A 144,179-nucleotide genomic window follows, 5' to 3' on the forward strand; every position below is an offset into this window, starting at 1 on the left:
GTTCCGACCTTCCGCGCACTACGTTTGATCACTCTCCTATGGTTATTAGATTTAAGATGGATCCTTTCTCTTATGGCCCCTCGCCTTTTCAGTTTTAACAAATGTGGGTGGATCATCCGCAGTCTTAATGTGTGTTCACCAAGCGTGGTCTGTGTCTGTTGTTGGTCATAGTCTCACTAAATTGGCAGTCAAGTTGAAGAATACTAAGGTGGCTTTGCGGGAATGAAATAAACATATTTTCAGCCGTACCACCATGCATATTAACTCTCTTGAAAGTCACGTTGAAGAGCTTGAAAATAAGCTACATCAAAGCTGGGATGAAGCAACGGAAAGGGACCTTCTTGTCTCGTCTTCGGAACTAGATACTTGGCTTCGCAGTGAAGATACAAGATTGGCTCAACTTTCTAAGTTAAAATGGCACGTGGAAGGTGATCGGAATACGAATTTTTTCCATGCTTGCCTTGCCAATAAGCGACATACAAGAGTGGTGGAAATGAGGAGTTCGAATGGGATGGTCTTCAATTCGCCGGAGAGTCTTCATCAAGGGGCAGTGGATTTCTTTTCTACTTTTCTACAAGGCATGCCAACCAGATTGTTACCTGACTTGTCGACTCTTATTTCACCTGTTATTTCAAACTCTGATAATTCTAGGATTTGCTCAGTTCCTACTGTGAATGAAGTTTTCTCAGCTCTTTCTTCTATCCCATCTAATAGTGACCCGAGACCTAATGGATTTGGTTTGAGTTTTTTCAAAAGTTGTTGGGAGGTTGTGAAAAAGGATGTCTTGGAAGCCATGTCTGAATTTTTTGTGTCTAAACAACTTCCAAGATTTTTTACAGCTTCTTTTCTTGTCTTAATCCCAAAGGTTGATAATCCTTCTGGATTTGATAAGTTCAGGCCTATCAGTCTTTGTTCGGTTTTTATAAAATATGCTCCAAGATCATTGTTAATCGCTTGACAGGTCTCCTCCCATGAATGATATCGTGGGAACAAGGCGCTTTCATCTCGGGAAGAAGTATCTGCGAGAATATTAGTATTACGCAGGAAATGGTTCATTCCATTAATAAGAAGACCCATAGTGGTAATATCATGATTAAGCTGGATATGGCTAAGGTTTATGATCGAGTGGACTGGTCTTTTCTTATGGAGGTTCTTCGCTATTTTGGCTTCTCTCCTAATTTTTATGATCTTATCAAAACCTGTATTTTGACTCCTTGGTATTCTATTATGATGAATGGCACTATTAAAGGGTTTTTTCAAGGGGGCCATGGTTTGCGTTAGGGTGACCTCCTCTCCACCTATCTATTTATTATTCTACAATAAGTTCTCTCTCTACTCATCAAGCAAAGTGTGGAGGCTCAAAAATTTGGTCAATTCTAGCAGGCCCGAGGTACGCCTATAATTTCTCATCTTATGTATGTTGATGATGTGGTGCTTTTTTCTAATGGTAGCTCTAAAGCCATCCGGGAGATTTTAGCTGTGCTTTATAAATTGAAAGTTGGTCGTAAGAGCGTATTATTAAGAATGACTGGATTTTCAGACGGATCTTTCCCCTTCAAATATCTTGGCGTGCCTATTATGTTGGGTCGACTCAAACAAGTGTATTTGGAATATATGGTGTCTAAAGTTCAAAAGAAAATATCAGGTTGGAAAATGAAAATTCTTTCGATAGGTGGCAGACTTATTTTATTGCGGCATGTTCTTTCTAGTATGGCCCTCCATCTCTTTGCACTTCTATAGGTCCTTCAATCTACTATCAAAACTCTCCATCGTATGATGAGCACTTTTTTCTGGGGGCAGGTAAATGGTAAGGGTAAGAAAAAATGGGTTGCCTGGAATTCTATCTGCCATCCTGTGGAGGAAGGTGGCTTAGCACTAAGGAATCTTGACGATATGCAACAAGCCCTTCACACTTGTTTTGCTTGGAATCTCATTTAAGGTAATTCTTCATGGGCCAATATTTTTAAGAGTAAGTATGTGGGTGCCAAGCCCTGGACTCTGGTTGATCCAACTAAGGGTACTAGGTTTTGAAAAATGATTGCTAAAACTCTTCCTTTGGTCTTGGACAACATTAAGTGGCATCTAAAAGAAGGAATGTTTTTTTTCTGGTATGATAAATGGCCAGAAATAGGTCCTTTAGCTAATGATATGCCTATTGTGGGTAATCCTCTCCTTAAAGTTAAGGACTGTAAATTATCTAATAGTTGGGACGTGGATTTTATTCTCCAGCTAGTGGGCCCAGATAATCTGAATGGTATTTTAGAGGATATTTGTAAATCTGTCCTAAGATAATAACTTATCCCCGAAAGATAGAGTTCCCTGCCAGAGCTATTGGGAGTTCTCTTGTGAGTTCCCCGCCATCCCGAAACTAGGTTTGGACGTGCTGATATGGACAAAAAATGATAACGGTCTGTTTTCTACCAAATCGGCTTGGAATTTTGTTCGTATTAGGGGGTGGCACTCTTGAAGGACACTCTTGGATGTGGCATAAAAGTCTTCCTCTTAAGTTGTCCATTAAAATGTGGAAAGCTTGGTATATGGCCCTGAGCGTGGATCATCATCTTCGTCGTATTGGCATTCTTATTACTTCTCGTTGTGATTGCTGTGCTAACGGTCATTGTGAAGACCAGAATCATGTCTTGTTTGCAGGTGAAATTACTAGCACTGTTTGGCATCATTTTGGGGCTAGTCTTGGTATTCTGAACGGCCGTAATTGGAAAGACACGGTGTAGACTTGGTTTCGCCGTGCGAAACTATCATCTCAAATTGGCATTATTGTGGGTTTTCTTCTGGTGGTTATTACTTGGAGACTCTCGCGGAGGCGTTGTTTGACGCGTATGGAGGGACGCTTTGAAATTGCCTCTGACATCATTCATTTTGTCCGTCGGTGGATTAGTCTTATTTGTCATGATATGCATGCTAGTTCTCACATTTCTGGTTTTGATTGGCCCGTTTGGAGTTGCAAAGCTATTAATTGGCAACGGCCTTCGGCGGGTTGGGTTAAACTGAACACAGATGGTAGTAGTTTGGGTAACTAGGGGGCCTCTGGCGTAGGTGGGATTATTAGAAATGCTCATGGTAAGTTAATTCATGCTTTTTCTGCGTTCAATGGTACAAGTTCTAAGAATCAGGTAGAGCTTTTAGCTCTCCTTCATGGGCTCCAGGTTTGTAAATCCCTATCCCTCAATTATGTGAAAATTAAACTTGATTCTATGACTATTATTTCTTGGTGAAGGAGTAAAAGATGTGGGGCCTGGTATCTGGAGGACTTTTGGGAAGAAGTTATTGACATTATGAGTTCCATGACTTGTTCAATTCACCATGTTTTTCGAGAGGGAAATAAAGTTGCAGATTGGTTAGCCAAGCATGAGGCTTCTATTAGTGATTCAGTTTTTTTCCACTTGATGGAGACTCCCTGAGCTTTGCGTGGCCTTATTCGCATGGACTACTCCGGAATGCCTTCGCTTCATATTATTTAGTCTCATTTTGTCTTTTGCTTGAGGTTTTGTTGTTCTTGTTTTTATTTCTTCTGATTTAGTTTTCTTTTGGCATGCTGGGTTTAGTTTGTACCCCAGATGCTTGATTTGTAACCACGGTTTTCCTCCGCTATAAGTGAGGGTTATTAATAAAATTGAAGAGGGGTCACTATTGGACATGTGACCCTAACTCTTTATTAAAAAAATCACTGATTAAAGTTGAAAAAAACTGGTAGCAAATGGTAAAAAAATAGCATTCATACGTACTGTGAAAAATGGAACAGCATATTGCTAAAGGAAAATCATTCTCCCCAATTTATGCTTGCATGGCTTTTCTTTCCTAGGCAATATTTAGTACTCATCCGAGTCCCAAAAGCATTATATATAGAAACATAAAAACCTGGACCTAGTCCGAATCATACAAAAAATTACAAAATGAATTCCATAATCAACCATCAGTAATAAAATTGGCTTTGTATTGTTAATGCAGCTACCATATTATACAACACCAATACAAATCCGATACGAAACTCACAGTTCAGCTATATTGACTACCAGTATCATATTTCTGGTGGACCTTCTACAAATATAATACAAAACCATACATAGGATAATATTCGAGAAACATTGTTCTCCATCTACATCATGGTGCTCATATCACCAATGTACAAAATCAAATATAATATTGCACATATTGTAGTGTCTCACAAGATCTGCGTTTGAAGGCTTTTACAGTATCTACTCCACTATATTGGTTCTTCTTCATTCCTTTGGGCTTGGATTAATGGATGGATAATTGTAGCAGGTTGGGTGAAGTCCGTGAATCATCGCATGTATCAAGCAACAACAATGGGGTTAGACAATAGGCGATAAAGTTATAGGAATTTCACAACCAACTAAACAAAGCATTTATAGATGCAGTCAACATCCAATTCAGTTACTCATATTGAAAGTGCTTCCCAAAATTCATCAATACACAATACTTTCAAATTATACAAAGCTTCCCATTACATCAAATCAATCAAACTACACACCTTGTCTCCTACCTTTTTTTTATCACCTAATAAGATACATAGAATCCATAAAATTTACCTTATTGGCCTTACAAACTCCATCCAATTCCACACATTTAATATATATAGACCTGTACATCCACAATTTAGCAACCAACACAATCACCATGCTTTTCTTTGAATCACTACAACTCCATCGTTTAAGCCCAACACTTCAATACAATCCATCTCAATCCAAACAGAAACACATTCACAACAACATCTCAATACAATGAATTAGGAAGCATAATCCTAAAACCAAATATAAGCCCAGCATAGACACATAGTATGAATCATTTATCACTTAAGCCCAACCTAAATCTAAAATGCAACGACACTGATTTGAACACAATCTGTCAAGACACTTGAACCAACAAATAATTTGTCTTTCTAGCTTTATAGACACACCAACAACAATCCCCACACAATCTATCAAAACACAACACCATACACATTCGAACTTACCCCTCAATCACAAAAAAAAAAAAAAAAACATTAGTAGCTTTTAGAAAAATCATACAAAACCATCATATCTCCAATCCTTCTAATGTAGCCTCTACTGCCCTTTATGACAAGATATCTATCGTCTCCTTTTTTGATACCATCATTTATTGCTATATGTGGCGCCCTCAGCCCCCGATTGGGATTGGACGGTGGCTGAAACGCTAGGACATGTAACACAAGGCTACATACCCCTCGTACATGATAGATAATATGCTATGCACCTAAGTACACTAGCAGTATGCAATATCGTAGCAGCGAAAAATAATAAGCAATTGCAATGTACATGGTACCAAACTAATAAAACATTAACACTTTGTCCATGACCATAAAACTGTATTAGAAGATAAAATATCCCAAAATATCATGTAATAAAATTTAATCTCCCAAACACGGGGCCTCCTCAAAATATTGTTTCTCAAAAGGTCTAAACCACAAGTTCTTTCACAAAACAACTAAATTCCCTTTTTCTTCATTTAGGGTTTGGGTTTCACATGCTTCTCTATAGTCGTCCCGTTTGTTACACCGTCTGAACTCTGCAATGAACTTCAATATTCTAGAGATCTCCCGATCAATAGCCTCATGCCGCTCCAGGATGGAGGGCTCAGGCCAACTAGTGGCCATCATAGGCAAAATCCTCTCCGGAGGAGGAGATGCCGTTCTCTTCCTCTTCATCATAGGTATCGTCTTCTATTCCTGTAACAACTTCTACCATTCCTGTTGGGAAATGGTAGTGTAAACTACCACAATGAGATTTCAAGAAATCTTAGCAAGTAATCACACAACATACAATAGTTAACGTAAGCATACAAGGGGTACATCATGAAATGCTTGCATGGACATGTACTTGACTTAAACAAAAACTTGACATATGCATTTGACCATTTTCAAAAGACTTGTAATAGAGATTGGCATTTTTAGAAAACTTCTCTAACTTTCTTTTTCGTGTTGATTCTTAATCAGAACTTTTCTTATCATAACATATCACATGATTTGCGTCGAGTGATCCTTATCATATGAGCTTTTATTCTTGTTCATAGGGTGGACACAACACGGCTTCCCTCCTTGCACCGTGTGTTCCTGCTAGTTACCGCACCATCAACGATCCGTACACTGTGATGAATACGTCATAAACAGATAATCATATGAACTCGACCTTACTTCGTCGAATTACATGCCTTATGCACCCACTAACGTTAGGTGGATGGGAGACATAATGATTTTTCTGCATTGTATGCATCTCATATTTATCATTAATTATGCCTATCTTATCTCTGTGCAAATTGGTTGTTTAACTTACTGGGATTTCAAGTAAATCTCACCTTTATGGACCCATTATGATTCCCTCTCGAATGATAGAAGTTGTGTCAGGACCGGAAAAGGATGAACAGGACGGACCGCTGGGTATAGATGATTGAAAAGAAGCCAGACCTTGAGCGAAGACTAGATATAATTTGATACTCATAAGCACTCTTCATACTTTAGAGCGTATGAAAGAGTTGATCTAACCATGGAACTTGGATTAAGCATTTTATATTAAAGAAATCATATCCTTATGTTTGGTCTTATGGTTATTAATATTAATGTGATATTTGGTTCATTTTGGCATAAATTTTTATAAGTCACCCTATTTTTCGTTGCCATTATTGCATATTGCTAGTTGCATACTAGGATGCATTGCATATTAATTGTCATGAACCAGGGAGGGGGGGAGGAGTATGTAACCTTGTCTTGCACGTCTTAACACTCCAAGTTTAAGTTACAGCCCAAGTGGGGGTTTGGGGGCATCACATTTGATTGGTGAAAGTGGGGTTGGATGATACAAAGGTCATGGTGGTGACAGCTTTGATATTTGTGTGAAACTTTGAAAGTCTTGCGAAGTTTTTGGTGAAATCCTAGGTAGGTCTTGCTATGGTGAAGTGTTAACATATTAATATGCAAGTTAGGTTTGGATTCATAGCATGTTAATAATTTTATAAAAGAGTATTGCATGATTTTGAAGTGTTAGAAGATGGATGACTCAAAATAGTTTGTGTTTTGGTAAAGTTTTTTTTTTTCTTGTTATAGAACTTGATCTAATAGCTTTGATCTTAATGTATGTTTTTCTTGAGTATTTTATCTATGTGTTAATAGTTTACTTTTGGAGAATATTGGTTTAGATCTTTGATGGAATGTTGTTATACATGCAAAAGCTTGTTTAAAACTCAATCTAGAGGCTCTCAGATATGAGTTGTTGTTTGGATGAAATGTTTCCCAAGTCATGCTAGTTTTAATGGTTATATGCGAGGTATGTGGTTATATTATTTGAAGATTTATTTTATAAAAATCAAGGATCTAGTGATTTTGTTTCGAATCCAAAGCATGCTATACACGGTTTTGAGGTTTTCATGTAGACCAATTGTGTAGGTTGTATTTATGTGGTTTTGGTTGCTTAATCAAGCATGCTATCACTTAAGTTTGAATGACGAACATGTTAGGAGATTATTTATGGACTTTTGAGATATTGGAGTTGATTTAGAAAGTTTTAGACCAAGAACATCAAGGGTTAGTTCTATTTGACCTAAACTTGGTGTTTTGGTATTTTTGTAGGTTAATTACACTTTGCCCTCTTGAATTTTCACTCCATTCACAATATGCCCCCTAAACTAAAACTTGCAACAAAGTGTACCCTCTTACTTTCAAAACATACAAATTCCCCCATTCTGTCTATTCCCATCATGAAATGTAATGGAAATATAGAACATCTGCTTCTCACGTGCCTAACTACCATTACAAAGACAAAATAACCCTTGATTTCATCGACTTCATGGTCCTTGTGCTCCTCATTGTAGTCAAAATCCCTCAATATCTACCGTACTTCGCATCTAGGCATCTCATTGAGGAGTAGAACAGGGGCTTCGCATCCATTTGCTGAAGATTGGTGTTCAAACTCATTTCTTTCCCAGGTGAAAGAACTATAGCATAAGGAAGTGATGCCAATATTCCAATACATTTGTTGAAGATTGGTGTTTGACTAACACGTATATTTCAGCAGGTTGTGAAAGATGTCAAATGGTTCATTTAGCACAAGTTGGGGTGGTAAAACACCATCGGATGGCCCATTTTGCCGTTGCAATCAACAAGCACGTCTAAGAGTATCAACTACAGATGATAACTACAAAAACAAGTTTTGGAGATGCCATATTGGACTCCTGGTTGTCAACATGGGGGTGGAGACAAGTGTTGTACATTTTTTGATTGGGTAGATGATAAATTTTGTTCCACGTGTGCAGATGTCGTTGGCTAGATACGAGATAGACTCCGGATACGGAGTCTTGAGCTGAAGATTGAGAAGTCAGAATTGGAGGCTAATTTGGTGATGGAGAGGGAGTGCAGGGAGCATATCCAAGCATTGTTGTATAAGGAGAAGGAAAAATCTAAAGACTTGCGCAAGAAATATAATAACTACATATGGTGTGGCGTTACTATAATTGTTCTGGTTGTTGCCGTTATCTGCATGAAAATTTCCCATGATGGTGATGAAGGTTGCAAGAACTTGAAGATAGCATGAGATTGGTTAATGTAATTTTCTAGATGTGTATTGACTGTTGTTGTTGTTTTGCACTTGATTGTTCTATTGGATATCACTTGTTCTGCTGACTTTGTTTGTTGTATGTAATTTGGACTTGTATTGAATTTGGTGGCAAGAGTAGGTTGTTCCCTATCCAAAATGTCTCAGTACAATGATGTGAAATGGTGGTAATACATATCAAAATCCCTCAATTGGAATGTCACCATAACACCATAAAACTAAAAAAAGCATAACTATTGGGGTACATGCAACAAAAGTAGTATTAGTCCCTTTCCTAATTCCTAATGTAGTCTATTTCATTTTCTGTGTACAACAATAGTCAATATTGCCAGTGGGGTCTCTTCCGCTTCCCCTTTTGATTTTGGTTCATCCTCTTCACATTTGAAGATGACTCTACACCCTTCCCTTTCTGCACTGATGCATTAGCCTTGGCAGGAGGCAATTGGGTGTTGGGTGGCAGTTCACCAACTCTGAATTTCACCCTTCCCCTTCCAAGATTGCCCTAAGAACACAGTCTTCCTTTTGCTAGATTGCTTGTATAAACTTCTAAGTTCACCAACACATGTGACCGTGTACTAGTCTGTGAGTGGTGCCCCTCAAGTCTTGCAGACCGCCTCTTGGGTGCTAGTTTGGCTATCAACTTTGGCACACAACCAACACTGGCTTGCAGTTGATTAGTTTGGACTACTGGACTTGTTTGGCCTACTGCCTGCGAAGGCTCTGGCAGGGGAGTCTGCACTGTAGGACTTGTTTGGCTTGCTGCCTGCGAAGGTGACGACAGTGGAGTGTGCTCAATTTGCCTAGATTGGGTTGTTGGCTGTGAAGGCTTTGACAGTGGTGATTGTGAAATGACCTAATATCACATTTAAATGTAAATGAATGGAATCAAGATTCTCTACATATATGTACATTAATACCATTTTGTAAATAAGGAAGACTTAGCCACTAACTAATTCATCTAGAAATGAAGCAGCTTGAAATTTTGCTGCAAAAGTAAAGAAGGGTGTGCCTGTGTTCTGACGCAGACATCTTCTTCTATTGTGACCAGCTTCCTTATACCTTGAACATGTCATAGTCACACTAGTTTTCCTCAATCTATTTGCTCCTTGTTGATCGTTCTCATTTCTTCTTAGATGTTTCTTTGGCTTCCCAGGTTGTTTCCTAATGTCAGGAGTAGTGAGCTTCTCGTATGTGGTAGTGAGTCACTGATCCTCACTAGGCATACAGTAAATTAAAGACTCATATGTTACCCTCCACATATTCACACTGTAGTAATGGTGCACATATTGCTTGGGGTCTTGGTCTGAATACGCAATACATGTGTATGCATGAAGGCATGGAATACCTATCATGTCTCATCTCAAACATGAGTTGGTCCTCTTGCTCAAATCAACCACATATTGCATACCAGCATTGTTAACCTCAAACTGACCACCTCCTGCATAGGTTGGAGTACAATAGGTGGACAAATCATGCACATGTTGAAGCTTCTCAACTATCTGAGGTGTTATTTTGTTCTCCCATTTACCAATTCCTTCTCTTTTCAACTGATATTGCCTCATTAGTTTCTTCCATATAGTCTCCACCATAGTCACAATTGGCTTATCTCATGCTTGCAGAATATACGCGTTGAAACATTCACTAAGATTATTTACTACTAGGTCAGACTTACAATATGTGTTAAACCAAGGTCTAGACCATTGTGATGGGTGTATGACCTTCAAGTAGTCATATGCAAGCTCACTAAGGGCTTTCAATTCCTTTATAGCTCTCTCAAAGTCCCTTTGGTGTATGTTGAGGCTGCCTGCCACAATTTCTCCTTCAGTGCCATAGCCTTGTGTCCAGCATCTGAGGGAGATTGTTATGGCTGTTTATCATCAAGTGCCACTTCACCATAAACACCAATGAACACTGGTTGTGCAGACCTCGACCTCGACCTCGACCTTGATGTTCACACTGTGCTGACATCAATGTCATACAACTCATCCTCACTACTCAACACTACTTTCCAAAATGGATCGTTAAGTCCAAAGTGACGTGCTTCTGCTTCCTCTTCATCCTCGCTCACATTCTCCTCGATGTGATGATCATCCAAATTAGACTGGTGCACTGTAGTTCTTGAATGAGACACAAGATACAAATTAATTACTTGTTGACCCTCATATGCAGCCACCATAGACAACACATCATAGACAGCACACCATGGTCAATGTAAGCAAGTGAAGATCATTATGCATCCCCAAGCCAGGCTATCTATAGTAGACTAGGTCACCTTAAATGTAACCATACTTGGTCACAATCGTCTGTATCTCAAGCAAGGACAACTTATCCTCATAATAAGGTTCATGATACACATCAGTCTTACCCCGAACATATTCTCCATTGTGCTACCTATCAATTTCCCCACCATGATGGACTTCAAAAAGCAATTTCTCGTAGCCATCCTATAAAATATTGTCAATTAAATTAGTATTGGTGCAAACAGATAAAATTAAAAGTAGTCAAACCAAGCAGTAAACATAAAGTAAACAAAGGGATCCATTGGACCAAACAGATAAATTTGTCCCTTTTCCTATGCAAGGGACCACCTCTATCACAACCTGACAACAACATACAATAACACCTAAGATAGTTGTTCTCAAACTGAGACCACTAAAAGCCACTCAGCCACACATCCAGCATACAACATTGGACTCACCCACGTGCAACATTGGACATAGAGATCCTCAAAACCTAAACATTGGACACAGACATCACCAAAAAAGCAACGTTGAAAACAAACATCATCAAAACCGAAACTTTGGACATAGACATCCTTAAAACCGAAACATTTGCCATGCAAAATTCATGTATAATGAATTGAACATATGTCAATGCACAAATATTGAAGATGCACATAGATGGAATAATAAATAAGCCCGTAAAGAAGACAGAGATAAATTCGAGATTGACTCAACTCTAGAATACCCACTGCGCGAATAAGATAGAGATAAATTCGATGAAGACTGCCCAAAATGTTTGAAGCCACTCAGATTGGTGCATCTACCACGAAAAACCAATTCCCCAAGAGATTGGGGTCGATGAAGTCAAGGGTCTGGAGAGAAAAAAAGGAGTTAGGGTTTTCGAATTTGGTCTCGATGAAGTCAGGGTTGATTTTGTCTTTGTAGTGGTAGTTAGGCACATGAGAAGTAAGTGTTCGATTTTTCGGTTACATTTCACTCTGGGAATAGATGGAAGGAGGGAATTGGTACGTTTTGAAAGTAAGAGGGTCCACTTTATTGCAATTTTTAGTTCAGGGGGCACATTGTGAATTGAGTAAAAGTTCTAGAGGACAAAGTGTAATTAACCATATTTTTGTTGATGTGATGAGTTAAAGACTTTTACTAAATATATATGTTGATTTTTTAGCATGATTTTGGAACTAATGATGTGATTTTTGAGTGTTGCAAAAATCAATTTAAGCATGTTAGTTGATGGTTTGTCGAAGTGCAACAAAAATAAAGTTTTGGGCCTATATATGAATCGGCCAAGGAGTACTTCTCATAGTTGTGTTTTGTTTTTAATTTTTTTACACAATATTTGGATTTATGATACAATTTACATGAGGAATACAAATTTGGTAAGTTTTGGAGTTAGTAGCAAAATTCTTATTTTAGGGGTAAAATTATAATTTCTCACAAGTAGACAGGTAACTTTGCAATTTTTTCTATAATTCAGTGATTTTATGTTTCTAAGTATTTAGTGACATATTCTAACCTTAGAAATATCTCATTTCTATTCACGACTTTTACGCTCACTTTTCATAACACTAATCATTGTAAATTAGTCACTACCTTACTCTCGGTGTACTTATATATGTAAGGTGGTAAGACTGTTATCATTAGATTCTTGTCACTTATGATTATTATAAATTATTATAATATGCATGCCATGTCATTTATTACAGTTTATGCTTATCTGTTACATGCAATGATATGCCACGTCATCTATCACACATTCATTTTGTTATATGACATGCCATGCTACATGTATTGAGTAAGTCATGAAACATTTTCAAGCATTTGGGATCTTTTATTTTTATCATGACCCAAGTTATAGGATGGGGAGTTATCCTCGAAAAAGTATCATCAATAGGCTTTGAATGGTAGAAGCTGTGACAGGGATCAATAAAACCAAAATGGATGAGGATAACATTAGGGTGGCGAGAACCGAGTGGTACAAAGTTCATAGTGGATGAGTGTTTCCAACTAATAGACTTTAATATGGAGATTATCATATATTTGGTGAGTGGTACTGAAGGAAATTTGAGGGTTAATCCTGAGCCACACTAGATAACATATTGTGAAGAGTTTCTCACATTTGAGAATAGGTTTGTATTAGCTAACCATTTTATGGAAGTCAAAACAATGCTATTGGACGAGATCATGAAAATTCTAGGAAGTATAGAATAAGGATTAGGATCTCATAACCTTACTAAGTATTTATCTTCTGAGGTTCAAGTGGGCCCATGTTTTAGGGAGCCTACTTTGGTTTATGAATAATCTAACTTAGTTTTCTGAACGAATTATGTGATTATAGGTTTATATGAATATGATGGAGTTATTATTATGTTTTGGGATATAGTGTTATGGTACTTGTGTATTGCTAAAAGAAAAGTTATCTACTACGAATACTGCATATTATTAGATGTATGTTAGGTGCACTGCGTCTCTAATTATCATGATCGAGGGTATGTAACCTTGTGTTACATGTCCCAACCCTTCAAGCTCCATTGAATCCCGAGCGAAACTTGCAGGCATTGTAGGGTGGTATTAGAACAATACGTCTCTTGGTAAACCCAAAAGTCCTTAGGACTCAATACATGAATATAAGTTTGAGTGATTAGCATATTTAGGTTTAAATTTGAGATGTTTAGGCTTGAATAAACTGAGGTGTTGAAGTGGGGAATCAGGACAGCATCTGCTACAAATCAAAGGTAGCATGGCCTAGCTGTCAGGATCGTGGAGTAGAAATGAGAGTTGTGAATTAAGGAAGGTAACAACTTTAGATCACTCGGAAGAGTTAAAGTTTTAGAATTGGAGACTTTAAGGAATGATTCCTATTAAGATATGAAGTTTTAAGATCTATAGGCTTAGTATATAAGTTTACTCATATATGAAGTTGTGGGTCTACGACTATAGGAACAAGGAGCTTTGATTGAATCTGCATTTTTTAAATGGGAGACATTAGGAGACAAAGCTTTATGAGATTTGAAGGTATCGGATCGGCTGACCTTCAATGCTAGGTGATATCTTATATTGAGCACAAGTTTGGGAGATAAATCTAATCAGATTTGAACTTTAGAGAATTATTTTTCCATAGGTGATATCTTAATGTGCATTCTTGAATTGAGTTTCTATTTACTTTAGGATAGTCCTGAGTAGATTTTTATGTTTAATTTCAAAGTCTATAAAAGAGTAAGTCAAAACCCAGTCAAATTCAGAGCACTTTCAAGTGGGCAAGACGTTGGAACAACCTAAGAACTTTCAACGAGCGTAGTGCTCTTCAAATAAGGATAATGATGGGATTTAAGAGTAATTCGGATCAAGAGAAAAAGACAGTCTGAAATTAGCTAAAAGATAACCTGTACATACTTTAATATTTTGATCATAACTTTCCACTCCAATATTTGATTGATGTGATTATTGATGCATTGGAAAGCTATCCTAAAGGGCTACAAATTTGTCTCTAACAAGGATTTCTAGATTCGAACTCCTGAAGTACATACATGGCTGCTAAGATGAGTCCTAAAATTTAGGCGACTTTTTATGCGAGAATATGAAGACATTAGGATTTCTTTCCTATCCTATATAAGCATATCATTAGCGATTTCTTTCCTACTATTTTTATTTATTTTTAGTTCTTTCGTGGAGAACTAAATCTTGGATAAAGTATAGGGCGGAAATTGGTTGTTGAAAATACTTTGACTTTATTTCAATTTATAGATTAAACTTTATTGTTTAAGACTCTAGGATTTAATTCTCTATTTGTTTTGGATATTATAAGTTTGAGACAATATTAAATCTTACTATGGTTTGATTTTGTTGAGCTATAGGATTATGAATATATGATTGTGACTTAAATAGGCTTTTCATGCCATTGATGTGATCTTTTGCTGCATTATTGTTTGAGAACATAGTGTCATCTTTAGATCGATATTCATTTTTATATATGAAAACTATGGTAAGTAAAGGGAGAATAGATTTTAGAATTAAATTTGAGAAAATAAATGAATATAATGTCATATCTTCCAATTAGGAATTTGGTGCTATAATTCTTAATTGTGTATATAGTTTGGATTGAAAAAGTCAGAGTCTTGGATTCGGTTGATGGAAGCCCAAAGCTTTACTTGCCTTCTTATACATGCCCTATTCTCATTTTAATTACGTGCTTTAGGTAGAATTTTCAGATTCTTGTCATATCGTAATTTGATATTTCCTTTTAAGCTTGTGTCTTGTTGTGTTTCTTCCGACTCCCTGTGGATCGACACTCGAAACTATATTATAACACCGCGTACTAGTTTGGGCATAATCAGAATACTAGTGCTTTTGTATAAGCTTGAATTGTGGAATTGTTTAATTGGATTCTTAGTTTGACACACATGACCCTGTGTGTCTTAGAACGAAACACATGGCTTGTAGTAGCCTGACAAGAAATCTAGTCGAAGGGGATAATCAAGATGAACAACACCCTTCCATGGATGGAGGACATGACGTGATAGAGGTTGTCCGTCAACTATAAAGAATGATGAAACTGAGCAAGAACTATTCTAGAGTCAGCAACAACATCTTTTGACAAGAGAATTAGGAAACATCATTGCACGGATTGAGGAAGGATCCAAAGAAGGGTTAGGAAATCGATTCTTTCCATAATCGGTTATATGACAAAAGGCACTAGAATTCAAGTCTTCGGTGCAAGAGAACATGATGGTGGAATAATAAGCTATCCAATTCATGGAACTCAAAGGATTCACACCATATCTAACTACCACAAAGAATATGCGGGCACGAAAGTTTCAAGGAGGTTTACTGCCACGGATTCGCCGCATGGTGACCCGTCTTCAAATCAATGATTTTCAGGAACTGATTAATGTGGCAATTATTGCAAACGCCATGTATGAAGGCTTAGCTACCCCTACTAGCTCAAAAAGAAAGAGAGCTAGCCCATATGCTATCAGTGGAAGCTCAAATAACGAAATAGTGGTAACTGGAATGGCAGGGGAAAAGACGACATGATTGGGGAACAAATGCCAATTTTGTTACCTGTCTATAGAGTGTGGCAAAAAGCATGGAGGCGAATGTAGACATGCTAGTGGGACTTGCGTCGAGTGTGGCCAACAGGATCATCTCAACAAAGACTGCCCCTCTAAGCCTCGGAGCAATAAAGCTATCGCCAGCATGAGTCAGATGTCGACTACATACCCAATAAGTGGAATGTGCGGTAGAAACCACCTGATCAAAAACTATCCCAAGAGAGCTCAAAAGAATGGGATTGTTCCCAACAAGAAAAAGAAACCGGCCACCCATCCATACTGCAAGAAGTGCGGCAAAAACCATACCGAAGAAAGTCGGATCACTAAGGGAACTTACTTTAAGTGTAAACAACCAGGCCATACAATAAGAGACTATCGGTGTTTCAAGACGAGAATCATCACCGGTATCTCTCTAGACCCTTATATCTTTGAGCTTAGCTAAGATTTGTTAGACTACAATAAATAGTAGTATTTGCTTTATGATTAACATTAGGCAGTGCCAAGCCATCAAGGTATGTGTAGCTTATACGTTGTTTGATTCAAGTGCATCAGTGGTTTTAGTGACTACGACATTGCATGAGTGCTCAGTCTGCAAGCCGAATTGTTAACCAGGAGATAAGAGTAACAATTCTCGTTAGAACTACCACTACTTGTACCGGTGTAGACATAGAATACCCCTTCGAAGTAAGAAGAAGGATATTGAAGGTTGATTAAATAGTATTCCATGTAATAGAGTTTGTTTTGATTCTGAGGATGTACAAATGGAACGAATTATCCAACGTAGAGGATGTGGTTAAGTTTAGACCTGAAAAGTAAGGTAATTGGGAGAAACTTTTGGCCTTAGTAGGATTACTTATAATAGTAGTTTCCCAACTGCCATTAAGTGGCCTCTGGCAAAGTACTGTATTAGTGGAAACATAGGTCAGCATTATATTGGAGACAAATATGGGGAGAGTAAAGTCTTGATCCTGAGGTTTTGTGTGAACAGTAGGAACATATCCTTTTGATTACGGTCAGGATAAAGGATAACTCATGTTGAATAGATGAACTACACCAACCATATGAGACAAAGCCTTGAGTTTGGACTAGTAACTGAACGACTATCAAGGTACCACCTATGAAGAGGAATGTGAGGTAGTAAAGAAAGTGAATTTAGCTGCGTATGGAAAAAAATCTTCCAACTGAATTCCAAGAACTAATGATGTGTGTCACTTGTATTTTTCCTAAGAGTTTTGGGAGATTAGCCACCAAAAGTTTTAGATTCAAAGAGTATGCCGGTACAACCCGATCTACCTTATGGAAGGACCCCAGGGCAAGTCGTTGATTGGACCCCTAAGTCAGCCCCTCCTATACACCCAACACCCCTTACAATTTCATTCCACACTTAGCACCTTTTCACTTGTTTTAATAGAGCAAATTGAGAGAGAGTTGAGAGGTAGTTTTTTTGGGCAATTCCGTTCTTGCATTCCAACCCCCTTTTGATGGGTGAAAGTTTGGTTTGATGATGGAAAGTTCTAGGTGTTGACAATTTTAATGTTTGTGTGAAACTTTGAGAGCTTTTGGTGAAATGATGAGTAGATCTTGCTATGGTGAAGTGTTAACATGTATATGCAACTTAAGATTGGATTCAAATCATGTTAGTATTTTTATGAAAGATTTTTGCATGATTACAAAGTAATAGAGAATGATTGGCTCAAAATAGTTTCTGTTTTGGAGTAGTTTGTGATTTTGGCTCTATAAACTTAATCCTATGGCTTTGATTTTCGTATATGATGTTATTGAGACTTTGATCCATGGATTGAGAGTTTATTTTTGGAGAATATTGGTTCAGATCTTCGTTAGAATTATGTTGAACATCCAAGAGTTTGGTTTAAGCTCAATCAAGAGGCTCTCGGGTATGATGACTTGTTTTGATAAAATATTTGGCATGACATACTATATTTAATGCTTACATCTAGTTAGGACTTGAATGTGAGGTATATGGTTGTGTTACCTCAAGTTTTATTGCAAAGATAAAGGATCTAGTCACTTTGATTCAAGTCCAAAGCATGATATATTGGATTTCATGGTCATTGTGCAAACTGATTGTGTTGAGTTGTATTTTGTGTTTTTTGATTGTTTAGTCAGTCATGATATCACCTACTTTTGAATGATTAGCATGTTAGAAGGGTGTTTATGGAAATTTGGAATCCTTGGAGTTGATTTGGAAGTATTAGACCAAGGACATCAGGAGTTGGTTATATTTGACCTTATCTTAATGTTTTGGCATTTTCTTTAGTGAGTTAAGTTTTTCATGAAATGCGTAAACTGATGTCTTATCATGGTTTTATAACCAAGGATTTTGAGAGTTGATAAAATCGGTTTCAGTATGTTAGTATGTTGGAAGGCCAAGTAGCAACAAAAGTTTGGTTTTTGGCCTATGAGTGGTTCGGCTTATGCATGTTTCTCATAATTGTGTTTGTTTTAAATTTTTATGAGTTGATATTCGATAAAACTAACATAAGTTTATGAGTTTTGGAGTTTATATGCAAAATCCTTATTTTAGGGAAAAAATTGTAATTTCTCACAAGCAGAAGGGAAACTTTGCAATTTTAGCCCTAAGTTAGTAAGTTTTAGTTTTATAAGAATATAGTGAGATATTCTAACCGTAGAAAAATATCTCATTTTAGTTCTCACTTATTTACGCTTCATTGTACGTTACGCAACATAACTGTAAGTTAGCTTCTAAGTTAAACTTGGTGTATTTAAGTATGCGTGGTGGTGAATCATCACCAAGTCTGCAGCGGATAGGGATGATGTCTCAATAGCAGATAGAGCAGTAGCGGCTGGGGTCCAGCACCACTGGGAGCAATGAAGATTATGAGTTGGAGTGCACGTGGGCTTGGGAACCCATGGGGCATTCGAACCCTCTGTGATTTGATTAAGAGGGAAGGTCTCGACGTGTTGTTCTTGCAGGAAACTAGACTCACGGTCCGTGAGTTCGAGAACTGTAAGTACAAATAAGGTTTTTTAAAATGTTTACCGATTGGCTCTTGTGGAAGGAAAAGGGGTTTAGCAATGCTATGGGGGAGGGATATAGATTTATCTATTATAAATTTCTTTAATTCGCATATCGATGCTGTGGTTAAATGTGATACTGTGAGAAACGGGTATTGGTTTTCAACTGGCATATATGGAAATCCAGACTCGAACCTTAGACACAGAACGTGGGATTTGATTTGCCGAAACAATGGAGATCCTTGGTTGATTCTAAGGGATTTTAATGAGGCCTTACATCATCATGAGAAGAGGGTGGGGGCCTCGTCCTATGAGGCAAATAGCATCTTCTAGGGAGGTGATGGAAGAGTGTAGTTTGAGGAATTTGGGTTTTAAAGGGTATCCTTTTACATGGTGTAATTGTAGAAGGCTCTGTAATACCCGAGTCCTACTACATAGGTCCTTATGTCATTTTATTAATTCTTTAAATTAAATATTTTAAGATAAATATTTTTATTACTTTTAATTATTTTATTTTAAGATGAGTAAGCTCTATTTTTAAAATATGAATTATTAAAATAAATCAAGAATATTATTTTTTTTAGACTTTGAAATATTTTCTCTCTAGTCCTTTAATTTTATTCATTTAGGAAATGCCTCAATTATTCTCTACCATTGGATTGGTAGGTGAAAAGTAACCTTGAGGTGGATGAATCTCCACCATCCATTTGCTTCCTTGTGATGGAAGGAGGAAACAAAGACCAAATTTTCCTTGCCCCTTCTCCAAGCCTACGGTTAAGGCAACAAAAAGAGAGAAGAAATAAAAAAAAAAAAAAAACAATACTAATCCTAAAGAATTTCTTCTCCTACCTATTGGCCTCTCACCCAAGAAAGAAAGAAACTTCATCTTTCTCTCCAAGAAAGCCATAGCCAACCATCTTCATCCCTTTCCTTCCTCTTTCATTTTCATCTTCAAGAAAACAAGTTCATCTCATCTCCCCAAAGCCTTGTGACTCCATGGCAAGGGAAGAAGAAAAATATTTTTCTCTCATCCTCTTCAAACCGTACGAGAACACTCACTCATTTCTACCATTTTTGGTTTTGCCTCAAAGCTTGGAACTAAATATTGATTTCATCTTCCAAATGGTGAAATATTGAAGGTGTGATTTGCATGTGCGTTTCGAGTTTCACAATTTTTCTTACCTATGATGTTTCGGTTTTGGGGTTTAAAATAGTGCCATCATCTGTTCTTCATCTACACAGGTTTACCACTATTTGGTCCTCTATCTTGCCTCTTGAAAGGAGCTAAGAGCTTAAGGTAAAAACCCTAATTTGACACATTTGTTTTTAATGTAATTTTGAAAGCCAACTAAGTTATTTTAGCTGGTGTTTTGGTATAGTTAAATTCCTATGTTGCAAATATATATATGCCCTACTTTTTGCCCAAACCGAATGGTACTATGGCTGTTTTACTATGCATTTTCCTATATTTCAAAAATACTATGTTGTTATTAAATTTTGTTTAATCATAGGTGATGATTAAAGTAATTTTAAATTATATTTGCTGGTATCATGTGCCTTACGTTGAGGTTTGGTTGGTAATCTTTTTTTTAGGATGCTAGAGATTTGGTTTAAAGGTTTTGCTTGGTTCTATAATTTTATATCTTGCTCTTTAGAGATTAATTATGCGTGATATATTATGATATGTAAAGCTGTCCATGTGTTCCTAAGTCCATGTCATGCCACGTCTTGAAGTAAAAATAGCCCATTTATGTTGTCCCTCATTTGGTTAAATTCTACCTAATCCAAGAGTCCAAAATATTGATAAGCTAACATTTTTATAATGAGGGACCACAAGTTGATTTAAAGGGCATGTTTCGTAAGCTTGTTTAACCAAGTTGAGATGCTTAAATCTGTTTTAAAGCCCATTGTTGAGAATTTCTAAATTTTTATCTTCTAATGTCCACAACCCAAAGTGAGCTTGAACCAAAGAAACCTTACTTGAAGCCTATGAATTTTGACTAGTTTTCATGTAAGCTTTTAAAATAGCCTTTCCAAGGATAGCTAGCATGTCTTAATATTCAAGTTATTTATCTAGTAAGTTAAGGTGGGGATTTGTCATTTAGGTTAATGTTAAGCATAGGAGGGACGTTAGATTGTAATGTCGTAGCTTTCACTTTTAAAAGGAGGGCTAAAGAATATTGTATGAGTATTAACACTCTAATGCCATTTATTGGATTAGGACCTATATTGATGATGGAAGTATCGAGGAGCATAGAGGTAAGTAGCTATGACCAAGCTTCTTACACCAAGTTCACTTTATGAAAGAATGTCTCTCTCTCTCTCTCTCCTTCCAAATGTTCTTCTAAAGAAAGAGTAAATGTATGTAGTATGTATAAGCCATTTCTTCATAGCCCCTGTTAAGCACCCTATCGATTATAATTGCGTGTATGTGTATAAGATAATGCATGCACGTAGGTTCTAAATCATGAGATTTTCATACATGCTCTCTTAAGAAACTTATTGATTATTCCTATATGTAGTATAGCATGAAAATGTATCTTGTTCATAAAAATGCATGTGCATTGGAGTAAGAAAGATGATGGAAATATTTTGATTGCAAAGGAAAGAAAATGGAGGTCTCATGCCTTATGCTTCAAGTGATGCTTTAAATGAGTTTTAAAATGTCCCTATGAACTGATGTTTTATAGATGCCATGAAAGATGAAGTTAAGCTCATGCTTTTAAATGATGTTCTTCCATGAATGAACTGTTAAATAAAAAGGATTGAAAATAAAGGACTGACATGAATGAAAGAAAGAAATGACTGAATGAATGAATGTTTTATTGTATGAAAATACGTAACGACCATATGAATGAAAAGGGTACCAAAGGAATGGGCAGATTGCAATGCCGAATAAGTAGTATTGGCAGTGCACTCAATGTTGCCCCCTAACTGAAAGGGAATCCCAACCTGTGGGCACAGGCGGAATCCAGGTCCAAAGGAAGACCGCTTGCCCTAACATACGGGGCGTAATAGTGTGTACTGGCCAAAGAAAGTGAAACATGAAAGTAGAGTTATCTCTTAAACTGTTTATGCATGAAAGTATTACTTATTCCTTCAATGTTTATGCATAAAAGTATGACATATTCCTTAAATTGTTTATGCATGAAAGCGTTGTCAAGATTACCAAATGTTTATATATGCATGTTTTCAAAATAAAGGATTAAGTGATTAATAAGTTAACAGCGTGGTGTACTGCTTACTGAGTATTCAACTCACTTTTGTTTTAAATGTCCACATAATGACGAAAAGGCTGGGGAGCAAGGCATTACTATAGATGGAGAGGCAGATGCTTAGGATCTTCCCTAACTAGAACAGTTATGTTTATGAATGATGGGTTATGTTTACGATCGAACATTCTATTCGACCTTATATGTATGATGGGTTATGTTTATGTATAGACATTTTTATGTTAGGATGGACTCTGAGAGTCTGTTATGGATGAATGTTGAATAAATGTCAATCAGGTGTTCCCCTTATTATATTAGAAATTTAGAGTAGACGTGTGTCATGTTCATGCTAATCGCATGTTATTAGAAAAAGAAAAGAAAAAAAAAAAGAAGAGAAAGAAAAGGACAGGTATGTACGTCGCGATCGCGCCCTTCCCAGGGCGGGGTTGTGACAAATCTTAGTATCAGAGCAAAAGGTTATAAGGTCCTGTAGACTTTAAGGATGAACTAAGCTGAAGTCCTCTCTTTAAAGTATGTCAATCTCCACAACAAGTTTAAAAGGTATTTTCTTATTGAGTATCATGAATCATGTTAGAATGATTGCAAATCATACATATTTGTTTCACATGAGTCCATTGCTATTGTTACTATTATACGTGTTTTAGTATGGCACCGATAGGCAATACTAAGAAAGATAGATGTTGGGGGCGACCCCATTCCCATAGTGTAGAGAATCAGCAAGAGGTTCCCAGAGATACGAGGGACCTCACCAATGCAGTTGCATGCTTGATAGAGATAGTTATTGATGGACAAACTGAGATGCAAAGGCAAACCTAACATTCAACAACCTTTGAACTATTCGGTAGACTACACCCTCCAATGTTTAATGGCAACTATAGCGAAGCAGATGTTGACAACTGGATTGAGCGCCTAGAGAGGATCTTCTGCGTAGTCTTGTGTCGTAGTCTTGTGTTCGAAATGAAAGAAGATGGAATTCGCTGCTTACAACTTATTTGACATGGCAAACGGCGTTGGAAGTCTACTCATGGGCTTATTCTGCAAGAGTTAAGTGAGGCAACTCCAATTTCATAGGCGATATTTAAAGAAGCTTTCATTGACCGGTTCTTCCTCTTATTTCCTCATCGTACATTAGTATTAGGCGATTTTGTTGCCACACATTCCTTCATATCCCTTAAGTTTGCTTGTTTAAGTAAAAGGACCCCTAAGGCCTTGGAGTGTGTGATGTCCGTTTCTACTCCACTTGGAGACTCTGTAAATTGTAGTTCTGTATTAAAAGGATGCGCAATAGAGATACGAAGTTGGCACCTCCTTGCATATTTAATCCTATTCGACATGGAGGAGTTCGATGCCATTTTGGGCATGGACTAGTTGTCTAAGCACCATGCCTGCATGGAGTGCTCCGAGAAGACAGTGGTCTGGGTGAGACAGAGTTCTGCTTCTGTGTAGTGGGTAAGCGCCCTAAGCCAAGATGGTTTCCACGCTAAAGGCAACCGAGATGCTGAAGAAGGGTTGCGTGGGATTCTTTGCTAATTTGGTTATGTCTCAACCAAATGAGCCTCAGCTTTTGGATATCGAGGTAGTGAGAGAGTTCCCCAATGTCTTTTCAGATGAGCTACCTAGCTTACCTCCAGATAGAGAGATTTAGTTCTCAATAGATCTTCTACTAGGAACGACTCTGATCTCCAAAACACCCTACCGGATGGCACCTGTAGAGCTCGAGGAGCTTAAGGATCAGCTGTAGAAGATATTGGAGAAGGGTTTTATTCGCCCTAGTGTGTCACCATGGGGAGCACTAGTCCTCTTTGTGAAAAAGAAAGATGGATCGTTGCGCCTTTGCATCGATTATAGAGAACTAAACAGAGTGACCATTAAGAATCGGTATCCGTTACCTCGGATCGATGATCTGTTCGATCAACTTCAAGGAGCACAGGTATTCTCGAAGATTGATCTCCGTTCGGATACTACCAGTTGAAGATTAAGGCAGAAGATGCCCCTAAGACTGTTTTCAGGACAAGATATGGACATTACAAATTTATAGTAATGTCCTTCGGATTGACTAATGCTCCAGCGGCTTTCATGGATTTAATTAACCGTATATTCCAAGAGTATGTTGACCAGTTTGTTATCGTATTTATTGACGATATCTTAATTTATTCTAAGAAACCGGAGGAGCATGTAAAGCACCTGGAAGTGGTCCTACAAATTTTAAGGGAGAAGAAATTATGTACGAAACTAGTAAGTGTGAGTTTTGGCTACATAAGATTTCTTTCCTTGGCCACATAGTGTCGAAAGATGAGATTTATGTGGGTCCTTTGAGGGTAGCGGCAATTGTAGAATAGCCTAGACCTAAGACGGTCAAGAGATCAGGAGCTTTTGGGTCTTTCATGGTATTACCAGAGATTTGTTGAAGGGTTTTCCTGCATTGCAGTCCCCATGAAAAAGCTCACCAGGCAAGGGGAAAAATTTATATGGACTGAGGAGTGTGAGAAAAGCTTCCAGGAAAGAGATGCTTGTGACGGCGCCTATTCTAACTATACGTTCAGGTACAGGTGGTTTCGTGATATACAGCAACGCGTCACACCAAGGGTTGGGATGTGTCCTGATGGAGAGTTGTAGCATATGCCTGATGCCAACTCAAAGATTATGAGTGCAACCAACCCAGAGCTAGCAGCAGTTGTCTTCGCCTTAAAGATTTGGCAACATTACTTGTATTGGGAGTGCTGTGAGATCTACACGGATCATAAGAGTCTTAAATATTTCTTCACCCAGAAGGAATAAAATGTGAGACAGCGCAGGCAGTTGGAGCTGATAAAGGATTTTGACTGTACCATCAACTACCATCCCGGCAAGGCTACTGTTGTGGCAGATACCCTCAATAGGAAGTCTTCTTCTGGTACCCTTGCAAGCATGTACACCCTTAGAAATTCATTCTCCTGGACATGGAGAAGCTAGGAGTGGAGATGGTGAGGGATGTACAGGTGAGGTTAAGTACCCTGGTTCTTAGTCTGACAGTATCGAACTAGATTAAAGCTGCTCAGAGTAAAGATGTCAACCTCAAGAAGATCAAGACAGAGGTTTAGAAGGGAAACAGCTCGCCTTTATGGTTTTTGAAGATGGGTCCCTGCAGTTCAAGGGGAGACTTTGTGTACCAGCAGAGAAAGAATTACGGGATCTACTATTGAGGCAGACACACAGGTCTTTATACACAGTGCATCTGGGTAGCACCAATATGTATTGAGACCTGTGACAATACTATTGGTGGAGCGGAATGAAAAGGAATGTATGTAATTTTGTAGCTCAATGTTGGTCGTGCCCGATGCTTAAAGTCGAGCATCAAAGGCCTTCAGGAGCACTACGACTAGTGTCGATCCCAGTTTGGCCAAGGGACAAGATTAGCATGAACTTTGTGACAGGATTTCCTAAAGCCCTGGGCGGACAAGACTCAGCATGGGTGATCGTCGATAGGTTGTCCAAGATAGCTCACTTCATCCTATTTAGAGAACCTATTCAATGAGCAAATTGGTAGAACAGTATGTCCGGGAGATAGTCAGACTATATGGGATTTCATCCAAGATTGTGCTGGATCAAGATTTGCAGTTCACATCAACATTCTGTAGAAGTGTGCAAAAGAATTTGGGGATAGAGTATTTCTAAGGGTAGCTCCCATGAAAGGGGTGATGAGGTTTGGAAAGAAAGTCAAGCTAACTCCAAGATTTACTGGCCTGTTTAAGATCCCGAAAAGAGTAGGAGCAGTGACTTATAGACTTGCACTCCCTCCACAATTCTCAGCCATGCACAACGTATTTTACATCTCAATGCTTTGTAAGTATGTGCATGATCCCTCCCATGTGATCGAGTATGAGCCCTTCAAGTACACAAGCATTTGTCCTATGAAGAAGCACCGGTTCAAATTCTAGATCGAAAAGTTCAAGTGCTCTGTAGCAAAACAATCCCGACAGCCAAAGTGTTGTGGAACCACCACACCGAACAAGACGCGGCGTGGGAGCATGAGGATGGTATGAGGGAAAAGTATCCCACCCTTTTCTTTGTGGTACATTCAATCTCGAGGACGAGATTGTTTTTAAGGGGGTAGAGTTGTAATACCTGAGTCCTACTACATAGGTCCTTACGTCATTTTATTAATTGTTTAAGTTAAATATTTTGAGATAAAGATTTTTATTACTTTTAATTATTCTATTTTAAGACGAGTATGCTTTATTTTTAAAATATGAATTATTAAAAAAATCAAGGATATTATTTTTTTAGACTTTGAAATATTTTCTCTTAAGTCCTTTAATTTTATTCATTTAGGAAATGGCCCAATTATTCTCTATCATGAATTTGGTAGGTGAAAAGTAACCTTGAGGTGGATGAATCTTCACCATTCATTTGCTTCCTTGTGATGGAAGGAGGAAATAAAGACCAAATTGTCATTACCCCTTCTCCAAGCCTACTGTTAAGGCAACAAAAAGAGAGAAGAAAAAAAAAAACAAAACTAATACTAATACTAAAGCATTTCTTCTCCTACCCGTTGGCCTCTCACCCAAGAAAGAAAGAAACTTCATATTTCTCTCCAAGAAAGCCATAGCCAACCACCTTCATCCCTTTCCTTCCTCTTTCCTTTTCATCTTCAAGAAAACAAGTTCCTCTCATCTCCCTCAAGCCTTGTGACTCCATGGAAGGGAAAAAGAAAAACATTTTTCTCTCATCGTCTTCAAACCGTACGAGAACACTCACTCATTTCTACCATTTTTGGTTTTGCCCCAAAGCTTGGAACTAAAGATTGATTTCATCTTCCAAATGGTGAAATATTGAAGGTAATAGACTTTTGATTTATTCCCTAGTGTGATTTACATGTGAGTTTCGAGTTTCACCATTTTTCTTACCTATGATGTTTCGGTTTTGGGGTTTAAAATAGTACCATCATCTGTTCTTCATCTACACGGGTTTATCACTTTTTGGTCATTTATCTTGCCTCTTGAAATGAGCTAAGAGCGTAAGGTAAAAATCCTAATTTGACTCATTTGTTTTTGATGTAATTTTGAAAGCCAACTAAGTTGTTTTAGCTTGTGTTTTGGTATAGTTAAATTCATATGTTGCAAATATATATATGCCCTTTTTTGGCCCAAACCAAATGGTACTATGGATGTTTTGCTATGTATTATCCTATATTTCGAAAATATTATGTTGTTATTAAACTTGATTTAATCATAGGTGATGATTAAAGTGATTTTAAATTATATATGTTGGTATTGTGCCTTGTGTTGAGGTTTGGTTGGTAATCCTTTTTTTAGGATGCTAGAGGTTTAATTTTTTGGTTTGGTTGGTTCTATAATTTTATATCTTGCTCTTTAAACATACTAAGTGGGTAAAGCATAAACTTGAGTGTTTTAAAGTTTTAAAGTTGCTTAATGGGTAACTTTGCTATACTTTTTGCTATGTTCAATTTTAATGGGATATGCTAGTTGAACTAGAAAATATTACTTATTTGATTAGATTTTAGCATAGTTGGTTTAGGTATAAGAGATTAATTATGCATGATATATTATGATATGTAAAGCTGTCCAAGTGTTCCTAAGTCCATGTCATGAAGTAAAAATAGCCAATTTATGTTGTCCCTCGTTTGGTTAAATTCTACCTAATCTAAGAGTCCAAAATATTGATAAGCTAACCATTTTATAACGAGGGACCATAAGTTCATTTAAATGGCATGTTTCTAAAACTTGTTTAGCCAAGTTGAGATGCCTAAATCAATTTTAAAGCCAATTGTTGAGAATTTCCTGATTTTTATCTTCTAATGTCCACAACCCAAAGTGAGCTTGAACCAAAGAGACATTGCTTGAAGCCTATGAATTCTTGACTACTTTTCATGTAAGCTTTTAAAATAGCATTTTCATCGATAGCTAGCATGTCTTAAAATTCAAGGTATTTCTCTTGTAAGTTGAGGTGAGGAGTAGTCATTTGGGTTAATATTAAGCATAAGAGGGATGTTAGCTTGTAATATTATGGCTTTCTCTTTTAAAGGGAGGGCTAAAGAATATTGTATGAGTATTAACACTCTTATGTCATTTATTGGATTAGGACCTATATTGATGATGGAAGTATCGAGGAGCATAGAGGTAAGTAGCTATGACCAAGCTTCTTACACCAAGTTCACTTTATGAAAGAATGTCTCTCTCTCTCTCTCCTTCCAAATGTTCTTCTAAAGAAAGAGTAAATGTATATAGTATGTACAATCCCTTTCTTAATAGCCTCTGTTAAGCACCCTATCAATTATATTTGTGTGTTTGTGTATAAGGTAATGCATGCACATAGGTTCTAAATCATGAGATTTTCATACATGCTCTCTTAAGAAACTTATTGATTAATCCTATATGTAGTATAGCATGAAAATGTATCGTGTTCATAAAAATGCATGTGCATTGGAGTAAGAAAGATGGTGGAAATATTTTGATTGCAAGGGAAAGAAAATGGAGGTCTCATGCCTTATGCTTCAAGTGATGCTTTAAATGACATGAGTAAAGTGTTTTAAAATGTTCCTATGAACTAATGTTAAAATATCCTTATGAATTGATGTTTTATGGATGCCATGAAAAATGAAGTTAAGCTCATGCTTTTAAATGTTGTTCTTCCATGAATGAACTTTTAAATGAAAAGAACTGAAAAGAAAAGACTGACATAAATGAAAGAAAGAAATGAATGATTGAATGAATGTTTTATTGTATGAAAATACGTAACAGCCATATGAATGAAAATGGTACCAAAGGAATGGGCAAATTGCAATATCTGGTAAGTAATACTGGTAGTCCACCTAGTGTTGCCCCCTAACTGAAAGGGATTATCAACCTGTGGCCATGGGCGGAATCCATGTCCAAAGGAAGACCGCTAACCCTAACACATGGGGTGTAATAGTGTGTACCGGCCAAAGAAAGTGAAACATGAAAGTATAGTTATCTCTTAAACTGTTTATGCATGAAAGTATTGCTTATTCCTTTAATGTTTATGCATGAAAGTATGACCTATTCGTTAAACTGTTTATGCATGAAAGCATTAACAAGATTAGCAAATGTTTATGTATGCATGTTTTCAAAAGAAAAGATTAAGTGATTAATAAGTTAACAGCATAGTGTACTGCTTACTGAGTATTCAACTCACTTTTGTTTTAAATGTTTTAAACGTTTAGGTAATGACGAAAAGGCTGGGGAGCAAGGCATTACTGCAGAGGGAGAGGCAGACGCTTAGGATCTTCCCTAACTAGAACAATTATGTTTATGGATGATGGGTTATGTTTATGGTCGAACATTCTATTCGACCTTATATGGATGAAGGGTTATGTTTATGTATAGACGTTTTTATGTTGGGATGGACTCTGAGAATCTCTTATGGATGAATGTTGAATAGAATGTTTATCAGTTGTTTCCCTTATTATATTAGAAATTTAGAGTACACATGTGTCATGTTCATGCTGATCGCATGGTATTAGAAAAAGAAAAAAAAAAGAAAAGGACAGGCATGTTCGTCGCAATTGTGCCCTTCCCAGGGTGGGGTTGTGACAGGCTTAATGTATCAGTGAAAGGCTAGATAGGGGTATGGCCAACTTTGAATGGTGGCACATGTTCCCTAATGCTATTGTTACTCATGGATTGGTGGCATTTTCAGATCATGTCCCTATATGGGTGGATTTGGAGGCACAATGGGGTTTTGAAAAAAGAGGAAAATGTTTAAATTTGAGGCTATGTGGGTGGGTGAGCCAGTGTGTGAGGATATTATAAAAAATACATGGGGTAGATGTGCTTCTTTGACAAAAATTAATGAGGTGATGGGGCTAATAAAGTCTTGTGGCAATCAGTTGGTTATATGGAATAGACATTATTTTGGTCATGTGCAAAAAAAGCTCCTTCAAGCAAAACAGCACATGTTAATGCTTCATGAAAAGGATCGTTTGGGGACCAACAGAGAGGAAATTGATTTGGAGCGGGATGCAGTACAAAAATGGCTTGAAAGGGATGAGATTATGTGAAGACAAAGATCAAAGGTCTTGTTTCTCAAAGAAGGTGATCAAAACTCAAAGTATTTTCATATGAAGGTTTCTCAAAGGAGAAGGAAGAATAAGATAAGGAAGCTTCAAGATGATAATGGGGTTTGGCTTGAGTTAGAAAGAAGGGATAGACTCATCATTGATTATTTTAGAAAACTATTTACAACTTCAAGTCTAAGGGGTTCACTTAACTTTTTGGAGCCTCTAGCTGGTAGGGTGAATAACAATATGAATGAGGAGTTGTGCAAGGCTTTTTCTGCAGAAGAGGTAAAGGCAACACTGCAACAAATGAATCCCACAAAAGCCCTTGGTCCAGATGGCATGTCTCCAGTTTTTTTCCAAAAATATTGGAATGTGGTGGGTGAGTCAATGACTTTAGCAGTCTTGGATGCGTTAAATACAGGTTCTTTTCCAGCCTTTTTAAATCATACATACATTAGTCTCATCCCAAAAAAGAAGTCCCCTTTAAAATGTTGTGATTATAGGCCCATTAGTCTATGTAATGTGGTTTATAAATTGATTGCAAAGGTGCTATCCAATAGATTGAAATATGTTTTGTCCGGTGTTATTAGGGAGATTCAAAGTGCATTCGTCCCTGGTCATTTAATTACTGATAATGTTCAAATTGCCTATGAGTTAGTCCATTATCTAAAAACAAAGAGAGAGAGAGAGAGAGAGGGGGGGGGGGAAGGCATTTATGTCTTTGAAACTAGATATGGGTAAGGCATATGATAGAGTGGAATAGAGTTTTATAAAATCAATGATGGAAGTTATGGGGTTTAACCATAATTTTATTCATATGAGCATGTACTACATCAGCTCAGTTTTTTTTTTCTGTACTGATAAATGGTGATCCAAAAGGGCCTATTGTACCAAGTAGAGGATTGAGACAAGGGGACCTTTTGTCCCCTTATCTCTTTCTTATATGTACTGAAGGCTTGACTACTCTATTAAAGGAAGCTGGGCTGAGAGGGGAGATCTCGGGACTGAAGATTTGTAGGGGTGCTTCAAATATCAATCATTTTCTATTTGCAGATGATAGTGTCATTTTCTGCAAAGCTAAGGTAGGGGAGAACAGAAGAGTGCCAGATGTCTTAGAGAGATATGAAGCGTTGTCTGGTCAAAAATTAATAAGGAAAAAACTGTCATAGTGTTTAGTGGAAATGTCAGTAGGGAGGTTAAAGAAGAGATAAGACTGTTGTGGGGAAATAATGAAATCCAACAGTATGAAAGGTATTTAGGCCTTCCGCTAATTGTGGGTAGGTCAAGACACTGAGCCTTTCATTCCATTAAACAAAAAGTTTGGCAAAAGCTTCAATGTTGAAAAGAAAAACTGCTATCACAAGTAGGGAAGGAAGTGCTATTAAAGACAATGGCTCTCTCTATCCCAAGTTACTCTATGAGTTATTTTCTGTTACCATCAAGCTTGTGTTCTGAGTTAAAGGATCTTATGTCTAAATTCTAGTGGGGACAGAAGGGAGAAGAGAGGAAAATTCATTGGCTCAGTTGGTCTAAAATGTGTGAGTTGAAGTCATGTGGAGGGATGGGATTTAAAGATCTTAGGGTCTTTAATTTGGCTCTCTTGGCTAAACAAGGATGGAGGCTGATGAAGGATGAAAATTCTCTAATTTTCAGATTGTTAAAAGCTAGATATTTTTCCAAATTCTAGTTTCTAGCAAGCTGTTTTAGGAAATAAACCATCTTATACTTGGAGGGGCATATGTGAAGCAAAGAAATGGGTGTTTGCTAGTTGTAGATGGAGAATTGGAGATGGAAGAACTATAAGAATTTGGAGTGATCAGTGGATACCAAGGCATGCTAAGCTAGTTTCATAAGGGGTGTTTAGTCTAGATGATACACAATAAGACTTGGTGGCAACGCTTATTGATGATGGTACAAGAATGTGGAATGTAAATAAGCTTAGAGCTCTCTTCAATCCAAGTGTGGTGGCTGATATTCTTAAAGTAGTAATCTGTCCAGGAGTTTCAATGGATAGTAGAATTTGGGCACATGAGAGAAGTGGATCCTTTAGTGTGAGAAGTTGTTACAGATTCATTAAGGCAAGACTGGGCTCTAATAGTGCAGAATCCTCAATAGCTGGTACTCATCAGGTTTTATGGAAGATGAAGGTGCAAAGTAAGATAAAAATCTTTGCTTGGAGTGCTTGTAAAGATGGGCTCCTTACAAAAGATAATTTGTTAAGAAGACATGTATCAATTGAAGGGCAGTGCTATTTCTGTGGGTTTGAGGGTGAAGATCTTCACCATGCTTTGGTTAGTTGCGCTTGTATTCAGAGTATATGGAAATAAATGTTGCCAGACATTGTTATTGATGCTAGAATGAAATTTGATGAGGTTGCATTGAAGTTTTGTGAGGACGTATCAAAGGAGAAGCTCCCACTTTTCTTTTGTGTGGCATGGAGTTTTTGGTATAGAAGAAACAAGATGGTGCATGATCAGATGCTGTTGAACCCAAAGAAAGTTACTGAGAATGCTATTGTGTTGGTCAGACACTTTATAGAGGTCAGAGTTAAATCAAGTACCCAGCTGAAGAATCATTTTCAATGGAAGCCCCCTCCAGTAGGTGTGCTGAAACTAAATGTTGATGGGGCCATTTTTGAAGATCTAAATAAATCTGGTATTGGTGCAATTTTGAGGGATGACCAAGGTAATGTGTTAATGGTAGCTAATAAGATTGAGAATGAGGTTGACGAAGCTGAAGCTATTGAATTAACTGCTATATTCAGAAGCCTTTAGTTGTGCGTTAGCATGGGAATCTCAAAGCTTTTAGTAGAGATCTTGTTGGTGGTGGAGGCCTTAAAGCAAAACAGCATGGAGGGATCATTGCTAGGCTAAAAAAAAAAAAAAAGTATGTGTGGTAGTAAGAATACATTTTCATAGTTATTATGCTTATTATAAATTGTAATAATATACCATGCCATGTCATCTATTACATGTTTATTTGTTACATGAAATGAATGTTATGTCACAAGTATTAAGTATGTTCATGAAACATTTTTAGGTCATTTGGAGTCTTTTATTTTTATCATGACCTCAAATGTTAGGATGCGATGTTATCTTGGTGGATCTCATTTGTCCACACTGGAATATTTAAACTAGTTTGTGGAATCTCCTAGTTGACAAAGTAAAGGCAAAAGGCTTCGAATGAGACTTAAGTAATTGATTATTGGAGTGAAGTTAGACACCCAATGCAAGTGGTGCCAACTACATGTTTAACATTTTTATCAATACAATTATCATGACATACTTACAACTGGCGCAGATATCTGTAATGTGATGTGGTATCGATAGGAGCACACGACCCATAGGGATTCGTGGAGCATCTATAGTTCACTTTTAATCAAACACGTATGGGTTAGCAAGGTCTCATGTCATGTAAAGTAATGCCACATTCATGTCAAGTCATGTTATTTTCAAGTCGAGTTCATCTCACGTTATTTTCAAGTCATGTCATGCACATCCGAGTTCATGTCATGAAGCATACATTTCATTTACTATCATACATGCATATTCATACTGTTGGGGTAGCTTAGGAGTTTTACTTGCTGAGATTTTATAAATATCACTTGTTAGTCCCAATTACATTTCCCTCAGAATGATAGAAGCTATGACAGGGATCGATGGAACCAAGCTAGACTAGGATAAGAATGGGGTGGCCAGAACTGAGTGGTTCAGAGTTCACATTGGATGAATGTTTCCAACTGATTGACTTTAATATGGAGATTATCATACATTTAGTGAGTAGTATTGATGGAATTTTGAGGTGCAATCCTGAGCCCCAATGGATACCATATTGTGAAGAGTTTCTCACATTTGAGAATTGCTTTATATTATTTAAGCATTTTATAAAAGTCAATTCAATACTATTGGATGAGATCGTGGAAATTTCGAGAAGTGTAGGATAAGGATTAGGATCTCAAAACATGTACTAAGTATTTATCTTTCGAGGTTCAAGTGGGCACATGTTTTAGGGACACTACTTTTGTTTATGAATAATCTAACTTAGTCTTCTGAACGAATTTTGTGATTATTTGTTTATATGACTATGATGGAGTTATGATTATGTTTTTGGATATAGTGTTTTGCCACTTGTGTGTTGCTAAAAAAAATATACGCTCCAAATATTTCATATTGTTAGATACATGATAGATACACTACATCTCTAACTGTCATGAATGAGGGTATGTGACCTTGTATTACATGTCTTGATATTTCAATCTCCGTGAAATCCCAAGCAAAACCTACAGGCATCACAAGCATTGTTTAAGAGTCCTTGCGCACAAGATCCTCTTAGGTCGCTTCTTGGTCAGTCTATCTAATTCCCTAAACAGCTAGCTGAAAGACTCCTAGCCAAAAACACTCTCTACCCTTGTACTCCATTACCGGGCCACTTGTCGTCTTGCCCCTCCACTAATGCCAAAGCATATCCCCTTAAGAAAAGTGATACAGGTATAAAGAAATTATACAAAAGTAATATTACAAACTGGCATGGTTTCACTTGATCCGCTAGATTTACTTTATAATAAAAGTAAATTTACGATTTGACAAACCATATAAAGTCACATCAGTTTGTAGATTATTTTTGTATAATTTTTTTGTGGCTAAAGAATTTATCATATTTTAATGGTATAGAGGAAAGATAGGTAAACAATATTACAATGTGGAGAGTATTACATATAGAATACAAACTAAAATATTACATAAACCAAAGTCTTACATTATTACATAAACCAAGGCCAATGCACTAAAAGACTCCAAGCCAAAAACACCCTCTGCTCTTGTATTCCAATACCTTGCCACTTGTCATCGTACCCGTCCACTATGCCCACGCAGATTCCCTTATCTCCACGTAAGACATATTCCCTTTGGACCCGGGTGGTTGGAAAGTTCCATGTTGTCTACCTGCATTATTGAATACGATGTATATTTATTAGACATTTATTGTGTTCGGTGTTTGGATGCACTGTAGATCTATTCCATACATTGTGTTTGGAAGCGTTTGTAAGTCTGCTGCACATATATTGTGTTATCTTATCTTGAGGTACTTGTCATGTTGGGAGGAGAGGAAAAGACTATCCGGTTTGGATACACAAAACTATCTCATCTCATTATTATAAGTTTTTCAAATTCTCAGCTTTTTTCAAATTCTAAAATAAAAATTATATTAAAAAATTATATTCTAACGATATTTTATTTAATTTTCAACAAAACATCTCATCTCATCTCATCTCATCTAAACTGTGTAACCAAACAAGACAAGTAAAGAACAGATGCATCTTTTTCTTTGTCGCTGTATAGCAATCATCCCTAAGATTTTATATCAACATGTGTTTCCCTATGTGGGTTTGTTTCTATACTTGACCAAAAAGATCAGGAAACAGTATTTTGAAAAAAATAGGGAGATGGAATTTAATCAAGTTGTCTGTACTCATATTGCAATATTTAGCCAATTAAGCTGTTTCCTTCACATACCATATGTTGTTTCTTTACATAAAAATACAGTTTTTTTTCTTTCTTGTTTCCTTGTCTGTGCAGGACATATTTATATTTCAATGGATCGCAGTCAAATGCTATAGATAGTTATTTAAAATATATAAGCATATCTTGAGGGGACTCGATTGGCATATGAAATTTGATAATAAATAATGCAGTTCATTTTCTTGTTTTGTCTTCCTGTGCGCATGACTTTTGACATGAAGACTTATAGCTAGTGATCAAGTCAAGAAAGCTGCTAAAGGAGCGAGTCAAGAAAGCTTCCGAGGAAGGATCAAGATTGTTGGCACTTTCAATATTTCTGTCTCCATATCAATATTCTTGCTTGAGGATATATGGCACTGATGCCAAGCCACAACTCAAGTCAATGATCTCATAGCTTCTTAGCTTCAGGAACCTTTGATTGAAATTTATAATCCCACATTATGCAACTTTTTTTTTTAATTCTCTAATATCATTATCAAATCAGACCCTACTTTTTTGGGGAATTTTTCAATAGCCCTGTTACTTGAAATCTTATTTCTTTTATATTCAGATATGCACCATGCCAACATATATCTTAAAGCAACTTTTATTCAATAGTGTGGAGTCAAATGCTAGTCGAGTTAGTCTACATACAGTCCCCAAATGGGGACTGCTCATGCAAATCCATACAGTTATGTTTTAAAAAAAATTTAAAATTACAATAATATCATTTTTAAAATAATGTTTGTTCCCCTTTTACCTCCATTCATCAATATGACTGTACACGCAGTCCCCCACTCAGGACTGCAAATAAAATTTCTTATATCCTAATTATTTGTAATGTTGGAACAGATATCGTTTTGACTTTATCACATATGATATCTTCCAAGTACATGTTCTGTTCTGTTTTTTTTCTCTCATGTTATTGATTTTCAATTTTGTTATGAAGGAGTCAGCTAAGAAAATAAATGTAGGCATATTGAATATTGATATTTATTTCTACTTTTACCAGTCCTTAAATGCAGATTCCCAATATGTATTAGTTTAAAAGAAATATAACTTTAAGATTTTGGATTGAAGGCTTTTTGCCCCTCTTAATATTCAAAAATAAACAGAATTAGCTGAAAACAGTTACAGTACTACTCATTCATCAAAAAATAGCCATAAGGTGATTCCTTATGGGAAGATGCCATTGATCCTTTTGCTTGGGATGGTGTCTTCTCAGTAGAGACTGTAGCAGTCTTTACCAAAGCCTTCATTCCCTTACAAGACTGCATGTGCGAATGCAATTTTTCTGGCTTGAACGACTTTCTGCATTGTCTGCATTTAAGTAAGAAGCATTTTGTTTCAGTTTGTGGTGTTTATGCATTCATTCACAAGCCATGCATTACAAAATTCAGCTCAATCCATCCTCTTCCTTGAAATTCCAATGGAAGGGACCGGAAGGGACCCGGCTTATATCTAAATATTCCCCTATGTAATCAAAACATGCATTCTATATGGTTATTTACTTTGATTAAAAAAACCAACTCATGATGATAGAGCCCAGCAATATATAACAGTAAAATAGTTTATTTCAACACAATTGATAGATTATGAATATAGATAGAAACTAAAATTTTAATAAAGAAACAATACAATATAGTTAACCCAACATGATTTGACCCCTGTATTAGTGGACGTCATAATGATCCACCTATTATAGACTTAAAACATTTTTCTTTGCAGTTTGATTAAGTCTGTTGGATCTTTGGAGAGGGTGCGAGGGTGCAGTGCATGGGGCAGGATTTACTCTGCAGGGGTGGATCCCAAGGGCCTTGCCTTGGAGAGGTTCTCGATATCACAAAAAAAAAAAAAAAAAAAACATTCTGTTGGATCTTTGACATCAACTAGATTCCCACTCATTGAACACTTGGCATTTGTCTAACTTTGCAGTGACTCTGCTTCCCCCCTTATCTCATTTGATGATTCTGATCTACAATAGGATGGAGTCAGCCTGAATTTCTGGGCTTCTTTTCAAGCTCCCAATTCAGGCTTGGGAAGTCAAGCATGGTGAAAATCCCGAAGGTTTTTGTTCTTACCCTTTAACCCTATTTATAACAAATGGACATTCGATTCAATTCACTATTATACCATTGGTATTCACTGAAATCTGTTACTAGCAAGAGAAATTTAGAGTCACTTACGAGCAATTTGGCCAAGCCATTGGTTTGTAAGTACTTGAAATGGCTTTTTGTTTAGGAAATTCACTCTGCTTCTTCTTCTGTGAATCCTCTCCCCCATCATAATAGCTTTTCCTGCATCACCAAGTTCATGCAAAATCAAAGAAGAGATTAAAAAAAAAAAGGCTCTTTTATTGTAAAATAGATCCAACATATCACATCAATTTGTGAGACTTATTTTTGTAAGATCTTTTTATAAAACTAGCAGTTCTCGAATAAGCATGTTGTGACCATAACGTACCAAGTATTGTGCTGCTGCTGCTGCTGTTGTTTTTGTTGATGGTTTTCTTGCTGCTGTTGTTGATTCCAAGTAGTCCCAAAAACCCTTGCAGACCCTCCCAATCTCTCTCCTTTACGAATCTCAGCCTCAATATTGGGCTTAAAGGAAGATTTGTTTTTGTCAGCTCTATTCATCATAATCAACGCAGCATCATTGGTATCCGCAGCACCACAAGTAATCAAATTGCGTAGCATACTCGACGCTCCACTCGAATAGCTCTTACTCTTTGTAAATGACGATGGAGAAGGCGATGCCTTTTCCGCTTTTTCCTTCTTGTTGCTGCTCTTCATTTTATTCTTCTTGCTCGGTGGTGAGGAACAAAAGGAAGAATCTCCGAGGTTTTCACCTTGTTGATGCATCTCTGCTTCGAGCTTTAGTGACTCGTTAGTTAATGTTGACCTATCTGAGCCAAATAAAGGTGACTCTTGATTGATTTCAGAAGAGAAATCTGTTGAGGTATTGGTTTCAGGGTGCCCTTCAAATGATACTACTTTCGATGAATGTCGCTGCCGGGGTTGGTCTTCCGCATGGACTTCGACAGGCTGCTGCTGCTGCTGCTGCTGCCGCCTTTTCAATATGGAAGCTTTGTTTTCGCTGTGTGAATGATGATCTGTAATTTATGCAGCAATCAATTTGAATTTGAACGAAAAGGGAAGAACTGTAAAACGAAAGGATGGGAGTGGTCAAATTGGACTAAATTCAAACAAAATCAGAAGGAATCTTTGAGACTTACCAAAAGAGGTAGAGACAATATTCTCGGAACCTTTGAGAACATATTCAATGTCTGAGATAGGAGTGATAAGGTCATCATCCTGCAAATCTTGCCAAACATAACCTGTCTTGTACCTCCTGCCATTGTCAATTCAAATGGCAACTAAATATCTCCATAAATCAGTCCTGAAGAGGAACAATATATATATATATATATATATATATATGGAACATTCATATATATACCTTTTGTAGGACCAAGCGAAGGCTTCGGGCATGTCTTTTCCTCTCAAATCCGCAAGCCACCTTTTAACATCTTTTTTTTTTTTTTTTTTCACAGATATGAAGAAACAGATCAATACCCATTAATGAAAAACCACCATATTGGACACAGAAAACTCGAGACAGACTATATATTCACCTCGTAGGTAGACGCCATTGTTGCGGTTGAAATGCTGAACCCGAATAAGATGGGGATGCTCAACATGACCCATGTGACTCAGAAAGTAAACGATGTGTATACGCCTCACTTCTCCTCCTTGGGCTTCCATTCTTCTTCTTCTTCTTCTTCTTCTTCTTCTTCTTCTTCTTCTTCTTCTTCTTCTATTGCTGCTGCACTAAAGACCCGCACACCAGCACCAGGAAGTGGAAAATCCTTTTATTCTCAAGCAAAGTCTCTCAGATCATTAACCAACAAAAATTCAAAATATAATATTAAAGATGTGTGTAAGAGAGGGAGAGTGCATGAGAAATCCAAGAGAAATCTTTGTCTCTCTGCCGGCCTACTGCACGAAAAGCCAGGAACAAAGCATATTCCTCATGCTTGATTATAATAATATGATGATCAATCAATATTATTCATGCTTGCAGTGCAGTGCAGGCCTACCTACACAACTATATCTATATACATTTATATATATGTGCAAGGATTGTATAAAATAATCCAATAACAAGACAACTTTCTTGCAGAAACAAAAGATTGAATGAATCATCGGTAAACTCGAGATAGTTACCAGTTGATTGCTTCCTTTATACTCACTTAACTTTTCCTCTGATCCCCTTCTTCACCATGCAGTCTTTGTGTGTGTATGTGAGAGGCAATGTAATGGATTTGAGGACCACAATATATGGAAGATTGACCAGATTTAAGAGCTGCTATATAGGGAGAGAGAAGATGCCAGTTTTGCCACCCGCCAGCTTTATCTGATTTCCCGCTATATAACGAACTAATTAATAACATTGAAAGCAGGAACTTCCAGAGATTTTTTTTAAGACAATCACGGCGGTTTTTATATTTTACCATGTCAATATATTAATATATAATATAATAAATTAATTATGATCTAACTTTAAAAAAATGTTTGGCCTACAAAGAAATAGATGCACAAAATTAAGTTCAGAAATGGATTCGGCCGCATAACGTGGTATATTAGGATCCGTTTAGATACATATGAGATGAAATCACATCTCTTCTTATCTCATCTAATTTTAACTAATAATCTCATTATTATTTACAAACTATCTCAATTCATCTCATCTTACTATCCAAATAGGCCCTAGATTGTAAATTTATTTTTATGTAAAAAAAAATCTAACTTATTACATATCACATTTAACCACATGATAAGTTTGCGACTTAGCATTATAATCGGTGCGACCTCTTACCTCTTTTAGGATTATTTGTACAAGAGAAATGATACAGTTCTAGAGTCTGCAAATCTCGTATATTCATTTTAAAAAAAATGAGGTCTATCATTAGAAATATGAGTTTTTTATATGGATCCCAAATTTACTAATTTTTTTCAAAATGAATGTGCAGGACTTGCACATTAATCTAAAAGTGTAAATATCAATTCTCTAAAATCCTTTTAAAAAAAAACTAGGGGTCATTGGTCAAGAACAATTCTACGCATCAGCCTGTAGCCGCAGCACACCACACAATTTTTTTTTTTTTTTTTAACAGCAGCACATGAGGTGTGTTGTCGCTATGGGCTGATACGAATAATTTTCCCATTGGACAATAAGGTAATCCAAAAATCCCAAAAAATGGATTGGTGAGCAACATTAATTAATTCATCTATAATAATAATCTACTATCCACGATCAACATTGGCAGTTTGTATAAAGATATTCCAAGTCTCAATTTATTTTCGTAGGAAGCCTTTTTAGTCTATACCATTATTATAATTATTCTTAAGAATGTCTTATATATATCTATTGACGACTTACCGTTCAATATTTTATAAGGCCTGTCGTTTTCATCTACTTGAATGTTTATAACGACAATATTTATGTAACATTAAAAGGTGAAGATAAGTGCGTATGATGGCATGGTAAGCTAGCAGATTTAAACCTGCCTAGACATTGATTATATAATAAAAAAAATAGAGACAAATTTGGATATAGGTGAACGTCTTTAGCTTATAACCCATTTATTAATTCGACATGCAAACAAATTAAAAATGGGTTGGTCCAACCTCAAAGTTTTTTCTCCCATTTGTTCATATAAATATATATATTATGCCATTATCGTATGGTATTTTGGTAGGACGGTTTCTATAATTTAATTTATACCTATAATGGGTTGGTAAATTAATCGCTTAATCTAAGAACAAGAGGAAAAGAGCAAACATATATAACGGTTCAGACAAGACATTAATAATGGAAACATGCACTTAATTTTTTCATTCATTTAATAAAGAAAATAAAGTCGTATGTTCTGAATCGATATCTAACCTATTCATGATGATGTGTCCTTCATAAATTAACACCAATAACGAAGGTGAGTTCACTATAAGAGATGTTTATTTTAAGAGTAATACTAGATACAGGTTTAGATATATATGTAAGTCCTACGTACTCCATTTGAAACTTGCATATCCTAACACTGCAAATATATTCTCTCTTATTTTAAATAAACTAACCAAAATTTGAGTAACAAAATGATTTTGGCGAGCTCCCTAGTAATGATCTTATGCGACCGCTAATGGCTAGTTACATCCTAATTAGCATATTCCTATATATATATATATATATATATATATATATATATATATATATATATATATATATCTGAATATCTCATTAATAACAACTAATAATGAATAAACGTAATTTACCAAGAAGACTATTTAAAAATGAAAAAAAAAGAGTACTAGTACAACATACCTTTAATCTCGGGATTATATCTTACCCAAAAAATTAGGAAGTCTTTATTTTAGATCTTCGCAAACAATTTGGCAAAGAGTTTTGTTACTCATCATCCCTATACATCACACATTATTTTTATTTATTTGTTTGTTTATTTATTTTATTCTTTTTAAACTAATTAAATTCTTTTACTCATCATCTATATACTAGACATTTGGTAAAAGAAGAAAAAATATAGTGTATGGTATGAAAAGATGATGAATAGAATTTTTCTTTGGTAGGTACCTTCTTCTCATATAATATATATATATATATATATATATAGAGAGAGAGAGAGAGAGAGAGAGAGAGGGAGGAGGGGGGGGGGGGGGGGGGGGGGGGGGGGGGGGGGGGGGGGGGGGGGGGGGGGGGGGGGGGTGGGGGGGACCACGGTGTTGTTTATTGTTAGAGATGACTTGGGCGAGAGGTAGTCTTTGATGGTGAAGTATATTGTATAGGCAATATTCTTTATCTCGTATATATATAAACGTGCCGTTGCAGATGAAGCTCAAATCTGCTTACTGACTGGTTCAACGATTAAATGGATGGATTCTCATTGCTGACTATTCTGTTTGTTGTCTGTAATTAGATACTCAATAAGTGGTGGGATCGATGGGTTAGGAATGCTTAAAGTGTTAGATTTTACGAAAGTAAAATTTAAATAAAGTTTAAATTGACGTAATTAGATGTAATAAATCAGATCTAAAAGAACTTTTTAATTAGATATAGTACAAAGGCTCTACAGCGAGTCTAGGGACCCAATTTTGTAGCGAGTCTATAAACTTGACTTTGTTGAATAAGGGGTCGGCGAATCTAGGGAGTTAGCCTTATCATGTAGCGAGTTTAGGGATCCAACTTCGTGGCGAGTCTAGAGACTCGGCTTTGTTGGACAAAGGGTCGGCGCCAAGTCTAGAGACTTGGCCTTACCCTGCAGCAAGTCTAGGGACCCGACTTCTTTGAACGGAGGTGCTCTTTCGTGTAATATTGCTCCGCCAGAACGCAGGGCCACATGATCGGTGTTTCCGCACTACAAGAAGTAATTTCGTTAGTAGAAATAAATTCACACAAATTTTGAAAGACAATACCTGAAAGTTTTTAGTTGTTGTGGTCAATCATTTTGCTTTGACTGAAAATTGTCTATTGCTAGTTGTGATTCCTACACTGGTGAGCTCCGATGAGGTGGGGCCTAGCAGACGAATCCCAAGCAATGAATCCTGTGCCTAGCAGATAGATCCCGAGCGGAGCAACTACTTTCCTGAGTTGAGCAGTGACTTTCCCGAGTTGAGGAGGCCTTCTATGCTGATGAGATGAGTCTCGCGATGTGCTTCCCAGACTGAGTGAGTTCGGGGCAGAGGATGCGCTGAGTAGACCATTTGGTGCTGAGCAGATAACTCTCGTGCTACATGAGGTGCTGTGAGGGGGCTGTCCATAACGTGGAGTGGGTTGTGCCGATCGAGCTGGTGGGCTGCCGAGCAGGTGGCTCCCTAGAGGAGCAAGTTTCGGTTGAGACTTCCGAGCAGTGTGAGAATTTGTCCTAACCTGGTGGGTCCCAAGCTGAGGGGCTGCCATAGTAACTCCCGAGTCACGTGAGGGTCGGTCCCGAGCCAATGGGCTGTCGAGCAGGTGGCTCCCGAGTAGAGCAAGTTCTGGCTATGACTCCCGAGCAGGAGGCCTATCTGAGTGGAGGTTCTCGTGGCGTGTTAAGTTCCGAGCAATGGTTCCCAGGCTGAGCATGTTGGCTTCCGTGTGGTGAGTGGTCTGGTCTAGATTAGGTGGCCGAGGAGCTGGGCAAGTGGGCTTTGTGCCGAGCCCCGTACAGGCAATGGGCTTGCTGGGCAAGAGAGATTCCCAAGCTGAGTTGAGCAACTTGAAGGGTTAGTGGTTCTCGAGCTAGCGACTGCTGAGCAGATGACTTCCAAGCTGGTGACCCTCAAGCAGGTGGTTCTGTCCCGAGCTGGTGGGCTGCCATGCATGAGCTTCCCATGCAACTAGGACCCGTCTAGATGACTCCCGAGCGGGAGGGGCCTTCTTGCGCAGAGGAGGTGCAACTGACTTCCTGGGCTGAGCAGATTCTGGATAGAGGAGTCCCGATGGGAGTGGGTGGTGGAGATGCCAAGCTAGTTGACTGCAATGAGGACTCCCGAGCTGGGGATGTGGCTTTCCAAGGAGAGGAGACCCGTGCCAATGAGGGTCCGAGCTGGGGAGGCCGTGATGTGTGCTGCTAGCTGAGGAAGACCAGTGCAACACGTTGCATGTGCCATGCATCGTGAGTTTGAGGTGACCCACATTGGGTAAGGTAGTCGTACACGGTCGAGGAGGTGGTTGAGGGATACGCTTGGCTGTGCATGCATGCCCGCTTCTGGGTTAGTAGTGCGTGAGCAATAGCCGAGAAACTCGCGCATCAGTCGTGGTGGTCGGGGACCACACCAGCATAGACAGACGACATCAGCAAACCCAAAGGTGGCTGCCGGCGTCCTTCCCCTGCCATGCCACGGCAGGGGTGAGCTGTTGTCCCGTGTGCACAACGAGGTTCACACGAGGTTTGGAGTGGTTTGGATTCAGAGATAAGTTGAGATGGTTTGTAAATAGTAGAATAAAAGTTGAATTGTTTATTATATTTTGTGTAAAAATTTAGAAAAGTTGTAATGATGAAATGAGATGAATTGAGATGAGTTGAGGTGAGTTTTGAATTCAAACAAGGTCGTTAACGGCCTTTGTGCTAGGCGCGGGTTTCCGGCACACCACCGTTACAGCTAGACAACGCCGATGGACCACGGGGGTCTCCGTTGGCGCCTTTAATCCACAACACGGTAGGGCCATGGCACACTGGCATTGTGCCCCCGTGTATGACACTGTGCATGCCTTGCACAGGCAGGACGTGCTAAGTTTGTCCACTGTGCATGCATTGATAGTGGACGTGTGTGGCACTGTGCACTTAAGTTTTTCTACTCCTAGGATGAGCCGATCTACATTGGGAGAGAACAAGAAGATTGCCATGACAAAGAAAAGAGGGAGAGAAAGGAATGGCTAGGGCAAGACACAGGGAAATACAAGGGAAATGGGAGAGATGGTAGTTGGACAGGATATTTTTGAATAAAATATTCATTCGGTCTATTTACAGTGCAAGGCTATATATAATCAGAGGTAGATTACTGTAGCTCAAAGACATAAAATTATTTCTTTAGCTAATCCAAATTAGGTATTTTTGGAATAAATGAGGCAAATATATGATTTCACTTGTATTGGGTTAATCCAATACCAATGCTTTAGCCTTATATGTTTTTGCAGATGAGATGAGATGTTTTATTAAAAGTTTAATAAAATATTATTAGAATTTTTTTTTAATATTATTTTTATTTTAGAATTTGAAAAAATTAAATTATTTATCTTATTTTATGTGAAAATTTAAGAGAGTTATCGTGATTAAATGAGATGAAATGAAATGTAAATAATTGTAAAAATAAATAAGTCTATCCATCACCTCTAACACGAATGCAGTGATTAGGCTTTCCAAGCACATTAAAAAGTATAGCCTGATAGGGGCAGGAAAATAAATTGATGGATAGCCTAATAAGCATAATATGTGGGCGAAGATTAAGCCCTATATGATGGATTGCTACCTCGAAATCAGCCCAAGATCTTGATATGGAAGACATGGGAGTAGACAACTGATGTGTAGAATATAACTAATAAATTGCTTACTTCACACAAATAAATTAGTTAAATAAATGCCGGAAAGAAGTCAAAATTCTTAAAGTTGAAAGAAAGGAAAAATTAGCTACAATTTGAATAATGAGTTGAGATAAAAATTTAAAATTAAATAAAATATTATTAGAATATTATTTTTTAATATTATTATTATTTTGAGATTTAAAAAAGTTGAATTGTTTCTTATATTTTGTGTAGAAATTTAAAAAAATTATAATAACTAATGATTAAATAAAATAAAACACTTTTACTATCTAAACGAGGCATATTCATCCGACAAATGTTGCAATATCATAATTTTCTCCCATTCTAAATATTTATTATGCCTAGTAAAATTAAGTGACCAGCATGAGTAAGCCCATATGACAAGCATTGGAAACTTGAAAACAATCACTATTGACAGATGGGTCAGAGAAGTATATGGCCGCCCTTTTCTAATAGGTTATTTTCCCTTGAGATTTTTAATTTCAGAAAATCAATAAATTTGGTGGCCTCTTTCTTTTCTTTTTATCACGATTATATTGTTTATTATTCATTCATATACATAAAATAATTGTTATGTAAATGCTATGTTGTCACTTTCTTTAGACAAAGTGAGTAGTGTTCTTCAGTACTAATGATGGCTTTATTCTTAGGAAAAATTATATTTTTAATTAAGTACGTAATCTCTCATAATCTCTCATTCCTCATTGTACAATGGTGACTTCAGATATATTTACTAGAGAAAAATCAGTCGCTAAAGCTCCCTATTCTCAAGTTGGAGGTTGAAGAGGAAGAAGGAGAGCTGAAGAAGCCGATCCTTTGGTCATTTGGCTGAAGGCCTTTTAAACATTTATTTGCACGTGCCCATCATTGTGTGTATCAGGAAGCCTTCCATTCCCACTTGCAATACTCATGTTGATGCTCTGAAGCCTGCCACCTGCCTGTCATGTCCCCCATGTTCCCCACTTGATGCATTTTGTCTTATCTCCTATGTGGCCTAGTGGTACTTTGGGCTTCACACTTTTACCCCCTCATAGTCATTATATTACGATAGTAATCTTAATTGTTTGATACTTTCAAATTTGTCAATTAAATACGTTATTTTTAAAGCCCAACTAGGGTTTGAGCATTTTATTAAACCATTACCCAAAAAGTGATCCGTCTCATGCAACTCGACTTGGTTGTTGGAGGAATTATGTTGAACGTAATGCACTGAAGGTGTAACGCCCACACACCCAATTGATCGCCAATATCTCTTCTCCTATTGATCGTTCCAATAGCTTCCAGCAGTTTCCCAATCATCATTTTATCCTTCTTCCCTCTCTTCATCATTGGGAACCGTTGTATTAACGGTGGGTGACAGGTCGGATCAACCAGGCAAGAAGAGCAACGCTGCGAGATTTATCCTGGAGTTTGTATTGTTTCAAAATGCATCCTTCACCACATATTATCATGTCTTCAAGGGTTGCTAGGCATCATCCGTGATCCGTCCAAGGACCACCGGTAAGCCTTTCACATCGCGATATTACGTATTACACATACGTAACACACATAGATGGCATCGTGTTTTTCCTGATTTCTGGAGGTGAGACTAACTGTTGCCAAACCTCCTTAGCGCTACTGAGCAGCCCATTACACCACCACCCATCAAGCCAGGCCATGAGACAAGGGTTGGAAGCCACCAATGCATGTATGAATGCTTTCCCAACGTTTACGGACGCTTGAGCCACCACCATTCTCAGCCATCACCGACCACCATGTGAACACCTCAGCCGCTAGGTGAGCCTAGTATTATCCACAGCTGCCAGGTGAGCCTTGACTTTCATCGTGAGTTGTTTTCCTTACATGATATATATGCTCTATTTTTTTAACCGAAAACATTCTTTAGATTCGAAACTCACCTCAACTCATCTCATCTCATCATAATAACTTTTTCAAATTCTCACATAGAATATAATAAACAATTTAACTTTTTCAAATCTCAAAATAATAGTAATATTAAAAATAATATTCTAACAATATTTTATTCAACTCATCTCAACTCATATTTGAATCCAAACAAGGCGTAAGCCTCCTTATAACCATGCAGTTAGTTGTTACTGACCATCGCCCAATCACTAGAACAGGAAGGAATAGAGGAAGAAAAGCCACCATACCTTCAGCCCCACGTACGCACGCACCACCCACGACAAGTTTTTTGTCATCCTCTTGAATTCATACTAATTCCATTTAGTCTAATTCCATAATTATTCACATAAAATATTAAGAAAAAACAAAGACACGTACTATGTCCCTTAAAAAAATATTAACAATTATTTTTCCCTTAAAGAACTCATAATAACCTTTTTACCCCTAATTAAAGGACAACTAAAAGATTGAAGCCAAAGGGTTGAGGAAAGACCCCAACCAGAGCATTGCAAGCAACAATGTTGATGCTTTTGTTGGACTTTTCCAGTGTATTACATCAGTGTCCTCATTTAAGAAAATCAAGAACATAGCAAGATAGCTAGGATAAAAAATTCCTGATCTATGGCAAGCACCAAGCGACGCACACACTTACAACAGCTCATGGGGCCCACACGTCAGGGGGATGGAGGTAATGGGAGGCCTATCTTGGAGATCAAGGCCTAAGGAAGCAGTCGATGGTGCGCGTGTAATTGTTGGAAGTGTGATTATGTAGAGGCGTGTGAAACTCACACTCGGGTTAAACGACGCATATGCTTCACGCTGTATCTCGATGGCAGTAGTCCCAATGTCTTCTCAAAGATCAATGATCAAGGAGCTCGGTGGATGGGTGTGTATTGTCGTTTGATGGCTAGAGGGTGGTGTGCTAGTGTAAAAATAATATATTGGCATGTTCTTATGACAAAACTTAGTCCAACTGAATTGTAAATATATTAAGTAGAGTCTAAGTTGCAATTGGAACAAAAATGCAAAGATTGCAAATTTGCAATACCTGATAAGATAGACCTATCCCGAGTAAATTGGTCATAACTTTTGATTTCCTTAATGTATCGAGGTGATCTTGGTGGAGTTGGAAAGCTAACTCAATTATATACAAATTCAGGATCTTCAAATTCCAATGTTTATAGGATCAAAACAACTAGATAGAAGATTCGCTCGACACTTGCTCGACAATTTACTTGAGTTATGAGATTAACTTTTTCTTTAGGGTTTGGATTCTCTAAGTGGTCTACTCAAGCCTTAAGTATATATAGAATAAGATGCATGACTTCTAAGTTGTGGAGAGAGGCCAGAGCTGCCATTTCATTTTATTCTTAAGAGAAAATCTTAAGGAGATTCATTGCGCATTAAAGATCAATTATCTCTTAATAAACAAACCTCCATTATATTGTACTCGTGTTTGAGTATTATTGAGTCCATTGGTGTGGACGTGTTCATTGGCACAAACGATTTTTGGAGCTGCCTAGGTGCAAAGATCGAGTTAATGCTCGTGGTGAAATATGGAGAGGCTGGTGGTTTGGGGATGCTAAGTTGCAAAGATCGAGTGGAATACTTGTGGTGTTATAAGCAAAATTTAGTTACTTCAAGGGTTTTGTAAAGTTTTTCTAGATTGGTTGTAACGAACTTCATTTCTATAGATTTTAGGTGGTGACTTACACCTAGAGTGATTTTAGGTTTTGAAAATGTTTTTCGAATGAGTTTCCATTTTATTACCAAAATTGATGTGTTGATTATTTACTATAATTTGATTGATTGATTATAAATTTAAATATTTTAGTAAATTTAGAAAATAACTATTTACCCCCTCTAGGTATATTTGGGATCTGAACCATTAGTTTTTCAATTACTATTAGAGTAGGGTTCACTCCGTTAGGATTCAGTTTATGAGTGTGATCCTGCATCAAGTGGTTAAAATTGATAGATCCTAATCTATTTCGTTAGCCTCTTACTTTGATGGCAGCAACTCTGCATACTAAGAAGTTCTAATGAGAGCTTTCCTTAAGTTAATAGATGAACAAATTGAACGAGCATGGGTGATCATAGAAAAATGATGAAAAAGACCTATATTAGTTGTTGAGGGTGTAGAAGTTCCCAAAGATATCAATAGTTGGTCTAAAGATGAGATCAATGAATGTAATTGGAATAGTAAATGGTAAAATGGGATCTTTATGGCTATTTCTTATGAAGAATTTAAGAGAATATCAATGTGTGAAATTGCAAAAATTCATAAGGCATATTAGAGGTCACTCATGAAGGAAGAAGATGAGTGAAAAATTCTAAATTTCAAATGTTGCAGTTGAACACTAGGTTTTAGGAAAAAAAAAATGCTAGACGATGAGACTTTTGATATTTTTATGCTCAACTTAATGATATAGTAAATTCTAGTTTTAAATAAGAGAAAAGATCCTAAAATAGGATAGTTAGAAAAGTTCTCATATTTTTACCAAAGATGTTTCGGCTCAAGGTCACAACAATAGAGGAGAATAAAGACTTTGAGCACTCTCAATAGATGTTCTATAATATATTTTTTCTTTAAAATATAAAGAAATGCTCTAAAAAATGCCATCCATTGGATTTTTATTTTAATGACACTTTTACATTCTGCTACGTGAAACCGCTAGATGTGGAGGACTGTGTTCTTCATTGTAAACATTTGTAATTAATTTCGCTTTCCTCCTCACTCTAAGGGTGCGTGGATGTTGAAGTGAGTTGAGTTGAGTTGAGTTGTGATGATAAAAAATTGTTAGAATATTATTTTTTAATATTATTATTATTTTAAAATTTAAAAAAGTTGAATTATTTATTATATTTTATATTAAAATTTAAAAAAATTGTAATAATGAGTTGAAATGAGTTGAAGTGAGTTTGGTAACCAAACCAACTCGTTCCCATCTCTTCAACTCTCTTTATTCTCATCCAGACGCTCGCTCACTCGTTCCCACGCTCTCTCTTTACTGGGCGCCACAGACAGAACCAGAGCCTTCCATCTTCCTCGACTCCATTACCGATTATCCATTGTCTTCTGCTTCAAGCTCTGCTCTCACGGCTGAGGTAAAGATTAGAAATTTTTTTGACCTATTACTATCCATTTTTTTGCCCTTTTCTAATTTCTGTTGAGTTTCTGTTCGGCTACCAAGAAAGTTCTCAAAATCTGGAGTTTGTTTCTGTGTTGGTGGGTAGGTTTTTATAGAGCTGGTAAAAGGGTCTTAAAAGTTTTGGTGCTTGAAAGCCTACGAGAGAGTTTTGTCGTAGCTTCCTTCGCTTTATTTCACTTTATTTGTTTTATAAAATGGTTTTTACGGCTTGTTTGCGCGCCCGAATGAACTCAGAAAGTATCTTTTGAATAGTATAATGACATGGGTTGGTTTGGTCGTGTATGATTTTCTTAATTTTTTGTGGGCTGATTATGTTGGATACAGCGGCTTGTGTTCTGTTGGGTGCCTTATTGGGCATTGTCGCCCGCACAAGAGATGCTTGTTAAAATGTCAGACTGACCAACAGACCAAGCATGGAATGATTTAGGTCGATGATGGCTTTGGGTTTTTTGATACTATCTATTTCATTTTATAAAAACAATAATACTAACTACAAATCAAACCTCACAATAGCAACTGAATAAATGAAGAGTATGATGATTTATGACTCTGTATTCACAGCAAAGCTTTAGTACTATATCTTTGTTTATACTCTGTTTTAATTCAAGATACGAGTGTCCAATGTTGATCACGAATATATTTCTAAGAAATATTTTTCTCTCTAATTATCTTCTCACGCAAACTGGTATGTTGATGCAATTTCCAACTATGTCTGTAACACTCTCAGCCAGCCAATGGATATTCTCATAATATACTTTGAGAATATTTTCATTATATAATCTCTTCTTTTTATTTGTTGAATTAATTTATATTTTGGTTTAACATATAATTTTGGATTAATTTAAAATAGAACATAATAATTATATGACATTGTACATGGGGAGATATTGTAAATATCAAAATATATGAGGATATCATTGGTAGTTAGAGAAATTATTTGAAATGAATAAAAAAGATTAAAAATTATAATATTTAAATAATATGAAGAAAAAATAAATAAACTGATGCATGGTATATTGTAAAAGTCAGTATGTAAAATAGAAAAAGTGGGTCTAGGTGATATATTTTAAAGGATAGGATGACGAATCTATTGGGAGTGCTCTTAGATAATATAAGGATTGAAGAGTTGGTAGGCTGTCTTCAAACCTACGAATACACATAACCCCAACCAAAGAAAAATAATTCTATTGCCCTCAAAATAATTAGAAAAGAGTTTAATTAATCATCTAACAGGTATATAATGTGTGATGAGGACAGCTTTTTTTTGTTAGAAATTCCAAGAAAATGTTCACGTCTAGAAAGGGTATGAACCAAGAAAGGAATTGGAGAGTTTTTTAGAAGGTTAGGGGAAGTCCTAGTTCAACTAGCAGAGATAAGAGTTTCTAAGATAGACATTAGAATCTTCAAGGATAAGGTATCATCGAGTACTACACAATGTCGTGAGTGTCATGGCTTTGGACATGTTCGCGAGTGTCCCAATTACAAGAAAGCCAGAGGAACAACAGTAACTACATTGAGTGACAATGAGTCCGAGTCAAGTGACTCATCTGAGAACTCTTCTTCTGATGAAAATATCAATTTCATGGCTTTTGTTTATTCTATTGGAGGCAATAGTTATAGTAGTGACAATATGTCTGAACATGAGGTTGTCTCTAAGTATGAGAATGACCTACAAGCAATATATGAAAAGTTTCATGAGGAGTGTTTTGAAAAGAAAAAGGTCAACAAAGCATATCTTAAGAAGCTAAAGTTATTTGAGTATGAAGAAAAAAAGCTTGCATATTTAATCAAATGACTCATTTACTCTTTGTGATAATTTTATGATTCACATGCTTTGATTGAGCACTCAAATCTGATAATGCCGTGTTATTTGAAAAGAATAAATTACTTGAGAATGGCTGAATTGTATGATTCTAAAAAATATTTGAATAAATTCTCCAGTGAAGTGATACACTTGATAAATTGTTGGAAAATCAAAAACATGCTCATAATAAATCTGGTCTTGGTTTTGGGAATGATTGTTATTTTGTACCTTCTTTTTCTGATCTAAAGACATATTCTAAAAATAAGGTGATGGTTATTACACCTTCAATTGATAAAGGCAAGAAGGTTATTGTTTCTGAGACCAAGGTAGCACCTCTTCCCAAGATACAACCTTCTCATAGATTTGTCCCTACTTGCCATCATTGTGGCAAGTTTGGCCATATTCGGCCTAACTGTTTCAGATTGAATACCCTCGGGCATATGAAAGACAATTTCTTTTTAAGGAATGAATTGTTGGAGTTGGTCAAGAATACGAGTGTTTAGTTTAATAGGTTGCATAACTTAAAAAAACTTAGTTCTAAAACTCAAAAGTTGACAGCATTCACCCATTGAGGGGGAGTGATAATGGTCATACCTAGCATTAGGGAGGCAGCATAGGCTTGGGATTACTTTTAATGCTTGATCGTATGTCCTAATACATGCATTTTAGTCTTTCAGTTGTTTCACATTTTTTCTTGTTTTATGTTTGCATTTCATATATTTTTTTTTTTTTTTGCATTCATAACTTCTATCAGTTGTATTTTTATGAAAAATTAAAAAATAATAATAAAATAAAATAAATAAAAAATATATTTTGTACATGAATGAGGTCAATTTTCCTAGTGGAATTACTTTTGATATACTCACTGGACATATATTATGAAAAGAGTATCATGTTTTAAATATTTCGAATTTGTGCATAATATGCATATTGCATGTAATTTGTGCACCTCACAATGCACATCCAACTGAATTGATCGATGCTTTACCACTTAAAAGTCAAAAATGCCAAAGCTCAAATGTATGGTTTGACCTTCTATTCCTAAGATTTCCTTTTTTTTTTTTTCTTTTTTTTTTATTTTTTATTTTTTTTTTTATTTTTTACTGCTGATTGTTATTTCATGTTATAGCCTGACCCCACTCATGCTTTTATGGTCATAAGCTTCTCAATTGAAGCGGGATGCACTTACATGCAAACACTCATTATATTTTATACTACATAGTGTTACTTGTGTGGTTTATTGAGATATGATGCCATTTTGCATATGTTGCATTTCTTTAAGTGTGATTAAATTAGTTTCATTAAACTTGCTGATCAATAACATGTATATGTTTGCTTTAATTTTCTTCTAATTTCATGTTTTCTCAAGCATTAGTGACTTAAGGCATTTTAACATGGTACTTGAACTTTTTGTATCACTTCACTTCACATGAGTGTGTTAATACTCCCGTCTCAATGCATATTATAATTTATCTTAACCCTTTGTCATATTGCAGCAATAAAGGGGAGAATAGTGCAATACTTAACTCGGGGAGTTGTACGATCTAGGAGATCAGTTGGATGATAGATATAGGAGGAGAATAGTTGATAATATTGACATTCTGTTATGTTGGTATTATGTTCTTATTTTTGTTTTACCTCTTATTATCTATTTATTCTCTATATATTGATTGTTTCTTGATGATTTCAGAACAATAGGTTAAAGTTTCTTGAAGTCATTTTGGCGTTTCTATACATAGAACTTGTTTAGTCCTATTTTGGAGGTTTGATAAGATTAGACTAGGTTATCTGTATTGGTTAGAAGTTTTGTCAAAGAATTGCCAAATGAGAGATTGTTAGTATAAAAATAGTATGTCGGCATGTCCTTATGAAAAAACTTAGTCCAGTTGAATTGTAAATATGTTAAGTAGAGTCTAGGTTAAAATTGGAACAAAAAGGCCAAAGATTGCAAATTAGCAATACTTGATGAGATCGGCCTATCCTAAGTAAATGGTCATAACTTTTGATTTCCTTATTGGATTGAGGTGGTCTTTATGGAGTTGGAAAGCGAACTCAAGTGTCTACAAATTCATGTTTGACAAGGATCTTCAAATTCCAACGTTTACATGGTCAAAACATTTTGACAAAAAGTTTGCTTGATACTTGCTCAGTAGTTGCGCTAGCGAAAGTTTCGAGATTTAATTTTTCATTAAGGTTTGGACTCGCTAAGTGGTCTACTCATGCCCTAAGTATATATAAAATAATATGCACAACTTCTAAGTTGTGAAGAGAGGCCAAAGCTGTCATACTCATTGTATTCTTGAGAGAAAGCCCTAAGGAGATTCATTGTGCATTAAATATTGATTCTCTCTTAATAAACAAACTTTCATCATATTGTGCTCATGTTTGAGTGCTACTGAATCCATTTGTATGCAAGTATTTGTTGGTTAGAAGGATTTTCGGAGTTGCCTGGTGAAGAGATCGAGTTGGTGCTCGTTGTGAAACTATAGAAAGGCTGGTGGTCTGGAGCTACCAGGGTGCAGAGATCAAATGGGATATTCGTGGTGTTACAAGCTAGATTTAGTTACTTCAATGGTCTAGTCTTATAAGTGTTTTTAAATTTTTTGTAGCAAACTTAATTTCTATAGTGGATTTTAGGTGATGATTTATAATTGGAGTAGTTTTGGATTTTGAAGACATTCTTCTAATGAGTTAATACTTCATTACCAAAATTAATGTGTATTTATTGTGATCTTATTGATTGATTGAATGATTATAAATTTAAATAGCTCAATAAATTTAGAAAACGCTTATTCACATCCTCTGTATTTGGGATCTGAACCACATGTTTTTCGTGGTGGATCTGAACATTTCCAATAATGAAGAAAGAGAAAATTAGGAGAAAAAGTGATGGATCAATGGACAATAGAGGTATATTAGAGTAAAAGAGGGGAGAGAGGAAGGGAGGGAGGGGAAGGGAGGTTTATGAGAGAGGCGGGGTTTGTTAATTGTTATTTGTCCGTTATTTATTTATTGATGTCTTTCCACTCCTAGGACGAGCTGATCTACGCTGGGAGAGAACAAGAAGATTGGCATGACTCTTGACAGAGAAGAGGGAGAGGAAAGGCATGGCTAGGGCATGACACAGGGAAATACAAGGGAAAGGATAATACTATTCTTACGGTTCCATTCTACCGCTTTGATTTTTTAATTTATTTTTAGTTTTTTTTACTTAATGATTAAGGAATTGTTTTTTAATAATATTGTATTTTTTTATATTTTTTTTAAATATTTCAAAGTGTTAAAAAATACATGAATGGAAAAAAAAAAAAAAAAAAATCCTATAACTAACGGTAGCTTCCAAGGGTAGCTAGGTGCAGTGACTATAGCATGGTCCTAAGGGAAATGGGAGAGATTGTAGTTGGGCAGGGTATTTTTAAATAAAATATTCATTCGGTCTATTTACAGTGCAAGGCCAAATATAACCGGATGTAGATTACTGTAGCTCAAAATCATAGGATTATTTCTATAGCTAATCCAATTTAGGCATTTTTGGAACAAATGAAGCAAATATATGATTTCACTTGTATTGGGTTAATCCAATACCAGTGCTTTAGTCTTGTTTGTTTTTGCAGATGAGATGATATGTTGAAAGTTGAATAAAATATTATTAGAATATATTTTTTAAATGTTATTTTTGTTTTAGAATTTAAAAAAAATTAAATGGTTTATTATATTTTGTGTGAAAATTTGAAAAAGTTATAATAATTAAATGAGATGAGATGTAAATAATTGTAAAAACAAATAAGTCCATCCATCACCTCTAACACCAATGCAGTGATTAGGCTTTCCAAGCACATTAAAAGGCATAGCCTGATAGGGCAGGAAAATAAATTGATGGATAGCCCAACAAGCATAATATGTGGGCGAAGATTAAGCCCTATATGATGGATTGCTACCTCGAAATCAGCCCAAGATCTTGATATGGAAGACATGGGAATAGACGTGATTTCAAACTGATGTGTAGAAATACAACTAATAAAGGGCTTGCTTCACACAAATAAATTAGTTAAATAAATGCCGGAAAGAAGTCAAAATTCTTATAGTTGAAAGAAAGGAAAAATTAGGTACCGTTTGGACAGTGAGTTAAGATGAAAATTTAAAATTAAATAAAATATTATTGGAATATTATTTTTTAATATTATTATTATTTTGAGATTTGAAAGAGTTGAATTGTTTATTATATTTTGTGTAGGAATTTAAAAAAGTTGTAATGACTAATGATTAGATGAAATGAAACACTTTAACTATCCAAACGAGACATTATTCATCCGACAAATGTTGCAATATCATAATTTTCCCCCATTCTAAATATTTATTATGCCTAGTAAAATTAAGTGACCAGCATGGGTAAGCCCATATGACAAGCATTGGAAACTTGAAAACAATCTCTATTGACAGATGAGTCAGAAAAGTATATGGCCCTTTTCTAATAGGGTATTTTCCCTTAAGGTTTTTAATTTCAGAAAATCAATAAATATGGTGGCCTCTTTCTTTTCTTTTTCTTATCTTTTCTCATTCGCTCCCATGCTTAATACTTATCTCATTAAGCAATGAATATGTTGATAATTTTTTGCATCTTAAGTTACGATTATATTGTTTATTATTCATTCATATAAATAAAATGATATGTTGTCACTTTCTTTAGACAAAGTGAGTAGTGTTCTTCAGTATTAATGATGGTTTATCCTCAAGAAAAACTATATTCTTAATTCAGTACGTAGAGCACATATAATAAAGTTTATGGCATAATTTAGTTTGGAAGATAAATATATAAATTTAAATTTTACAAATCAGATTTTACAATTTAAGTAACGTGAATAGTGTGCTCTATACATCGACTTAAGAATAAAATAATATTATTAGTGTGCAAAAAGTCAACATAAGTGGAGTGGGTCCTCCTTTTATAGGCGTGCGATTTGGATAGTGAGATAAGATGAGATATTTTTAGATAAAAGTTGAAAGTTAAATAAAATATTATTAAAATATTATTTTTTAATATTATTATTATTTTGAGATTTGAAAATGTTGAATTGTTTATTATATTTTTTGTAAAAATTTAAAAAAATTATAATAATAAAACAAAAAGAGATGAAATATTTTCACTATTAAAACTGGACAATTTTACTGGGCATAATAAATATTTAGAATGGGGGGAAATTATGATATTGCAACATTTGTCAAATGACTAATTTTTCCTTTCTTTCAACTTTAAGCATTTTGTCTTCTTCCCAGCATTTATTTAACTAATTTATTTGTGTGAAGCAAGCACTTTACTAGTTGTGTTCTACTCATCAACTTGAAAATATAATTTTGTAAATTTTTCTTTACAAAATTCAATCCATTTAATTTAGAACATTTAACTTTTTTATTTTTTTGTTAATTTTGATCATTTTAGTTTTCTCGGTAGTAAATTGTTATAAGATAAGTAATACAATCACAAAGAGATTCTATTAAAATAAACTCATAAACTTATGTAATTTTATATAAATTTATGATATGTTAGTTCTACTTTACAATAAAAATAATTTTGCAATCTAAAGTATAATATTAAGACACGTCAGTTTATAAATTTATTTTTGTAAAATTTAATAAGCATATGCTGCAATTCGCTTAAAATGACATGTGCTAAAAAAAAATAATAATTAAGATAACTAAAAGTTGGTGTCTTTTTCTAAAAAAAATAATAATCAAGATAACTAAAAGTTGGCGTCTTTTTATGACCCTAGGATACTCTCCCTCACCATTGAACTGGTTGGGTGTTTTCAAAGAATAGAATGAAAAAGAAATAACATTATTAATAAGTATATAATTAAAATGAATATAAATGAACATTTTGAAACATCATTAGCATCTTAAATTCCATTTTCTCCTTTAAAACAAGTTGTAAGTGATTATGTAGCGTATGATCTAGGCAATGCTTGGTTTGCACGACCCAAGCAAACTATGCAATGCTTGAGTCATCCCAAACGCAATCTGTCATTTTTTGGGGGTTAGGTTATCCAACCCAGCATTTTTTTAAATCTATATTTTTTTTTAATTTTCCATAATTAATACTCTTTTTTAATTATTTTAGTTTTTACACGTGGATTGTCTATCTAAACCCCATATAATAATAAATATTATTTATTTTCAATTTATTATTCTTTTGTCTATTTTATTTTTATATTTTTTTATTAAAAGAAGAGGATTTGAGAAGGAATGGTTGATGATCATATGAAAAATGTGATGGTTCACTAATTTTGTTTTCGTTAAATCGACATAAATGAGAATAAGAATGGGAAAGATGGACTTGCGTGAAGAAAGAGGAAAGAAAAAATGTGTGGAAAGATAATAAATAAATAAGAGTAATTCTACATACAACTGTGAAGTGCATAAATGTTGCGTAATTATTTTGAAAAAGAGTGAGATCTACTATTAAAAAATTAACTTTTTCATATAGATCTCATGTTTTATTCACTTTTTTTAAAGTGATTATGCGACGGTTACATAATTCACGGTTGCAAATATTTTTTTCTCAATAAATAAATAAAAACCCAAAGAAGAAGAGTCATTTGGCTGAGATAAATTCACCTTATAAAGTTAGGATAGTTTTGCTACAGTATATGCTAAATAAACTATTTTAAATTACTGTAAATCAAAACTTTGATGATCATCATAATCCATTACATGCCAATTTTAGGCGATATTAGTCATTTAAGAGGTTTTACTGGCAATTTGAACTAACGAGTTTTCCTCTCTGGCTCTAAGGCTTCATTGGGGGCGTTTTACTGTCGTAGTATAGTTTCATTGCTAAGGGATACAATGGATGAAAACTTGGAGCCTATGTATCAACGTTTATCGTTGAGTGCACAGGAGGAGGAAGTGACAATGGATGATGGCCGTTTGGAGGATATATCCCTATGTGGAGGAAAAGGTTTGTTCATGTCTCTGTTGACTGAAAAAGATTTTAATAGGGAGGCTTTTAAGGTGACTATGAGCTGTGCATGGCGTCCAGTGCAAGGGATTCGTTTTCGTGATCTCAGTTCTAAGCTGACTTTGGTCGAGTTTCATGATCGGCGAGATAAGGAGTGAGTAGTTCGTGATGGACCGTGGGCTTTTGATAAGCATCTTGTATTGGTAGAAGAAGTGGATGGTAGCAAGCAAGTACATCAAATTCGTCTCACCAAAGCCACTTTCTGGGTGAGAATCCATGATCTCCCTTTACGGGCATGGAATAAATTTGTATGGGGCCTTATTGGTAGGAAACTTGGGCAGGTTGAGGAGGTGGATATAAAGAATGGGGAATTGGCTCTAGGTGGATTTTTGAGAGTGCAGGTGGTTGTTGATATCTCAAAGCCTCTCCTAAGAGGTACAAAGTTTTCGATGAGTGAAGGAAGTTCAGTGTAGGTGAGGTTCTCTTATGAGAAATTGCCTAATTTCTATTACTAGTGTGGCTGCTTGGGGCATGGTGAAAAGGAGTGTAGCTTGAGGAAATTATATGTTCCCGAGGAAGGTGCTGAGGTTCTCCCGTATGGTGCATGGTTGTGTGCAACCAGTTATGGGGATCGGTTTAGAGAGTGGCATTCATGAGAAACAAAGGCATCAAAGACGATGGACCAACGTGAATCTCCAATGGCTATGACAGCGCCGGTGGGGGATGATCCGGTGCATACTATCGTGGGCACCACCTCAGCTGGTGTTGCGAGGTCAACAGAACAAGATCTTGGAAGGCACGAGGTTTCAGCAACAATCTAGGAGGATGTTACGGAGCCAAATTCTGAAATGCTATTTGATGTCGAGGTTATTGAGGGTGGTGAGATTCCAAGAGCTGATTCTCCTACTTTTCAAAAATTGAAAGCAGATGATGTTGAAACGGTAACGGGTGTTTCAAAAACGTGGTCTTTTGCTACTTTATCGCAGGCTGGGCCAATTGCTACTGATGGGTTGAGGCCACATGGCTTTGGCAAAATGAGAGGGAGCTGATGGGCCATAAGGGGGATGGTAGGCCCGCTGGGGTGCATAGTCATAAGTGGAAAGGACTATCGTTGTCCTCTCCTTCCCCAAAGTCTAATTTTGAGAACTATCAATGGTCTTCTCTTACCAAAAAGAGAAAGGGACTTCTTGTCATTGATGAAGGGTAGGGGCATTTGGCAAAGAGGAGGGCTTCGGAGGTTGAGGCTGTTTCAAATGGGATTTCAATTGTTGATGTTGAATCGGTGGTAGGTGTTGATCAACACTACTGACAGCCATGAAGATTTTAAGCTGGAATGCCCGTGGGCTTGGCAACCCACGGGGCATTCGTACCCTCTGCGACCTTGTACACAGGGAAGGTCTCGAAATCCTGTTTATGCAGGTGACACATCTTAAAGCTCGAGCATTTGAAGTATGTAAGTTTAATAACGAGTTTGTCAATTGTTTGATCGTTGATTGTATTGGAAGGAAAGGGGGGCTTGCACTGATGTGGGGTAGGGAAATAAATTTTACTGTTCTTAGTTATTCACAATGTCATGTTGATGCACTTATTGAGGATGATTCTAATCGAGGGTCGTGGTATTTGACTAGTATTTATGGTTACCCTGAGGTTTCATCAAGGGTAAGAACTTGGAATTTGTTGCGATCTTTGGGTAGGCAAAAATGTGGAATCCTAGATGGTATTAGGAGATTTTAATGAAATCTTGCACCATCATGAAAAATGGGGTGGTAATGTTAGGCCTAAGAGACAAGTGGCAGCTTTTAGGGATATGATTAGTGATTGTTCACTAAGGGATATGGGGTATAGAGGTAATAAGTTTAAATGGAGTAATAGGAGAGCAGGGTCTCGATGTGTATGTGAAAGGCTTGATAGGGTTTTGGTAAACTCTCAGTGGTGGAGTAGATGTTGTAATGCTTTTGTTACTCATGGTTTAGTTGCTTATTCAGATCATGTTCCCATTTGGGTTACTATTGAAGGGGAGGGGAGTCAGATTAGGCCTAAAAAGCTTTTTAGATTTGAAGAGATATGGGTGGGGGAGAAAGCTTATGAAACATTATTAGGGCTACCTGTTCTAGGGGTATGCCGAATACCAATATGGTAGAGGTTATGGGGTTCATAAAGGATTGTGGGACTAAATTGCAAAGGTGGAATAAAAAATGTTTTGGTAATGTTCGAAACCAACTGTTTAAGGCCAAACAAAATATGGAGTTGTTGAGTGCAGAGGATCCGACAAGGCAACAAAAGTCAGACCATGACCAAGCTAGAGAAGAAGTTCAAAAATGGTTGGAAATGGAAGAGGTGATGTGGAGGTAGAGGTCAAAGGCACTATGATTAAAAGAAGGGAACAAGAACTCAAAGTACTGTCACATTAAGGGACCTCAAAGGAGGAAGAAGAATTGTTTGTTTAAAATTAAGGATGATATTGGGGAATGGCAGTATGGGGAGCAAAGAGATTGAGCTATTGTCAATTATTTTCAGAACATGTTTACTACTTCAAATCCTAGTGGTTCTACTGAGTTCCTGGTCTCTTTAGCTGGTAGAGTCTCAAGCTCTATGAATGAAGAGTTGTGCAAGAGATATACAACAAAGGAAGTTTTGGCTTCCTTAGCAGAAATGAACCCTTCTAAAGCCCCTGATTCGGATGGTATGTCTCCAATGTTCTTCCAAAAATATTGGCATATGGTGGGCAATTCCATTCTTGAAGCTGTCCTTGAAGCTCTTAACATAGGTCATTTCCTAGCCACTCTCAATCATACTCATATTTCACTTATTCCTAAGAAAAAGGATCCTTGCACAGTCTATGATTATAGGCCCATTAGCTTAAGTAATTTGGCTTATAAACTGATTGCTAAGGTGATTTCTAATAGATTAAAAGCTGTCTTGCCATGTGTGGTTAGAGATAGTCAAAGTGCCTTTGTTCCAGGGCGTTTAATTACTGATAATGTCCTAATAGCTTATGAGTTATTCATTATTTAAAGCATAAAAAAAAAGGGAAACAAGGGTGTATGTCTCTAAAGTTGGACATGAGTAAGGCCTACGATCGTGTTGAGTGGAGTTTTCTAGCTAAAGTGATGGATGTTATGGGGTTTCAGCATGGGTTTGTTCAATTGGTGATGTTTTGTGTGAAAATTGTTTCTTTCTCAGCTTTAGTTAATGGGGAACCAAAATGACATATTCATCCAAGTAGAGGGTTAAGACAAGGGGACCATTTGTCCCCTTATCTTTTTCTACTGTGCACTGAGAGTCTTATGGCATTGCTGAATGAAGCTGGGGGTTAAAAGAGAGATTTCAATAATTAAAATTTGTAGGAGAGCTCCTAATATTAATCATTTGCTATTTACGGATAATAGTGTCATCTTTTGTAAGGCTGAAGTTGAAGAAAATAAGAGAGTGCAAGCTGTTTTAGACATTTATGAAAGTGTTTCAGGTCAGTAAATTAATAAAGAAAAGACTTCTGTGGTTTTCAGTGGAAATGTGGGAAGGGAGGTAAGAGATGAGATCTATTTTTTGTGGGAAAGCATGGATGTTCAACATTATGAAAGGTATGTTGGCTTGCCTTCAATAGTTGGTAGAAATAAATCTAGTGCTTTTCAGTCTATTAAAGATAGGGTTTGGCAAAAATTTCAAAGTTGGAAGGAACAATTGTTATCTCAAGAGGGTAAGGAAATCTTATTAAAAGTTGTAGCTTTATACATACCAACATATACTATGAGTTGTTTCCTTTTGCCTGTTCAGTTTTGCTCAGAATTAGAGGGTTTAATGTCTAAATTTTGGTGGGGCCAAAAATCTAATGAAAGAATGATTCACTGGGTTAGTTGGAGTAATATGTGTGTTGGGAAGAATAAAGGATGTATGGGCTTCAAAGATCTTAGAACTTTTAACCTTGCTCTTCTTGCAAAGCAAGGTTGGAGGTTATTGCAGAAGCAGAGTTCTATTTTGCATAAGCTCCTTAAGTCTAGATACTTCTCAAAGTCTAGTTTTATGGATGCTAGATTGGAGAATTGTCCTTCTTTCACTTGGAGGGGGATTTGGGAAGCTAAAACATGGTGGAGAGATAGTTGTAGGTGGAGGATTGGTGATGGGAAAACAACATTATTATGGATTGAGCAATGGGTTCCAGATTGTAGAGCTTTAAAGAGAGAAGCTGGGCTAGTTGTGCAAAATAGAAAGTATGTAGTGGCTTCAATCATTAATGAGGAAATAGGTTGGTGGGATGTTGGTAAAGTTAGATCTCTCTTCAATCCAAAGATAATAGCTGATATTTTAAAAGTTCTAATATTACCAAGGGTTGCGGGGGGTAAATGGGCTTGGAATCATGAAAGGAATGGGCAGTTCTCAGTTAAAAGTTGTTACAGATTCATCTTTTCACAGTAGCAAGATGGTGGGGCATGTTTTTCTTCGATGGAAATACAACAAAGACTATGTAAGTCCCTATGGAAGTTCAGGATACCTAATAAAATAAAGGTTTTTGCTTGGCGTGCGTGTAAGGAGGGTCTGCCTTCTAAGGTTAATCTGAGGAGATGGCACCCAGCTTAAAGAAATATGGCACCAGTATTTCCCTTCCTTGATTGGATCAACTAGTCATATTTTTCTGGAAATGGCAATGCAGGTGGGAGAGGGTAATGATCTGAATAAGCTGGGTTTATTCTTTTGTTTGACTTGGGGTTTTTGGCATAGGAGGAATAAAATGGAGTTTGAACAACTTTGTCTTAGCCCTTTTTCTATGTCAAATCATGCATTGTGTTATGCAAAGATATCAGGAAGTGCTTGTGATGCCAAAGGTGCAGCTCAAACATCAATACTGTTGGGTGCCTCCACCAGAGCATGTTCTTAAATTGAACATTGATGGGGCTACGTTTGGATAAATCCATTAGGAGGGTGTGGGGATTATTTTGAGGGATGAAGCATGAAAGGTTGTGATGGATGCAAGTATGAGCGAAGTTGAAGTGCCTGAGGCTATCGAGTTGCTAGCTGTGTTTAGAGGGCTCCAGTTATATTCTACTATGGGCATTGCCAATATCATGGTGGAGAGTGATTGTTTGTTGCTAGTGGAGGCTTTGCAGAATAATCAAATGTTGGATTCTATGTTTGGGGCCCTGTATTCTGAAGTTCAGCGCTTGAAGAGTTGTTTTGCTACTTGTGCTTTTTCTCATGTGCACAGGGAAGGAAATAGGGCAGCACGCCAATTGGCTAGATATGCTTAGAGAGTTGATAAAATTGAAATATGGTGGGATTGTATTCCAAAATTTCTTTCTCAAACCTTATGGTTTGATAAAAGTTTGTAATCATTTATTATCTCAATGAAGTTGTTTGTTTCATCAAAAAAAAAAAGAGATTTTACTGGCATTTGGATAATTCAATGTCTGTACTCTAATACAAATGTCTAATACATTGGTTGTAACGTCTAGTTTTTAGAAAATTATTAATAGTTGGCTAATGAAGTGTCTAAATTTATTAAAGTTGAATGTACAAGGGCAAAAGTCTTAGCTGTGTTTGGATGTTGTGGTGATCTTAGATGATTTGAGTTTATATATGAATAGTAGTATTTTGTGAAGGGTAATGATACTGAGATCGATGATGAACTGATAAAATTTGACCGATAATTGCAAATGTATTTTTTTCCATTTCATTTCAATCATTTTTTATATATCTTTAATAGTCATTTCCTTAATCTTTAAGCAAAAATAAACAAAAAATTCAATCAATCAATTTTATCGGTAACTTTTATCGGTTCAAGTAGCATTTTCCTTTGTGAATTCCATTGAGATGTTTTTTTTTACTATAAATAGGTTGAAATATGTGTTTGAGTGTATGAAATAAGTTGAAATAAATTTAACTTCTTATAGAAAGTTGAAAAAATAATGAATGCTATCAATAATTGATTTGAAATGAATTGAGGTGATCTTGACATCTAAAACCTTGTATATCAATATGGATCAATCTAACCAAAAGGCAACTCCATTGACTTTTTTAATACTCAACCATTTTAATCTTCCGCTCCAATTATCCTAAAAAAGAATTAAGACCGTGCTCACTCATTTAAAAACTTGAGATAAGAGGGGCTTATGTACATTCTTAAGTTTATGAAGTTTTAACACCACTAATGTGGTATAAATGTGTATGAGGATTAAATTTGAATACTTCTATTTTTGAGATGTCATTCCTCCAAACAGATCATGGTTGGGAGGGTGATCAAACCTCACGTTCATGTTAAATTGAGTGTATATATATATATATATATATATATATATATATATATATATATTATGAATTAGTGTTTAAAACACTACAAGAGATTGTGTTTTTTGAGACAAAAAATTTTGTCTCAAAAAACACAATTTTCTTCCCAAATTATATTTGGAATTAAAAAAATTTCATCTCAAATTTGTCTCGAAAAGACCGTCTCAAAAATTTTTTGTAGACGAAAATCAAATTTTGTCTAAAAAAATCATTTTTAGAGACGGAATTGCGTGCATCCAGTCGAAATCGTTCAAATGGATAATTTTTTTTAGACGAACCAATTTCGTCTCAATATATTGTTCGAATGGAATATTTCTCCGTCCGAATCAAGATGTCCAATCGAACAACATGAAATATTCATTTGAACTAATGTCCATATTTGATCATGTTCGAACGAACGAAGTGTTCAAACGGATTTTCTGCATTCGAACTAATAAATTTTTCAAACGACTTGTGTTCGAACAAAAATTATGTCTGTTCAATTAGAAATTTTATTTTCGAAAATTATATCCGTTCGAATGGGATTTTGCACATAAATGTTGTTCGAACAAATAATTTATTGTTCGAACGTCCGTATTTCTCTTTTGTCGTTTGAATGGGTTAGTTTTGTTCGAATGAGTTTGTTTTGGTTCGAATGTAATTACAAATGGTAATTTATCGTTCGAATTGGTTATTTACCGTTTGAACTGTATTAATCATACATATTAGAATTTAATTAAAAATATCATACTAATATTATACAATTTGTAATTTAAACATCAATTGTTCAAATGTTTTGGACCATCATAATATAAATGTAATGAAAGAAAAGATAAATTTGAAAACTATGATGGTGATATAGAGTTTTGGACTATCATTGACAGGAATTGTTCAAACATTTTTTGGTTATTCAACTGCATCCTCTCTTCTAATCTCGCCTCCAAATCCATTGCTTGATCTAATCAGGCCAGCAACTATTTTTCCTTAGACCTCAATTGTTCTATCTCAAGTACTGCTTCCTCCAATTCCTTAGTTTTGTCGTCATTCGATCTGACTCGAGAATAGGATGATGATAGTGAGGATGGTTTTACACAATATCTTAAGCCCCTCAAATATCCAGAATGTGATCCAAGAACTTGAGAAAGGATCTAAGCATCTTTGACAAATGATGCATCATATGGATCCGCAGCAGTTTCTTTAAGAGATATCATCTTGTCCTACAAAAACAAAAACATTAAAGTTAGTATAAGTAACAAAAATATTATGTGACAATGGAATTAAAAAAACTTAAACTTACATAATTTGCCTCTGCTTCTGGACTGGCCCAAACACCATCACGATTTTTATGTATTTTAGCATACAATTGGGTGAAATTATAGTCAGCGAGACTTTCTTTTTTCTACAAAAGGAAAATTTATATTAGAACTTAAATCAGAAAATGTATATTATATATTAATATTTTACGGGCACTAAAATAACTTACCATTTTGTTAGACAAACGATGAAAATATCGAGAACCTGCATGATGATTTATCTTCAAATTTGATCTATTTGCTTTGTTCACAGTACTCCGTTACTAAAAAAAAAAAATTAGTCTATATGTTTAATACATCTGTGATATACTATTAAAAAAAGATAGCAGCGATATTACTTGATAAGCAGGATCTTTAAACATATTACAGACTTTTCCCATTCGTTTGGTGGAATTGCTTGGAATGGATTTTGGCGCACCTCTATTGTAGTACTAAACTTCTTATAATATGCATGACATCGACCTTTCTACCTCTGAAATGCATTTGACATCAGTTCCTCAACCGTTAATCAATCCTCTCTTCGGCCAAAATTAAGCTCAAACTCATCATTTCAAAAATTATAAACAATTAGTATAAATACAAAGTAACTTAAAAGTAACATGTTATATACTTAGTTGCTTGAGATGTAGTTTATTATCAAACAACGATTTTTTATGTGGTCTTTCACATCTTGGAAAACTTTAGACTAAGAGGATGTAGTAATCAGTGCATACGTGCGAATAAGTGTACCAATATAAGAAGCAAACCACGCTGCCGAATCTCCGGAGCCACCGGTATGATAATCAGGAATATCAACTTTGATTTTACCAACTTTCCTTACTTTCTCTATGCAAACACCCCTCGTAGTGCCTCTATCTCGGTGCTTGCTTACAATAGCTATATATATAGTAATTAAAGCATAAATTTTTAATTAAATTAATTTATTTTATAGATATATTACTTAAATTGAGCATAAAATATGATATTTAATTTGATAAAATATCTTGTTCTGGACCTGGTGATGTTAGCTCACTATTCATGACAGGTGAACCATACGGAGAGTTAGTAATGAATGGGGGCACACGTGTTGCTTTGTGTTTGGGAGGCATATCTATTTGAAATTGTAACAAATTATTATTCAAACAAACGTTATCATAACTTTTATATGTTAATATTACTTACAAAAATTCATATTTGAAATTCATTTACTATCCGTTTTGCCGGACCAGTCGTCATCATCCCCACTAGACACTTCAGTTGATTCATCTCTTCCGATATTTCACCCTCAATTACTTCAGGTTGAACATCTTCTCTACGAAATAAGACCATATCATATTAGCTTAGATCAATAAATATATTGATGCCGACTTCATTTTCTTGATATGCTTCTTCATTTGTTGGACTATCAATTTCTTCATGTGGTTCATCTGCCTCTGGAATGTAATCATATACATTTCTTGGTGCAAACTTCTCTACTACCCGCCATGGGTTTCCGTACTCCAGATAATCTAAATAAAAAACTTGATTCGGTTGGCAAGCAAGAACGAAATGATCGTCCTCATACCATGTGCGAGATATATTGACACTCACAAAATAATCATCGTTACGCACCCAACCTAGGATCTGAGACATCCCACCAATTACATTTAAACAACCAGACTATATATCTCCCATATACTTTAACGCTATTATATCTTCCACAATTCCATAGAAGTCAATGTTATCATCTCCATGACTTTCTTAGACTACAACCCCACAATTTTGAGCTTTCCTATGTCGTTCTCTATCAGTTGTGTGAAATCTATATCCACGCACCAAACATCTTGAGTACTGGATGGCCCCCATGGATGAACCACATGCTAGAGTATACAGTTCTGGTGAGATTTCTTCTGAGTTTTCACCATATTTCAATGCGACCTATATCAATAAATATTATTATATAGAAAAAAAAAATAGAATTTAGTTGTATGAAATTCGTATTATAAAATTGGGCTTAACAGTAATACTATATATTCAAACCACGAGGTAAATTCCTCTTCATGCGTCTTTTCTACATCAGTTACACCATTCGAGCAAAGTAGTTGTATATGTTTGCTGTGCATGTGAATGTGAATGTTTAATTTGTATGAAGTTATACTATATTATATACATAAACTTAAAGATAATATTGATTTTGATGATGATCATCACTAACCTCAAGTAATGATCAATCTCTGTGCAGTTATTCAAAACATACTATTGAGCTCTTTTAAACTCTCGCCCACATCGATCCTAGCCCCCTTGTGCGCCTATGGGACGCACGTTCTTGAAAAATACAGAAAATGTTGATGAGACTCTCTTCTCTCGCCCACCTTCATATGAGGGTAAAAGCTTTTTAGAGTGAAAACACGAGTGCAAGTTTATCAATTCTTGAGTGAAACACGTGAGGGAGTGCTTGTGAGGATTCTAACTTTGTTTGCAGATTTTAAAACATGTCTAATAATCAAGAAGAAGACACAACCGAAGAATTTCGACAACCTCCAGTTCCAAACCTCCAAATGCAAGCGATGTTAGGGGAGATGAGGCGTATGTTGAGGGCTGAATTAGAACCTATTCACGAAAGGTTGGACAGGGTAGAAGCGGAAACTCCTAGGGGCCAGCAACATGACATCCACAATAGGCAGCATGGTGGGCGTGGTCCGTGGCGGAATGTTGATGGAGAGGCGGAGTCGGAGGAGTTTGATGAGCAATATTTGAACCGAGGCAGGATTGAGCGTGGGTATAGAAATAGAGAAGCTAGGATGGGTAGGCCTAGGAGGGATAACGATTTAGGAAATATAAAGATTAAAATCCCATCTTTTCAAGGTAAAAATGATCCTGAAGTTTATCTGGAGTGGGAAACTAAAATGGAGATGGTTTTTGATTGTCACAACTACTCAGAGATAAAGAAGGTTAAGTTGGCTGCAATTGAATTTACCGATTATGCCATTGTGTGGTGGGATCAATTACTGATTAATAGGAGGAGGAATAGAGAGCCACCCGTGGACACTTGGGAGGAAATGAAAATGCTTATGAGGAAGCGTTTTGTACCCAGCCACTATTATAGGGGATTGTATCAAAAATTACAGAGGTTAATTCAAGGATCTAAGAGTGTGGATGAGTATTACAAGGAGATGGAGGTAGCTATGATCCGGGCTAATGTAGAAGAGGACTGGGAAGCCACCATGGCTAGGTTTTTGCACGGTTTAAATCGTGAGATTGCGGATATAGTCAAGATGCAGCACTATGTTGAGTTGACGGATATGGTGCATCAAGCCATAAAGGTGGAGGAACAATTCAAACGAAAGGGGTTGGCTAGGAGGGGACTGCCTATGGCTACAACCAGCTCGTGGAAGACAACTCCAAAAAGGGACGAGCAGCAACAAAATCAGCCAAAATTTGAATCCTCTAAGAATGCCAACTTAAAGACCGCCACTACTTCAGGTACAATCGAGACTTCAAGTTCTAACACACGTGATATTAAGTGCTTTAAATGTCAGGGGCGTGGACATATAGCCAGCCAGTGTGTAAACAAGAGAGTGATGGTGATAAATGCCCAAGGAGAGCTTGAGTCAGAAAATGAGGAAGAAGTAGATAATGATGATATGCCATCTATGGAGGATGCTGACAATGAGCAAAATGCTGTGGTTGGAGATTTATTGGTTGCAAGGCGAGTTCTCAATGTGCAGGTAAAGGAGGAAGAAAGTAACCAAAAGGAGAACTTGTTTCATACTCGGTGCTTTGTAAATAACAAAATTTGCAGTGTCATTATCGATGGTGGGAGTTGCACAAATATAGCCAGCACTTATTTGGTGGAGAAATTGGCTTTAACTACCTTGAAACATCCTCAACCTTACCGGCTTCAGTGGTTGAATGAATGTGGGGAAATCAAGGTGACAAGACAAGTGTTGGTGGCATTATCCATTGGCAAATATGAGGATGAGGTGCTTTGTGATGTGGTTCCTATGCACGCATTCCATTTACTGTTGGGAAGACCATGGCAGTATGATCTGAGGGTTATGCATGATGGATTCACAAATAAGTATTCCTTCACTCTTAATAGGCAACCTATTACTCTTGTGCCATTAACTCCAAAACAGGTCAGGGAGGACCAATTAAAGTTACAAAGTTCGAATGAAAAAAAAAAAGGAAAAGGAAAGGAAGGCCGAAACTGAAAAAAAAAAGACTTTCAAAAAAAAGGAGAGAAAAACATTTATCAGAGTGAAAAAGAAAGAGAGAGGATTTTGGCTATAGTGAGACCAAGAGAGGAAAAATTCAATTACATTGCAAAAAAAAGTGAGATCAAGAGAGCATTATTTTCACACCAGCCCCTTATTGTACTCATGTACAAGGAGGCTCTTTTATGTACTAATGATCTCGTCGGTGCTTTGCCGAGCAATATTGTTTCTCTTTTGCAGGAGTTTGAAGATGTCCTTCCTGAAGAGGTACCTTATGGTTTACCTCCAATCCGAGGGATTGAACATCAAATTGATTTCATACCTGGTGCATCAATCCCAAACCGACCTGCTTATAGGAGTAATCCCGAGGAGACCAAGGAACTTCAGAGGCAAGTAAGTGAATTATTGGAGAAGGGGTTTGTCCGTGAAAGTATGAGTCCTTGTGCGGTTCCGGTGCTGCTAGTTCCTAAGAAGGATGGAACATGGAGGATGTGTGTTGACTGCCGAGCCATCAACAACATAACGGTAAAGTATCGTCATCCCATTCCTAGACTAGATGATATGCTGGATGAATTGCATGGTTCTTGTGTCTTTACAAAAATTGATCTTAAGAGTGGATATCATCAGATTAGGATGAAAGAAGGTGACGAATGGAAAACTGCTTTTAAGACTAAATATGGTTTGTATGAGTGGTTAGTGATGCCTTTCGGTTTAACTAATGCTCCGAGCACATTTATGCGTTTGATGAACCATGTTTTGCGAGCATTTTTTGGCAGATTTGTAGTTGTGTATTTTGATGATATCCTGATCTATAGCAAAAATTTGGAAGAACATGTAATGCATTTGAAATCTGTTTTGGAAATTCTAAGGAAAGAAAGGTTGTTTGCTAACCTCAAAAAGTGCACCTTTTGCACGGATAAGCTCGTGTTTCTTGGTTTTGTTGTTAGTAATAGAGGAATTGAGGTGGATGAGGAAAAGGTGAAGGCAATCCAAGAGTGGTCAACGCCTACAACAGTTAGCCAAGTGAGGAGTTTCCACGGCTTAGCTAGCTTCTATAGACGGTTTGTGCGTGATTTTAGTAGCTTAGCCGCCCCTCTTACTGAAGTCATCAAGAAAAATGTGCCGTTTAAGTGGGGAAAAGAACAAGAAAAGGCATTTAGTCTGATCAAAGAAAAGTTAACTAATGCGCCTTTGCTTGTTTTACCTAACTTTGCTAAAACTTTTGAAATTGAGTGTGATGCTTCAGGCATAGGTATTGGAGCTATTTTGATGCAAGAAGGCCGTCCAATTGCTTATTTCAGTGAAAAGTTGAGTGGGGCAGCCCTAAATTACCCTACTTATGATAAGGAGATGTATGCCTTGGTGAGGGCTTTGGAAAATTGGTAACACTATCTATGGCCAAAGGAGTTTGTGATTCACACAGATCATGAGTCTTTGAAGCATTTGAAAGGATAGCAAAGGTTGAACAAACGCCATGCCAAGTGGGTGGAATTCATTGAAACATTTCCGTATGTGATCAGATATAAGCAAGGTAAGGAAAATGTGGTGGCTGATGCATTGTCCCGAAGGTATGCCTTACTTTCCATTTTAGATACAAAAATGCTTGGCTTTGAATGCATTAAGGAATTGTATGCTCAAGATTCTGATTTTGGTGATGTGTTCAATGCATGTGAAAAAAATGGCGTTTCGTAAGTTTTATAGGTATGATGGATTTTTGTTTCGGGAAAATAAACTGTGTTTGCCAATATGTTCTTTGCACGAATTGCTTGTGAGAGAAGCTCATGGTGGTGGTTTGATGGGTCATTTTGGTGTAGCTAAGACTTTAGGAATTTTGCATGAACATTTTTTTTGGCCTCATATGAAACGTGATGTGGAAAGAATTTGTGAGAAGTGTATCACGTGTAAACAGGCTAAGTCTAAGTTGAAACCCCATGGTTTGTACACCCCTTTGCCAATACCTAGTGAACCTTGAACTGATATTTCTATGGATTTTGTTTTAGGTTTACCTAGGACTAAGAGGGGGAGAGATTCAGTTTTTGTGGTGGTAGATAGATTTTCCAAGATGGCACACTTCATTGCATGTCATAAAACTGATGATGCATCACATATAGCTGATTTGTTCTTCAAAGAAATTGTTAGGTTACATGGTATGCCTAAGACCATTGTTTCTGATAGGGATGCAAAGTTTTTGAGTTACTTTTGGAAAACTTTGTGGGGAAAGCTGGGAACTAAGTTGTTGTTTTCTACTACTTGTCATCCACAAACGGATGGCCAAACTGAAGTAGTAAATAGAACTTTGTCGTCTTTGTTGCGTGCTATCATTAAAAAGAACTTGAAAGCATGGGAAGATTGTTTGCCACATGTTGAATTTGCTTACAATAGAAGTATACATTCTGCAACTAAGTTTTCACCATTTGAAATTGTTTATGCTTTAACCCATTGTCACCTTTGGATTTAACTTCTTTACCTTTGAGTGAACGTGTGAACTTAGATGGCAAAAAGAAGGCAGAATTTGTAAAGATGATTCATGAAAAGGCAAGGCTGAACATTGAAAGGAGGACTAAACAATATGTGCATCAAGCCAACAAGGGACGCAAGAAGGTAGTGTTTCAACTAGGAGATTGGGTTTGGTTGCACTTAAGGAAGGACCGTTTTCCAGAGAAGCGGTGTTCAAAACTCCTACCTTGGGGTGACGGGCCATTTCAAGTAGTAGAACGCATCAATGATAATGCCTACAAGCTTGACTTACCAGGTGAGTATGGTGTCAGTGCAAGCTTTAATGTTGCTGATTTGTCTCCTTTTGATGTAGGTGATGATTTGAGGACAAATCCTTCTCAAGAGGGGGAGAATGATGCAAACCAAGAAGCTGGACATGCTGATCATACAAGTGGGAATGGAGCTGAATTTGCACAAGACCCTTTGTCACTTCCTAGTGGTCCAATTACAAGACTTAGAGCCAAACGTTTCAAGGAAGCACTAAATGGGCTAATCTAAGAGAATTGGGCTGATTCTAAAAAGACCAAGATGGGCTAAAATAATATTCAAGACTTAGTCCATGTCATCAAGGCAATTGAAGAGGCTAATTAGCACGTAGAAATATGATGAATGGTCTGTCCATTAAAGGACGTGAATTTGTTAAGTTTCAAGAATATTAAATAGGTGAATGAACTTGGTCTTGCCTGGGTACCTGAAATACATTGAATTTAGTCATTTAGTCATTTCTGGCTGCCTCTAGAAGTCCAAGAGGCCTAAAAATCGTGGGACTTGTTATGTTAATATTTGTGTTGCTTTTAAAGCTGTAGTTATGACTTTTCCTATTCTTGGAGGGTTGTTCCAAGTATATAGAGGGGTTATTTTGAGTTTTAATATCAGATTTGAAATTTCAGAAGCATATTTGTCTTTGTGAGGTCTTGTGTTCCTCTTGGTTCTTCAAAGAACTCTTTGAACTTATCAAGTTAATCTTGTGGCGTTCAAGCTCCAAACTTATCACCTTGATTCTGATTTCTTGGTGTGGCGTTTTCAATCCTTCGTAGTCTTGGTTTTCATCTAGTTGGGTGACTGGTCAAGGCTCAACAAATCTTGTCAATACGATCTTGGGGTTCCAAGCCATCATTGTTATCGGGTTTCATCACAATTGTTGGTGGAGTTCATATCAAAACAAGTGAGACATATCTTGACTGTATTTAATTTTTGGGTTTACCATGAAATGGCATGCTATTAAATATGACTCATATTAGTTTAATAATGAGATTTTTGGATCTATGGGTGGTAGCTAAATTGGGCAGCGATAATTTTAGTTTAAGTAAGTGCACAGTTGGTTGTTTTGCTTAAATGATATGATTTGCTGAGAAGGCTTTTTTATCAAACTAGAATATAGTGCTATAGAGCAAAACATATGGAATATAGATGATGGCTAATTGTATGACAATATAGTTGAAATAATGAGAAATTTACTGCTGCTATATCCTCACAGTGTTATTGTAAAGTGCTTGGATACAGATATGGAACTGAAATGGAATTTCATAGGAGGTGGTACTGGAGATGTTGTTCATGGTCCAGTGAACAGTAAGGTACAAAAACATGAGGAGTCAAATTACATCACAATATGGATTAGCATGGTACCGAATTTTCAGCTTCTATATTACTGACACGCAGTAAATCAATTGGCTCAACATTTGAATATAAACCACAAATAAATTCCACCAGCTAAAACAGGAGAAATAAGCCATGCTTTTTTAGGTGGATGTTTGATGCATTTTTTTAGCCTTTTTTAGGGTGAAGGAGAAATGTAATCATTTTTGTACTTGTTAGCCATTTTTTGTACTTCATGATGCAGGATGCAATGAAACTTGGACTTTGATAACTTATTTTGATTATATTCTATGTTGGTGGTTATGCCCATCATGCATGCTATGGTCTGATTTTATGCCATTCTTGTGTATTGCAACAGGTCAATTCAGAATCTAAGGGCAATGCTTATTTGGTTGTGCTAACCAAGACCCCAAACAACTCCCATTCAAATGGACAAGATTTTCTCTATGCGAGTACGTACATGTACATGTAGATCAGAACGTAGTATTGTTGGCATGTTGAAAATCTAAGTATTTTCTAAATTTGTGGGACTGTTAAACTAAATTATAAACTCATATTTGAAAGAGCCATTTTTGGCTTCCTTCAATGACAAATACTACTTTCAGTTTATATCTAGTGTGTAAAGTCTTCAATTGCACAAGGTTATTTTCCATCATTAATATTACACACACAAAATATGCCATTGCGTGGAATGATAATATATATAGATATATATATGTGAGTACTCTAAATATATATATATATATATATATATATATATATATATATATATATATATACACATGACGTTAATTGATTTGTGTGTAAAAATTGTATGATCATGTGCAAAACTGGATGCAGTCATACAAAACCATGACCAAATTGATCAGACGTATACACAAACCCAATGGATCAGAGATTAAAAAGTGAGAAATAAGGACCAATTAGTTCAAAAAAGTGACAAACCTTGCATCTTTATGGTGCCAAATTGATTTGTAAGATTCCATCCAGCCCTAGCTCTGCTACTAATCAATCACCATAATTGGTTTCCCAAATTTGATGAATGAGGGCGAAATCAGCTACGGCGGAAAAAAAAAATCGCCGTGAAATTAATTTATCAAAATGCCGAAAAAACCCAGGCAATACCCCAACGAGGTTGAATTTGTGATTTCTCAAAATGCCGGAAATGGGTTATTGCATCACATACCACTAATTTTATTCGGCGGTGCAAAAACTGCATCTAACTTCACTGGCAGATCTGAACTCGCCGATACGATTTGGGTTTTTCCGATGAACAAGATAGTCGCAGCTATTACGAGTGATTTTGCGGCGAAGAACATTGTGTCGAGGTCCACATTTGCGACAGCAATTGAGGGTATCTTTCATGGCGTGTAAATCAATGGTAATAGGGGTCAATTATTCGGCGGTGCCATTGCGGTGAAAAACCCATCTAGTGTCACGCCTAATTTCTGGTGTGTAACTTGCGAGGAAAAAATCGTGGCTTTATCGCAATAGCCACACTTTTATTAGTTATTGCGGCGACTTTTGGTCGACGGAAAAAATCTGTTATGTTGTAGTGTGTTTAGATGTTGAGATGAGATTAGATGAGATGAGAGCATTCTTCAATCCAATCGAGGCCTTATTCCTACTATAAAACATTTATTTATCTTCTGCTTGGCCAAAGAAAAATTAAGAGAAAATGAGAGATGCCAAAACAAAAACATATAACGGTGACAAAAGAAAGGTAAACCCTTTGAACCAAGAATAAAAAATAAATAAAAAATAAAAGAGAGAGGAAAGAATCAACATAAAATTTTCCATTGGAGTGAAGAGTTAGGTCAGCATGGCAAGTACTTCATAAGCTCAAAGTACCAAATACAGGAATATCCACTGCACAACAAATGCTGATTTATTTTATTTTTTGCTTCTCTAGGAACCCAACTGAGTAACTATAAGATACTCTGGCAACTTGCACTCAAAATTGTTGATTTTCCCTCATTTTCATAGACATTACAACAATACCATGTCTGCCAACTGCTCAAGCAAAATAACACGTACTTGGCATAGAATCAATTCCAATTATTCTCAATTGGGGAGAAAAGAAAAGAAAACCACTAGTTCCGAAAATTAAAAACAAATTAATATGGCTGGTGGGGTTTGGATAGTGAGATGAGATGAGATGGTTTTAGATGAAAGTTGAAAATTGAATAAAATATTATTAAAATATTTTTTTAATATTATTCTTGTTTTGAGATTTGAAAAAGTTGAATTATTTATTATATTTTATGTGAAAAATTATGAAAATTATAATGATGAGATAAGATGAGTTGAGATAGTTTTGGTATCCAAACCTAGCTAAATGTTTTGCTTCCATAAGAATTTCGGGGGATTTTGATCTTCGTGCAGTACTTTCCAATCCTCTTCAAGAGAACAATTAAGACTGCAAAGCTAATTCCTAATAGTAGAAGTATTTTGCAAATTAAGATGCACATCTTGTGATACTTTGAAGCACAAGAAACTATAGAACACAGAAATTCTAATGCAAAATAAACTAAACACCAACAGAAAGAACAAGAACCTATGTAGAAGAGGATTCCCAGATGTATGGGCAGAAGAGGGTACTACGTAGTCCTGTGCAGAAATGTAGCAGTTCAAAAGTTGAATTTTTAGAGTTATGGAGAAGAATGAACGCCTGTACTTGACAGTGGAGGAAGTAGAATTGGTGGCCTACACCATGAGGAAATTCTGGTTGAGAAGAAACCAACTATTGTTAGAGAAGCAGTTTGATGATCCCAGAAGTGTCCTAAAAGTAGCTAAACAGGCTATAGATGATTTTAATGCAGCTCAACAATACCAACAAAAATGCTTGAACAACAGAGGTATGAACAGCAAAAAGGCTGAATGGAAAAAACCAGTCGAGGGGGGATAAAAAGCAAATTGGGATGCTGCTATGGATTCTCAGGCCAAGAGAGTGGGTATTGGAGTTATTATCAGGGACTCAAAGGGTGATATGTTGGCATGCTTGTGTTCAACTATTGATTATCAAACGAAGTCAATTGTAGCAGAAGCCCTGGCCTTAAGAAGAGCAGTAGTTTTATGTTTAGAGCTGGGACTATCAAAGGTGGTGCTGAAAGGGGATTCTTAGCTTGAGGTGAAGGCATTAAACAATGGTGAAGAAGTGTGGGCAGATTATGGGGTTCTCATAGAGGACACTCAAAGGATCCTTGATGGGAATTTAGATTGTAGTGTTAGGTTTATGTACAGGGAAGCAAACATTTTAGCAAATAAGCTTGCAAAATTAGCTTTTTGCTTTTTCTGAGGAGAGAGTGTGGATAGAAGAAGGCCATTTACAAATTGCTAATTCCATTCTTAGTGAAAAATCTTGTAATGGCTAAGTGTTACTGCTTATTCAATAAAGGAAATATTTTTTGACTTCAAACAGAAAAGAAAAAGAGAATCAGTTCTTCTACGGGCAGGGAAGTTGGCGTAGGAATTGCATAGGGATGTGTTATTATGCCAAGTCAAGTAAAACTAAAGAAAACAAAAAAGATGACAATTGCCCGCGAATTGAACTTGGAAGGCTGAAACTCACAAACACGAACAAAGGTGTTCATCATTCCTTGCCCGTAAAAGACTTGCAATCCATTTCCTTCATTCACGTTTGTCTCAAAAACACTGATTTTTGCAACCCATTTTTGAAACCCATTCAAGTTTGTGTTTCCTAGGACCTGTTCCTCCGCTGGGCTGCGCTGCACTCCTCCGCCACCCACCCCACCGTCATTAGATTTTTCGAATCTACCTCCACCGGTCGTCTACGTCGGCATCATCTCTGGCAACTTTGAACACTTCACCTCCTCCACCAGTCATTGGCATCATCTGTGGTAAGTGGGTTGATTTCCCCCAAATTTTGTTTTCAGGTTGTTATTGCTTTTCTAGGAAGTATCGTATTGAGCCTAGAAAGTTAAAGGAAGGTGAAAAGGGTTGGTGATTTTGTCAATGATGGGTTTATCTATAGTTTAGAATCTAGTGATGGTGGTTGGGTTCAAGCAAACTATGCCCATGTACATTATGGGAATACAATGAAACAGTTCGCTCTCTCTCTCTCTCTCTCTCTCTCTCTCTCTCTATCTCTCTGTATATATATATATATATATCTGTCTTGTCTATCTCCCAATTGGGGTGGGTGCAAGCGTAAAGGTTATACTTGGAGCTTAAGATCTTACAAGCAGATTAAGCCTTTAAGGTGATAAACCACATTTTTTTTTATATAATTAAAAAGAAAAGGTGATAAACAATATTTTAGGAGATTGTTAATTAGCTAAAGTCCAAGTATTGAGACGTAACCCAAAACAGCCCCGTGTAGCTCAATCAAGATTGTGGAGAAAATTTTACGGACTATTTTCCATTAGTTGACTACTATCAACTAGATAAATCAATAAGCAAGTCTTTTGATCAGCAACATCTACCGAACTCAACCTTCTCCCTGGACATGTTTATTTAATTAATTTGAGAGATGTTCATCATCCTAATGGGATGGTTCAAAGCTTATTGCTTGCATCAATCGATTGGAAATAGTTTCCTTACAAGTTTCTACTTTGGGACAGAGAGAAAGAAGTTATAAATTACCAGAGTTGGGGTATTTGGAAAGAACCTCTGACTCCGCTTTCCTTTTTCCCGGGAAGTATCTAGATGAAAGTAAAAATGATGGTAAATTGTAGGCAGGGAAAATTGATAGAGGTCATTGATTATTCCCATATATCAGTAGGCAGTTAGTCACAAAAGGCAATGAAAAAACCGGCAGTTCACCCACCAGCTGAGCAATAACAAAAGCTGCTACAAGTAAAAATCCAGGTCGCTCACAAAAAGACCAAGTTCAGGATCGTGTCACAAATATAAGAACCTAACTAATACTACTGACTTGCAGGTACACTGCTGAGGCAAGCTTTCTAAAGTCATCTACATCCTTCTACTGAAGGCTTGAAACCCCAAATGTACGTTTTGTATTGCATAATAAGAATCAATTTGAGCAAAAGAAAAAGATAGAAAGTCTTACAGGAAAGAAGAACAAATTTGGTGTTCATTTGACTAAAAGGTAGTGTCTTATAGGAAAGAAGTTCGTCTTGTATGCTGCCCAAAAGAAGATGACTGTCATCATAGCCAAATTTCTGAGCACTTTGGAGCATCAAATATTAAGCTAGCAATCCCTTCTTTCAGATCTGCTGGGCATTGCTAGACTAATTGGACCCAAAGAATTACATGTATTCAAGCCTAACAAAGTAATAAATATTTATCAATTCTTTCACCTTTGCTTTGCAATTATAGTAGGTCTGGCCATAACTAATTCACAGAAGAGTTCAATGAACTCATTTGTAGCAAGAACATTCCCATCAAAGACTAAGATCAGAAGCACGAGGTGGCACATGCATTTGTTGCACAAAATGGTATAGAGATGCAGTTGTCGAAGTTAAATAAATCAAAATCACATTTACTATAATATGTGAAAGGGCTGCAAAGCTAAGAGATAGATCAATCAGGAAAATTAGCAAGAAATGTAGGCAAGCATGCTAGCAGCTTTTAGATCAACTCATGTCTACATTCATGCTGCTCTCATCTAGTTTAAACATTTCTAAATGGAATTAAAGCAAATATTTAAGATTTCTTTTGATTCCATATGAAAGTTAGGTGGCAATTAATTACATACCAATTCTGAGTTTTAAATTCATGATGCTCTACAAAATTCATTTCCCACTGTATATATATACACATGAATAGCCTTTCATAATGTTATTGTTTTGAATTTGCTTCTTCAATTCAATTAGTGTGTAGGTTAATTTGGGGCCCTTCAATAACATGATTTTTTCTTTTTTCAGACTTGAGTAATTGGAAATGAGCTTTAATAAATATGAAAGGTGTATCCCAAGAACACAGAAAACAATAACATAAAATTTTAAAAACAGAGCATAAGAATAGCAAATCGACAAATAGCTAATTTGTTGGATCGGTAAAAGTAAGCGCAAGGGGTAACCGAGTATACATGATGTGTACAAGAGAAAGCAACCATACAAAGACTAAAGATTAAAAAAAAAAAAAAGAGAGAGAGAGAGAGAGAGAGAATTACCAACTATCCAAAAAGTCAAAAAGCCCAAAGAAAACTAGCAAACTTTAGAGTTGGTGAGCAAGAAATGTCAAAGAACCATCTAATTCCCAATCTTTGTCAATGTTCCTATATGTTTCCCAATCTTTGTCAATGTTCCTATATGTTTCACTGAACATTCAAAATGTTCCAATCATTTTCAAGAACTTGTTTGGGTTGGGCCTGCAGGTTGGTGATGGCATTGATCGTCAACCATGATTTAGGCATGCAACCACCACTATCATACCCTCAACACATCAATCCCTCCCTGCATTGCTTATAAGTTGTGCCAATACAGCATAAATATAAGAGATACAGTTTTTGAACAATTAATCCGTGGAATTAGCATTCTAGGATGTAAACAGTGAAAGCTCCATCATAGCACAGTTCCAAATTAAATCCCCAACTGATAAAAGGTTGCGACACGGAGGATGGAGGGAGATGGCTCTCGGGCTCTAAACCCATCTTGGGTCTTGGCTACACTTCGGAGATTCTCTGACAGTGAGAATGAAGAAGAACTGACGGAGAAGAGTGAGATGGATTTGAAGTTTGAATGGAGGAGGGAGATGGACAGATATGGCAAAATTGGATCCCCTTGGCGCACTTTAAAGAAACCTTTAGGGATTCCATTAAGCACAATAGAATACCACGTTGACGATATACATTGTCATATAATCCAGGAAAAGAATCAAAAAAGCCAAAGGCCTTCAACACATTCAGTAAGAAATCCAAAGACACACTATCATAGGCTTTTGCCATGTCAATTTTCAACACAATATTCCCTTCGTGACAAGGCTTGTGGATTCCATGAATTAATTCTTGAGTCAAGCTAATATTTTCATATATGCTTCAACCAGTAATGAAAGCACCTTGCTCCGGAGATATAATCTTATGGAGAATAGGTGAAAGACGATTCACCAAAATTTTTGAGCAAATCTTATAGAAGACGGAGCATAAACTAATCAGCCTAAATTTCTCAAAGCTTGTAGGATTGCTTACTATAGGAATAAGCACCAAAAATGTTGCGTTATAAAACCGTGGTAATGGAGTTCCATTAAAAAATTCAATAGCTGCCTCAATAACATTCAAACCCACGATATGCCAACATGACTTATAGAATCCTGTGCCAAACCCATCGGAATGGACTCCAGAGCTTCAAAAATTTTCTGGGCTGAAGGAAGGCTACACAGCCCCTCGTTCTCAAGTTCTGAGACAATTGGTTGCACCAACCTAGAAAAATCAGGCAATGCACGACAACTGCCATTTTCAGAAAGGAAAGATTGAAAATATTGGACAGCTCCATTATGTATATCCTCGGGAGTAGAAAGAGCATAACCATCTTATAAAGACATCGATGGAATCTCTTGATTTTTCCTTCTAGAAATAGCACGAAAAAATTCTGAAGTTTTCCCCTTTAGTAATCCATTACTGCTTAGCCAATTGGGACAAACGCACTTGCTCTCCTCTCATTCCACATTGATAACTCTACCTTGGATGCGATAAGGTCATCCTCAATCTCCACCGAGTAATTTTTCTGTAATGACACTCAGTTGTACCAAACGTCTGCTTGTTCCAATCTCTTAACACAAATTTTAATCTCTTGAGTTTAATCATAAGCTTCACCAGGCCGCCAACCTCCTAAACCAGGTCCGCTTGCCAGGATCTCATAACACATTCAAAGAACAGCTCATGCGATACCCACATTTGTTGAAATTTAAAGGCTGGGAAGCCATACCGAATATTATCCCGCTCCAACTTTATAACCATGGAAGAATGATCAGAAGAAGATTTGGCTAAGTCAATCACTCTTGCCTCAAAGAACTCATTTAAAAAATTAATGTTCATCAAGACCCGATCCAACCTCGCCCATTGTCTAGACATACCATAGCAACCGTTACACCAAGATAACAAATTTCCAGAGAAAGGCGTCTCCACAAGTCCATTAGCTTATATCCACTCATTGAACTCTTCCATAGCCAGAGCTAAACGTAGATGACCCCCCTTCTCTCTTGGTCCACTTGAATAATGTTGAAGTCACCAGCCACAATCCAAGGCAACTAGGAATACCTTGAATTAGCTAGTGAATCCCATAACCTACGTCTTCCCATGTAAGAACATTTCGCATACACAATTGTCATTAAAAATTCTTGCAGATTATAATTAATCTTAACGGAAACAAATTAATCGTCCATACACAATACCGAGAGGTTGACAGCTTGATTCCAAAAAAATCCAAAGCTTACCACCTGCAACATCGTTAGATAGACAATTCTCAAATCCCAGTTTATCCTTCCATAAAACCAAGCGTGACTCCTGCAACATTGGCTCAGCAATTGCAACAACTTTGGGCTTGTACTTCTTTATTAAAAACTTTATTCTCCTTCTTGAGGTCCCTAAACCTCTAGCATTCCAATACGTAAACGGCATGATCAAATATTCAGTTTAGAGGGCTTATGAACCACCCTCTTAGAGCTTCTCTCCTTCATTGCTTTCACTTATCATCAATTTCTTTCACAATGTCCGAATCCGAAACCACCACTTTATTTTTCGCCAAATGCTCCATTTCACCATTAGTTTCGTTCTCTGAGCAAGTCTCAACCTCTACAATCTGCTCTACACCTCTCCTACCGGGAGATCAGTCCCACCTGTTTCATCCTCAACACAGTCAGACTGTACTGCCCCAATAACTCCTGGACTATGGAACATGAACATACTTCCCTCAAATTGTTGTGGTGTGATCTCCCCGTTTTCCAGATAAGTTACGTTAGTCGAGGCCTCCTCCACTGAGTCTTCCATACCCTACCTTCCAATCTGTACCTCTATTTCCTGTCTCAAACCTCTGGAAGAAGCCACTGGCTCCAAATTCATCACAAACGACTATGTGGCAATAGGTTCTGTGATAGTAGGATCTGTCTGCACGTCAGTAGCATTACCTGTCAGAGCATGTTCATTGACGGCCAGAGTATACCTCAGCATCTTGATGGCCCAAATTCCCTTGTTTACTTGATTCTCCTAACTGCAAAACAAATGAAATTTCTTTGTTGGGCTTCTGTATCCATATTCCAGTGATTCCCCCATCTTTCTTCCCCTGTTTAACACCTTCATTTTTTTGCTTCAATTTCCATTTACACATTAGTTCATTATGACCCTACACTTTACAATGCAAAAATATATGCATGGAGAGCCTCAAATTCCACTTCTTGATAAAAGCTTAGCAGATGATGAAGGGTACCAATCCATACAAGGCGGATCTTTCGATACATCAATCTCCACACAAACACGGGCCCCATCCGTCCTAGTCGCGCATCTAGTAGAATTATCTCTCTTAAGAAACCTCCCAATCGGCAGCGTAATATTTCTCAGGAGATCCTCATGATAAAAATCTAGTGGCAAACTCGGTAAGTTTAACCACACAAGTACTCTAATAGGTTCTTGTTCCTCATGATAATCAATAGACCAGTGAAAAGGCCTATAAGAAACGCCATCAATTTCACAAATTTCCCTAATAGATGCCTTCACAAAATATTCCTTAGTTGTCATACGCACAAAGAAATTTCTAGGTTTCCGCATAGAAGAGACAATCGATTGCTTACGCAGACCTCATCTTGCATGAATAAACGACCGGATTGCATCCAATGAAGGCCTTTGCCGAAGAAATTTCAACACCAATGAGAACTGGAATGGCAAAGCAGATCAATCTATTTCTTCCTTAGAGAAAACAATGCAGACTTCTCCCTCCACCATCTGTGGCGCCAGAAGAGGGACCTTCACCTCAGGGAGAGGTTGTGGAGGATCAAATACCATATCCACAAACGATCGTTGGCGAGGACCTGACGCCGACGCTGAAAATGTGAGGCCAAGCGTGGTGGCCATGAAACCCTAATAAAAAATATTTGACTCAAGATTCCATCAGCTAAGTCTTGGAGGGTCACGTACTTAGTATGACAAATCTGGCAGAATTAACCGACAAAATTAGCAGCAAATTTAGTAATGGCTAACTCCATTTTATCAATTAGAATGTGCAGAGGAAATGGCATGATTATCCGATCTCCTTGGAAGACGAACACACTCTGTATATATATTAAGAATAATGTTACTATGCTTCTTCAATTTGTTCATTTATTTTGACTACTAGTAATGCATTTAATTTTGTTTTCGAAAGTGACTATTAGTGTATTGGTAATTTTTTTAAAAAAATTTTTAAACATGTTTAAAAGATGTTTGAAATAAAAAGTAAAAAAAAAAAAAAAAAAAAAAAGCAATTTGCACTAGGGGCACACCAAGTGGGCAAATTGAGGAGGTATAGTAACACTATTCATATATTAATATTATGTAAGATTGATAAACGTGTATGATAATAATTATTTAAGAAAATTAAAAAAATACTTAGAAAGAAAAAACACACAAATGAATTTGTGTTAACTTTAAGGCTCGGTTTGGATATAGAAATACCCTCAATCCATCTCATCTCATCCTTATAATTTTTCTAAGCTCTCATATAATATATAATAAACAATTCAACTTTTTCAAATTTTATAATAATAATAATAATAATAAATAATATTTTATTCAACTCATATAAAACTATCTCATCTCATCTCATCTAATATTACTATCCAAACGAGCCACCCTGGATGGGTCTAACAGTGTACATCTAATTAGAGTACTAGCTTTAGTTTCTCTATATGCATCTTTAAAATCACATCTTTTGAAGATTGATTTTGCATATCAAGAAAAACTCTCACATTGAATTATGCATATTTGAACCAAATAATAATAAAATATTTTTATTTTTTATTTCCTTTAATTATTATTTTTATATATTTTACAATTAGTACCATGTGCTCAAAAATATCAATTGCATATATCTAAATATTACCAATTTCATATATCAAAATGACCAATTTTATCAATAAATATTAATATGTACTAAAACATATTTTGTATCATCAACTTAATATAAATTTTATATATCAAAATCATCTAAATACAAATTCTACAAAGTTGATTTTAATGGGCCGGGAAGGAGAGAGAAAAAATGGTAAAATAATATTTGGAAAGTGAATCATAACTATGCAAAATTTTAAAGATGTATAATTTAATATAGACCAATTTAAAAAGATATTATATAAATATAAAGATGCATAAGCTATTACCAATGCTGTAAGTCATCTAAGTCATTTGATTGTCCAATAGTACGCTCGACGGGTCTAATAGTGTCCATGATTATTTATGTTTTAGTTAAAAAATTCTAAGTGGGTGGAAGCCACCCTAAAAATTGCGTACATATGCGCTTGAAAGCAATGCATTCCATAACTGATAGTTGATGCTGCATCTACTTTAAACTTTCCATCTTGAGTTGAACAGTATTAGTATCACTTTTATTTTTTTATTTAATGATTAAAGAAATAATTACTGATAAAGTTCTATATTTTTTTTAATGATTAAAGATGTTAAAAACGTAATAAAAAAATAAAAATTTCAAATATATTGTAAAATAATAAAAAGATAGTAAAAGAATAATAAGACGGTCATTATCCTCATTTGAGTCAAGGAGAAGCGAAGCGACGTGTATATATATAGAACCTTAGTGTGCAAATTCATTGGCCCTACGCGTTTTATATTATATTTTTTATTTTGTACTTTTTTTTTAAGTATTTTTTTAACATCCTCAATCATTAAAAAAAATTAAAAAATATATAATCTTACTAATAATTACTTTTTTAACTATTAAGTAAAATAAAAAATAAAAAATATATCAAATATAAAAAATAATAGTAAATAAATAATAGAAGGATAGTAATTGTATCATTTTCCTTGTTAATATATGTTGATTTTCCTTGTTAATATATGTTGATGACTACCAAAGGAGAAAGTTGACCACCGTCGACTTTTGAGTAGACCGCGCGCTATTTGAATAATGTTGCAATTCCTATCGCTAATTTTAATCTCTTGCTTTACGAGGCAAAGTTTTTTTATTCTTAATTAAATTTTTGACAAACTTTTACCTTTGACATCTGAAATTTGAGTACTTTATCTTCTTCAACACTAATTTGGTTCTCAGAAAAATTAGAAACAAAAAGAAAAAAAAAAAAAAAAATCTAGTAGCTACTAATTTGCAAGTCAGTCAACAGCTTTATCAAATTAATTTACATCTTTGCCATCACCTATTAAGTACAAGATGAGGGGAGTTGCGCAAAACTTTCGTATACCATAAGGGCGTGTGATGGGTTACCATAAACAGGGCTTACCTAATGATATCTCAGGTCGACAAGTACTACTAGTACTAGAACTCCATGGCTAGCTTCTATTATATATACATATAGATTACCTCATGATATCTTCAGTGTTCTTCTCATTGTCTAAGCTCGCAAATTACCAATATTCCCAGCCTCCACAGTTAAGCTTCTAAATCTCTCGCATTGCATTCATGGCCACTCAAACACCCTGTTCATCTACTTCTGAAGCTACTAAGAAAAGAAAAAGAGACAATTCATCTTGTTTAGAAGAAAATGAAAAAATCATAACCTCTTCCCCCATCTTCTTCCTCAACGCCTCAATGGAAATATGAAGTTTCCCTTAGTTTCTATAACAAAGACACTCGCACGAGTTTTACAGATCATCTATATGTTGATTTCAAACGGAAAGACATTCTCGTGTTTAGGGATGATGAAGCACTATAGCGAGGAGAATACATTTCTCGAGCACTTCTGAAAGCAATTCAAGATTCACAATACGCGATGATCATTTTTTCGACAAATTACGCTTTTTCCAAATGGTGCCTCATGGAACTTGCTGAGATCGTTGAATGGGAGGAAAAGTAAAAGCTCACGATTCTTCCTATTTTCTACCATGTGGATCCTTCTGACATGAGATATCAGAGTGGGTAATTTACAGAAGTGTTCACTTCACATGAAAAAGACCCCAAGATAGACAAGAAAGATATGGATATGTGGATAAATGCTTTGAGAAAAGCCGGTAGTATCGCCGGATGCCACATACACAACAGGTAACATTAGCGCTCGTTGTTATTCTAAGGAGTGTGATCACCAAACGGTGTACTCCTTGAAATGACATCCTCTAACATAGTGATGGTTCCCATAAGGGATGATGTTTAAGAAAGTGTCAATAGACACAACCTTTTGATTTAATCAAAAGGTTGTGTGTGACTAATGAAGTGTCAAGAGACACAACCTTTTCATCTAGTCAAAAGGTTGTGTCACTTCTTAAGGTTGTGACTTTTGGGTTACCATTGGTTTACCAATAGTTGTGCCATTCGCCAACTAGTGCATGATGGTTTATAAATAGGGGTCATTGGTGTACAAATGAATGCACTCAATTCCCTTTATTCATCACCAACTTGTGGGACAAATACCCTCACAGGAGTATCACCATATTGCCAAATTCCGCTTCGTTTTGCTCTTAATTATTCTACAGTGGTATTAAGAGACAAGTCATGATAGAGGAAATTTTTTCGCGCTTTGTGAAGATGATAAATAGGCAAATGCTTAGTTTGGCAACCACACTTACATATTATAATCATCTTCATTTGCTTGAAAATTCGAAAGAGAAACTTTTTCAAATCACAGTGGGAGGATTGGAGTACACTGAAAATCTTCAAAATCTTGTACATTATTATTATTTTGAAAAAAGTTATTGGAATATTTTTACATAAAGAAATAGTGCATTTTTCAATTTTTCATCACCCACTATTACTGTTCTGAGGGGTCGTCGAAGTTCATCACCGCTACCGGACTTCTTGGACCTCAAGAGCACGAAGGAATCTTCAAAGCCAGTGACCATTTCACCGGATTAAAGTAAAGACAATATTTTTTGTTTCGGAAGAAACCTAGCGTGAGGAAGAAGAAGGTGGACGTCCAACGGTAATATATTTTCAAACTTATCTTGGCTAAACGACATTGTAGTTCAGCCAATGGAGGATAAAAAGGGCAAAATTGACATTGTCGTTTGGCCTAATTCTGAAGAAACAAATCTGAAGCCCAGCCATCAAGTCGAGCCGAGCCACCGAGCTGATGTTCAAGGCGAGATTCAAGCCGTTCTCTGAGCCGAGCCGTTGACTGAGCTGTTGACTGAGCCGTTGACCTAGCCGCCGACTGCCAGTTTTCTCCAGAATCCAGCTTGAACTGACTGACAGGTTTACTCGGTTTCCTGAACCGGTTCGTGATAGATTTGTTCAATCAGGCCGTTCAAGATCATTTCAAGCCCGATTTGGTCCATTCGAAAGCCGTTGTGCTCTAAATTTCAAGCCAAAACATTACAAAACACCTGTTGGTCGAAATTATTGCAAAAAATGCTTTGAAAAAGGTGAAACATCAAGGAAAGGTCGTGAATATCCTCGATCGAGGCGTCACTTTCATTATTCTCTTTATTTAAAATATAATAGGAAAATTTCTAGGCTGCCACCTTGTATTAAATCCAAGAGTTATTATTACTATTAAGTTTCTAATAGTTTTAATTTTTGCACTGTTGAACTATTATATTTAAATCGTACACATTTATTATTTCTACATTCTTTTTGTTGATTAATTTTTAAGGTTTATTATTTATGGCACCAAAGAAAAGTATTGATCCCTCAGGGATAGGAAAACTGAATGGAAGAAATTTTCGAGCTTGGAAAAGGCATATAACTTTTCTTCTAACCCATGAAAAGACCTTATATACATTAACAACCCCAAAGCCATGAGAATAAATTGTAGAAAATGATGAAAGTGAAAGTAGGAGCAGCGTTTCAAATAAAGATAAATGGATAGAACACAATGCATGGGCAAAAGCTTTACTTTTGCACTGCATGAGTGATCATATTATTCCTTTATTTGAAAACTACGAAACTGCTAAAGAAATTATGGATGCAGTTGAAGCAAAGTATGGTTCAAGGTCAGATACATATATACAGTTATTATTGGATAAGTATAACCGGACTTGTATGAAAGAGAATGATGATATTAGTGACCATGTACTTCAAATGCAGTTAATTGCAAAAGAATTACATGATGCTGGTCATCTTCTCACTGATAAAATGCAAGTTACAACCATACTAAATAGTCTTCTTTCATCTTGGGATCACATTGTTATTTCTTTAACACAATGGAAATGAAGTAACAACGATATCGCTTCCAATACTTTTAGTACTTGAAAGAGAAAGGATGAAGAGAATGAATAAATATAGTGAATCGTCAAATTTATTGATGGCTTAGGACAAGCGTTCTACACATAACAAGATGAAGCCAAAATAGTTTAAGAAAAAGAAATTGTTAAAAATGAAACAGAATAAACCATTTTCTGGAAACTATTTTAAGTGTGGATATAATGGGCATTACAAATCACAATGTCCTAATAAAGGAAAAGCACAAGAAAGCAAGGAAATTGTGATGACAGTCTCAGAAGTAATGCTAATGGAACCAGCATCAGATTCATGGTGGGTTGAGTTTGAAGCAACAAAACATATATGCAGGAACAAAGATATGGTTGTCAAACTTGAAGATAAACAAACAGGAGAGCATAAAGTGTATATGGGCAATAATACATACTGCGATGTCTTGGGGCAAGGTACATGTAAATTCAAAGTGAATGGTTCCATTATTTTACTTAGTGATGTTTTAGATGTACCTAGTATTCGTGGAAATTTAGTATCAATGTCTGTACTAGATCAGAAAGGCTACACAATTGAGTTTAAGTCTAGAACCGTTGTAATGAGTAAGGATAATGTGTTAGTGAAAGGCGTGAAAGATCACGATATGTATGTATTGAATGTTGATATTAAGAAAATACTTATTTCTGATTATTTGAAAGAGTCTACAGATTGTGCATATTTATGACATTTAAGATTAGGTCATATAAATAAAAATAAGATTATCAGAATGTGTAAAAGTGGATTAATACCACAAATAAACTCAAATAATTTTAATATATGTGAACCATTATCAAAGGAAAAATGAGTAGTAAATCTTTTTCAAAAAGTTGGAAATCCATGAATTTACTAGAAATTATACATTCTGATATTTGTGGACCTTTTAAAACAAAAAAACTATAGAGGAATGGAGTATTTTATTACTTTCACTTATGATTATTCAAGATATGGGCATATCTACTTACTCAAGCATAAATCTAAGGCAATTGAGAAATTTAAAGAATTTAAATTAGAAATAGAAATCCAGTTGGGTAGACCCATTAAAAGTTTGAATAGTGATAGAGGAGGAGAATTTGAAACTTTAGATAATTTCTACAAATTGAATGGTATAAGACACATTTATACTATGCCATATAAACCTCAACAAAATGGCATTGCAGAAAGGAGAAATAGAACTCTATTGGATATGGTGCGGTCGATGATGGCATATGCTGATCTACCAAAACATTTTTAGGGTGAAGCATTATCGACTGCTATATGTATATATATATATATATATATATATTGAATAGAGTTGAAACTAAAACAAAACCTCTTACACCTTACGAGTTATGGACGTGACATAAACCAGACTAAAGTAAGCTCAAAGTGTGGGGTTGTAAGACACAAGTACTTATCCCAAGGCCACTAAGGGATAAATTAAAAAGTAAAACCTGAGAATACAAGTTTATTGGGTATGTAGAAAATGGAAGTGGCTACAGATTTTATCATTCTGAAAGATGATTGATAGAAAGTAGGGATGCCATTTTCTTGGAAAATACGAACCTTATTACTCTTATTAATCATATAGATTTATTAAATGATTTAGAGAATCAACAGATCTCCACAGAGTCTGACAATGAAAATTCAAATATTATTCAAATCCAGAATAATAAAAATAAAAGAAAGTCAGATGAAAATGAATCTTCATTAGTGAGAGTAAAAGATCCAGAAGACCAATATTATTTCAAGATCATTATGCATTAAATACCAGTTTAGAAAATTTAGATAATGATCCTGAAAAATTTTCTGAGGCAGTCAATAATATTGATTCAAATAAGTGGCTTGAGGCCATGAAAAATGAAATAAAATCAATAAACAAAACAATGTTTGGGAGTTAACAAATCTTCCAAAATATAGAAAAACTATTGATTGTAAATGGGTTCTCAAAAGAAAATTTAAAGTTGATGGTAGTTTGGAAATGCACAAAGCAAAGTTAGTGGCCAAGGGATATACTCAACAACCAGGTGTACACTTTGTGGATACATATTCGCCTGTGGTGAAGTTTACATCTGTAAGAATCATCACGTCTATTGTTGCCAGGATGAATTTAGAATTACATCAGTTAGATGTAAAAACAGTTTTTCTTAATTGTGAATTAAAAGAGGATATCTTTATGATTCAATCAGAATGATTCCAAATTAAAGAACATGAAGAGAAAGTCTACAGGTTGAGAAAGTCACTGTATGGACTTAAGCAATCTTCAAGATAGTGGTACTTAGAAATTTCACCAAGCCATTTTGGAAATAGGATATGAAATGAGTCCACTAGATCATTATGTATAGATATGAAAAAATGATAATAAATTAACATTATTATCATTGTATGTTGATGATATATTATTGGCAGGTAATTATCTAGACATGATGCATAAAACAAAAGAATTCTTGAAATCTAAATTTGAAATGAAAGACATGGGTGAAGTCGCCTATGTTCTTGGTATAAAAATTTCTAAAAATAGAAATTCAAATCTATTGTATTTAGATTAAGAAAAATATCTAGAAAAAAGTGCTTAAAAGATTTGGTATGGAAAATTATAAATCTTTAAGTACGCCTATTTGCAAAACTCATACTTTAAATAAAAATATGTGCCCAAAAGATGAGGAGGAAATAAGTGAAATGCTTAAAGTCTTCTATGCTCAAGCTATGGGAAGTCTCATGTATGCAATGACAAGTACCAGACTAGATATTTGTCATGCAATAGGATTGGTAAGCAGATTTCAATCCAATCCAGGTAAAGAACATTGGCAAGCAGTGAAGTGTATATTAAGATATTTACAAGGTACCAAAATTTGAAATTGTACTTTGGGAATAATGATCTAGAATTAATCGGCTATAGTGATGCTGATTTTGGAAGTAATGTAGATGATAGAAAATCTATAACTGAATATATATTTTTATTTGGTGGAACAACAATTTCTTGGTTAAGTAAGAAACAGGATTGTGTTGTTAAGTCTATTATTGAAGTAGCATATATTGCTTGTAGTACTATAGTGAGTAATGTGGTGTGGATAAAACGCTTTGTTGAAAAATTAAATTTGGATACATCCACAGAACCAATCAACGTGTTTTGTTATAATAGTCTGTCAATTCATTGATAAAAAGTGGAACACAGAGTTTCAAGGGAAAACACATTGATGTGCATTATCACTATATTTTAGATATAGTGGAAAGAGGTGAGGTCAAGGTTAATTTTATTTTCTCGACCGAAATGGTAGCAGATCCGATGACCAAAGGTTTATCTTTGGAGAAATTCAGAAAACATGTAACTAGAATGGAATTGAGAGAAACCTAGGTGAAGCAATCTCATGGTCGACATGCATAACTCAGCAAATTTTGGGGAAGCCTAGAAACTTGGAGTTATGGTGATATCCAAATGAAAATTTAGGTCATTTGTAAAGTCACTAATAAGGTGATCAAGAAAAAACTCAGGAATGACCTTAGGGTGAGTACTTGACGAAATTTCAATGCAGGTTGATTAACAAAGTAAAAGGTTGATCATCGTAAAGTCGCTGATAAGGTGATTAAGGAAAGACTCAGGTGAGTAAGTACTTTACGAAAATTCAGTTTCATTTACTGAAGTTTAGTAAAATGTGATTTGATTACCCAACTAAACGGTTAATCATTTGCAAAGTCGTTGATAAGGTGATTAGGAAAAACCTCAAGAATAGCCTCTAAAGGAAGTACTTAACGAAAATTCAGTGCAAGTCTATACATGTGTTATGTATTCGCCTTAAGTCGTCAATTGTGACAGGGGTATGGATAATTGATCCAATCACGGGATATGGATTATTGATCCAGTCACAAGGAATTGATGCCGTTCACTAAATTTAGTTTTTAGTGAAATAAAATCACCCCTAATATGTGATCAGTGGGAGGACATATGGTAAAGGGTGCGGTCAGATAAGGTAATGACAAAAAAAATGTCATGCTTTGACGCTAATCTGCAAAAGTAGTATATGAGAGTTGAGTAGTGGAAAGCTCATATTGGTACCAAGGTAAAATACTCAACTGGATCGTCACCGTTTTGTGTGATCAAGTGGGAGATGTTATTCTAAGGAGTGTGATCACCAAACAGTGTACCCCTTGGAATGACATCCTCTAACATGGTGATGGTTCCCATGAGAGGTGATGTTTAAGAAATTGCCAATAGACACAACCATTTGATTTAGTCAAAATGTTGTGTGTGACTAGTGAAGTGTCAAGAGACACTTGTATCTCATGATAGATTTAAATTTTATCCATGTTTTGTTAATGACTTTTCTCGATATACCTGGTTATTTCCCCTTAAAACTAAGTCTCAAGCGTTTGATACATTTGTTAAATTTAAAGCTCACGTCGAACTAAATACCAAAATCAAACAATTCCAATCGGATTAGGGGGGTGAGTTTAAACCATTCTCTGATTATCTAGCATCATGTGGAATAAAACATTGTGTTACATGCCCACATACACACACTCAAAACGGTATCGTTGAGAGAAAACATCGTCATATAGTTGATACCGGGTTGGCCCTTCTAGCCCATGCCTCACTACTGCTCACGTTTTGGAATTATGCCTTTATCCATGCCGTTTATTTAATTAATCTCTTACCCTCCCCTTCTCTCAAAAATTCCTCACCCCACTTACTTCTATATAATAAGCAACCTAATTACACTGGTTTACGTGTCTTTGGTGCTGAGTGTTGGCCTTTAACCTCCTCATATAATGCAAAAAAGTTTGCTTATAGATCAATTTCATGTGTTTTCCTTGGACTTAGCCCTTACCACAAAGGCTTTATTTGCTACAACATTCACTTGGGCCAGAAATACATTTCAAAAGATGTTAAGTTTAATGAATCTAAATTTCCCTTTGCCCACATCCAGAGCCCACGCCTGCCTCGCCACCCACCTATGCAGCCCTACCCATTTTTACAAACCCATTCCATCGTCCTCTCCTTCTACATCCATTATGGGCTCGCCACCATCTTCTCCCTCGTCATCTTCTCCCTCTCCATCTCCATTATCGAAGTCACTGAGCTCTTCTCTGCCTGATCCTTAGCTACATGCACACCAAATGTTGACTAGATCATGCACCAACACATCCCGACCCCAACAGTTCATAGATGGCACTATAAAATGGCCTTTTCCCCGTGCCCATGTCTCTGCCATTGACTATGTTCCTAAAACTCTCTCATGTTTTATAGTTGCACAGAAATACCCAGAGTGGCACAAAGCAATGGCAAATGAATTCAACGCACTTCTGGCAAATCAAACGTGGTCTCTCATTCTGCATCTCATGCCACCAACACTGTGACCTACAAGTGGGTATTCCGAACCAAACGGTTTGCTAATAGCTCCATTGAGCAAAGAAAAGCTCGCCTCGTCACCAAAGGTTATCTTCAATAGCTCGGCATCGACTTTGAAGAAACCTTCAGCCCAGTAGTCAAGGCCACGACAGTTCGCATGGTCCTTGCTCAGTTTCAAAACACTGGTCCATATGACAGTTTGACGTGCAAAATGCATTTTTGCATGGTTCACTTAATGAAACCGTCTTCATGTCCCAGCCCCCTGGATTTTCTAATCCACAATTTCCATCTCTTGTATGCAGGTTACACAAAGTCATTTATGGCCTCAATCAGTCCCCACGGGCTTGGTATTCTCGGTTGAGTGGTCGTCTTGTTGAGCTTGGTTTTAAAATCTTTGCAGTTAATCCTTCATTGTTCTTCTGCGTGGCTGACTCTTCTACTCTATTTGTCTTGGTCTATGTAGATGATCTCTTGATCACAGGATCTTCTGCTCAGTGCATATCCAATCTTGTTGCTGCACTATGAAGTGACTTTCCAATCACAGACCTCGGCAACTTGAAATTCTTTCTGGGCATAGAAGCAATGTTTAATTCTCAAGGATTACTTCTCACTCAGCAGAAGTATATCAATGATCTACTTTACAAGACAAACATGCACTTAGCAAAACCTGTGAAATCGCCTATGGCCACCTCTAACAAACTAAGTGCATTTACAGGCAACCTGTTTGAAGACCCCACATTATACCGAAGCATTGTTGGCTCGTTGCAGTACCTATCTTTCACACGGCCAGATCTCGCATTCGCTGTCAGCAAGGTATGCCAATTCATGCATGCCCCTCGCATACCTCAAATGGATAGCAGTTAAGCGTATCCTACGATACCTTAAGCACACGTCCACTCTTGGCTTTTAGCTCTCTCCTTCTTCCTCTTTCAACATCACTGCATTTTCTTATGTCGATTGGGCAAGGTGCCCCAACGATAGACGATCTACCAGTGGGTTTTGCATCTTCCTTGGGAACAATTTGATCAGTTGGTCTTCAAAGAAGCAGCCTACTATCGCCAGGTCTTCCACGGAGGCAGAATTTAAAGAGGTTGCAAAAACTACTGTAGAAGTTATCTAGTTGCAACATTTGTGCAGAGATATTGGCGTGCAACTCACTAGTGTTCCTTTACTCTACTGTGACAATTTGGGTGCCACTTACCTCTCATCCAATCCGGTATTTCATGCACGAACAAAGCACGTCGAAATTGACTTCCATTTTATCAGAGATTAGGTTCTCAACAAGTCCTTGAAAGTGGCTTTTATTCCTGGCAATAATCAACTTGCCAACATACTTACCAAACCTCTCTCAGCAGCATGCTTCCAGCAGCTATCTTCGAGTCTTCGTCTACACCATCTGCAGCTTAACTTGAGTGGTGATGTCAAAGTTAAAACAGTCACTGCATCAAATATCAGCTCACAACCATAGCAGCTCCAGACGTGCAGTATAGTCACCTAAACACAACCATTGCTCTGCACCTACCTTTTGTAACAAACTCTTGTAACAAACCTCAACTTTTCCAGACTAGAATATTCTAGACTCTGTACAAAGTTGTAAAGCATAACGCCTATAAAAGGCACTGTCTGTAATACTATTTTAACAGAGTTAAATACACAAACACTACAAGAAAAATGGCCTTTTCCGGCGCCAAAAATCGTCGCAAATAATTCTCAAAATCGTTGTAAATGACCTTTCGCAGCGATTTATGCTGCACCGGACATTCATCGCAATTGTTGACTCACTTCAAAGTTAAATCAGCGAAACCCAAAAATCTTCACAAAAAATGTTTATTTGCAGCGATTTTTTTTTTGTTGCTAATACTGTAAATTACGCCGCAAATAACGTTCACATTTTAGCTTTTTATCGCTATGAAAATGTAGTTGCAGCGTTTTATATCGTCGCGAATACACAAAATACCACCGCAAAAATTTTCATATTATTTGCAGCGTGCTCATAAATCGCCGTGAATAATATTTTTTGCAACGGTTAAAATCGCCGCAAATAAGATTTTCTCTTTTCTAGCGATGTCACTAGAAAATACTATTTGCGGCGACTACATCTCGCCGCAAATAGTCTTCTATGACAAAAAATTATTTTCAGTGAACTGTGCTCGCCAAAAATGATGTTTCAAAAAATAAAAATAAAAATTGCACAAAACATAATGAATAAAAAATATAATGCACATCCAAAATACAACCACACCACCTTGTATAACCAAGAAAATCTCTAAATTCAATTCCCACATCTTTTCTTTTTCAATTACCTAGCTCCACTCAATACATGTGCAAACAACTAAATCAAAAAAACACCATTCACAGACAAAAAATCAATAAAACTACTAACTCTCATAAAAATACACAATGTGATCACTTATCTTAGATTGATAGAAGAAACTATACCATTCACAGACAAAAAATCAATAAAACTACTCTCCTCTTAGCATAAACTAAGTCATGAGAAATCTTGATCTCCAATTAGTAGCTAGCTGTTCTTCATCATCATCATCATCAACAATTACCATCTAATTAAAGAGGAGTTGGAAGTTCGGAAACATGGGTTGGAAGTGTCGGGATAAAGATGACACCCATTAATTTATAAATATATTCTATCCAAACGCCAATTTATAATTTAAAACATCAATCCAAGCTACACAATTTAATTCAAATTCAATGTAAAGAGCCCTTCCTCCATTCATTCAAGAACTTTTTTTTTTTTTTTTTTGATAACTCCATTCATTCAAGTTAGCTAGCCCAAAAATACTATACAATACATATTCAGACAAGTTCCATTCACCTTTTCATATTCTATATTACATAATTCAAATTCAAGACCTTCCATTGAACAAACATAAATGTATAACTTCAAACTAACTTTAATCATTAAACATCACATATATACATTACATCGAAACAGTTTCCAATATTAGTTATAATTTGTCCAAACTAGTATGCTTCATTATCTCATAAAGCATCAATCCAAATGAAGCCACAAAAGCTTTAGCAGCCAAAACTGCATATATACATTCCTAAATTTGTATATTTTATGTTGGCAATTTATACCATCGCAAGGCATGCAAAATATTTTAACTTTTCTATTAAACATCATGAACTTGCATCAATTCTGTTCCAAGCAGCCAAACACAAGCTTATGGCACTTAGTACCAATGCAAGACCGTCATAATCCACTTCTCAAATGTATTCCATAAATCAATGCTTTCACAGTCCAGATTATCCAAGAAACTTGACATATGAAAATGGCAATTTAAGGTCTTGATTGCATGATCATATGAGTACTCTACAAATAAATAATGAAATGGTATAAACGAAAGCATAGCAGATTGCATCAGCAAATGATCATGATTTTGCAAAAGATGATAAAAGAAATAGTGAGAGAGAGCTAGCTGGGAGAAGATTATAAGATGAATGATTAACAATATCTGCTGAAATAAGTTCCAAAATCTTCAGTACCCTTGACTAGAATTAATATTATAAAGCTAAAAAAATCAAACAAGAACAATAAAAGAGTAAAGTTGATCAGACACATAAGAATTACTAATTTGTCTGAAACCCAAAATTCTGACTAATTTGTTCTCATTAGTCAAATATCAAAGCTGATATGTGCCTCGGTTCAACTCAAAATTAGGAAATATGACAAAATAAGATGCATTTCTAAAAGGTTTATAAAGTAGCATACCGAGATCATTCTGTTGATTACTCTCATCAATATCCTTAAAGCAAACAAACGATAAGGTTAGAGAAAGAAAAGTAAAATGCAAGTAAAAAAGCTACATCGAAACACAGTTCCTTTTGACTTTCTTCTAACAGAGAGAGTGCAATAGCACAATCCATATCTTCATTCTGGCTCTCTGCCCACATATCCTACATATTCCCCATAGAAACATTATACAAGGAGGACCATATCAAAGAAAAGAAATTGTAAAACAAAATATAAATTGAGTATACAATCTACTAGGAAATGGCAAGCCAAATTTGTTAATGAGGAAGCTGAGAGGGGTGGTCGCGGTTGTTGTTTGGCGTGGAGTGGTGGCTCAGGAGGAGCACGGTGGCACTGGGGAGAGCTGGTGATCGTGGGTTGCGAATAGAGAAAGGGAGAGAGAGAGGGCCTCGGACTGCTGGGCTGGGAGTGGAGGAGAAGGGGGCTCTGACATAGAACTGGTGACGGTGTCGACTTGTGGATGGTGGCAAACAGCGCCCCTAGTGGCGGCGATATAGAGAAATCCGAGAGAGAAAGGCTGAGGCCAGATTCTGGGAGGAAAGAGATCGGCGGGGGGCTGGGGGAGAAAGAAGGGGTGGCTGTCGAGGTGAGGTGGCGGTGGCGTGGTGGGATCGCTGGCGACGGACTGTGCTTACCGGCGTGGGTTGTGCTTGAGAAGGCAGAGTTGGGGAGAGAAAAGGGGAGGGAGGGGGGGAAGGGCGGGAGGGAAGGGGGAAGGGCTGGAGGGAAATGAATGGAGAAGGAGCAGACATTTTAATTTTATTAGCTTTTTTCGACGTCTTAATCTCGCCGCAAATACCAAAATTCTCGCTGAAAATATAAAAAGTCATTAGCAACGAAAACAATATCGCTCCAAATACTCATTTGCGGTGACTAAATGTCACTGGAAAAACACTTACAGTGCATTCAACAGTTTCAAACTTCGTGCTGAATTCCGTGGCGAAATTTAAATTCGTTGCAAATAAGTAGTATTTCCAGTTATTTTTTGCGGTGATTTTAAAATCGCTAAAAGTAATCTATTTTGGTGATTTTTAAACATAAAAAATCTCTGCAAATGACCACTTTCGCAATTGCAGCGATTAACTAACCGTCGTAAAAAAATAATTTCTTTTTGCGGCAAATTATTCGTCGCAAAAAGTGACAAGTCGTTGCAAAAGACCAATTTAGTATTTGTGGCGAATTTGTCCATCGTAAAAAATGAAAAAATCGCCGCAAAAGACCATTTTCCAACTTCATGTAAAAAAATTGCAACGATGTAAAAAATCGATGCAAATAAAGGCTTTTGTGGAATTTTTTTTCCAACAGACAAAAAATCGCCGCAAAAGCCCTTATTTCTTGTAGTGAAATAGTATTCTTCAACTATTTTCATCCTAATTCTTGCTAACCTGTTGTTCTTGGTTACCAAGGAACTGATGCAACTAAAGCCATAGTCCTGGATTTTTGTCCTAAAACGAAAGATTAGAGACTCATCGCCAAAGCATTTTCAAAGATGGGAAATTTGAGATATCTTAAATTCCATGATTCTCGAACTAATTTAAAATGGCATGGAAATCCTTTAAAATACATGCCAACCAATGAATTGCGAAACCTAGAGCTCTATGGAAGGGGTCGATGGTAAGTTTCTCACTCGTATAAATACGTATTCATCTTAATAATTTCCCGTTAATTTTCCAAATGAGTTAATATATTTATATTTTGATCCAATTAATTACTTGTTTATAACAGGTTTAGACAATTTGAAGGAATTTGATCCGAGTTATTCAAAGAACTTGATTGAAACACCAGATTTGACTGGAGCCCCAAATCTTGAGAAAATAAACCGGGTGAGAGAAGAGTATGGTCCAGCTATCACCGATGTAGTCATGAAGCTTGATTTTTCCATGGGTGCTGTCGGCCACAAGGTCAGGAACTGTGTCTCCGATCGTCAAGCCTGGCATTTTCGAAGCAACCGTGGCAGCAAAGTCTTGTGTTTCTGCAGTAGTTTTCTTGATGTGGGAGTTTGAGAGGGACGGAGAGTGAGTTTATTATAAAGGATGAAAGTCCGGTGCATGACGAGAACGTGGCAGGAGTCGTGGTCATGAAGTTCGGCAGTTGCCTGCGCGTTACTGGAGTGTGCTAGCTAGCTCCTTCCACGTGTACCGCCAATCCTCTAACGTCTTTTTTTTTTTTTTTTTTTTTTTTTTTTTTTTTTTTTTTTTTACCTCAATTGGTTTGGCCCGTTTGGGTCACTTTCTCTTTCTGAAAAAATAAAAAAATAAAAAAAATAAAACGGATATCAGCAGTGTATATTTCGTTATTAAAGTAGAAACAAAAAGCTCTCACAACCAATTTTCAAAGTAATTTTTTTTCCTTAAGTAATCACTATATATAATGTGATCATTCACTTGAGTATGAAGCTCATGAGTTTGATTAATTAGTCTTTTATGATATATATATATATATATATATATATATATATAAATCAGGGAGTATTGGGGTAATTTAATTATGAATGTACAGTACATATGTTATATATTACAAATATAACATACTTTTAAATTTTAAAACTGATTTAAAGTTAATAAGAATTATATAATTCATAGGTAAATGATGCAAAATAAAAAATAAAAAATCTTTTCAAAATTATACATCTTAATAAATCATTAAGAAGAAATCATTAACAAATGCCAAAAGAGAAAAAAAAAATGTACAAACAATTACATATTTGTAAAAAAAATATAGAAATAGACCTAAATATTCACAGAAGTTAAAAATAGAGGGAATAAATACTGTGCGACATTTAAATTCATCTCTTTAAATTTTTTTATTTCCTTAAGAATCTTTTCTACTATTCGGGGTAGCTAGATTAGTCGCAATAAATAAAAATTCTCTGATGAATAAAATATTCATATTTCAATAGAGTTGAGAATATATCCTCAACACCAATTTGCAAATATAATGTTCCAAGAATTTATTTTCCAAACCTCTCAACAAGTATATATTTTTAGTACTATGGTTAGTAACTTCTACCAAATTTGCTACAAATACATGATTTCGTAGCCCATCGTATTTAAATTGTGAAAAGATCGCGATGATTTTATTTTTGCTGCAAAAGGTTACTTATTGCGGTAATTTTATTTGTAATAAATTTAAAATTATCATAAAAGACCTTTTCTCTAATAGTGTGTGTTGAAAATGAAAAACAAACGAGGTTTAAGTGGAGATTTTAATACTTTTGAATCTTTGATGCTTCAAATGTCACTGAAACATTGATTTTTTTTTCTCAAAGTTTCTTTGCAAGTAGTTATTGCACAACTTTTCCTTATCGATCCACATTAATCTAATTTTGTACCACCTTCGGGTAGTTCGACCTGTCATTTTCAATAAATAATGAACATGACACTACATTATCTGCCCTCTATATATGATTTATTTATGGTGGTAGTTAGCCTATTCTTGAGAGACGAAAGCCCAGCCTCTATATATATATATATATATATATATATATATATACCAAAACAGCGAAAACAAGGAAAAGTCGAAGCTGACTGAAGAAGAAGAGAAGGAAGGGAATGAAAGAAACAAGATATATTGCACAATAATTAAATTATGCAAGCACAAAATAAACAGGCGGTTAAACCGGCCATATGCATGTATGAGTATGCAAAATTAATTGTAAAAACATATAAGCTTTATTAAGATTAACAAGCTTAAAGTAATTACAGGTGCAAGGTAGTACAGATTTGCACTTACAGAAATCATGTTAAATAAGGAGACTCAAGAACAGGGTAGAGAGGATCAGAAGTTTTTCTCTCGAATGAGTTCTGGTTTTTGAGTTCTGCCTTAGCTCAGAACAAGGCCCTCCTTTTATAGCATAAGGAGTTCCTCTTTACAATTATTAAAGTAAAACAGTAAATCAATCCATGAGTGAACAGTGAGATCTGTTTAGTCACGGGGCTCATGGTATCATCATTGTGTCTCTCCAGCTGTCCTCGTGGGCGGCTGCTTTGAGCGCAAGATGACAAATTAGCATTCGGTAGTCTGTGTCTTCCAGCTGTCTCTGTGGGCGACTGCTTTAGGCACAAAGTGACAAAGACAATTATCTCAAAGAGGACTATGGTCCGTTTTCTTTGAACTCAAGTAGTAGTCAATCATCTTCTAGTTTTAGAATGCCTTCTGAATCATGACCAAATATATTACTGTACGAAGCCTCTGAGGATGCTTCTGAATTCTCGTTTTCAGAATTATCACTCGTAGACTTAGACAGTTGTTGCTCCAACAATTTTATTAAATCTTTTTTGCCAAGTCTGTTGAGGATATTATCTTTAGCAGATTTAGAAGATTTCTTTGAGGATGAGCTGGTGGCTTTTCCTCTTGATGAAGCAGTTGGTGAATTAGGGGTCCGAACTATCATGGGATATTCGGGGACTGGTGAACCAGATTTGATTGCTGAGAATTCCTTCTTGTCTTGCAGATCAGGAGTGACTTGAGGAAAATCTTTAATCATCTAGTTGATTACTTTTTCAGTATATCCAAACCTATCCCACCATTTTGTGAAATAAGCTCGGTCAATTATATCAACATTTTTCTCATAAGTCCATTTAAAGATCCACGGTAGTTTGTAGTTCTTGCAAAAATGGAGCTCATAAAGAAACATCTGTGAATGCCGGTTTAGTTTTGTACCAGCAACTTGTTGATAAAATGTAAAAGCTCTGACGAGCTACTCAGGAAGATTCTGCGGAATTAATCCGAATTAGTCCCACCATTGGAGAAACGACGAGTAAGGGAAAGTTCCTTTGAATCTTGTATCAAAATTGATGAACCATGAATGGCTCATATCTGGTACCTGAAAGAACATGAAACGTTTCCAAGTAGTTATGTAATAAAAATAATTATAACTCAGTGCAGAGTCTGAGAGTCTTTTGGGAGTCCATGGATTTGTTTCCCATTCGGCCTCAGTCATGACTCGAAGGATATAAGCATTGTGATAGATTAATTTGGTGGAATCATTCTTATCATAAATAGGTTTTATGACAAGAGAGTTGGTGAAAATTAGGATACTGGAATAGTACTGGAGATTTTTGGAGGAATCTTCAGGTATCCAGTAGAAATTAGGGGGAAAATAGGAAGAGGCTATTTTGAACGGATCTGTTAAATTAGAACGGTTAGGTTCTATATGAAACAGATGAGTAATAAATGGCTTCTTCAAATATTCAGATTTTCCTTTTGGGAGGAAAAACTGGGGGGTAATCAAAGTAGGACCTTTTGATGCAATTGCTTTCGCATATGGATCAAAAGGTGTAGAAACCGTAGACGCGAAGGTCGCCAGTTGTACAATTTTACCAAGAGGTGTAAACCTATTGGCAATATCCAGTGCTTTTGAGGAGACACTGGGCACAATGGAGGATCCAGACTCATTCTTGATGAGTTTTATACTGGGTATTAGAGGTGGGGGGTTCACTCTCTGTTTCTCTTTTCTTTTCTTCTTGCTTACGCTCATGGTTGGGTGTCTGCAAGAACTCTCTGGGAAGAAAATCAGGGATAGAATTATTAGTGCCTTTGATGTATTCAATATCAAAATCAAAAACACTTAAAATACCTTGCCATCGTGCAAAAATATGTTTTGATGCAATGTTTTGAACATCTTGTTCAAAAACAAATTTAGCACTCATGCAATCAATACGAAGTAAAAACTTCTTGTTTAACAAATCAGATTGAAATTTAGAAATACATAGTACTATAGATAAAATCTCTTGTTTAATAGTACTATATTTTTCTTGTGCAGGATTTCAGGTTCCAGAATGGAAACGAACAATTTGTTCGGAAGAACCTGGTGAAACAGATTGTTTCAGAATGCCACCATAACCAATGTTTGAGGCATCTGTTTCAACGATTTTAAATGAATCAGAAGTGGGGATACTAAGGCACGGAAGAGTCTTGACATGTGCTTTGATTTTCCTCACTATTTTAGTATGGATTTCTGTCCAAGGAGGAGGATTTGAAAGAAGTCGTTTGAGCAAGAGACGACATTGTTTCCTCATATCCTTGTAGAAATTAGCAACATAATTAAGAGACCCTAAAAATCTCTGTAATTGATTTTTGTCAAGAATGACATCAGGGAATTTGTCAGCAAAATCAATGGCTCTTTGAATAGGCCTGATTTTCCCTTCAGCAATATCATAACCAAGGAATCTGATCTTGGTTTGGAATAGTTTGATCTTCTTCGCAGAAACGACAAGACCATTGAGTCTAATGATGTCTAGAAACGAATTCAAATGTTTCCAGTGTTCATCAATAGATTTAGAAAAAACAAGGACATCATCTATATAAACGATGGTAAAAGCAGAGAACAAGTTGAAGACGTCGTTCATGATATGTTGGAACTCACTAGGGGCATTTTTTAGACCGAATGGCATCACATTCCATTCGAAATGTCCGAAGGGGGTTACAAAAGCTGTCTTGTACCGGTCTGACTCAGCTATCTGGATTTGCCAAAAGCAGATTTGAGGTCAAATTTGAAAAATACTACAGCATCACTTAACCTATGAATTAAGTCATTTTTGTTGGGAATAAGATACCTAATCCACTGTAAGACTTTGTTCAAAGGTTTGTAATTAATGACTAGACGAGGGGTGCCTCTTTCTAGTTCAGCATTTTTTCGGACATAAAAGGCTGGACAAGACTAAGGGGACTTGCTTTCTCTAATTATGCTTTTTTTCAAAAGATCTACAATTTCCTTTTTGTAGAATTTTAAAGTCTGACTATTCATCTGAATTGGTCGGGCTTTAGTGGGGATCGTGTTTTTATTAAAATTTTTGATATAGAGAAGAGAAACGATGTGTTTCTTCCTATGCCAAAAAGCATTTGGTAAATCAGAACAAACATCGAAAACAAGACGCTTGTTAAAATCATTAATTTTTTAAAGTAAAATTGGCGAAGATAATTGTTCAGAAATCCTTTTGTGTTTTATTTCCTGTTGGAGGAAATTCAGATGCTTTTGTTTTGCAAACAGCAAAGATTTCAAACCTTTATCTTGATCAATCACTTGTCGAGATACAAATTTGAATTTGACCTTTTGACCAAAATGGTCGGTAGTAATACCATCTTTTTCAGTCAAAAAAGGATATAAAGCAGAAATAAATGGAATGCCTAAAATCACTTTGTCAAACATATTTTTAACTAAAACAGAAGAGATTTTAAAGTAAACATTGTTTTGACAAACATGAGAGTTGTTAAGCTCATATGTAATTTTCATTTGAGATCCATTTGCAGAAAATAATCTCTCAGAAGATTTTTCAAAATATTTACTAGGAATGAGTCCTTCCTGAATGCAATTCAAGTCTGATCCGGAATCAATCATAGCAACGACAAAAAATTGAAAATCATGGGTGACCACAATGGTAACCCTTGAAAACCATTTTGGAGGAATGGTATGATGGATTAAACAAATCTGGTTATCAGCAGCTAACTCATGTTGACTTGAACCAGAAACATTTGTTTGCTCATTATCAGAAGGAATATCCTGATCAAGTTGTTTATCGATTTTAAACACTAAAAATTCTTGTTTTAAAATCTCATTTTCAGACTTAAGGTTGTTTACCTCAGATCTGAGTTCAACGATTTCTTTTTTGACAAGATTTATTTCGTATTGTAAATCATTTGTAGAAATTTTCTTGGATTTTTTCTTTTGAAATCTCTCCAAGGTTTCTTGAAAACTAATCATTTGCTCCGGGGGTTCTGGTTCTTGGCGAGCCATAACCTTTCTTAACTTAAGAACATATTCTTCTTTAAGCTCAGGATTTGTTATCTGAGAAATCAAGGTTAGCAATAGGTTTTCTTGTTCTTCAGATTTGGACAAGACATGAATTGTCTTTCCCTTTGTCTGGCAACAAGTGTCATTACAATTGCAACCTAGCTTAGGACCAGTAGAATTTGGAGATTCAGTTTCTGAGTGATATTCTGAATCACTAGAGCTGGACTCAATGATATCAGATGATGAAGACGAAGCTATTTCTAGGAGTCGAAATAGTTCTTCTTTATCATTGTTATCAATATTCAACTGATTAAGCTTCTTTTTTAATTTTTTTTATCTTTTTTGGCTTTCTGAGGGCATTTATCAGCGAAATGTCCTGGATTGCCACAAGTAAAACATTTTCCTTGAGAAAAATCCTTAGATTTCTTTTTCTTAGAAAATGGCTTAGAAAATGGTTTTTTGTAAGTTTTCTTATTAAATTCATTTAAATTCATCACGGGGTTTTCTCCTAATACCGCCATGAGGTTTAGAAAACTTGTGCTTCCTTTTGAGGGAGCTATAGCAGGAAGTCCAAATTGTTCACAAAATGTTCCCATTTCGTATTTGGCTTTCTTGCTATTTCTCATCTTCTCTCGAAGCATTCTTTGATCATTACACATACTAATACCAAGTTTCTTGATTACTGCACAAATGTCACCATAGGTGTATGTGTCGTAATTAAGAGACCCAGCAATAGTAAGTTCATCCTTCACTTTGTACGCAAACAAGCGAGGTAAACCATCAATAAATTTCTCCTTCCAGTAAGGCTTTTGGCTATCATCCCGAAGCATTACTTTGGAAATAAAAACATCTTGGTACCATTTATAATCAGACATCTGATGACATCTAAGATTATTTAACTGGTCCCTGATGCGGCTAGTTATATCAGATGGTGTGCCAATAAAATGCTTTAAAATTGTGTAAATCAAAGTATTAACTCCATCAGACTGGGCTGATCCAATGGATTCATCAAAAATAGGTAACCCTTCATCATTACACTTGACAGCGTTCTGAATGGTTTCCTTGGCATCTCTGGTTAAGTGTTTATCCCACCAGTTTCTTAAAACACCGGAAAATCCTTGTGTTAAAATCTTAACAATATCAGGTTGTCTGATACTGTTGTTCGCATAAGCATTTGCTACAAGGGACATTTTACTTATGGTATTCATGATCTCTTGTTCAGAGAAACTATCAATATTCCATTCGTAAACCTTGTCAGCAGAGTAAGAAGATTGGCTTTGAAAGACTTTCTCTTCAAACTGTAAATCAGGAGGAGTAGGCCTGGAATACCAGTTCTTCGTCAGACTCATTGGTTTGGGTCCTTTTGAAGAGAATCTGGCAATTTCAGGTTTTAAAACAACATCTTGAAATTTCTTTTCAAGTAAATCAAGATCATTTTCTTCAGATGAGTGATCGTTAGAAGACTCATCTGTAGTTTCAATAAGAACTTCTTCTTCTATTTCTTTGTTAGACAAAGCACTAGTAGAAGGCTGTTCTCTTTTCAGATCATTAAGCATTTGATCAATCTTATCTAAGGTCTTTGCCTAGGGATTTTTAAAATCAATTTTGGCTCGACTTTCAGGTAAGATAATCAAAGGTTTTTCAATCATTTTCTTTGGTTGATCTGTATTCAAAACCAAAGGAATAGGATCAGGTTTTTCAACCTTTTCTTCAATCCGATCTAACTGTTGTCCGATCGTATGAAGAGCAAGATTCACAAAGTTATTTTGAGAAATAACTTTTTTTGTTTCTTTGAGAATCTTGTCCTTCTCAGGATCTCTGGAAACAGTTTTCGAGATTTTGAAAGGTGAAGCAGATATCTCAACCCCTTTGTGGGTGATGAGAACAGTCTCCAAAGGAGGGTGGCTAGACTGGACTACCATTTTGCCTTCTTCCATGACAAAATCAGTTTTAACAACGTTCAAAGTATTGTTAGAAACATAAATATTTTCAACAAAATCAAAGAAAAGAATATGATTTTGCTGCTTATTCATTTCTTCTTTCCATTTCCGTTTAACACGTTGTTTTTCTTTTTCAGAATACTTTGCATGATAGGTTTTTCGCCTAACACTGTTTTTTGAAAGTTTGTATTCTTCAAAAAGATAAACAAGATCAAACGCAAATGGTTTATTCAACACAGTTAAACTGTGATGAATTTACGGTGCAACAGGAACTACCATATCTGAAGCTGTAGGTGATAAAGATGAGTCATCTTCTTTATCAGCTTCATTATGAATAGGCTGGTCTTTAGAAGATCCAGCATCCTGTGCAGAGTAAAAAGCAGAAGTAACTTCAGAGGACGTAGAGAGTCCTTTCAATTTTAAAACAGGATTAACAGGTTGGGCAGTTTTAACAGAATCTTCCAGAAATTGTTTGAGATTTTGATCTCTTCTTATTGGAATTTCTGACCCTGCAAAAGAAGAACTAGATCCAGCAAAAGAATTTCTTCTTAGCCCTGGAGATCTAGTCTGATAAAAACTGATTTTAATGGTTCAATCTAAATAATGTTGAATGTTACTTGGGTAACTGTCAACAGGGTTTTGAGGGATTGGATGAGCCTCTTCTTCCAAAATCCATTCTTTGGGAAGAATTATGTCTTTTCAAAAAATCATTTTTGGAGTTGAAACATTAGCATCTGGGGTTGAACTCTGGATCAGAAGAGTTTTTCCCTGGATGGGTTTTGCAATTGTTTTTGGATTTAAACTCGTTTTTAAAAGACGATAATAAATCCTGTAAATCAAAGTAAGGGATTTGCTACCCTTAAGCATATCATATCCAGAAGTTAAAATGTTTAAAGTTAAACATTTTGAAATATGTTCATCATCAATGGCAAGAGTTAAATCTGGATAACAATTAAAATGGACTGGTCCATCCGTTAAAGAGGATTGGATCATTCCGAGAATACTTGTTTCAAAATTATTGAATCTGGCATCCCTTAAACAGAATAATATGGATGCATTGATGCCTCTCCTTGTTAAATGTTTGGCAGCAATTTCGACAGATCCAATATGAATATATCTAAAACCTTGCTGCAAGAATTTTGTCATCTGTTCTTTTGGAAAGAGATAACATTTTTCTTGAGTTTTGGAAATAGCATAAGTTTGTTCAACAGTACGCACACAAAATTGTGTGTGTAAAGATCTCTCAAACCAATTGGTTCGATAGATCGTGCTAACATCAAGTTTTGGAATCTTCCATGATCCCAGCACAGGCGACTATGTTGCTTCAAAAGCACAGTCTTCCTCATTAACTATGTCAGGCGGCATGGCCGACCTGAAACTAATTGTTGAATTGGATCTATTCATCCAACTCATTTTGTCCTAGGACAACACCGACTGTCGCATCTCAAAGGTCTGCGAACTTACCACTCTCGGCCCTCGGGTTTGAACCGATAGTTGCCCTACGCTCGCCTCCTTGGCTTCAAAACGGGTCTTACACCTCCGGGTTCCTGACCTACTTGTCGAAAGATGATCCTAAACCAACCAAAGTAGAAACTCCGGGTGGGAGTTGTCAAATAACAAAATAAGTTCAACAAAGAAGAAACAATTCACAACAATTATATATATATATTTACATATATAAGAGCTGACAATGAAATAGAAGAGAATCAATGAAACGGCACTCCAAGCACTTTTTTTTATATATATATAATTATATATGTGGTCTAGCTAACCTCCCTCAGCTTTCACCCATTTAGGATTAGCTCATTGGGCAAATTTTTTAAGAATAAATTGTGTTAAAGAATTCATTGGAATGATCCATACGTTATCTTCCCCGTCCACAATCACTACCATAAAATAATTATTCAAATACGTATCTTATAAGGGGCTCCCACTCCACATTGTTGGTACTCAACCCTATTTGGCATCATCCGATTGAACGTAAGACATGAAGAGAAATTGCGTAGAACCTTCGTATGCATTAATGAATTGTATGGAGAGTTCACAGAACCTTCTTGTGTCATTCAAAGAAATTACTTCTTTTACGAGTTTCATGGCCACTCAAAGACCATACGTGCTTGAAAATTGTGCAGAACCTTCGTATGCATTCATAATTTCATAGGTCCAAATTAAAAAGCTCTAAAGTGGGTAGAAGGCACCCTGAAAATTATGTATATAACGCGCTTGTAGGCAATGCATTCCATAAGTACCGATAGTTGATGCTGCATCTACTTCGAACTTTCCATCTCAGGTTGACCAGTAATAGTAGTCCATGGCTAGCTTCTATTATATATACATACAGATTATCTCATGATATCTTCAGTGTTCTTCTCATTGTCTAAGCCCGTAAATTACAAATATTCCCAGCTTCCACAGTTAAGCTTCTAAATCTCTCGCATAGCATTCATGGCCACTCAAAGATCCTCTTCATCTACTTCCGAAGATAATAAGAAAAGAAAAAGAGACAATTCATCTTGTTCGGAAGAAGATGAAAAAATCATAACCTCTTCCCCATCTTCTTCCTCGACGCCTCGATGGAAATATGAAGTTTTCCTTAGTTTCTATGGCAAAGATACTCGCATGAATTTTACGGATCATCTATATGTTGATTTCAAACGGAAAGGCATTCTCGTATTTAGGGATGACGAAGCACTTCAGCGAGGAGAATACATTTCTCAAGCGCTTCTGAAAGCAATTCAAGATTCACAATACGCAATGGTCATTTTTTCGGCAAATTACGCTTTTTCCAAATGGTGTCTCATGGAACTTGTTGAGATTGTTGAATGGGAGGAAAAGAAAAAGCTCACGATTCTTCCTATTTTCTACCATGTGGATCCTTCTAACGTGAGAAATCAAAGTGGGTCTTTTGCAGAAGCGTTCAGTTCACATGAAAAAGATCCCAAGATAGACAAGAAAGGTATGGATATGTGGAGAAATGCTTTGAGAAAAGTCGGTAGTATCGCCGGATGGTACATACACGACAGGTAACATTAGCGCTCGTTTGTTTCATTTCATTTAATTATTACAATTTTTCTAAATTTTTAGATAAAATAAAATAAATAATTCAAACTTTTTCAAATTTTAAAATAAAAATAATATTAACAAAATATATTTTAACAAAATTTATACTACTTTCAACTTTTATCTCAACTTATCTGATGATCTCATATGTGAAAACAAACGAAACCTTAAGTCTCGTTTGTTTTCAGGAAACATCTCATTTCATCTCACTTCATCATTACAACTTTCCTAAATCCCCATACAAAATAAAATAAACAATTCAACTTTTTCAAATCCCAAAATAAAAATAATATTAAAAAATATATTCTAACAATATTTTATTCAACTTTTTAACTTTAATCTCATCTCATCTCATTTCATCTCATATCTGAAAACAAACGAGCATAAGTCTTACTTCTTCTTCCATTGCCAGCTGGCAAGCAATTAACATCTATCTATATCTACCAAAATTATGACATTTATAATTTTTAAAATGTTTACATCGTGATCTGGTCTGACATCTCGAGTGTTGCAAGAGGCAAAATATTGAAGTACGAATTAAAATGCTTCGCTTCCTCAAATAACACTGCTAATTATCAGCTAAAGCTAGCGTTTTTTTTCTTTTGGTTCGCGTCGATTTAGGTCTCGTCGATATAATAAATTGTTCTATCAATTTATAGGTACGAATCAATAATTATACAAGATATCAGTAGATGTATATCTCGTGAGTTGAATTCTAGATTCTCACGTCATGATTACAATAAACTTGTTGCAATAGACTCCCAAGTAGACAAAATGATGGAGTTATTGGATATGGAATCGGATGATGTTCTCTTCGTAGGAATTCATGGGATGGGTGGAGTGGGTAAGACAACGCTGGCCGAAATAATTTATGATAGAGTTTCTAATTCTTATTGTCGATTTGAAGGAAGCAGCTTTATTTCTTGTATTAGAGAAAAATCTACTACTGCTCGTGATCAAGCTTTTTTACAAAAAGAACTCATTTCTACAATCATGCAAGAAGAAATACATGTATGGGATTATCACCAAGGAATTAGGATGATAATGAAGATGCTGCAGAATAAAAGGGTTTTTATTGTCCTTGATGATGTGGATAGTGACGAGCAACTGACGGCATTAGCAGGGGATCGGAAATGGTTTGGTCCAGGGAGTAGGGTGATTATAACATGCAGAGATAGTCATCTGTTGAGAACACATGAAGTGAATGATATCTATAAGGTTGAGCAGCTTGGAATAGAAAAAGCTTTGCAACTCTTTAGTTTGTCAGCTTTCAAGAAAACCCATCGTACAGAGAATTACATGGATCTATCTAAGCATTTTGTTAAGTATGCTCAAGGCCTTCCATTAGCTCTTAAAGTTTTGGGTTCCTTCTTATTTGGGAGAACAATAGATGCGTGGGAAAGTGCTAGGGATCAACTAGAAGCAATTCCTAATCGAAAAATTATGGATGTACTTCAAATAAGTTTTGATGGGCTGCAGGAACTGCAAAGAGAGTTATTTTTGGATGTGGCGTGTTTCTTCGGAAGACAGGACATATTTTCTGAGATCATGTTAGAAAGATTTGATCATTATCACATCGACATGGATGTTCTCGTCGAGAAGTCCCTCATAAGCAAATCAAAATATGGATGGTTGTCCATGCATGATTTGCTAAAAGAACTGGGCAAGGAAATTGTTCGCCGCGAATGCCCTGAAGAACCGGGACGACGTAGTAGACTGTTTCGTGTGGATGATCTCTATCACGTACTGAAGAATGATACTGTAAGTTGATTAGTGTAGATATCTGTATAAAAAGGTATATTTTCATCCTAATTCTTGCTAACCTGTTGTTCTTGGTTACCAGGGAACTGATGCAGCTAAAGCCATAGTCGTGGATTTTTGTCCTAAAACGAAAGATCAGGTACTCAACGCCAAAGCATTTTCAAAGATGGGAAAATTGAGATATCTTAAATTCCATGGTTCTCGAAATAATTTAAAATGGCGTGGAAATCCTTTAAAATACATGCCAACTAATGAGTTGCGATACCTAGAGTTGCCTGGATATCATTCGAAATCCTTGCCGAGCAGTTTCCAACCTGAAAATCTTACTGTACTAAGGATGCGTGGCAGCCGTATCAAACAACTATGGAAGGGGTCGATGGTAAGTTTCTCACTCGTATAAATACGTATTCATCTTAATAATTCCCCGTTAATTTTCCAAACAAGTTAATATATTTATATTTTGATCCAATTAACTACTTGTTTATAACAGGTTTTAGACAATTTAAAGGTATTTGATCTGAGTCATTCAAAGAACTTGATTGAAACACCAGATTTGACTGGAGTCCCAAATCTTGAGAGAATATACCTGAAAGGTTGTAGAAGCTTGTGTGAGGTCCACCCATCCATCGGAAGTCTCAAACGATTAAAAGCATTGGAACTTGAGAAATGTTCAAGCCTTGAGAAGTTACCAGACCTGAGTAGTTTGGAACGCATGACCTATCTTTCGGCAGGTAGAACTGCTATAACACAAATGCCATCTGTCAATCTAAGGCCCAAGAGCATCCGTCACCTTTGGTTTTTTCTTCAAGGACGCAAGTTGATGCGACTTAAATCAAGGGAACCCATCTATGATATCGGATCACTTGTAGAATATCAGAAGGATGGAACATATGATCACCTAGAGGCCGCGTGGATTGATTTTGACAGCAAAGGAGAAAATATTTTAGACATGGCAGGTGGAGTTGTTTCGGCTATAGATGACAATTTGGTGAGTTCTCTCATTCTTTTCTTTAGAAACAAATAAAATATGTCAGAAAAATGCTTTAATAAAAAAGTAATTCATTTCACAAATAAAAAAATTAATCATCGACTTGCAATTGCTTTATTTATACTGCAATTAACATCTCTTTTTGGGGGTGTTTTTACAGAATATGATAAGTGGATGGTCGTTGGGATTCCATATCCCGGAGTGGGTCCAGTATAAAAGTAATGGCTCCTCTGTAAAGATAGATTTGGATGCTCATACGAATCCGGAGATGGGCTTTGCTTTCTTTATTGTCTGTGATTCTGATCAATTCAAGAGTTGGAGTAAATATTCGACAGCGGTGGGGCTTACAATAGTGTTTGCGACGGATGAAGAATATAATGTGGAATATGATTGTTCGCATTACAGATTAATACCTACTATCTGGAACGTCTCCTTGCGTAAGCAAATTGGATTCTGGGTGTATATACCGGTGGTTTTGCGGTTTTTAGATATACGGAGGGTCATTAAGATTTCATTTAAAACAGGCTGGCGTCGGTATTTAGCCAATAGTCTTGTAAAAGAAGAAGTAGAAGTGAAAGAATGCGGGGTGCATTTAGTATGTCCAGATGATGCTAATTCAAAGTTCTATAATAGCATTGCTCCTTTGGGCCGTTCGGGATCTTCAAATTCATATTTCCATCGACGATTTTTTGCCTCTATTAGGAAGAATGAGAAGGACGTTATGTTCTTTCTGAGACGGAAACGTGAAATAAGACGAGGAGCATTATGTGCCTATGTTCCACAACCAGAGTGAGCCGGCGTAATCGATCCGAACCGACATCTGTCGGATTATTATAAAGTCAGTTCCTCAACCCGGCTAGGATCGGGTTTGTTCTTCGAGTGTTAAACCGACTGAACTATAAATTTGTCCTTACCTTTTCAGTTCTCTTGAAGCCTAGCCTTCCAAATCCAACTCGTTGCTCACAGTCGCCGTCCCATTGGCGCACTTGCAGGTGTAGGGGGTTCAAATCATCTCCTTCGCGAACACCATTTTGTCGGCTGGAGTGGAGGTGGGGAAGTTGTTTGCTCCCGTTAAACATTTCGTTACTACATCCTTTTTATACTAATGACAAATGCTATATCTGTATGATGTTGCAGTTGGGAGATTGTTTAAACCGGAGGGTACAGAATGAAATTGACAACATCTTAGCAGTAAGTTTGTATTGTGCTCAGGATCACATTATTGGGATTGGGAGGGGGAGGGATTGGGATTGGGATTGGGATTGAGATCAGATATGTTTGGGGTTTTATCCATTGAATGCATGCCTGGAGAGTGACCGTTCATTGTACCCAGTTGTTTGCGGCACTTTAAATTAAGGTTGTTAAGTCTTTAAGCTCTTTATTAATGCATGTCAGTTGTTACAAATTAAGGCCGTTACAAATTAAGGCCTTTTCTTTTTTTCTTTTTGTTGGCTTAGAGGCAGTGGAAATTTAGTAAGTTTGAGTTTTGATTTTGTTAGATATGCTTGAATTAAGTTGTATTGACATGTAGTAGTTTAGGGTCTAATTTAACTATTTTTTAAATCAGGGACTGTACGTGTGTTTTATCAAGTTGATTGCTTTTGTGTGTGGCAAACACAAAAGGGCAGAGGAGTTCAAGTCAAAGGGCTTGATGATATTCTCTTGATTAGCGGTATCATTCATATCCTTTAATCTAAATCTTTTCAAAGATTCTGGCCTGTGATGTACTATTAGAGCAATTTAATGTGAGTCTATCTTCAGAATACCTATATAAAGCCAACCCAACTTATTTTCGTGCCTGATTCTAGTTTAATGCTTGCTGTTATGGAAGCTTCACTTTGTTTGTTCTTTTAAACTTTTAAATCCTCAATTAATGTTCTCTGCTATTAATTTGCAGTGGCTTTAAATTTTCAGGTAACTCCTTACCAATTACCAAAAAGGCTTTTTGTTTGTTCTCTTTGTGCTCCAACTTGTGTGGAGCATCTTCTGGATAGCTTTTTTCTTCTGAAACAGTTGTTCATGGAAAACAATAGCTATTCTTTTCTCCTTCCTTCTGCTGGTGTTTAGTTTATTGTGCATTAGAATTTCCGTGTTCTATTGTTTCTTAATTTGCAAAATACTTCTACTATTAGGAATTAGCTTTGCGGTCTTTAAGTGTTCTCTTGAAGAGGATTGGAAAGTACTGCGTGAAGATCAAGATACCCTGAAATTTTGCTTACCATATTAATTACTCTTCTTTTCTTTTCTTTTCTCCCCAAATGAGAATAATTGGAATTGATTCTATGCCAATTACGTGTTATTTTGCTTGAACAGGTGGTTGTAAAGTTATAACTTGTTTCTACCTCTGATAAAGGTAAAAGAGTATCTTTGAAAGGAAGTTCTGAAGTGGCAGACATGGTATTGTTGTGATGTCTATGAAAATGAGGGAAAATCAACAGTTTTGAGTGCAAGTTGCCGGCGTATTTCTAGTTACTTTGTTGGGTTCCTAGAGCAGCAAAAAATAAAATAAATCAGCTTGTTGTGCTGTGGATATTCCATTATTTGGTGCTTTGAGCTTTTGATGTACTTGCCATATATGCTGACCTCATTATTCTCTTCACACCAAAGGAAAGTTTTCATGCTGATTCTTTCCTCTTTTTCTTTTTATCATTTTTTTTTTCTCTTCTTGGTTCTAAGGGTTTACCTTTCTATTGTCACCGTTATAAGTTTTTCTCTTAATTTTTCTTTGGCCAAGCAAAATATAAATAAAATTTTATACAATGAATACTTAGGCCTCGTTTGGATTAAAGAATGCTTTTTTTCCTTTTTTTTTTTTTCTTTTTTTTTTTTCTAAGCAAGTAGCTATGGTTCATTCTGCCCTTTTAAGTGGTTACAAAGATACAAGATTCAATAGGGTGGGAGTCCCCAATAATCGTCCCAAAACAAGCAAAAGCAATATCAGAGAAAATAAAAAAAGGGGATTTGGAGCCAAAATTTTAACTCCCACCCATTTCCCCACTAAGGGGAAGCCGCTTAAAACTATTTTAATATAGTTTGATAAAATGGCTATAAAACTACGACTAAAAGCCGCAGTTGAGAGTTGTGTGCTGTATTTTGCTGGTCTGGTCCAGCTGAATGAGACTTTCATGACCACTTTATCTAAATCATTGGTTAGGAAAAGCAGGAACATTGGAAAATAGCAACATGAAGATGAGCTGATACCCCAGCGTAAGACCATCACTGGTGGTGGTGGGGCGTGCGGCTCACGCGCCACTCGAGGGAAGAAAGTAGCACTCGGATCTAAGAGATACAAAGTCGATGGTGCCGCGCATGGCGGCAGAAGATTCACCCTAGCATGGCGATGTGTGGGTTTCATGTGCCACTTGTTTAGACAGTTTCCTCCTTCCATTCGACTAATTGGCGGCTGGAGAGTCCAATGGTGGGGCACGTAGCAGCAAAGTTTTAAATATCGTGTCATACCGGCCGATACGGCCAGTATGTACTGTGCTGGAGTAGTGACTGGTATAGTGAACATATTTGTTTCGTACCGAGTCAAATACCAGTTGTGCCGGTGTGTTTTGTAAATAGTTAGACTGAGAATTTAGAAATATTATTGAGTTTTATAAATATGTATTTTAACTTTTTAAGACTTGCATTGATGTTATTTTAAAATATAATTTAAACATATATAATTAATCTATTATATATAGACTATCCCAAAATGGTACCGGTATACAAATATTTCGTTCTAGTACTTTAACCAAAACGGCCATCGAAACGGTATTCAAAACTTTGTGTGGCAGTCGTAGAAGGCCGGTAAGCAACAAATTGGAACATCTTGGTGCTATAGCCGGAAAACTGGGAAAAAAAATCAATATACATGGTCGTTGATGGCTGGACAGTTGGAGGGAAGGAGGAGCCGAAGCTCTAGCCCCCCTAGCCGGAGGCTGAGATAGTTGGCTACTTGGGTAGAGAGAGATCGTCTGCAGAGAGAAAGAAAACAGAGACCTTTTAGAATGATTGAAGAATGCTCTCATCTTAACATCTAAAAATTATAAATACAAACACTTTTCAATTTCAAATCTTCATCTCTTTAATCTAATTATTATAACTTTTTATAATTTATAAACAAAATACAAAAAATAATTCAATGTTTTCAAATTCCAAAGTAAAAGTAATATTAAAAAATTGAATAATTCTACTTAGCATCCCACACACCACACCTCTTTTATTTTATTTTTTTTCCTTTTTCCCATAATAAGTATGTAATGCATAGATGATGAATAGAACAACTCAATTAGTTTAGCATCAATAAAATAAAATTAAAAATTAAAAAAAAATTAAAAGATGTATGGTATGTAGTGCGGAATGATGAGTAGTATAATCCTAAAAAAATTATATTTTAACAATATTTTAACTTTATAATATTTTTATTCACTTTTTTCCTCTCTTTACATAAAATTTCATAAAATATCATAATTCAAACGATTTCACTACTATTTACATATCATCTTATTTCAATATCCAAACGATGCCTTATTTTTATTCCCTTTCTGATCCATCCCATTAATAGATGGTAGCGTGCACAATGTTCCCAATGTAATTAGAAGCAAAACACGAGTTTTTTCTAATTTGAGGGAGGTGAGGTCAGGCTCCGGGGGATCAAGACTACCTACAGATGTAGTAGGTAAGTAGTCATGTGAAGGCAAAGGAAGAGAAGAATTGTTACTTATTGAGTGAAGGAAAGGACGATCGGAGGTAGCATTGATCTTGGAAGGCAGGTTCACCAATGCATGTTCCTTAGTAGGAAAAGACTTCTCATAAAAAACGTGTCAGGAGAAATGTACTTTAGCTATAGTGGGATTAAGGCAGTGGTGACCAACATATATGTAACTGAGAAAAATGCAAGTTTTGGACCTATAGTCAAGTTTATGAGCTGCATAAGGTTGAAGAAGTGGGAAGCACTTGCATTCAAAGACATGTAGTATGGAGTAATTTGGTGGTTTGAGAAACAACTTTTTGTAGGGAGTTTGGTTATCAATATTGGTTAGGGCAATTTGTTGATAACCTATACTGAGGTCAAGAAAGCATCAACCCAGTATTTAATGGACATACTTGAGGGAGCAAGGAGGGTAAGACCAATTTCAAGTATATGTCTATGTTTTCTTTCAGCAAGACCATTATGCTGTGAGGTGTGAGAACGTGACTTTCTATTAACTATGCCATGGTGGGTCAAGAAGGATTCAAATCGAGAGGAAGTATACTCCCCACCACCATAAAATTGAAGGATTTTTTTAGCAAAACTGGTTTTCAACAAAGGTTTTGAATTTGATAAAAACATTCATAAGTTGCATCTTTGGATTGAAGAGGATAAAGCTAGCTATAACGAGAGAAGTCATCTATATATTCTAGAAAGTGCAAGAGGTAATGCAACTTGATAAGTAACTGGACCAACTTTTTTCAAAATCTCAAACGGTCCTACAAAACTGTGATTCAACTTTCCTTACTTACCAAATCTCATAAACGGTGGAAATTTCAAGTAATGTGAGTTTTAAGCCTCATTTATTTTCGCAGATGATATAAGATGAGATAAATTTAGATAAAAGTTAAAAATTGAATAAAATATTGTTAGAATATTTTTTTTAATATTATTATTGTTTTGAAATTAGAAAAAATTGAATTGTCTATTTTAATTTGTGTGAAAATTTGAAAAAAATGTAATGATTAAATGAGATGAAATGAGAAGTGTTGTAAAAATATACGAAAGGTGGATAGGTTTGGAAATTAAGATAAGACACAAAATTTTCATCTCATCTCATCATTATAACTTTTTCAAATTTCTACACAAAATATAATAGACAATTCAACTTTTTCAAATTTCAATTTAATTTTTTCAAATTCTAAAATAATAATAATATTAAAATAATATTTTAAACTTTTATTTAAAATTAAAAATTCTCATCCCACTGTCCAAATAACAGGTCAAACTACATTAGCTGCCCTATACATGATTTATTCGTGGTAGTAGTTAGCCTATTCTTGAGAGACAAAAGCCCAGCCTATCTTTTCGTTTTCCTTTTTACATATATTTAGGACGGCCTTTAAAATAAATAATGAAATGAACTCTCTAATACGTGAGTTTATTTAATTGAAATATGCGAATTTAATATTGTTTAATCTGCCTTTGGAAAAGTTCCACGTTGAAAAAAAAAAAACAGAGTAGGCGAAATTACAAGAAAAATTGTACAATGAATTAGCTCGCCTCAACCTCATGGGCAAAGTTTCGGGCGAGCACTCAATACAACATACGGGCGAGCAATACATCTTGCATACAACATGGTGAGCAATTGGCTTACCCGCACACGAACATTCGGGCGACCAACGAATCGTGTCACTAACTCATCCCGAGCAACAAGCTCGCCCGATGTAACGGTCAATTTTGAATGACCGTTATTTGCCTACACGATCCGACGATTTATATCATGAATATGTTTAGTGACGGACATATACTGCCTGCAACTGCTCAACCAACCATGACCGTCGTCCAATGGTCATTAACAATTTTCAAGTCTCCTATCTTGACTGAAATGGTGCTTTGACTATTTTTCAAAAGTCACCAATCTTGCTTGAAATGGTGCTTCGATGTCTGTATAAAGACATGCCCAATCGGAAATAAATATACAGTTTTCTTTCTTTGAAGTATGTGCTTCCATTGTTATACTTTGTATTAGTGGTCGAGATTTTCTATGAGTGACAATACGTGACACGATATGTAAATCTAATACAAACACGATACGAAATTAGTGGGTTTGAGTTTGATATTGGGTCTAAATCCAAACGGATTGACCCATTAAGACACACTTTATAAACGGGTTAATCTGAAATCAACCCGTTTAGATTTTATTTCATAATTATAATTTTATTATTGTTGAGTTGTAATATTATTGGTATTTGGTTATGTTTTTGTTATTGAGATTGTAATTTTAGACCTATACTAATATTTATTATTGTAAGATTTGTAATATTGATTTTATTATTTCCAGGAGATGAACACAGCCTAACAGGATTTTCAGCAACATTGCAGGGAAGCTAATCGAGGCAGGAAAGCACCAAGTGATTTTCCTTGTGAAGGGACCCATTTGCTTGGGTTGCATTACCTGCACAGAGGAACCCTACGAGTCAATGAGGAGACAACAATATTAAACTATATGTTCTTCGTGTCTTTATCATGGACAACTGTAAGGAGCTGATTTCCGAATATCTTGGTGTTGTCCAGTGTGTTGTGGATTCTGAGAACCTTCCATTGAATAATTCCAGAGAAATGCCATAGTAGGACCAAATCCTCAAGGTTATCCACAAGAATTTAACCATGAAATGTGTCAACAAACTCTTGGAGATTGATGAGAGCAGGGAAGACTACAACAAGTACTATGAGGTTTTTTATTAGGTAGATGTCATTGTTATTGGACAACTCAAGGAATTTAAAGGCAAGAAGCTTTACTTTGGTACAGAGGAAGCAAACTAACCACACCTTATGGACAATGTGCATTGAAGGGAAGGGTTTGTCACAGTTTTGTATATGAACAGTGGTGGGCCGAAGTTCATTGTGGGCTTTGGTTGGCTCAATCCTGTGGTTGTGTTGGCCTGTGGCATTTCTTTTATTTTATTTCAAGTTAATCTCAAGTGGGGCCATGGCTCATATACTGTTGTTAGAATTGTTGAACTGTCCTTAATTTACAGTCTTGTTAAGTTAGCCCTTGGCCCATTAGTTAGTAAAGGGAGTATTTGTAGTGGAAGGACGAACATGTAACGTCGTGCAGAAAATTAATCAAAAGTCTATTTTCTTTTTCTCTCATCATCTTCTTCCTCTCTTTTCTAGAAGTGATGTCCTCAAAGTGAGCGATTTTAGTATATTTTTCTTCAAGTAATTTGAGGCGTGTTACACAAAACTATATGTTGATGCAGATTTTGGCATGAGTTGGTGACGAACCCCTACCAAAAAAATAAAAATAAATATAGAAATTCGTCTTAGTTTTGAATGACTATGGAACTCTTCGACTCATGTTAAATCAGTCCCTATATTCAAAGAGAGTTTTAACACAACTTAGTTACCTTATTGTTCTTATAGAGTCCCCATTTCACAGGTAATGCCATCAATAGGATGCATAAATTCTTGCCACCTGTCAAGTTTAGGGTCATTAGATCATTGAAGTTTTTAGCTCATAGAAGGGTTATTTTCGGTGTAGTAGTGAGATTTTATAGATTTAATGAGTGGGCTCACTAGCCAACTTTATCTCTATTACTTACCCTAATTGTCATTAGGACTGTTCATCCGGATTCTTACCCGAGAACCAAGTAAACCCGGCCTTCAAAACCTGGCCGGGTTTCAGCCCGAATATAGCCGGGTTATGACCCGGGCCGGAACCCGGATGAACCCGGGTTTCTACAACCCGGAAATCCAGGTTCTGGGTTCAACCCAGTTTTTTCTTTTTTTCTTTTTTCTTTTTTTTTTTTAATAAAAACTTATGTTACTGAAAAGTTGGTAATATATATATTTAATTTGAAATTAAATGATCATGATAATATATATTCCAGTATGATGTACTTCTAACCTCTACTACTTCTAACCTTCCATGGCCATGCATTATCATGTATCAGGTGTGTTGGTAATTTGGTAGGAGTATCCAATGCATGTCAAAGGGCTCAACCCCGGAGCTTGTGGTTTAGTTTTTTGTCATACCGTTATTTCTAGTTGGGGTGTCTTGACTCTTGATGAAGTCCTGATAATCTGGATTTACTTTTGTAAGATATTATCATCAAATATTATATACAAACCAACTCTAAAATTGGGTGGACATTTTTTTCCAGAATTTCATAGATGATTAAGAAAGTTTTATGTTTATAGTAATTATGCAATTAAATACGAATTGATTTCAATATGTGTTGCATGTAGGTGGCAAATGACATAAAAAGTTAATTGACTGCATGAGGTGAGTAATTGCATGGAATTCCAGGTATTTATGTTCATACCTTTTATTAATGTTTTATATAAATGAAAATGTTATTTTAGAAAATAAAGATGAAAAAGCCATTTTAGAAAGTTATGCTATATATACAGAATGATATATGTGATACATGAGTATGATGGATTGTATACTTCTTGATTATTATTACTACATGTTTATATAGTTTTGCTTTGTAATTAGAGTAATGTTACATATAGTCGTTGAGTGTGCAAGCGTCGTGTAATTACTTTGAAAAAGAGTGAGGTTCACTATTAAAAAATTAATTTTTTTCATGTGATTGCACGGCGCTTGTATACTCACGACTATAACTATTATTTCTCTTGTAATTAGTGAAATGAATGATGAGGAAATGAGAGGCATGAATTGGTTCACTGGTTTTGCATCTAGTGATGACCATCCCGGAGAGGCTGGGTTATTCCCATCAGCTATGGGAATAGCTATTGACCGTAAAAGTCGCTAACTTTAACATACAGGAGTAATAGTATGTATTGGCCAATGATTTATTAAAATGTAAAAATGATTTACATGAGCTAGCGAGACTTAGTGTAAAGAATGTGATAGAATGTAACTAAATATAGTATTTATTGAGTATTCGACTCAATTTACGATTGAAAATCTCTGTTTATACTTTTATAATATGAAAATATAGTATTTATTGAGTATTTGACTCAATTTATTTTAATGTGTAGATTTGTTAAGTTTAAAATGAGAATGAAGCTGCAAGAAGAAGCTTGATCCAAGGAAAAGAGACAATAACTGTTGGTGAAATACACAATAATATAATAAAAATTACAATCAAATTGAAATTCAAACCAACCCAGTTTGGACTGAGGTACAGAAATCTCACTCTCTTTAAGGAGATTCAAACCCTCTGTTGTGTACAAAGTCTCAAAATTAACTGGTGCAGCAGAATTTCTATTGACTTGACTTCTCTAGGATACAATAACCCAATTGATCATTGTATGACTCAAACCTACTCTGCACAGGTATTTGAGTCCGAAGCTCCACTCAAAAGAACACTACTCTTTTATCTAGAAAAATATCTCAAAAATACCTATGTACACACACTATTATTATTATTGTCTAAAAGTATCACCCACATCATACGAAAGAGAGAACTCATCTTATAAAGAAAGTTGTATCTTTTCTATCCTCAATAGAATTTAAAAACAAATGAAAACATAACCATTTTTTCCAAGAGATCCGGCCACTAGTAATTCAAGAAAATTAATGCAGGCTAAATAACGTTCAAACGATAAATTCATAACATTAATAACTTAAAAGTTTATAACAATAGATTTTTCAAAAGGCTCGGCTTAAGCATACTACAAAAAAATTACTTATTTGTGATCAATTAATTCCAGCGAAATGATTATTTGTAATTAAAATTAATTACGAATAGTCTTTTAGTTACAATAAATTAATCACAAAAATCTATTTTTTTTATAGTGGCAATTGAATAATAAGACAAATATAATAAATAGTATATGAGGATGCTTTTTATAACAGCCAACGTCAACCTTAACACGTTTTGGAATTCTTTTTCGATTACCCACTTGAATGCCAAAGATAATAGAAGGAAATCAACGGTTATGACATCTTAAAAGAAACGTTATTGATAAATATTATTAAAAAATACTAACATTAAGGCAAATTTTCATGTATTAATTTTAAAATATATTTTATTTTTATTTATTGAATATTCGATAACTTTTTTTTTTTTTTTTATAGGAAGATAAAACTTTTATTCAAGAACAACCACAATTACATCAAAGTTTCAGACCAAATAATCTGTGAAATACACTCTGGGAATGAACCCACCAAATTACTAAGTCATCTAGATGTATGGCATACTTTGCCGAAGTGTGAGCTGCTTCATTAACCATCTGTCCCTTGCGTTGAATAGAACATTTCGGAAACATCTTCATCATATTCTTCACCTCATAAATAAGATTACCCCGTAATGATCTTGATGCACCTGTTTCAGTCAATTCATTTACTACAAGTAGTGAATCACTTTCAATAATAAGTTCATAAATACCCATGGGAATATAGATTTGTAGCCCTCTCAATATAGCAAGAAACTCAATTTCCATCGGGTCATTCACTCCATTTTCCTTCATACTTGCAGCCATGATCACTTCATAGGAAGTCTTTCTTAAAATAACGCCCACACTTGCTCTATTTAGAGTTTCAAAAAGAGCCCCATCTACATTTAACTTCAAAGGATTTTGAGGAGGAGCCTGCCAACAGCAACTTGAAAGCTTTCTAGTTTGTTTTTGAACTCTAGCTTCTTTGTAATCCTTAGCCAACATCAAAGCATGCTCAATTACTTGATCTATTGTTAAGATTTTATTTTCAAAAATCTTCTGGTTTCTTCTATACCACATGCTCCAGGCAATAAGAAAGAACTTATCAAGATCTTCATGTTTACCTTGACTCAACACCTTTCAAAGCAATCTGCATAATATCCAACTTAACATCATCTTCCATTAAGCCAGGAAAGTAGTGCTTCCACGACTGCCTTACAAAGGGGCAGTAGCATAATGCATGTCCCACCTCTTCCTCCTCATTTGTACACCATTCATAAAGAGCTTCTTGTAATATGTGCCTAGCTTTTAGATTCCTTTGAGTTGGAAGTCTATTTTTACAATCTCTCCATGCAAAAATTTTGACTCTACTAGGCACCTTCATCTGCCAAAGTTTCCTCCAAAGATTCCTCTGATCTGCTGCATTTGAACATTCACCATCTTGCTTAAAAAGCTTTTGAAAGAGATCATATGCTCTTTACACTGAAAGTTCCAGACTTTTCATGTTCCCAAATAATACAATCAGGCCTATTCGAGGGGGTAGTAATCTTCTAACTTTGTCCACATTCCACTACTTTGCTTCTTCATCAATGAGATCAGCTACTACTAGAGATTCATGGTCATGTCCATGAAGGAGTGCTCTGTATCAGTTTATGCCCAGGCAGCCAATAATCAGTCCAAACATTAATAGACGTACCATCCCCAACCCTCCATCTGCACCCTTTTAGCAAAAGTTTCTTTGATTCTCATATTTCTCTCCAAACATATGAAGGAGCAGACCCCAATTTTGAATCGCTAAAACTTGAAGCAGGAAAATACTTGGCCTTAAAAAGTCTCTGCAGCAAAGTTGTCTCTTAAAGCAGCTCATTGTATAAGTTAGAATTGTCAATGCTACTGCCTTAATCAATATTTCTTTACCTACTTGTGAATCTTCGATAACTGGCGCATGAAAAAAGGAAAGAAAAAATTAGTAAGTTAGTATCATCCGACCCTTCGAGTTTTCTAAAATTATAGTCTTCATCACTTAGAGGAACCGGGCGTTACATGGCCGTCCAAATGGTGGTCGAGATCTGGCCACAAAAATCAATGGCCTAGATTTTTTAAGCAATTAATACCTTGAGTTTACTATTTTCTACATTAATGTGACGTGGCAACCAATCAGAATCTGATGCGAGGCACACAAATGACATGGTGGTTTATGAAATAATAATTAAAAATTTTAAAATAATTTTAAAATGCAAAAAAAATTAAGAAAAATATCTCAAAAAATAAATACTATTAACTGAAGTTATTTTTAAAAATTTCTTGACTAATTCAAGAAAAGATTTAATTAATCTATTTAAAAGGACAAAAGATTAAAAAAAGTTATAAAAAAATTATTAATAATTCAACAAAATTATTTATAACTTAAAGAAGTTCCAAAAAAAAAAAAAAAAACTGAAACTTAAATTTTGCAATCAACCTTTTTTAATTTCTAGACTTTTTAAATATTTAATTTGACCTTATTTGGAATTAGTAAACAAAAGACTTAGAAGTTTTTTCAGTTTATTAGTAGTTATAGTTTTAATTATTTTTTTGAATAAAGTAGCTGCTGTCATATGTCATATGTTAGATTCTAATTAAGCCTTGCCCTTAGTAAATTTGACTGAAATTTGCATAAATCATTTTTTAATTATTATTGGAGGGGATAAAATATCCTAAACCCAGATAAAGAGCACAGTTCATCAAATGGCCCCCATTAGAAGACAATAGAAGGAAAGATGAAGAAGAGAGAAGAAGGGGACAAAGGCTGAGGAATGATGGGGTTTCAAGAGAAAAGTTGAGAGGAGACTCAAAGGAGAGAAGATGTGACATAAAGCAAGGGGAGCAAAGGATAAAGGGGCTTATGCCAGACGACTAGGGGGATTTTCGACTTCTCCTTCAACTTCTTCAACCTCACGAGAGGAACTCCAGCAACGAGTGCTCCACCAGAAAATAGAACTCTAATCTCTATTGTATAGTGAGGATGGGAGACCATGAGAAACTATAAAATAAGCATATTATAGTGGACTCTCCCCTCCCTTGTGGACGTAGGCATAGTGCTGAACCACGTAAATCTGTGTATCTCTCTCTATTTATTTTCTTTGCGTTTATTTACTACTCACTGCCATAAATGTACGCACAGACACCATACGATCTCACTGAACCACCGTCAGGGGCTCCACACCACACCGATCGAGGCTCAGATCGCCATAGGGGGCCCGAAATGACTCTTTCTTCCCTTTCAGCTTGTTGTGCCATTTTTAGGCGTTAATAGTTGGCGCGGTCTATGGGATTGATTTACTTTCTACACCAGAAGCAGGAGAATGACTATTTTCCGGCGTGCTAAATAATTTTCGAATCAACAAATAAGAGTTTCCCACATAAGTATTCTTAGTCTTTCAACTTTTATTTTTAATAGTAGCATTATTGCAAGAAAATGGGCGAGTGAATCTTTTCTCTCCCAAGTGAACCCCAAGTTACTCGTCGCTTGAGTTGCAAATGCTCAGTGCACTTATAAGGGTACTGTGCAAAAAGGGGAAGTATATGGATGAGGATACAGTACACTTGGAATACACACGTGGGCACACATAAACATACAGTGCACACAAGTGCACAGTGCATGGAATACTATGTCCCATGCATGGCATGCACGGTGGCGAGGGTGCACATTACTGTGCACTCTGGGCATAGCTCGCCCACTGGCCACGGGGCCGACAAGGACGCCGACGGCCACTACTAGGACCTTCGACGTATTCAGCCGGCTCAGTGGCGATCGCCGACCACCACGATGAGTTGATGGTGGCCCTTGGCCACCCCCAATTGGTAGCAGCTCGGCACACCTTAACACCTCGGCCTAAGAAACATCTTGGCCACCTTTCATTCAATGGCGAGTCCCCTCCTCAGCTACACACGTCTCGGCCACCCTAGTGGCAAGACTTGATTCAGCCAAATCTCCTTACCCAACACAAACAGTTCTCCTCAACCAACACTGACTCGGCCTCATGCTCCTCGGCCTGAACGACTCCTCGGACATACTCCTTAAATCAACTCCTCGGCCATGACAAAATCCTCAAATAGACTCCCCTAACAGACTCCTCGGCCAGCAAGCTCCTTGGCCACTAGCGGGCAACCTCGAACAGTAAGCTCCTCGGCCACTTGCTTCTCAGTCCTCCCACCTCACCAACCTCGCTCGGTACCACTCTCCTCTATCACAGCTAAAACTCCTCGCCAGCCTTACCCGACAATAGGTTTCCCTAAACACGATCATCCCGCCATGCACACAAGTGATATCCTAAGCAAGTGCTCGGCCTAAGCGACTACTTCGCCACATGCATGCAATCACAGAAATATCTCGGCCACCCATCACGGGCAACCTCCAACACACATTGCATGGCCCATGCAACGTGCTCCACTAGCCCTTGCTCAGACCCCACATGCACGACAAAGGCTCCCTGAAGTTGCTTGGCCACTCGGCCTAGGATGATGCACAGCCAAGGAGAAGTTTCCCACACAATGGAAATGCTTCTTACTTGCCCCTGCAATAGTCTCGGTCATAAGGTCAAAAGAGAGAGAGAGAGAGAGAAAGAGTGAGTGAAAGCACCAGCAAAAAGTAATTTCAGTCAAGAAAAAATCTGCTACAATGACTAAAATGCCCCTGTTTGTCTCCCTCAAAACTTATGTGCATTTTATTTTTACTAACATAATTGAGTCTTGTAGTATGAAACACCGGCTGCACAGCCCCACTCAGACACCATTCTGACATCTTAATATATCTCATTGGAATAAACTGCTTGGCATTCACATGCACAAGGACAAGCACATCTCCTACTTACCCTTCCCATGAGGATCAATAGGAGGGTCCAACCCCCTCGGCGGCCCAACCTCCCTCACTGCGGGGTGTGGGACTAGCTCTAGCCTATCCCGATACTTACCTACCCCGTAGGTGTCAACAGGCGGGTGTGGGTCCAATCTCAAACTACCCAACTTACCTCCCTGTAAGGCGCGAAGAGGTTAGTTTGGCCTTAGGCAGCTCGACCTTTCTCACGGAGAAGTGCGATTCCAACCTCTTGGTTGCCAGATGACTTACCCAGACCTCTGTCACGGTGAAGTGCGGCATAAACTCCAGCCTATCTAACACTTATCTTCCCTACGGCGTCAACAGGCGAGTGCAGGTCTAGTCTCAAATTACTCTTATTGCCTCCCTGTGAGGCTCATAGAGGCGAGTCTAGTCTCCAGGTAGCTCGACCTCTCTCATGGCAGAGTGTAAGTCCAGCCTCATGGCTACCTGATGACTTACCCTAACCTTCTTCACAGTGAAGTGCGGGTCTAGCTTCTCAATTTCCTGACTTGCCTCCCCCATTGGCTTCAAAGAGGCGAGTTTAGTCCAAGCTACTTGGCCTTTCCCACTGTGTAGTGCAGGACTAGCCCTTTGCTGCCGGACAACTTACCTTTCCCGTAAGCATTAATAGGTGGGTGAGGGTCCAATCTCAAACTAGCCGACTTACCTCCCTGTGAGGTAGAAAGAGGTGAGTTTGGTCTCACGCAGCTCAACCTCTTTCACAGAGAAGTTCGGGTCTAGCCTCTCGGCAGCAGCAACTAAACACCCTAGTTTGTCTCCCTCAAAACTTATGTACTATGATGCCCTCAACCTCCGCTTGGGATATAATGGAGATTTAAAGCGTCGGGACATGCAACACAAGGTTAGATACCTCTGTATCTAGTAGCTAATATGCAATAATCACAGCAAAAAATAAAGGTGAAAATGAACTTATACCAGAATAACTAAATCATCTCAATAATATAGATTGAACCGTAAGTTTCAAAATATCAGGTAGGTTAATCTTAATACAAGATATCAAGTTCTCCAAAAGGATCTAAACTAGTTGCTTCATGCGTTCTATAGCATGAAGGGTTAGTCCAGAAATATCATAATCAAGTCAAGTCTCCTGTCAACATCTGGTTCCTCCTCAATCCTCTTGATCTACTAGTCCATTGGGTCCATCTACTTCTACAACTTTTATAATTTCGAGTGAAATGATAGTGGGTCCACAAAGGGTGATATTTACTTGAAATCTCAGTAAGTTAGACAACAAACGTGCACAAAGATAGACTATGCATGAAGAATGATAAACATGAAATGCATGCAAATGCAGAAAAATTACATTTGTCTCCCATTCAGATTTATCAAGAAAATAGATTTTTGATGCACATTTTCTTACAAAGAACATAATTTCACTTTCATGATAAAAACTTATTATTTCTGATAAAGTGGAAATAATGTAGTAATTGAGCATGAAAATTAGGATTTTTGGTCTGAAAATGAATTACATATGCTCATTTACACAGTAGAATTATAATAAGGGCATTACAAGGTCAAAGAGGGAAATTAAGTGTCAATTTTTGTGCACTTGATTACTTATGCCATTTATGTCACACACGCTCAACAGTTAAAAAAAAAAGGAAGAAAGAATCCCTTTAGCACTCGATAACCCCTAACCTTTTCTGTTTTCCTCTCAGACTTCACACCCTAGAAAGAACTACATGGAATTGGAGGGAGCAACAACCTAGAGAGAGAAATAAGTAGGAGCACAGGAGAGGATGGTGAAGGGCAGCTTAAAAAGCTGGAAATGGTGTGCCAGAGGGGGTCACTCAAGATTTCTGGAAGAATATGAAAACTATAGAGGGTCATTCGAAAAATATTCTTTCAATTTTGGGGTTTACTATTTCTTTGGATTATGGAAATGTTTTTTTTCTTGATTAACAGTTTAGTTTCATATTTGATGAGTGAGTAATTTCGTAACTTAGGTTAAGGGAAACCTTTAGGCAGTAGGGTTTCTATAGGGCTTTTTGATTTCCTTTTGGTATTCACTCGTATTCTCCATAAGTTTCTGTCATTCTTCAATAGAAGTTGAGGTTAGGTTTTTCTATTTCCTTTTTGGTTCATCGTTGATTAAAGGCATAATGGATGCTTAAGGAGGGTAGAACCCTATTCCTGAGTTGCATATTGATTGATGGATTTATATGAGATCTATTGAGGTTATTCAGAAAATATTTTGTTAGTGCATGCATCATATACATCATCCAAATGCTTTAATCTTGATTGAAATTGCATTTGAATGAAATTTTGGAATGTTAAAACTCCCTTGAATGCCTTCTGTGAGAAGGTGACCCGAGACCTAGGTGTTTGCCCAAAAGTCTCTCAGAAGTTCAATTTTGAGTACTGCATTTGTTTTCCCTAAGTCAACAGAAAAATTTAGTTTCCTTTGCTACTTAATATACTTTTGTTTGTGTCCAATCTATTGTATTTTCACAAAGAGTTTTCGGAAAAAGAAACAAAGATTTCTTCAAATTGTTTGATTCTTTTGGTGTGAACAATCTGGTTCACACCTTTGCTCACTGACTGCAAGGATTTCTACTAGTGAACATCTCACTTCTTTAATTCCTTTTATTTCATAATAACAGTACAGTTATGAGTCATAAAATGTCTTAATCCCTATGAAATCGACTTTGGGACTCTCACTATACAATAACTAGACACCTTCAGCACTTGGGAGGCATTTTAATCCCCATATGCACTGTGAGTACCCTGCCTATGACTGTAGTACAACTTATATTGAAACTATGTTGTCTATAGACTCGTTCTCAATGCATTGGTAATATAACATAACATTGTAAAAATTATAACATGTACTCCCACCAGCATTAGGTGTCGTACGTATAACTTTACTCCGGTGTTCTTTAAAAAGAACCCATTCGAAGTATGTTGACTGTTCTTCATCAACTTAAGGATTACCACTCTATATTTAATCACTCCAGAGTGGACAGAGAAGTTCTACTAGGATACTTTCCCATCCAAGCATTTGAGATCGTAATAAAATAATTTTCTTGCAAAGGCTTTTGAAAAATAATGATTTTCATGAAATGCATATGAGTGGCACAAAAATGATGTTTAAATGCAAACAATGATATGACAGCTCATGCAAAAATGATAATTATAAAAATGACTGTTATAAACAAAATGACATTTATCAATAAATCATAAATAATCGATTAAAGTGTAAGTTAGTGGCCAACTTACAGACTACTGGAGTTGTAAGCGAAGTACTAGCTGTGAAATAAATTATGCTAAGTTAGAATCTAAATAACTTAAGGGAAATAAATAGTAACATGAAAAGAAAAATTATGAAAATGCCCTTAGACGTCTAAATGATGCATGCTATCTAATAATCCATAACCTTCCTCATGAAATCCATGGCATGCATTCTAGTTGATGCCTAAATGAACTCATTAAAGATGCTTACGAATGCATGCAAGGCAAAACCTCCAAGGAACATGCTCACTGGAATCCTCAAAGACATACTTAAATCCTAAGTTTGAGCAACTTCATCCCAATACTTAGTCATGCCTAATGAAATCCTCAAATGCTAACTGAACCTTAATGATGCATGGTATGATCCTATCACTGACATGCTAATTATCACGCATTCTTCTTATCCCAATCAAAAGGCTTTCTAAATGTTCACATTTCAAGCCTAAGTAAAATCAGCTAATTTCCTCAAATGAAGCATGATTAAAAGTTGAACCATACGTGCTTTGATGATCAAAACAAAATAGAACTTAAAACTAGTCATGGCATGTTTTTCATCTAAATCTAAACATCCATAAATAGTCCTATGATCAAATTGCACCATAATTAATCATGTCGTAGCTAATCTCCTAAAAAAAAAAATGCATTTAGGGCTCGTTTGGTTGTTAGATTGCACTTAGCTCAGTCGAGTTCAATTCAAATATAGACCTCTTCTAACATCCAAATACTTAAATCTTAAATTACTAAACTCATCTCAACTCAAAATCCTTTTACCCGTAGAACCCACAACCTTTTTCAACTTCTCATAAATATATCTAAACTCATCTTAGGTGGGCCCTACAAAACTCACTTCATTATCTCAACTCACTATTATTCATAGAGAACTCAACTCAACATTCAAACGTAGCCTTAATCTTAACCCTGTCCTTAATATTCAACTCGGCTACTAAGGATTCTCATGCTAAAATGACTACTAACACCTTAAACATAAAAAATAACCAGGAAACTAAGGTCAAGAGAGGAAATACTCACAAAGATTGGAGCCTTTGAAGCTTCCCACTCAAACTCTAAGAACTTTTCAAGAACACTCAAGAACACTTAGAGAGAAGAGAGGAACTGAAGTGAAGTGAAGTGGAAGTGAGGTGAAGAGGGGTTTATATAGCCATGGAGATGATGGTGGCATTGGGCTTGGGTGCTTCCTCATTGGGTTGTTTGTGCATGTAGGTTAGCATGATGGTGTCTAGGTTGTAAGAGAATCAACCAAAGGGGAAGAGAGAGAGAGAGAGTTGCCATGTGGGTGGTGGAGAGAGAAAAGGTGGTGTAATTAATACTAGGGTTTTTAAGCCCTTAATGACTGCCAATTAGGGTTTTCTACAAGGTTTAGCAATTTTGTCTCATTGTCTTCTAGTGGCTAGGCAAAGTGTAATCAAGTGTTCTCTATGGTGACTCAAACGGTGGTGATTAGGCAGTTGAGAGGTGGCCTAAATAGAAAAATAAAAATAAATAGAAAAATGAAATAAATAAGGGTTGGCCGAAATTTCCAAGGGCAAAATTGGCATTTTGAAAATATTTTGGGTTTCAGTTAGGTTTTTTTTTTCCAAAATCAACCGTAAGGATTTTCATAGATAATTCATGGAACTAAAGATAGAATTATCCTTGAAAAATAACCTGAATTAAGGGTATTTTGGTCCCTTGAACACAAAATACAGAGGGTTGCCAAATGAAACAGTTTTAGGGTTTTACATGTCACCACACAAAATGACATGTACTATGGCTCAATAAAAATGCAAGTATGACTAATGAATGCTAGAAATGGATGATCAAAGAAGGAAAATTTGAATCAAAGCTGGAAGAAAGAAATCGAACTAAGCTTGCCTAACGAAAGTCAATATTCTTCTAAGTAAGCGAGCTATCCTTCAAAAATTTAGGGTTAACCTAATGGGGTAAGGAAGTGGGGTGTTATATCCTCCCCCCTTAAAAGAAGATTATGTCCTTGAAATTGGAGTCTTAGTAAAACAAAACAAACAAGCATCAAACACAAAGTCGAACAAGACTCTCCGACTACACTAAGATGTGGGGCTCAACAGGGGTCTATCAGGATCCTCAACAGACACCTCATCCTGGGAATGATAATAGTACTCGTCATCATCCAAATCATAAAAAGCATTGACATGCTCTTCATGAGACCTCCACTGGCAAACCTCAATATCATGATTTCTCCAAAGAACCTTAACTAACAGAATTTTTCGATTCCGAAGTTCCTTGTCCTTCCAATTGATGATTTGAATAGGAATTTCTTCATAGGTCAGGTCGGATTGTAGCGAAATCTCCTCCGTATCCACAATCGTAGTCGTTGGTTTCTCAAAACTCTTCTTAAGAGAAGATACATGAAATACGTTATGAATTCCTTGGAATTCACAGGAAGATCTAGCCTATAAGCTATTGCTCCTATTCTTTCTAATATTACGTAGAGTCCTATGTATGTCGGACATAGTTTCCCTTTCTAACCAAACCGGACAACTCCTCTCATGGGTGATACCTTAAGATACACCCAATTGCCAACTTCAAACTCAAGGCTTTTACATCTACGTTCCACATAGCTCTTCTACCTATCCTGGGCAGCTTTCATCCTTTCCCTTATTACTCGAATCTGGTTCTTCATTTCTTGAAGAAACTCTACACCAAGAATCTTCCCTTCCCTTTTACACCAAAAATATTTACACTAACCGGTTTGACTTTTGCAGCACTGTCAAACATCTCCTACTTACCTTCTTGTCAAGGGTCAACAGGTGGGTCTCGTCTTAAGGTGGCTGGCTTGCCTCACTGCGAAATGCGAGTCTAGTCTTTCAGTTGTCCAACATTACTCATGAGACAACATCTCCTCTAGAAAATGCAAAGTGTTTTCACTCGAGCCATGACTGCCTCTCTTGGGTTATTTTCAGCAATGAATCAACAAACGGGAAAGGATAGGGACCGCTGGGCTCCCAGGCGCCAAACAGGCAGGCAGGACACTCGACTACCCGACCTTCACACTCCGAGACGAGCTCCGTGTTCACACTCTACTCAGTCAAGCCTATCACCTGCTAGCCTCTTGCTTATCTTGCTAAGCCGAGCTTCATGCTCACACTTTCCACGATTGAGCCCATCTCCAGCAAAAGTTGAGCTTCGCACACATACCTTACGCGATCAAGCCCATCTCCCTTCATAGCTGAGTTTCACACTTGCACCTTATGTGGCACAGTACGTCTCCTGCCACAACCAAGCTCTACGCTTGCACCTTACACGGTAGAGAACATCTCCTGCCATAGTCGAGCCCCGCGCTCGCACTCTACATGGTCGAGCCCGTCTCCCGCCAAAGTTGAGCTTCGCGCTCCCACCTTACAAAGTCGAGCCCATCTCTCGCCATAGCCAAGCTTCATGCTAGCACCTTACGCCTAGTCTCATACTTGAAAATCTTTATCGTCGAACACAAGCGAAAATCAGGGACCTACTCTCGAAATTTATTTTTCGATGAACTGCTACTGACTTCTACATCTCTCTCGCTTATTTTATCTTGAAGATTCTCAATGCCTTTTTTTGGAGCGAATTGACCTAAAAAATCACGGGCAACTAGAGGGGATAAAATATTCTAGGCCTAGATAAAGAGCACAGTCCATCAAAGGGCCCCCACTAGAAGACAACAAAATGAGAGAGGAAGATGAGATAAGGAGGGGACAAAGGCTAAGGAAGGATGGGGTGTTAGGAGAAAAGGTTGAGAGGTGTCGTAAAGGAGAGAAGATGTAACATAAAGCAGGGGGAGCAGAGGATAAAGGGGGCTTCTGCCAGACGACTAGGGGGATTTTTTACTTCTCCTTCATCTTCTTCAACCTCACGAGAGGGACACCAGCGATGAATGTTCCATCAGAAAATAAAGCTCTAGTCTCCATTATATAGCAAGGATGAGAGACCATGAGAGATTATAAAACAAACATATTAGTAGACTCTCCCCTCCCCAAACCCCCGTGGACGTAGTTACAGTGCCAAACTACGTAAATCTGTATCTCTCTTTATTTATTTTCTCTGCATTTATTTACTCTTCACTGTTATGGATGTATGCACAGACACCGTACGGCTGCACTAGACCACCGTCGAGGACTCCACACCACACCGATCGTGGCCCAGATCGCTATAGAGGGTCAGGAATGACTCTTTTTTCCCTTCCGGCCTTTTGTGCCCTTTTTAGGTATTAACAATTATAATAACTTGTATTTAAAGGAATTAACGGTTAGAATAAGAAATTTAGACAGCTGCATATATGTAAAAATCTATTTAAATATAGAAAATGATACATGTATAGTTATAGTTGTTTATAATGAGAGTTAATTTTATAAAATAATATTTTTTTATAAAAAAAAAATTAATTTAAAATATAATTATATAAAAAAAAGTTGTAGTATTCATAACCTTTTAAAAAATATATATATTATGGGATACGCATATGATATGATATATTGTCTGATACGGGACACAAAAGAAAGAGGCGTTGTTTATATTTGGATGCATTTAGTTCACTCTTCTACTATAATTCAATGGATCGCATAGACGTCTTCTGGCACCAGGGGATGCTCAATCATGACACCGGCAGTGGCGTATTCGACACCGGATTAGACCCCGGATTTCTTGACGTTTTGGAGAAGCATCCAGAGAACCCTGACAGGATCAAGAACATGCTCTCCATCCTCAAGCGAGGCCCTATCTCTCCCCACATCTCTTGGCATACTGGCAGACCTACTCTCATCCCCGAATTGCTTAAATTTCACACTCACGGTATCTGCGTACTGGTTTTGCTTAAGCTCATTTCAGTCAGTTTAAGTTGATAAATTATTTCTTGTTTGATTGGTATTCAGATAGTGTCACTGATAGTGCAGCTGGGTTGGTTTTAGCAATTGTTTGTGTATTAATGATGCAGCTGAAAGTTGAAGCTAGGTGATGAGTTAAATTATTAATTGATTAGTCAAACTTCAAGGGTAGGGTTTCGGATTCTGAATCTCTGTTCTGTTTTTGCTTAGGTGGTTTTGAATTCCCAATTGACTAGAAAAAAAATATTGACAATAGAGGCAAAGATTTCCAATAGGTTGTCATTTATTGGAGTTCTTGCAGATGTGTGACGACCTCCAATTCGCCTTGCATTTCCTATTATTTGTAGGCAATCCAATAATGCTTGCTAGAAATCTTGGGACGGGGAATATTTTGATTGTAACAATCTGTGTACTTTATTCCATTACAAAGAATATGGGGTCTGAATTAATCGGAGTATGACATGATTTGAAATTCGTTCATTTGCCAGAATACATTTTTTTAAGAAGAGGACAGTATCCAATTTTATTGATAGTCCTCACTTATAGTAGAGGAATACAGTGGTTACATCTTGACACGTGGGGGTTACACATTCAAAAAAAAAAAAAAACCCAAGCATCCAAACTAACTAGAAAAAAAAAACTAAACACTATACAGTACATCAGAAAACAGCAAAATTACCAAAAGCAACAATCATAAAGATAAACCAAAATAAAATAAAAAAGGCAAGAAAAACAAACCTGTTACTTCTTACGAAGAATGTGTAAACCATCCTTATCTTTACGAACAGCTCCCAGAATGTCTTTTGGTAGCTGATGGGTATTGTTGCCAGAATACATAAATGAACTCATTGAGGCAGATAGAAATGGAGGGAAGATGCTTTGTGCTGGGACTTTCTTGAAACCCGGATCCTGGGATGCTGCAGTTCTAGCTGCTGGTACTACAATATCGGCCATGAAGTACATACTTGACGGGCATGGTAAAATTGCTTATGCATTGGTTAGGCCTCCAGGTCACCATGCTCAGCCTACTCAAGCTGATGGGTACTGCTTCCTTAACAATGCCGGACTTTCTGTTCAATTGGCATTAGGTTCTGGGTGTCAAAAGGTTGTGGTCATTGACATTGACGTTCATTATGGAAATGGAACAGCAGAGGGGTTTTACAAGTCAAACAATGTTCTCACCATCTCTCTCCACATGAATCATGGCTCCTGGGGTCTGTCTCATCCCCAGAGTGGATCTGTTGATGAGCTTGGTGAAGAAAAAGGATTTGGATTTAATATGAATATACCTCTACCTAATGGCACTGGTGATAGGGGATATGCGCATGCCATGACAGAGCTGGTCGTTCCAGCTGTTCAAAAGTTTGGGGCTGATATGTTAGTTTTGGTTATTGGCCAAGATTCAAGTGCTGTAAGTTTTTTTCTCTTTCTCCCTCTTAATTTCTAATCAAGGTATTTATCTAAGCAAATTAAATGTGAGAAGGATATCAAGAGTTGAGTGTTATTTGCTCTTTTTACTTGAGACTTGGCATAAGACAACAAATGAATGGCTATTTAGGAAAGGAATTGACCTGAACAATCAGATTTCATGTAGACAGACCTTTTTCTATGAGCATGTTGATTGACTGTTGAAAAGGAAGATCTGAAGTTCTAAAGTGACTAGCATACAGGAGACTGAATATGTATGATGCTTTACAAAAAATTATTGAAGTGAAACCTAAATAAGAAACCTTTTTCCCTTCTTTTTTTTCCTATACAGTTTTTTGGTAAAAGTTGAACGTAATACAGTGTTAAGGATGATATCCTAGCTTTAAAGATCAGTAAGTGGATTACCTATAAAAAAAAGATAAGTAAATGGATTAATTTCTCGTTTGTTTGATCTACATTAAAAAAAAGATAAGTAAATGGATTAATTTCTTGTTTGTTTGATCTAACATGGTACCACAATTTTTGTTTTTTTGATAAGTACATGGTACCACAATTTGCTGTGTTTTTGTAATAGAGTATTTCTAGATTCAAGGGTCTGTGCCTGGTGGCTCCAAAGTGGAATAGTATTGAACTTTATTAGCTGTATTGTAACTACCATTTTTAGTAGCACGTTTTTATGGTATTACAATGGAAAATATTGGAGGAGAACGAGCTCAGTTTAAAAATATAACAAGATTTACCAGTCAGATCATTAACATATAAGCTATAGATACTAAAGTTTTAGTTCTTCATAGGCACTTTGGATCAAGGATAAGCCTGATCTCTGCTCTGTGACTGGGAAAAGAATTTAAAAAAGAAATAAGTTTTGAGCTATTAGCAATTTTTTCACACCATTACGAAAACAGAACAATCTTACTATTTAGTTGCAGTGAACTCGAGGAAAATAGTGAGATGAACGAGAATTTGAAAGAGAATTTTCCTTGATTCAGTGGGGTTTATTTGGTCCTTATTTTCTTGTTTATCTCTGTCCTTTCATTCAATGAACTAGGTGAAGCTGTTATGCAAGAATTTCGACAAATATGACAAAGATGTTGGAATTGGTCACAGAATCAACAAATAGTCTCTATTCATTTTATTAGAAGTTTCTGTGCTGCCTTGATCTTAAATACTGTAAACAAAAACTGGATATACAATAAGCAACAATATACTAGAATGAGAAAAATAGACTTTAAATTGAAGTTAAGGGTATGATCTATTCATATATTTTTTTTTCCATGTATTTTGTTCAACCCCTTAGAAAAATAGAAAATACATATGGTAAGGGCTCGTTACTCCTAAAGAAAAACATATGGTAAGTGGGTTGTAAATGGTGTAGAACCAAAGAAGACATCTTGTTTTTTACCACATGCATGTAATGGGTTTTCCTTGTGAGGAGAGATGGACATATTAGTCATTCTGCCATGCTTCTTGATCAACTTAAGGTTATCCCTCATTTCTTTTGGTAATGCCTTGTGACACCCATGTGCTGTTTCATTACTTTAGCTTGCTATTCTGAGGATGCTATGTGAATTAATTAATATTTTTATTGATATGTAAAATGAAATTTTATTGAACGAATGTAATAGGCGAAGCCCATATACACAGGAAGTATACAAACACTTATAATTAATTCACTTGTAATTTCACTTATAAGTGAATTAATTTAATCAAACACTTATAATTTCTTCTTATAGTCAGAATTGATTGGAGATGTTTTTGTGTAACTAATTGGGAAAATGAACAAGTTGCATGTGGAAAGATATGTTTACATCCTTCACTTAGAAACAAAAACTTGTATTTGCATAGAAGTCCTTTATAGTTGCAAGCAGAATAATACGGTTTAGCCCCTTTTGTATTACCAAACACTATCATTATGATCAAGTCAAGAAATCATATTCCTTTAGGAACCTTTTTGTATTATTATTATTTATTTTTTTCCCACAGTGAAAAAAGGTCAGCTTTAATGTTGGCTCAATGTACATCAACTGGTTTCTGAAAACAAAATTTGGAAAATAGAAATGTAATTAACTCAATAATTACACTTTCTCCTTTATGTTTAGAGTTTCTCAAACTGTTGCATTGCTTGTGATATAGTTTGATCCAAATGGAAGGCAATGCTTGACAATGGAGGGTTATCGAGAGATCGGACGGATAGTTCGTAGCTTGGCAGCAAGACAAAGTGGTGGCCGCGTTCTTATTGTCCAAGAAGGTGGATATCATGTTACATATTCAGCTTATTGTCTTCATGCAACGCTTGAAGGAGTGCTCAATCTACCACTTCCTCTGTTGTCTGATCCCATAGCTTATTACCCAGAGGATGAAGCCTTTGCTGTAAAAGTAATCGAATGCATTAAACAGCACTATAAAGACACTTTGCCATTCTTTAAAGGGGGCTTAATCTAGAGATATTTGCTTTACGTTCTGTGCTTATAACTCGTCTTCCAGTTGTAAATCTGTATACAACCGTATCGAAAGAACAACTACAAAGATAATTATTTATGTTTGTTGATTTAACAATAATTATGTAATTATGTACTGATTTTAAATTCTTGTTGATTTTTTTAGTATACTGAAAAAGAAAATTTAAAACATCTGGGTAGGCAGTAGCAAAAGTCCGGCCCAAAATTTGGTAGTTATACTAAAACATTCGCTTTTTGGGAAGTTCTACAAAAATATGTTGGGTTTATTTTATAATAAAAGTAACTTTACAATTTTATATATCATATTAAGCTATGTCAGTTTGTAAATTTATTTTTGTGAAATTATGTTATGGCTAAAACATTTCTCATTTTCAAATTGATATAAATATATACAATATTTTCTTTTATGATTAGGAGCGATATAGACACTGTAGGGGTCAAATTAGCAGCTTATAATTTAACTAAGAGATAAGGCCGAAAACCAAGTTAAAAAGACAAATCCAATAAGAGATAAAAACAAGTTGACTTAGATAAGAGGAAAGACATGAAGACTCCTAAAATGAAAGACTCATAATTCTAAAAGGAAAATATTTCACGAGGCAAGTTAGATTCAATCACTTAAAGGAAATCGACATCTATATAAGGATGAGATCTCCCACAAATCTGACAAACTCTCCACAAGCTCTCTACAAGATCTCTCCACAGAAGCTCCTTCGCCCAGGCTCACCACAACTTTTCTACACTTAGACTAAATTCCTCCATTGTATTGGGAAATATGTGAGGCTATGAGAGATTGTAAAATCACTCATTATAGTGAATTTTGCCCCCAAACAACCCGTGAACGTAGGTATTATACTGAACTACGTAAATCTATATATATCTTTTTATCTATTTTTTATTTGCTTGTTTACTACTTATTTTATGGATGAACGCGAAAAGTATCATATCGAAGCTCGAATCACCAACGTGAGTCGGGAATCATTCTTTCCTCCATTCCGGACTGTATTACAAATTAAGGCATTAATAGTTTAACACCCCTCCTAATTACTCATTAGGATTAACTCTTAATCTCCGTTAGAATAAGCTTCTAATACCATATTATATTTATGGGCTTTCTATTTTTTTTTTAGCATAAGATTTATTATTATTTTTATTTAAAGGAGTTAGTTAGATTTGTTTTACCATTAAACTATGGCACTTAGTGTCATTAGTGGTTAAGTTTTAGGGTTAAGTATGGGTGGTTTAGTAAGAAAGCTCACTAGTGCTATACTTAAGGCCCTTAAACCTTTAGAATATTATGGGTCAAGACTTAGAACCCTTGAACCAAGTCTTATAAGAGAGTCTTTGTGGGATAGTCTTAGAAAAGACTTGGCCCAAGTGTGGGGAAGACATAAGGTCATTTGGCCTAAATTGGTGTCAGCATTGACTTATGACCCAATTATGAGAAGGCAAGTCTTTCAAGCCTCATCTTTGAGTTCTCTCATGACCTCTTAAAACCTGGAACCAAGGCCTCCCATCAACTCACACCTAAAGCCCATAAACCATGCAACTCTCACTTATGGCCTTTTAAACCCAATAAGGCCCAAAGCCTTGTCTTATATTTTCACATTTCTACTTGAAGCTCACATACACCATACTATTGGTTTCCCTTAAGCCCATATTGTACCCCATGCCCCTTAGGACTCTCATTTGTTCATAATTAAGTTTTAAACCTGAGTTGAGAGCATTAATTAACCTATATATGATTAGTAATCTCTAAACTATGTTTTAATCTTAATTTCCTTTTTAATTATTTCTCACCTTTT

At 36.2% G+C, this 144,179-nt stretch overlaps 4 protein-coding genes, 3 long non-coding RNA genes and 1 pseudogene across 7 annotated transcripts; 6 read left to right on the plus strand and 2 right to left on the minus strand.

Annotated features, from left to right (window-relative positions):
- Positions 1-253: 253 nt before the first annotated feature.
- On the plus strand, positions 254-958 carry LOC121240856. The gene has a single exon (XM_041138383.1). The coding sequence runs from the start codon at positions 254-256 to the stop codon at positions 956-958; it is 705 nt and encodes a 234-aa protein (XP_040994317.1).
- A 35,733-nt stretch (positions 959-36,691) lies between these two features.
- LOC121240857 (protein SOSEKI 2) lies at positions 36,692-39,461 on the minus strand. The gene is made up of 6 exons (XM_041138384.1): positions 39,271-39,461; positions 39,096-39,165; positions 38,872-38,987; positions 38,100-38,748; positions 37,823-37,933; positions 36,692-36,956 (listed from the first exon to the last, which is right to left on the minus strand). Exons 1-6 carry the CDS (start codon positions 39,398-39,400, stop codon positions 36,776-36,778), a joined length of 1,257 nt encoding a protein of 418 aa, XP_040994318.1. The 5' UTR covers positions 39,401-39,461; the 3' UTR covers positions 36,692-36,775.
- An 11,537-nt stretch (positions 39,462-50,998) lies between these two features.
- On the plus strand, positions 50,999-65,125 carry LOC121241061. Its single transcript, XR_005935649.1, has 4 exons — positions 50,999-51,118; positions 59,454-59,458; positions 62,510-62,512; positions 65,112-65,125. It is a non-coding gene; the product is annotated as an uncharacterized LOC121241061 (long non-coding RNA).
- Positions 65,126-69,506: 4,381 nt separating this feature from the next.
- LOC121241060 lies at positions 69,507-74,287 on the plus strand (annotated as a pseudogene).
- A 13,500-nt stretch (positions 74,288-87,787) lies between these two features.
- LOC121241063 lies at positions 87,788-112,257 on the minus strand. The gene is made up of 3 exons (XR_005935650.1): positions 111,986-112,257; positions 99,033-99,036; positions 87,788-87,994 (listed from the first exon to the last, which is right to left on the minus strand). It is a non-coding gene; the product is annotated as an uncharacterized LOC121241063 (long non-coding RNA).
- An 887-nt stretch (positions 112,258-113,144) lies between these two features.
- LOC121241064 (disease resistance protein RUN1-like) lies at positions 113,145-116,633 on the plus strand. The gene is made up of 5 exons (XM_041138663.1): positions 113,145-114,239; positions 114,322-114,618; positions 114,730-115,227; positions 115,388-115,969; positions 116,473-116,633. Exons 1-5 carry the CDS (start codon positions 113,253-113,255, stop codon positions 116,491-116,493), a joined length of 2,385 nt encoding a protein of 794 aa, XP_040994597.1. The 5' UTR covers positions 113,145-113,252; the 3' UTR covers positions 116,494-116,633.
- Positions 116,634-116,842: 209 nt separating this feature from the next.
- LOC121241065 lies at positions 116,843-117,823 on the plus strand. Its single transcript, XR_005935651.1, has 2 exons — positions 116,843-116,899; positions 117,541-117,823. It is a non-coding gene; the product is annotated as an uncharacterized LOC121241065 (long non-coding RNA).
- Positions 117,824-138,151: 20,328 nt separating this feature from the next.
- On the plus strand, positions 138,152-142,503 carry LOC121241066 (histone deacetylase 8). The gene is made up of 3 exons (XM_041138664.1): positions 138,152-138,455; positions 139,318-139,898; positions 142,049-142,503. Exons 1-3 carry the CDS (start codon positions 138,218-138,220, stop codon positions 142,355-142,357), a joined length of 1,128 nt encoding a protein of 375 aa, XP_040994598.1. The 5' UTR covers positions 138,152-138,217; the 3' UTR covers positions 142,358-142,503.
- The last annotated feature ends 1,676 nt before the right edge of the window (positions 142,504-144,179 follow it).

This window comes from Juglans microcarpa x Juglans regia, chromosome 7S (assembly GCF_004785595.1).
Source record: "Juglans microcarpa x Juglans regia isolate MS1-56 chromosome 7S, Jm3101_v1.0, whole genome shotgun sequence".
Lineage (NCBI taxonomy): Eukaryota > Viridiplantae > Streptophyta > Magnoliopsida > Fagales > Juglandaceae > Juglans > Juglans microcarpa x Juglans regia.

What these genes read in the sequence shown, in the direction of transcription:
- LOC121240856 (XM_041138383.1), top strand. Translation starts at nt 254, where the DNA reads ATGCATATTAACTCTCTTGAAAGTCACGTTGAAGAGCTTGAAAATAAG.
- LOC121240857 (XM_041138384.1), bottom strand. Translation starts at nt 39,400, where the DNA reads ATGGAAGCCCAAGGAGGAGAAGTGAGGCGTATACACATCGTTTACTTT. An exon ending in TTCGCTTGGTCCTACAAAAG is followed by an intron (nt 38,988 to 39,095) that starts GTATATATATGA and finishes TGACAATGGCAG; the next exon opens with GAGGTACAAGACAGGTTATG. An exon ending in TATTGTCTCTACCTCTTTTG is followed by an intron (nt 38,749 to 38,871) that starts GTAAGTCTCAAA and finishes CATAAATTACAG; the next exon opens with ATCATCATTCACACAGCGAA.
- LOC121241064 (XM_041138663.1), top strand. Translation starts at nt 113,253, where the DNA reads ATGATGGAGTTATTGGATATGGAATCGGATGATGTTCTCTTCGTAGGA. An exon ending in AACTATGGAAGGGGTCGATG is followed by an intron (nt 114,619 to 114,729) that starts GTAAGTTTCTCA and finishes TGTTTATAACAG; the next exon opens with GTTTTAGACAATTTAAAGGT. An exon ending in TGTTCTTTCTGAGACGGAAA is followed by an intron (nt 115,970 to 116,472) that starts CGTGAAATAAGA and finishes AGGGGGAGGGAT; the next exon opens with TGGGATTGGGATTGGGATTG.
- LOC121241066 (XM_041138664.1), top strand. Translation starts at nt 138,218, where the DNA reads ATGGATCGCATAGACGTCTTCTGGCACCAGGGGATGCTCAATCATGAC. An exon ending in GCTTAAATTTCACACTCACG is followed by an intron (nt 138,456 to 139,317) that starts GTATCTGCGTAC and finishes TATTGTTGCCAG; the next exon opens with AATACATAAATGAACTCATT. An exon ending in TTGGCCAAGATTCAAGTGCT is followed by an intron (nt 139,899 to 142,048) that starts GTAAGTTTTTTT and finishes CTTGTGATATAG; the next exon opens with TTTGATCCAAATGGAAGGCA.